The 144179-nt window shown below is 43.2% G+C and overlaps 2 protein-coding genes across 5 annotated transcripts; one reads left to right on the forward strand and one right to left on the reverse strand.

Moving 5' to 3' along the window:
* Positions 1 to 20754: 20754 nt before the first annotated feature.
* Positions 20755 to 64003, reverse strand: NUFIP1 (nuclear FMR1 interacting protein 1). Of its 2 annotated transcripts, XM_089304116.1 has the most exons (10): positions 63592 to 64003; positions 60602 to 60684; positions 59860 to 59958; positions 58195 to 58257; positions 57118 to 57194; positions 42481 to 42573; positions 38394 to 38584; positions 29277 to 29393; positions 22212 to 22444; positions 20755 to 21057 (listed from the first exon to the last, which is right to left on the reverse strand). In XM_089304116.1, the coding sequence occupies exons 1-10, from the start codon at positions 64001 to 64003 to the stop codon at positions 20941 to 20943; spliced, it is 1485 nt and encodes a 494-aa protein (XP_089160242.1). In that variant the 3' UTR covers positions 20755 to 20940. The 2 variants fall into 2 exon arrangements, 1 of the variants encoding a protein (XP_089160242.1); XR_016213246.1 differs by lacking the exon at positions 38394 to 38584.
* Positions 64004 to 64176: 173 nt separating this feature from the next.
* On the forward strand, positions 64177 to 109309 carry GPALPP1 (GPALPP motifs containing 1). Of its 3 annotated transcripts, none has more exons than XM_070048792.2 (9): positions 64177 to 64311; positions 72182 to 72314; positions 73079 to 73183; positions 78788 to 78896; positions 82734 to 82865; positions 83933 to 84097; positions 87338 to 87436; positions 91317 to 91535; positions 109074 to 109309. In XM_070048792.2, exons 1-8 carry the CDS (start codon positions 64224 to 64226, stop codon positions 91533 to 91535), a joined length of 1050 nt encoding a protein of 349 aa, XP_069904893.2. In that variant the 5' UTR covers positions 64177 to 64223; the 3' UTR covers positions 109074 to 109309. The 3 variants fall into 3 exon arrangements, with proteins under 3 accessions (XP_069904893.2, XP_051706001.3, XP_051706000.3); XM_051850041.3 differs by lacking the exon at positions 109074 to 109309 and adding an exon at positions 97431 to 97482; XM_051850040.3 differs by lacking the exon at positions 109074 to 109309 and adding an exon at positions 92513 to 95408.
* Positions 109310 to 144179: the final 34870 nt, after the last annotated feature.

Here is a 144179-nt window from a genome sequence, read left to right on the forward strand (position 1 = left end):
TCTATCTCGCCAGCTCGCCAGCGTCAAACCTACTTGTGCGCCTGCGCCAACTTTGCGGCTGTTTAACCCTTTCCGACTTGTACAGAGGGAACTCGAATTTCTCTTGTCTGCAGTCGCGCTTTTTGTGGTCTCATGAGCCTCTTGGTCTTAGACGTCAGGCCGACAGCGATGTAGCCCCTACATTGTGTGAATCATTGTAATTCCTCACGAGAGCTTTTACAAAATGCCAAAAGAATGGCGTTTGCATGTCGGAGCCTCTTTAGGCAGCATGGACCGCGGGGAGCCTGAGAACCGCCGTCCCTGGACCTGCGGGTCTCCCCATGTGCGCCACGGATCCAGGCGGGCCGTGCCCTCTTTGCGGCGGTCAAGACCGGCCCCAGGCACCGTCCCGTCTCCGGAAAGCTGATCTCTTCCTCTGAAGAAACAGAAACGGGAACGCGGGCCTCCTGGAAGCCTGGACAGAACATCCAGGTTCTGTTGACCTAACGGCTAGAGAGGCTGGATTTGGGCCGCTAAGAGCAGGCGGGGGTGGTTCCGAACGTGGCTTCTAAGCCGGGAGAAAGCCCCTTCCTGGAGGCCTTCCCGGTGCATGGAAATTCCTGTGGCTTCCAACCCCCTTGTGGACTGGAAGCTGCCCCTGGCCAGCCCAGCCAGCCGGGAGCGGCCCGGACGTTAGCCCAGGGCTGTGTGGGCGCCGGCAGCGGCTGAGGCGAGCGCTAGGGTCCTGGGGTCGTCGCTGGGGCTTCCTTCAGCCGCACGCAGGTGGCTTTGCTAGCAGCGGACACGCGGGAGCCCGGGCGAGGGCTCGCTCTGGCCTGGCTCCCCACGTGCCCGGGGACCGAAGGAGGCCACGACGTGCGTTGTGAGGGTCACCGTCCGGAGGGGAGGAGCGAGGGAGGCCGCGGCGGACACGACCCGACCTTGCGCAGGCGTGAGGCCTCCGGCCTGGCGGTGACCCTAGTCCAACGCCATGAAGATGGCACGCTCTTGGAAGAGCCGGAAGCGACGACTGCAGATCTGCTGGGTGTGTGAGACGCGTTCCGGCGTCTTGGCGCATTCAACTTCACAGTATTTTAGGGGGGTCTTCCTGTGCTGGCTCTGCACAGGGTTTCGCCTGTTTTGGTAGACACAGGGATCTCGCATCAGCTGGTTCACTCCCGACATGTGCCAACACAGCTGGGTCCAGGAGGAAGCCAGGAGCTGGAATCATTCCAGATCGCCCACGTGGGTGGCAGGGACCCAAATCAGGGGCCTTCCACTTCAGCAGGACGCTGGAATTGGAAGCAGAAGCGAGGCAGGGCTCCGACCTAGGTACTCAGACATGAGGTGCAGGTGTCCCAAGCCGCATCCCAGCTTCTGTGCCCAACACTTGCACCATTGGTATTTTAGGTGGTGAGCCAGCTGCCTTGCTTTCGAGGCTGTGTGCTAGCACACCAAAGAAAACGCTGCAAACAAAGCCCCTGAGCCCTCACCGGCCGTGGAAGACCGTGGCTCTACGGTTCTCAGTTGGGGACCCAGAGACTTTTATGTGTACTTCTCAGTTTTGCATTTCCATGTGATGATAACTGATTTTCTTTTTTTTTTTTTTTTTTGACAGGCAGAGTGGACAGTGAAAGAGAGAGAGAGAGACAGAGAGAAAGGTCTTCCTTTGCCATTGGTTCACCTCCAATGGCCGCCGCGACTGGCACGCTGCGGCCGGCGCACCGCGCTGATCCGATGGCAGGAGCCAGGTGCTTCTCCTGGTCTCCCATGCGGGTGCAGGGCCCAAGCACTTGGGCCATCCTCCACTGCCCTCCCTGGCCACAGCAGAGAGCTGGCCTGGAAGAGGGGCAACCGGGACAGAATCCGGCGCCCCGACCGGGACTAGAACCCGGTGTGCCTGCGCCACAAGGCGGAGGATTAGCCTAATGAGCTGCAGCGGCGGCCCATGTGATGATAACTGATTTTTTAAAAATATCTCACTATGGTAAAAACTAAAATTTCTAAATGTAACCCATGTGTTGGACAGACCATCCTTAGCCTGTAGCCAAAATGCAACCTGATTTTGTCTCTCACTATCCCCAAAGTGAAATTTGGTCCATTTTTTTCCCCCAGCCATCCAATGAAACCTTGAAAACCCTACTGGTCACTTTAAGTAATGAAGTACAGCCTAGGACAATACACTATTCAACAACTCAGTCTTCTAGATAGCCCATACCCCAGCTTGGGCATGATGTCAAGTTTCGGAGCAGAGGTTTGCTGGATCAGGTTCCTACCAGCTTGCAAGAGCTGATTGTGGGCTTCTCTTCCCAACTCTGTTCATGCAGATCACTTCCGCAGCTTGAGGTGGCCACGCTGGTGTATTTACACCATGGAAATAGGCAAAGGCTAGACGGGGCTTTTTCTCACCGGAGAGCCGTGCACTAGTTAGATATTTATTATCAGGTAATCCACTTCTCACTCTTTTCTTTGCCTTCCTGCCTCAGAGGCTCCAGGGCCTTCCAGGTTAAAGTACAGGCAAGGAAAAGGAAAAGGCGACAGAAGTTCTTACTTGGCCAGTGCTGGCGGAAGCTGGCTTCCTGCTTTCTGGGCCCGCCCTTGTTGTAGGGCTTTTTCTCAGTGGTACCCAGTGGGTTCAACAGCAGTTTTTCTGCTGGGGTCCCTTGGACAGGACCTCCCAGCATTTGCCCAGGGCTCAGGAGAGTGGCCCTGTTTAACTGCAGATTCGCAGCCCCGTCTACTCAGTGCTTCCAAAGGAGACCTTCTGGGAGTGGGGCCTGGGAATATGAATTTTAGCAAGCATTTCTTCTCCATCCTCCTGAGTGATTCTGATGGCGCTCATGTTTGAGTTCCTGTCAATCTCTGTTCCCTGAAGCACTACTTCCACCATTTCCCTTTCCTGCTCAAAAACCTGAAAAAAAAAAAATGGCTTCTGGTTGCCTGTTGAGTAAAATCTAAATTGCCTGTCTAAGCCTTCCTGGCTTTCCCTAGTCCAGCCCTGACATAGCTTGCTAATACTACCCTCCCAGGCCCATTACGGCGATGCCCCATTCCACATCACCCCACCTTCTCATCCCTTTACATCACCTCGCTCTTCTTTCTCTATGTCTGACCCAACTCTAAGGCCAGTCCATCCTGGTGAAGCTGCCTCTTGGTTCCTCCTGGATACAAGGCATTTCCTTTTCCTCTAAATCCCAAAGCGTGGGCCTTTAAAAAATAGTGATGGATGCTTATGCCTTGATACCCTTTTTATTTAAGGTACTTAACAGGAAGGTTCATGAATAAAAATCAGATTCCATAATCCCCCTGGGAACTCAGTCCTGCACTCAATCTTTCTGCTAAGTAGTCCTTCCTTTTATCTAACTTAAACACTTCCTGCTGTACTTCTATGTGAAAGCTGCCACCTTTCAACCGCCAGTGTGAACAAAATGTTCCTGGGAGGAAGAAAAAAAAAAAAAAATGAAGTTTTGAAGTGAAGCCAGACCAGTAAGTGAGCTGCATTTCTTTAGTTCTGCACACACACAGAAAAGCCTTCTTGTTGACACAAGGAACAGTTATTCCTGTTCCCATGCATCTAAAGCTTATTCTTGCTGGGCAGCTCTCCCACTTCATCCTCCATTTGATACTGGAAAAAGGCCCCAAACATATTGTACTTGCCAGGCATCTACATTAGCCGGAGTGATGTGGGGTGTGATTCACGGCCGTGTTTGCCAGTCATTTAGGAGTTAGGACGGTTTCCATTTCAGTGGGCCCAGGAGTCATCCTTTAAAAGGGCATTAAAGTAATTGCCAATTAAGTTCCACTCTCCCAAGGAGAGCCCTGGGCAGCACTGACCCAGCCTGGGGCACACAGTTAACCTCGAAGCTCTTTTGGGTAACAACACCTGCCCCTGCTGACCATGCAGGGTGAGTTAATCTTCACGGCCTAAATGGAGGCTCAGTTTCTAAAATTAGGTTGGCTTTCAGGAGGCCACTGGGATGGCAGCTTCCTCAAGGGCTTGTTTAGATCATATAACTCTGACCCTCACCCCTCTCCCAAATGTAGCAACCCCTACTTGTCCGATGACTCAGGGCAAACATCCTTGAACTCCCAGCACTGGGTCGGTGCTCGCTGTGTGGGCCTGCCCCACTGATCCTTGCCTGGATATATTTTCCTGCTTCCCTCTTCCTGGTAGACTGTAAACTTGTGATGGCAGAATCTGGATCCTACTCTGTGGCATGCCTACCTTCTAGCACAGTGCTTGGCACATATAATTATCTAGTGCATGAATCAATGCCTTAGAATATTTTTTCTTCTTTGGGGATCCTTCTGTAGGTCACTTTCCCCCCTGAATCAGCAAATAACAAGACAGAACTATTTCTCAGCTGAGTAAAACTATCTCCACAGCATGTATCTTTCTTCACACATGGTCAGCACTCACACTAAGTTTGAGTGATCTGTTGATTCCTTCAATACTGAATTGTTCGCTTGATCAATGTCATGGGGGAAAAAAAAATCATGGGAATAGTTTGGTTTCCACTTAGCACCTAAGCAGCAATGGAGAGTCTGAGTCTTGATTTCAGTATTTGAGAAACTGCAATGTAGAACAAGAAATGCCATCACAGCCTCCTAATACCCCTCCCATACTGTCTTTTCACCCCCATTCTTTGCCTTCATCTGGTCTGACAGCACAAGATGGGCAGAGCTCTGCCAGACCACCATCGTACCCTCTCCTACCTGGTATTGTCCAGGCCTCTGACCTGGGGTCCTTGTGCTTTTCTCATTTTTCCTGAGAGCTATACTCAGGAATGGTGAGGCGAGGTGTTCCACGGGCCCGGCATCTTGAAAACTTGCCCAGCAATGTAGTTTTTTGTTCCATGTTGTAGTTGCTTAAAGATTGAAATTATGGCCCTCGGCGATCCTCAGTTAATTCACTTAGCCCCTTGGAGGCTAAGCAGAAACCAACTTGGCTCTTACATGGGAGGTTGAATTATTTTTGATTCATTTCTGGAGTTCCCACCAGTAGTCCTGAGTTGAGCAAACTTTCTAAACTCATTTCTTCTTTCCCTGTGACAGTGTGTCTCAACTATCATCAGTAGCTCCGTAGGCAGGAATTGTGTCAAGTTCATTGCTCATCATGGCACCCAGTATGACAATACTTGATATAAAAATAATACTTTTCATATATAATATTCACTGTGTGCTAGGTGATTCTAGACACATTAAAATATTGATGGTTATCAAAATGACTCAATGAGAGAGGACCTAATATTATTCCTATTTTGTAGATTAGAAAACTGAAATGCAAGTAGGTTAATTAACTTGTTCAAAGTCTGACAACTTATCAATAAAAGAAGTAGAATTCAAATCCAGGTATTTTGCCTCTGGAAAATATTTATCATCATATATGTTAATAATTATAATAATAATTTATCATCAGATATATTAATAAGTCTGCTTGCACTATTATGAGCATATTACATAAAATAGGGCAGTGATATTGAAAATGATAATGCCTTCAGCAATAATGATTGCATACATTTTGAAGTCTGATGGCATGTTCAAAGGAGAGTGAGGAAGATTGCTATGGGTTCTTCTTACACCAACAAGAATAAATATCTCAGGATCTAGCACTCTATAGAGGCTGACATTGGCACAGTGTTTGCCCCTGGTCCTTCTTCCTCATCAACTATTTTCTTTGGTTTTTCTTAATACCTATTTATTTATTTATTTATTTGAGAGGTCAACTTACAGACAGAGAGATGGATGGAGAGACAGAGAGAGAGGTCTTCACTCCCCAAATGGCCACAACAGCCAGAGTTGGGCCAGTCCAAAGCCAGGAGCCAGAAACTTTTTCCAGGTCTTCCACGTGGGCACAGAGGGCCAAGCACTTGGGCCATCTTCTACCGCTTTCCCAGGCCACAACAGAAAGCTGGATCCAAAGTGGAGCAGCTGAGACTTGAACTGGTGCCCACATGGGATGCTGGCACTACAGGCAGTGACTTTACCCATTATGCCACAATGCCAGCCTAGCCCCAGACCTTTAAGCCACTGTGATTTGGGAAGGGGGCCCTCACTAGAACATGCTGTTCATGTCTAAGCAGATGATAGTTCCCTACCACTAGAGATTGCTAAACCAGAGCATCTTTGGAGTCACTTTCAGGATAATCATTTGATAGAATGGACTGGAATGTACTACTGAGCACAGGGTAAGTCACTACTGATTAATGGTCCCAGAGGAGCCAAATATCCCCCTTAGCAATCCTTTAAAATTAAAATATTCTTCAGAACATCAGAATAGCACTCTCTCCCATTGCATGTCCTACTGGAGCATGGGTTCTTCTTGCTCTACCAACGAGGAAACAGCCAATAGCGTTTCCTAGTGACCCTCAAAAAGCAGACACTCATCTGCACTGCTGTTAATCTACGTTTTCCTACTGTTTCCCTATTTAGTGCCACTGTGTCTCTGCAGATCCAGATTTTGTTAAATTACAAGATTCAATCAACCTTTTTTCTCATTGACATCAATACAAATTCTGTTATTCAAGTCTTGCTCTGGCCAGTAACTAAACTTGTCACTATAAAGTGAGTACATTTTCCGGATATTGCCATTTAGATTTAGAGGGCATCATATTTGCACCTGTTATAGGAATATGACAAAGAGGAGGCAGATCACAAACTCAACAGCCAAAACAGGGTTATTTGGAGACAAATCTGAGAGGGACTCACAACCAGCGAGGGTAGAGTGCTGTTCTTTATACAAAGTTACTTCCTCTTATTGGCCGGTTCTGGGTGGGTTGGCCCTGGTTTGTTTGGGCTCTGGGCCTTTGAGGCAGGGTTGTAATTACTTGCTGACTTGTGCTTCTGTTACATGGGACTGTCCTAAGATGGTGGTACAGCTATGAGATGCTCTTGCTCATGATCCATCAGCACCACCTGCTCCCAATTCCATAGCCCATCTTAGAGATCAAGTTTGAGCTTAATATACTGAGGAAGTCTATTTATAGATTATATCTTTAAAATACACATCAGTTTTTAGAATCTTAGGAAAATGTACTGCCCTAAATCTTAGTAGACTAACTTTCTTGACCTCTTAAATCAATGTTAAGTATGAGGGCATGTCTGATGCCTGACATATAGTTGTACTGTCATGGTTCAGGCAAATAACAGAAATTAATTTGAGCTTAGTTGTGCAAAGTAGGGAATTTATTATAAAAATAACAGAGTACCTCATAGAAATCCACAGACAGGGAGGTAGCCAACTTTGGAATATATACCCTGTTCTTGCTGCTCTCTTTGTACAATGGAATCTGATTTATTGCTGCTCATGTAACTACTATGTGCCAGACACAGTGCTTGAGACCAAAACACAACAGGAAACACAAAGAGAAAAAAATGTTTGTGGGCTCGTCCTGCAGGGCCCACACTGTTGGGATGGTGGGGCAAGGGCGTTCTTTGACAAGAAGCACCAGAGAGTTTTGGTGAACACATCCATCCATTTATTAGCAGTCGGGCTCAGGCTTTTATAGAGTAGGCAAAGGGGAATAGCTAGCTCAGGGTAGCAACACTAATTCTATAAGATAAATGCAATACTGGCACTGCTATGCTTCTCCATTCATCTCAAAGGTCATGTAGCCCAGGTACCCTTCCATGTGTTCTTATGGGTCTGGACCACACCCAGGTGCTGTTTACCTAGTTGGCATTACAAGGCCCTTCAACAGGAAGTGGAGGTGGGGGAAATGTGCCTGGGTTCCCTGCCACCTGCCAGCAGTCAGGTCATGTGTGAGTCTCAGTGTGCTGAGCCCCCGACCAGGGTCTTTCCCAGGAGGTATGGTTTGCTATACCCTCTTAACCTCCTGTGTGAGCTAGGCAGGCAGTCTCTCAGCCAAGCACAGGATCACCCACAAATGTTAGCATTGTAAAGTGCAGTGCTTACAAAGTCTAGTGGAGAAAGATGAATTATCAGTAAGTAGGGTGGGCATTCAGCATAGTGCTTAGGATGCCTGTATCTCACATTGAACTGCTTGGGTTCTGCTCCTAGCTGTGGCTCCTGGCTGTGGTTTCCTAGCAATATGCAGACGTGGGGAGGCAGCAGTGATGGCTCAAGTGATTGGGTTCCTGTCTCCCACTATGGGAGACCTGTATTGAGTTCTGAGCTCCAGATTGCTGCAGGCATTTGGGGAATGAATCAGCAAATGGGAGCTCCCTCTGTCCCTATCTCAAAATTTTTTTTAATCTTGATTGTTCTTTTTATTTATGTATTTATTTGAAAGAGAGAGGAAAGGGAGAGAGAGGTCTTCCATCCTCTGGTTCACTCCCCAATTGGCTGCAATGGCCAGAGCTGCACCAATCCAAAGCCGGATCCAGAAGCTTCTTCTGGGTCTCCCACACCAGTACAGGAGCCCAAGGACTTGGGCTATCTTCTACTGCTTTCCCAGGCCATACTAGAAAGCTGGATCAGAAGTGGAGCAGCCGGGTTTCCATATGGGATGCCAGCACCATAGGCAGCAGCTTAACCTGATATAACCCAGTGCCAGGCCCTCAATATTTTTTTGAAAAGAAAAAATATTACACAAATAAATATAAAACTGAAACTGTGGTAATGAAGCAGGTTCTTTGTCTCATATTTGAGGAGGAATGAAGACACAGATGCAGAGGACTGGGTGAAGAGTGAAGCCAAGTTTTATTGAAATGAACAGAGAGGGACCTTTTGAACCAGGCCACTGAAGGGAGGCAGTGTGTGGCTTACATTCTTTGCGTTAAGGGAAAGTTTACACAGGAACACAAGGTCTTTCAAAAAACTTGCCCATTTTGCTGTGAGCTCATCCTGCCTTCTTATCTCCCAATCCTCCCACTTGGTCAGTCTCTGGTCCCAGCTGTGTTATCTAAGGTTTTCTTTGGTTTGTAAATTTATGGTCCTGAGCCAGTTCCCCCTATCTTGTTGTTCATGGCCTTGGGCTTGTTAGGTTATGACCACAGTCTCCACACTTTTTAAGTACCCTATTTGGTTTTTGCAAAACCTATCTCTGAAGTTCTTGTCCTTATGTTGCTTAGTAACCAGAGGCCAAGGCAGAAGCTACCCTCCTCACTGTGTAGCCCCTCTGTTCCTAGTTGCCTGCCTAAGCTTAACGTAACCAAGCTTTCTCCTACCTATATCAGTACCTGTTGAGAAATACAGGTAGCCGGTGCTGAGTCCATGTAACAGGAGACCTGACCCATTTTGGAAAGTCAAAAAAGGCTTTAGGAAGGAGTGAGGAGTGAGCAGGGACCCAAGTTTAAGCAAGCAACAAGATGACAGTGGAAAGGAAGAGCTTCCCAGGCATAGAGAAGAGCTAACTCCTCCTAGCTGAAGGGAACAAGGCTATGAACCATATCTGGAGCCCAGAAAGATTAGGTGACCAGCCCCAAGTTCTAAAACCAAGGTCAAAGAACAGGGATAATCCAAGTCTACACAACTCCTAGGCCATCTTCATTGTACTACCAACCTCCCTAGTCAGCAATCAGCATCTCCTTTACACTCAAAACCTTGGTCAGGACAGAGATCCATCACTCTAGTGAGGGGAAAAAGAAACACGCTTTGCCATGGCATTCAGTTTCTTTTTTTTTTTTTTTTTAACTTGATTTTCTTATTGTTTGAGAACAGAGAGAGAGAGAGAGAGCAGTCCCATTTGCTAGTCTACTCCCCAGATGCCCACAACAGCTGGGGCTGGGTTCTCCCAAAGCTGGGAACTGGAAACACAATCCAGGTCTCTCACGTGTATAGCAGGGACCCAATTACATGAGTCATCACCACTGCCTTCCAGGCTCTCCACTAATAGGAAGCTGAAATCCAGAGCAGAGCCAGCAATCCAGGCACTCCGGTGTAGGCATCTTTTTTTTTTTTTTTTAGATTTATTTATTTATTTATAAGATTTTATTTATTTGAAAGACAGTTACAGAGACAGAGAGAGAGGTTTTCTATCTACTGGTTCACTCCCCAGATGGTTGCAACGGCCGGAGCTGCACTGATCCGAAGCCAGGAGCTTCTTCTGGGTCTCCCACGTGGGTGCAGGGGCCCAAGAAGTTGGGCCATCTTCTACTGCTATCCCAGGCCATAGCAGAGAGCTGGATTGGAATAGGAGCAGCTGGGATTAGAACCAGTGCTCATATGGGATGCCAGCGCTTCAGGCCAGAGCTTTAACCTACTGCACCACAGTGCTGGCCCCATAGATTTACTTTATTTGAAAGGCAGAGAGAGATCTTGCACTCACTGGCTCACTCCCCCTGAATGGCTGCAACAGCCAGGGATGATCCAGGCCAAAGCCAAGAGCTTGGAACTCCTTCCAGGTCTCCCACATAGGTGGCAGGGTCCCAAATACTTGGGCCATCTTCTGCTCCTTTCCCAGGCACATTAGCAGGAAGCTGGGTCAATTTGATATGGAATGCTGGCATTGCAGGCAGTGGCTTAACCCGCTGAACCACAACATGGCCCCAGGAGGCAGGCATCTTAATGCACATTCCCAGTTTGTTCTTTGTTGAATGTGCCCCAGAGTCTTGGGTTGGGTCTGTCAGAGGCTCTTAAAATGTGGTCCCTGGGCCAGAGGGTTCAGCATCTCCTGTGAAGTTATTAGAAACGCATATTTTCAGGGTTTCTTCAAAACCTTGCTTCAGAAGCTTAGGCAGCGGGGACGAGCAGGCTGTTCCAGGCAAGCCCTGCAGGAGCTTCCAATGCACACACAAGGGCCCACTTCAGTGGCTCCCAATTCTGACCACGCTGTCCACGTGAGGGGCATTAGTCCTCAGTCACGCCAAGAAGGACGAAACTCACCACTTCAGGGTAGGACTTGGGAACCTAGGTTCTGATGATGAGCCTGGCTTGGCAGCCACTGGTCTACATCACAGTGACACAGTGTGATATGGTGAGCAATTAATTTCCAAATGCCATGTGTCTTTGCCAAGTCATTAAGAGTAGTAAGTGCCTCAGGCGCTACATGCCAGACTCTGTGCAATTCGATTGATATCTTCCATCTACTTAGCTCTTCAGAGATTTCCCATTTTGACATTTATTGATGTCACTCACTGTCTCATATCATCACAGCCACCACAAACTGAATGAAACTTATAAGAGCTTAGCAAATTCAAGCCTTGTTATCTTAGCTGCCTGAAAACCTCCCCAAGTTTCAAAATATATTGCAGAGAAAATTGTGCAACCTTGTAATACAAATATGCACCCAATTCAGAACTTTTTCCTGTTTCCTACTTCTTCAAGGAAATAGATTTTTACATGTTAATACAAAATTTTTAACAAATTTAAAAAATTATTTAATGAACAAAATACAGATTTTTCTATCACAGTAACTCAGCATGGTTTTAAATAAACATAAAAATCAGTATAGGAGTAATTAAGGCAATATTATTTTAAAAGCAAAACTACCTTCCAGTGTTGAAAGAACAGATTTATCATAGATTTATTTTCAAGCAATAATATTTTCAATAACTTTCCCATCTTATTATTGTCCCATTCCCTTGATTTATGCAGCTTACCTGCAAGTAATATTGATTGGTCTCTTCTAGGTAATTACAAAAGTTCTTAAGAGGTAACAGCACATGACTTACTTCCTTCAACTTTAAAAAGGCCAGAGCTCCAGTGAGAAGAGACAAAAATGAGTGGTCACTTCAACATTTAAAAAGGCACAATTGTTGGTTAGGATATCTTCAGTTTAGTGGTTAGGGCCAGCAATCTTGGATGATACAAGATCTGATTTTGTGAAGTGGCTACTGCTTCCCAGTTCAATAAAACAAGGAAGCAATTTCACAGTTTTAAGAAAATAGAAAAGGTAGCATTGGTTAAATTACCCTACCCTTGGAGATGTCAAAAAGAAATCACTAAAACTGCCGAATGATAATGGATTATTTTCTGTGATATAGTTTCATCATCTTCAAAGGAAAAAAAAAAAAAGCAGCAGAGGAGATTCAGAGGAGGGAACCAAAGAATAGAAGATGTTTCTTTCAAGTAAAATGAAAATAAAGAAATATAAATATTTTAAATTGCGACCCAGCTCCCTGCCACTGCGCCTGGGAAAATAGTACTTGGGCCCCTGCCACCCACATGAGAGACCCGATGGAGTCAGAGCTTTCTGACCCATTGCAGCCATTTGCAGCGTGAACCAGCAAATGGAGGATCCCTTTTTTTTTTCTTTCTCTCTAATTTTGCCCTTCAAATAAATAAATCTTTTTTTTTCAGCGTTTTTAATGTATTTCTTTATAGCCTGTTTTTTCTGAGCATATTGATTATCTCTTTAAAAACAATTTTATACACATAAATATATGTTAATAAGTACAGTTTGAAAATGTAATATTTAGCACTTTAAAAAAGTTATACCATATTGTACATAGGTTGGTTAAATCTTATCACTAGCATTTCTGTTGATTATAGGTTTTTATGTGTTTTTTTTTTTAACTTTTATAAAGAAATCTTTAAAAAAACAAGCAGAAGGGCATCCCATATCAGAGTGCTGGGTCCAAGTCTTGGCTCTGCTCCCCAGGAGACAGCAGTGATGGTGCAAGTTCTTGAGTCCCTGTCACCCATGGGGAGCTCTGGATTGAATTTCAGGTTCCTGGCTTCAGCCTGGCCCAGCCCCAGCTGTTACAGGCATTTGGGGGGTAAATCAGCAGATGGAAGATCTCTGTCTCTCTCTTGCCTTTCAAATAAACAAAAATAAGTACTAATTTTAAGAAGCACAAATCCTTCTGTAGAGCACAAAACCTAGAAGGCAGTATGAATTTAACCATTATACCTGCAGAGATAAAGCCATTAGAGCAAAACAATGTCTAAGGTCCCCTTCTATAGTTCTGTAGAATAAGGAATTTAAAATCATACATATGCAGAAGACTGAAATGTAATATTACAAAAGTGTTTGGAGAAAAAACATACATTCCAGGATTATACAAAGCCCTAAAGTCATCAGTGAAACCATAATAGATCTAACCTCCCCCAAAGTTAAAATACCAGCAAGAGGCTGAAATTATTTAACTTAAGGCCAAAGCCTGTGATAAAATGTTTGTACAAATGAAAAAGAAGGAAAAAAAAGGCAAGCCAATAGGAAAACAAAGGATTAGAACAGATAATGTTAATGTGTAAAGATGACAGGGAAATACAAAAACATGCCACGCTCTCACTGGACAGTACCACTACCACATTTGCTGTAGGATGTCCTCACCCCTCAGCAAGCTCATCGCATGTTCCCTGTCTGACACTTCAAGTGCCCATCCCTGGGGAGCCTGTCCTACAGCTCTGGACTGGGGGTTGGCTGACTGGACCAGCTCTTGGGCACGGCGGGTATTCTAGAAGGAAAGGCCCATCACCCCAGCCAATGCCCTTTGAGGTATGGCAAGAGAAGCTTGGACACAATGTGGTTCCTCTTACAGTCACACATCACCCTCAAGCACCTGAATGATAAGCCTCAACTGAACTGAGAAAATACTGAATTTTTTTAGAAAATTAGAGTATGTTTTACACACTGGTAGGTTACCACATGCATCAGAAAAAAAAAAAAAAGAAGAAAAAATATGTACTTTTCAAAGAATAATTTTCAAAAAGTAAAATTCAGTAAATATAGTTCTGAAGATTTATGTAACTTATTACTGAGTGACCTCAGAGAACCACACAAAAAAGATGCCACAAAAGAATGCAAGGGTAAGATTACAAAGCTAGATGCTGAAGTGGTTGTGCTGCGGTTTGGATTTGAGTGTCTCCCAAAGGTTCCTGTGTTGGGCACTTGGTCTTCAGTGTGGCCAAGTGGGAGCTGACAGAACCTTCAAGAGGCGAGCCCTAGCTGGGAGGGCCCTCGGCTCTGGCCGGGAGTGTGGGATTGCCCTGGGAGGGAGCACGGCCTGAGGAACATGTTCTCCTGGGAGCACGTGGTCACAGCAGCTGCAGCCGAAGCTGCATCACTCTCGGCTCCTCTTCCCACAGGCACTCTGGCACCCTGAAGCCGTCAACACAAAGTCCTCACCAGAGCCAGGCTGACACCAGCTGCTTGCCCTTGCATCTCCAGAATCGTAAGCCAAAAAAACCTCTCTTCTTCATAGTTACTCTTCCTAATGAAAAACTGAGTAACACTGTTAGTATCCTACAAGGCTTAAAGAAAAATAAATAAATAAAGGTAACCTCCTGTCTGCCAGAGAGAAATAAAATAACTTGCTATCAGATAATCAATAGTGTACAAATTAACATCCCACTCTGCAGAGGCTGGGCGCTGATGGACAGGAAGTGACCTCAGAAAGCGTCAGTTAACCATGTGGTGGGTGTGCTGGACCTGCTCCAGCACCTGGTTCCTCAAACACTGTGGTTCTACGACTCACAGGAATTATGGAAAACATCCAGCAGCCTCTGTTGTGTCAGCTATCCATTAATGTAGCAAATTAAAATCAAAAATTTAAACCTATAAATCCACTTAAAAACATCATAAATCCATCTACCTATTAATCCAACTAACATGTTTAAAGAAAATTCTATTTTCTGATTAAAAAATTAGTGACACCATTTTAGTTCTGCAAATCATTGGGATTTCAAAATAGTTTATTGTTGGCAGTCATCTCAGAGGGGAGAGCAACAATACCAGGATTAAGCAGTGATGGGGTACAGGAAAAGTACCAAGTGTATCTCTAAAGCCTCCTAAGTATATCCTTAATCTACTGCCTTAGAAAATCCAAGAAAATGAAAGAATAGTCAAAGGCAGGTTTAACATCACACATCATGTAACTTTTGAAAACTTCACTGTGCACTTGTAACAGAATGAAAGTGAAATAGGCAAATCATGTCTCAGAATTACAAAAAATAGTTTTATAGACCTCAGACCACACTTTGACAAACAGCTACCCCAAAATGACATTGAAATGGCGTGCAGCAACCGATTTTCTTTGAAATAAAGTTTCAGTAAGTTTTTTTAAACATGAGGAGACTTCAAAAAGTTCATGGAAAAAGAGAATAAAATGCTAAGTTTATTTTGGTGCAAAAAATCTTTTATATCCATGCATATGAGGAGTTTTAGAAATAATTCATGGAAACTGCATACTATGAAAATACTAAGAATGGATTTCAATTTTTTTTGGCACATTTTTTGAACTATCCTTGTATATTTACATACACATGAATACTCATGATATTGTGAACCCAACTGCAAAGCAGTATCTGATGTAAAACCAAAATGTATGTGTTTACTTATAAATACATGTATTTTAAAAGTTAAGAAATATACACCAAACTGTTAGTAATTGTATTCCTGGGGAATATAATGGGGACACAACAAACTTCACTTTTTATCTTACACACTGCTGGATTATTTGAATGTTTACAATAACATATTATTCTTGCCACTAAAAGCCAAAATAAGACTAAAAACAAGGTAATAACAGATGTGCTGACTAAATGCAATGTGGTATTCCAGCCTGAATCCCCAAAAATGACATGGGGGAAACTGATCAAATCCAAAGAAAGCCTGTAGCTTAGCTTTAAAAATTAAATTAAAAAGAAATACAGAAAAGCCTAAAAGATTAAACACAAATACAAGCGGGCTTAATAAAGTTCATGGAAAATGTGCCTTCTCTTTAAAAAAATATTTTTGAGACAACATATTTTTAATTTATATTATAGTCAAAATCTTATGGGCTCCACTGAATAAAGAATTCAACAGATAAAAAGTAAAAAGACCATAGTCCACCAGGAAAAGAGCATGCCTTATCTTTTCATTGCCCTTTTCCATAAACTTCTTGAAGTACTACTCTCTTATGTTACAGTTCAGGAAATGGCACTGCTAATAGTCAGAGATGGAATTACCAGAAACTGGCATGCGGAAACCTTCACACAACCTGTGAAAGGGAAGACACAGTTTTTTGGGGGTGGGGTGAGGTATAAAGACTGGTTTACCAGGTCCACACAAGACCCAGAAAGTGTTCCGAACATGAGCCACACTGCCTTTTTACAAGATGCACTACCTGCGGTGTAGTCTATGGCAACAGCTCTTAACAGATTGCAATTTGGGGTTTTTCCTCCAGGAGCTCTATACATTCTGAGTAATCTCTTTTCTTTTTTATTCCATTTATTCACTTTAACCCATTTTCTCTTCTCCCCCTCATTCGCTCCCTGTTTCACTCCCCACAAGAGGTCTCCAGCTCTGCTTAAGACTGCTCTGGAGCAAATCTGCCCCTTGGAACACCCCCTTCTCCTCTGGCAGAGCGACCCCTCCACTTCAGCCTTGTTGACCAGCAGCAGAGGGAGTGAGGAGGGGCTGTGCGGGTTGAGACGCCATCACCAGGGGAACTGCCCTGACCTGTGGTACCAGCACGGCTTCCTCTCCCACCCAGAGCCCACTAGACACCTACACTTAGCAAGCAAGTGCATGCTTCGGGACTTGGCACCACCATGCTCACATTTACATCAAAGCACGTTGCCCAGGCTCACAACTGAAATGTCTGGTTTTTCACGGAAAAGAGGAAAGTGATAATAACAAACACGATGAACGGCTTGTGCTTTTGAATACATCCGAAATAGTTTTCCAACATGGCACTTTGTTTTCCAAGGCATAAATGGATTACTACAGAATGATCTCAATTTGACTGCAGAAGCTGACAGTATTAAGCATTTTTTTTTTCCCTCCAAAAAGTCCTTATACGAAATACACAGGGATAGAAAAGTATGACACCTGGGCCAGAGAGAAATGGGTGAAGTACAGATGGAAACAAGACAGGTCACAAACGGATGAAGGGCAGAGGTCACCTGATGGGTGGGAAGAGGGCTGTTATCACATTACTCTGTGCTCCTACTTGTTGGAAATTTTCCAAAATAAAATGGTTTTTTGAAAAGGTATAAAAGGAGAAAAAGATTTTATTCAAAGATCTTTGCTCAAAAAAACTAAGGAATAGGAGATTCAGTTAAAAGTCTGGATGAAACCAATTGACGACCTCTCTCCCTTATGCTCCAAATCCCTGGAAATAATACCTTTAAAAAGAATTAAAGGGGCAGGCATTTGGCTTAGTGGTTAGTCGCCTGTGTTCTATATTGGAACGCCTGGGTTCAAGTCTTGCTTCTAGCTTCCTGCTAATGTGCATCCTGGGAGGAAGTGGGTGGCTCAAGTGACTGGGTTCCTGCCATCCACATGGGTGGTCCAGCACTAGCCGCTGTGGGCATCTGAAGGTCTCTCAAATACATCTCCACCTGCGTCCAGCTCCCTAACGCACCTGGGAAAGCAGTGGAGGTGGCCCAAGTGCTTGGGCCCTTGCGCCCACATGGAGACTCAGAAGAAGCTCCTGGCTCCTCTCTGAGTGTTGCGGTCATCTGGGGGAGTGAACAAGAGGATGGAAGCTTGCTTGTTCTCTGTCACACTCTCTCTCTCTCTGTCATTCTACTTTTCAAATTAATAAATATTTTAAGAAAATAGAAAAGAGAAATAATCAGATTGGTGTCTGACTTCAATCAGCAATATCAGATGTTAGCAAACAATCATATTACAGCTTCAAAATGCTTAAGAAATCATTTTAATATTTATTTATTTGAGAGGTAGAGTTACAGACAGTGAGAGACAGAAAGGTCTTCCTTCCATTGGTTCACTCCCCAAATGGGCACAAGGGCTCGAGCTGTGCCGTTCCAAAGCCAGAAGCCAAGTGCTTCCTGGTCTCCCACGTGGGTGCAGGGGCCCAAGTATTTGGGCCATCTTCTACTGCTTTCCCAGGCACAGCAGAGAGCTGGGTTGGAAGAGGAGCAGCTGGGATTAGAACCGGCGCCCATATGGGATGCTGGCACTGCAGGCGGAGGATTAACCTACTGTGCCATGGCACCAGCCCCCAAAATTATTTTGAACCTAAGATCCTAATTAAAATTTTTTTTCAAATTTAATTACCTGAAGATATGTTTCAATAAACTAGAAAACCAATTCTGGGATGCAAGAATAGCAAAGTGAAGAAAACAATAAAGTCATACTTGTCTAATAACTATGCTAGATGTTAAAACACACACACGTCCCAAGGTAAGAGAGATTCATCCAAAACTAAAATCGCACATGATCACACTGCAAGAAGAGGCTGAGGTGGGAATGTGAAAGAGTGCTAAGGTTATTGACTTCCTTGGGAGATGGAAAGATCAGGCAACTGATTAACTCTAAACCTAGAGTAACCACAAAGGAACAGTAGTGTATTTAATTGTTCCCAAACCACTAAAAGGAAAAACAAGGAGGAAAAATTGCACTCAATCAAACCCATAAAATGCTGATATAAAAATAACAAAAAAGGGGCCTGGTGCTGCAGCGTAGAGAGTAAAGCCGCTGCCCGCAGTGCTGGCAGCCCATATGGGCGCCGGTTCGAGTCCTGGCTGCTCCACTTCCAATCCAGCTCTCTGCTACAGCCTGGGAAAGCAGTGGAAGATGGTCCAAGTCACTGAGCCCCTGCACCCATGTGGGAGACCTGGAAGAAGCTCCTAGCTCCTGGCTCCTGGCTTTGGATCGGCGCAGCTCCAGCCGTTGCAGCCAACTGGGGAGTGAACCAACAGATGGAAGACCTCTTTCTCTCTCTGTGTGTAACTCTGACTTTCAAATAAATAAATAAATCTTTAAAAAAATATTACATACAGAAACACAAAATCAGGTGGCTAGGTCCCAGCATTTCAATTAATATGAATGGATTAAATTCCCAGAGACACTTAAGTTGAACTGTCAAAAAGCTATTTTGACTATGTTAGTTGTGGAAAGTAGAAGTCAAATACTGAAAACAAAAAAGAGTATTTCATAGTTACCAATATAGAAGGTACAACACCATCATAATGCTTTCCAACTCAGAAATCAGCTGATTAAACAGACAGTAAAAAAAATGTAGAAAACTTAAGCAATCAACAAGCTAAATACAAAACCCTACATCCAAAAATACACACAGCACCTCCACCCCTTAAAACTCAATTACCAATATTAACTATGTATCCCATAAAGCAGGAACCATACAGGGTATATTATACCACTTAGGAACTTCACACTCACTTTTAAATAATTCCTGGTTTAAATATAAGGGTAAATGAACCTGAAATTATCCATCAGAAATAAACAAAGGTCACCACAGCCAGACGTAGCCAACACAATACTCAGAGGAGCATTTTCAGCTTTAAATATATTTATTAGAAAATAAATTGAAAATAAAGCTGTTTGTACAATGTACCTTCAATCAGTGACTGTCAACATTCGTGGAGACATGGTAGTCCATGAGAGGAATCCAGGAGTCTGTGAATTCATTGACGAATGGTAAGTCTGTGGGATCTGCAAGCGTCAGTGACAGAACTGCAGCTTTGTTTTAGAAAATCAACTCAGTGTGGAACATTACTTTATCCTGATTAGATGAATTAGGCTAGGAATCACAGTGTTGAATATGTAAAAATTAAAAGGTCCTTGCAGTCAGGCAAGGCCTTACTCATTTTTATACCTTGAATACAGGCACAGTGGAGGCACACAAGTAAACAATTCACAATGTTCTAGGAACTGAACTAAATACTGTATTAGGCAGATAATCTTCCAAAATGTGGGAGCTCAGTGGAGGAGTAGGGTGAAACAGAACAAAGAGGTTTGTATGGTGGCGACAAGGTTGACAGAACAGTGACTAAGCAGGAATGTTAACCTTAGGTCTGAGAGGTCATTAGTGTTACTAGTTGCCAGGCCTTCCAGGCTTCTGCAGAGGGTCTTACCAGCAGACAAGAGGGGAGAAGTCTTTCTTATCTTTTCTCTTACCAGCAAGATTCATGAACTTCAACAATCACATAGCAGATGAAATTTTTTAAAACCTATCCCATTATCTCTATGTCAGAAGGGCAGAGCTATAGTTATAGCCAGCGTAAGGACTAGAACATGAGATCAAATTCTCCCATATTACAGGAGACAAAAAGATCTCAGTAACTTTGATTTAAAAAATTTTTAGAGTCCCACTACTACTTGCATAGGATAAGTAAAGCCTTAAAATTGAGATTATTCAGATTATCTCACAAACCACTGTTTCTGTTTTAAGAAATGAGTTGAACCTCATCAAATACTATCTTGACATACTTTCTCATGGGTAAAAAAAAGGCCCAATTCTGAAACATACCAAGAAGAAGCACTTCAATTTAAGTCTAAACATACATAGGTCAAAGCAAATTGAATCTAAACACAGAGCCCATATCTATACCAGTATTTCAAACATTCAATAAGCTATGTTAGGTGAGTTTCAATATGCCTTTAAAAATAAACAGGAATATTTCCAAGTCCTGATTATATTAACTTGACCTGGTTTATTTTGAAAATATTTCCCCTTGCTATAGTCAAATAAAAACTCTTCCTTTCCTGTACTAAAACAGAAAGGCTGGAGAGGGTGCTGTCATGCAAGGTTTAAGATGCCACTTAGGATGCTGGTATCCCACACTGGAGTGCCTTGGTTTGAGTCCTGACATACTCTTCTGATCCAACTTCCTGCTAATGTGCACCCTGGGAGGCAGCATTCCTGGCTTTAGCCTGGCCCAACCCTGGCTGTTGCAGGTATTTGGGGAGTGAACCAAGAGATGGAAGAGAGAGACTATGTGTCGCTTCCCTTTTCAAATAAATAAATACAGCTTAAAAAAAAAAAAAGCTGTATTTCTCTAACTGTGCTTAGCTATACTGAATATTTTAAAAGCTTTCTTCTTTAACACTAAACCAGTTACTTCAATTCTTAACTAGTCTACCAGCAATCTTCCTTACCTGAGAGCAATACAACTAAAAAGGAAAATTCTCCCACTAAATATTATATACAATCTGAACAACACAGAGTACACAGTTTTTAAAAAATCAGTGATGTATTTATTTGCAAGGACTCAAAGGAAAGACTTGAAGATCCAATGTAATCTCCTGTGAGGCTTACAATTTAATTAATCCAGTTTTGGGAGAAAAGGGGGTTTTGGTTTGCTGCCACTGACTTGGGGCTGGTACTATTTTACATGCTTCAGTTATGTGTGTAGAGGCATCATACATCTTGAGTTTTTTCAGAATTAGTATCAAGTCCAAAAAAGTCTTTTTTGATGATGTACCGAACACACTGCAAAATCACATTTCTTTCATGCCGAATGTCTGGAGCGAGAAGCTTAAAAAAAAAATTAAGATTAGCTGACAAACAAAACATATGTGGGAAACACAGTCTAAAATATCAGGTATGTCTTCCCATAGAAGGAACACACAAGAATAAGAAATGTGAATCATATTAAGCAATTATTTTCTGAGAATATTTTCTCATACCAAGATTATGTAGCTTGTTACACAGAATACATGTTCACACTTAGGGTCTCTGCTAGAAGCTTCTAGCAAAGGACAAGACAACAGGCTCAAAAACCTGTGATTCTTTAATCTAAAAATATGGCAAAGAGGATCTACTCCCTCAAACTAAAATCTCTAGTCTAGAAACTGGTAAGTAGATATTTTTAAAAATGATAACAATGAAACCACAGTAAAAACCCCAACATTCCCTGTTTTTCATAGCTTCTCATTTTTGTGCTTACTATAATTGAAAGAAAGCTAAAACTCCCTGGTATTCAGAGTAAGTACATAACCAAGGAGTGACATGTGATTTGCCAAAAATGAACTTAAATAGTCTTTTTACAGAATATCAATAGCTTGTTAACTCCAAAAAATGTGGAATACATAGAATGTTTCTATTACTCTTAGTCATGAAAGTTGATCTTTCAACGGTTTCATGTCCATTTCTTAAAATCAAAAGATGCACTGCTTCCTCTTTACGAATTTTTTTAAAGAACAATATTAGATTTTTAAAGCACATAATGCTGAGAATAAATTAAAATATGCAAAAGAAAAGTAAATAAAGGTATAGAAAGAGAAAACAATGAAGCCAATCTCTAAAGACAAGAAGTGGGCATTGTCAAGAAACTTTAGCTCTTTAGTTCCCACTATCTTGTGGTTTAATAGAAATTTGTATTAAAATCTTTTCTTTCTTTTAGCCTACCATTGAATCTAGATATGCTATTAAAGAAAACTTTAAAAATATCAATAAATCTCAATACATATTTCCTTAATAACCATTCAAACCTAGATTTTAAGCAGCTTTGAAAATTGAAATTTTTCCACATTTACCGAACACCAGCTATATGCCAAATGCAGCCTCAGAATTAAGATAAATAGACAAGTCTTCAAGGACCATATGTCTCAGCTAACCTGAAAACACATGCACACCAAGAAAACCCCAGTGGCTCTATGTTGCCTGCAGTGTAAAGAAAAATCCCTTACCATTTCCAGGAGATATGGATGGTGTGTTCTTGGTTCAAATAATGTCTGATAGTTAGGATAATTTTTTTTCCTCTGAGGGTTTGTCTTTTTAAAACTTTTCTTTTGGTTCTCACACTTGGCTTCTGAGAAATTTGTAACAGTTGCTTTAACATCTTGCCTTGGATTCTCAGGAGTAGTGCTAGGAAGAAACTGGTTTTCTGCCAGAATGTCTGCTTCAGTCTTGATTGGAGTTTCTAAGCATGATAAAAAACACATAAATAAAAAACAAATCTAAAAAAAGGTAGAATTTTTTAAAATAATCAAAACAGCCATAACAATCTCTCACTAGTTACTTAATTAAGTAGCTACTGGCTACTTAATTACTTAAAACCATGAGAGATTTTGCAAGGCATTGACAGTGTATACCAATATTTTTCAAATAGGGAGCTCTAACTGCCAAGAATGGAGATTACCACAAAGAGCTACAGAACATGCTCCCTGTGAAGGAAATAATACCAGATGGAAACTTGGATCTATACAAAGGAATGACAAATGCCGGAAACAGTAAATGTGTGGATAAACACCAAAGACATTTTTTTCTCATATGAAAAACAATGAAAAGATAGTTGACTATTTAAAGCAAAAATAATATTTGTATTATTTCTTGTGACTTGTAATATCTCAGGAGATAAAATCTGTAACAATAGCACAAAGGAAGGAAGAAGAAAGCACACTGCTGTAAAATTCTTAAAATTACACATAAAGTAGATATTATTTGAAAGCACACTGTGATAAGGTAAAAGTTACATACTGTACTCTAGATAAACTCCTAAAAAATAAGAGGTATAATTAATAAATCAATATTTGCACTGTCCCCCAAACAGAATTAATCCAAAAGATAAGTAGGACAAGAAAAATAGAACGAAAATAGCTAAGACAAATGAAACAAGCCATAAAATAAGTACAGTATGTGTGTAAGTGTTCTAAATACCCCACTAAAAAGGCAGGGACGTTAAGACTGGAAAAAAAAATAAGACCCAACTGTATAATGTCTATCTTGATTTAAATGCAAGTAGTCCTTTACACAGCTTGAACGGAGATTAAATCTCAGTTACCAAGGAACCGTGCAGAGAGGGCTGCCTGTATAAAGTCACAGGTTAAAAGTAAAAGGATAGAAGATACTATGACACATCAATCACAATCAAGCTGGATTGGGTACATCAATATAAAAACAAAACAAAACAAAACAAAACAAAAAAACACTTCAGAACAAGGAGTATCACACCAGGGATAAAGAGGGACACAAATACAAAGACGCTAGCATAGATATCATAATCTTAAAGAGGTCAACTCATCGAAAACACAAAAACAATAATGCTTAATAACAGATTTGCAGGATATAAACAGCCAAACTAATAGACCTGAAAGGGTTGGAGACTTAACACTCCACTGTTGGTAACTGAAGAACAATTAGAAAATGAGGGTTATATAGAAGATCTGAACATCACTAACAACTCAAATAGTCAAAGAACACTTGGCCCAAAACATATTCCTATCAAGTTCATATAAACATGTATCTTATGTTGGGCCATAAAACAAGTCTCAATAGACATGAAAAACTGAAAGTGTACGGAGTTCTCTGATCATAGGAGAATCATTAAAAGGAGCTAGAAATTTAGAAATATATATTGGGTCTTCCTCCTGTTTCCTGGCATGTAACTCCTAAAATCCTTGGAATCTTCAAAGTGATACCTTGTCTTTCGTAGGCTAGAATCACCTAGGAGCTTCAGGCTGGGGGCTAGTCACTTTCAGCCCAACTCCCCAACCTCTGGGGAGAGGAGAGAAGCTGGACAGCACCAGTCAGTGATTCAATCACACTTACGTCACAGAGTCTGCATAAAAACTCAAAAGGACAGAGTTCAGAGAGTTTCCAGACAGCTAAGTATGCAGAGGTTGCTAAAGGGCAGTACAGCCCAAGAGGGCATGGAAGCTCAGGGCACCATCCTCCTATCGCTTCATCTCCTCCTGTTCAGCAGAATCTTTTTTTTTTTTTTTTTTTTGACAGGCAGAGTTAGACAGTGAGAGTGAGAGAGAGAGAGAGAGAGAGAGAAAGGTCTTCCTTCCGTTGGTTCACCCCCCAAACGGCCGCTGCGGCCGGCACTGTGCCTATCCAAAGGCAGGAGCCAGGTGCTTCTCCTGGTCTCCCATGGGGTGCAGGGCCCAAGGACTTGGGCCATCCTCCACTGCACTCCCGGGCCACAGCAGAGAGCTGGACTGGAAGAGGAGCAACCGGGACAGAATCCAGCACCCCGACCGGGATTAGAACCAGGGGTGCCGGCGCCGCAGGCGGAGGATTAGCCTAGTGAGCCGCGGCACCGGCCCCAGCAGAATCTTTTGCAATATCCTTTACAATAAACCAGGAATACATGCGAATGCTGCTCTGAGTTTTGTGAACTGCTCCAACAAATTAACCAAAATCAAAGGGAACCCCAATTATAGCCATCCAGTCAGCACAAAAGTAAAACAACCTGAGACTTGCAATTTCTTCTGAATGAGGGTGGGAGGGATGCCAGCCTTGGAGATGAGCCCTCAACCTCTGGAATCTAACATTGTATACAGTGTTGGACTGGACTTGAGTAAGGGGAAATTCAGTTACATGTGCTGCAGAACTGGTAGCCTGTTTGGGGGGGGGGGGGCAACCACCATACATTTGGTAAGAGAAGTGTTCTGTGTTGATTGCTAATACACATATAAAGAAAAATTACATTTGTTCTTTTCCTACATCTTCACAGTGATCCATGTTAGAGAACAAAGCACAAGAGAAATTAGGACATATTTCACAATAAATAAAAATGAAAACATAATGTGTCGGATTTGTGAGATGCAGCTAAAGCAGTGCAGAGGGCAAATTTAGAGCTTTGACTGCTTAATTAGAAGTGATGAAAAGATGAAAAAAAGGAAAAAAAATTAATAAATGACAAGAAGCCTAAAATTAATTATCTAAGCTTTCAATGTAATAAGAGGGAAAGAGAAAAATAATAAAAAGCAATGACAAATAGAATTTAATAAGCAAAGCCAGAAGTTGGTTCCTTGAAAAGATTAATAAAATTAATTGCTAGCAAGACTAATCAATAAACAAAGAAATATCAATTAATATGAGAAACAAAAGAGAAGACATCACTATAGATTCTATACCTATCACAAGGAATATTATGACCAATTATTCACACCAATAAATTCAACAATTTAGGTAAAAATGACAAATTCTTTGGAAAAGCACATGATCAAAACTTACTCAAGGAGAAATGGGCAATCTGAGTAGTCTTGTGTCTGTCAAGAAAATTTAATTCATAATTTAAAGCCTTCCCAAAAAGAAAATGCCAAGTTCCGATGGCTTCACTACTGAATTTTATCAACAAGAGGAGATGCTGAGGGAAAACACTTAACCAAGAAGAGGAGGAAACAGATCCAGACAGACACCAAATCCACTATAAAGAAAAATACAGACTAGTATCCCTCACAACACAAATGCAAAAATCCTTAATAAAATATTGCCAAATTAGGGGCCAGTGCTGAGGCACAGCACGTTAAAACCCTGGCCTGCAGCACCAGCATCCCATATGGGTGCAGGTTCGAGTCCTGGCTGCTCTTCTTAGACTCAGCTTTCTGCTATGACCTGGGAAAGCAGTGGAGGATGGCCCAAGTGCTCCTGGCTCCTGGCTTCAGAATGGCCCAGCTCCAGCCATGTGGGGAATGAAACAGTGGATGGAAGACCTCTCTCTGTCTCTACCTCTCTCTGTAACTCTGTTTTTCAAATAAATAAAATAAATATTAAAAAAAATTTGCCAAATCAAGTCCAGCAATGCATTATAATGTTAACTGTTGTGGCACAGCAGTTTAGCCACAGCTTGGGACTCCTGGAGCCTGGGGTGGAGCCTCCACTTCGACCCACCTTCCTGCTAATATGCATCTTGGGAGGCAGCAGGTGATGGCTTAAGTACCTGTCATTCACATGGGAGACCCAGACAGAGTTTCTGGTTCTTGGTTTAGGCTGGCCTCCCTCTTCCCTTCCCTTCCTGTCTCTACCCCATCACTCTGCCTTTCAATTAAACAAAACATAATTAAAAAAAAAAAAAGATAATAGACCATACCAAGCAGATTGTATTCCAGGAATATAGGTTGGTTTGACATTTCAATCACTTTATTTCGCCATATAAATAGAGAAAAACTATAATTAAGACAGTTGAAAATTCTAAGTGTTAAGACAGGAATCTGGCCGGTGCCGCAGCTCACTAGGCTAATCCTCCGCCTTGCGGTGCCAGCACACCGGGTTCTAGTTCTGGTCGGGGCACCGGATTCTGTCCCGGTTGCCCCTCTTCCAGACCAGCTCTCTGCTGTGGCCCGGGAGTGCAGTGGAGGATGGCCCAAGTGCTTGGGCCCTGCACCCGCATGGGAGACCAGGAGAAGCACCTGGCTCCTGGCTTCGGATCAGCACAATGCACCGGCCACGGCGGCCATTGGAGAGTGAACCAACGGCAAAGGAAGACCTTTCTCTCTGTCTCTCTCTCTCACTGTCCACTCTGCCTGTCAAATATAAAATAAAATAAAAGACAGGAATCTTCACCACTACTACTTCCAAATTGCTATTTTTAAGAGTAGAAGAGTCTAACAATATCCCTCAAAACCCTCCACACTCAAGTATTACATAAGACTGAATGAACATATAGGGAAATATTAGAAACCCTGACTCTGTGGGCAGACTGTTAAGTTCAAGTCCTAGTTCCATGACTTGTGGGCTATGTGACTTTGGGGGAAGCTACTCATCTCTGCCTAAATTTCCTCTTCTGTAACATGGAGATAAAACAATGGCACCTACTTCATAAGCTTGTTGAGATAATTAAATCTGTAACTGTCTGGTTTGAGTACCAACTCTGCTCCCAGTGCCAGCTTCCTGCTAATGTGCACCCTAGAAGCAGCAAGGGATAGCTCAAGCACTTGGGTCCCTGCCACACGCATGGGGGACCCGGACTGAATTTCGAGCTCCTAGCTTTGGCCTGGCACAGCCCTGGTTGTTGCAGGTATTTGGGGAGTCAACCAGTGGTTGAACATCTCTGTCTCTCTGCCTTTCAAATAAATACATAATACAGAAGACTACCTCTCTTCATTTAGAATCCATTTAAATAAGCAACCTTCTAGATATTACCATCTACTGATTTATGCCTCAAATGCCTGAAATGGCCAGGAGGCCAAAGTGGGGATCCAGGAACTAAATCCAGATTTCCCAAAGGTGCTCACAGTTCTGAGAATGAAGGTGTGAGGCCTCAAAGACCTTTTCTAGTTTCCATTCTTCCTTGCTATTGAAAATGGTGACAGTCTCAAAATAAAGACATGAATATAAAAGTATTAAATGTTTCATCTTCAGAAAGAAAAGGAGAAGAAAGCATTAGTCCACCTTGTTTTTATGGAATTCAGTAATCTGTTAATAGTTTTGTTATCAGCTATTGTAAACAGAACCAATAAGTGGGAAATGTAATCTATGTTTAAAGAATAACTCCATCTTCATATCAGGGTATTAGAAACATGAGTAAGAAATAAATACTGTTTTTCTTAAAATCTAAAAAAAAAAAAAGAGAGAGAGAGAGAAATGAGGCAACTAGTTGTTAAATAATACCCTGATAAAGCCAAAACACTTTAGATTTCAAAATTCAAGGAGTTTCTAATAAGCTACCAGAGTAAGCCACAGCCTGTTTAAAAAGGGGAAAATTCCCATGTTACAGATAGGCATAAACATTACCTTTCAAATTAAAGCCAAACTCTTCCTTATTCAACGTCCTCCAGCTGCACAGTCACCTTTAAAAGTGCCACCACCTTCATCCAATCACATTCACACCTTCTCTTCATTTTATACACTTTAAGACTCGCATTTTTAATCCCCTGAGCAGTTCCTACATTGACACATCTCCTGAGCTAGACGCACAGAATAGAAAGCTAGAGCTCTTCACTCCTGCTATGGCCTGGCCTAGCTCTAGCCATTGTGGTCGTCTGGGGAGAGAACCAGTGGATGGAGGACCTCTCACCCTGTCTTCCCCTGTCCATAACTCTCTTAGATAAATAAATAAATCCTTAAAAAAAATCTTGGATTAAAAATTGCCATACTTGGGGCCGGCACTGTGGCACAGTGGGTTAATGCCCTAGCCTGTAGTTGCTGGCATCCCATTTGGGTGCCGGTTCTAGTCCCAGCTGCTCCTCTTCCGATCCAGCTCTCTGCTATGGCCTGGGAAAGCAGTAGAAGATGGCCCAAGTGTTTGGACCCCTGCACCCACGTGGGAGACCTGGAAGAAGCTCCTGGCTCCTGGCTTTGGATTGGCTCAGCTCCAGCCATTGCGGCTATCTGGGGAGTGAACTAGCGGATGGAACACCTCTCTCTTTGTCTCTACCTCTCTGTGTAACTCTGTCTTTAATTGCTGATTTCTCAGAAAGACTCCTGAAAGGATTACATTGCTTGCAACCTTTAGAACACACAAGACGTAACCACAAGAACAGGGCTGTTGTGTTTTCCAAATGAGGTAATTTAGGTAAACATCTATAAAGAGCAATGCCCTATATACATTTTTTTTCTTTTTTTATTTTTTATCTTTTATTTAATGAATATAAATTTCCAAAGTACGACTCATGGCCTATATACATTTAAACATTTTAATCATCCCCTTTGTCATAAAGGACCTCTTGCCACCTAACAAAGGTGCTACAAACTCATTATGACAAGGGTTCTTCAGAGCAGAAGAAGAACTGAATTTTCTTTGTGCTCTTTTGGAATTTTCTACAAGTCTCGGTATATTTTCTGTTCTCCTTCTTGTTTTTTCATTATATTGAATTACTTTTACCTTTTTCTCCCCAGAAGTAGCAACACATTTCCCCCAGCATTCTTTTGTCATGATAACTTTACTTTTTATTATTTTCAAACAAAAAAGGAATTTGAATGTTCAAGCAAATAAGGTACATACTGGATGCTATTAACATACAATCTATACCAGAGGCAAAAAGCACCAAAACATACCTCACTGTAAAACCGAGGCCATGACTTACCTTCTGGCTCGCTCTCTGACCCTGACAGATTGTCATAGCTGCTCATCAGAGAGCATAAGGCTGGCGTCACTTCCTTGGGTATGACAGTTTGCTGTGGTTTCTCCTCCTTATCGGATTCTGAAACAGAAGAGGAAAGAATCTTTCAAACATGTATCCCAAAGCATCTACCACCACAAAAAAGAAAGCTGACAGATCCCTGCTTCCTCATCTGTTAGTGAAAAAAAAGTAACTTCTAAACATTTCCCTCACCCTTCCCAAAAAACTAATTCCAGGGGACCTGAAAAATTTCCCCTTGGTTTAAGTCTTCATGAGCAGAGAAGCTCTCAGCCCCAGAGGAGACAGACAGGCAAATGAAAGCCACATAATTCAGTTATCTATCATGCTTCACAGGCTGTAGAATTTGGGCCTTCTCTAAACTAACTTAATTACACAGCCTTTGCTATTAATTTACAGGTAGAAGTACGAACAAAAATTTATTTAATTTCACTGGATCAGAATCATTATCTTTGAAAACTAAATTTAGGAATAAATAAAATATAAAAATATCTACCCCTAATCAAAAAGCAATGCTGAAATGAATCCACCCAGTTTTTATTATTTAGAACTTCTAAGAACTTAAGTAAACAAGCCAACCATGAGAATTTAGCAAGTACTAAAGAGCCTGCCAAAGGTGAAGTGTTTGATCAGAGCCCAAGCAAGCCTGGTTGTAGCCCCAGGACACCACCTATTAAATTTATTTTTGGCAGCTCTAAAAACATATTAACTCTATTCTGAACAACCAATAAAAATAAAGCCTGGCTGAAAACAATAAGTAACTTGTCTATTTAATGAACCAACTCAACCCACAACCAGTATGAAATGTTTCAAGTCTGAATATTCAGCGTTCACTAAGTCTAGGAGAAGCCAAAACATGCCAGTAGGAAATGAGAGCACCCTTTTATGTGAATGCTGAACCAGCACCTTCTGTTGGATGAAGTCAAACCCTCCTCCATCTCCCCACACTACCCAGCACCACACACACACACTCTCTCTCTCTCACACACACACACACACACGCTCCCGCAAAACCACTGCTTCTCAATTTTAAGCTAAATTATTACCTTTTCTTCTGGATTAATAGAGGGAATGGAAAATATATATTTTACAGTGTATTAAAGAGAAATCTACCATAATGTTACTATGAAGATTGTTCATCCAGTGTTTGAATGATCAAAAACCAAACTAGAGCATCTCCTTCCAAGACCCAAAGAAAGGTATCAGAAAAGTAAAATAAACAGTTGAATATTATGCTCTTTAAAAGCATGATCAAATTGGGCCAGATTTAAATCCTGGCTATTTGACTCCAAATCTCAATCTTTAATTAGTGAACCTCCTACAGAAATAGAAAATGTGTGCAACAGCTGGGACTGGGCCAGGCTGAAGAGTCAGGAACCAGGAACTCAATTACTGGAGCCATCTCTGCTCCCTCCCAAGGTCTACGTGGGCTGGAAGCTTGAATCAGGAGTCAGAGGCAAGCATAAATTCCTGATCGGGACACAGACATCTTAACCAGTATCTTAATCAAGAAGTTAAATGCCCACCCCTAAAATATAGTTATGATCAAAAGTAATGCTAATAACGTCTTCTTCACTAGTAGTTCCATTTCTGTGTTCCTTTTTATAATAAAATCTCAAACACTTAGGTGATAAAATTCACCAGGGAAATCAATTTTCTACTGCTGCCTGACCCACTCCAGGATCTATTCCAATGGGTCTTTCAGGCCCATCATACCAGTGAAATTTTTTTCTTCCCAGAAATTTTCTGGTAGCTGCGCCAGCAAATTTAGAATTCATTGCTTGGTTCTCATCTTAGCTAACTTAGCAGCAGTATTTGACAGTGCATGATCATCTATTTTGTAAACCACCTTCTTCACCTGGCTTCCAGAACCTCCTCATTTGGCTCTCTTTTCCCCAGTCTTCCAACTGAACTCTCCTCACTGACCAACTTCCAAAATTACAGAGTGCCCTTAGATCTCTTAAAAAAAAAAAAAAAAAAAAAAGGCCATCGCCATGGCTCAATAGGCTAATCCTCCACCTTGCGGCGCCGGCACACCGGGTTCTAGTCCTGGTCAGGGCGCCGGATTCCGTCCTGGTTGCCCCTCTTCCAGTCCAGCTCTCTGCTGTGGCCCGGGAGTGCAGTGGAGGATGGCCCAAGTGCTTGGGCCCAGCACCCACATGGGAGACCAGGAGAAGCACCTGGCTCTTGGCTTCAGATCAGCGCGATCTGCCGGCCACAGCGGCCATTGGAGGGTGAACCAACGGTAAAGGAAGACCTTTCTCTCTGTCTCTCTCACTGTCCACTCTGCCTGTCCAAAAAAAAAAAAAAAAAAAAAAAAAAAAAAAAAAAGATTTATTTATTTGAACGGCTAACAGAGAGAAAGGGAGACCAGGGGAGAGGAAGAGGGATAGATCTTCCATTTGCCAGTTCACTCCCCAAGTGTCCCCAACCATGACTGTGTCAGAAACTCCCCCTGAGTCTCTCATATGGGTGGCAGGCACTCCAGTACTTAAGGCATAATCTGCTGCTTCTCAGGCACATTAACAGAGAGCTGGATTGGGAGCAGAGTAGCCAGGATTTGAACCAACACTCTAATAGGGGATGCCAGGGTCCCAAGCAGTTGGACAACTTGTTGTGCCACAAGACCTACCCCTCTCAAATTAAATTCTGATGGACCTTTTTATACCTCTCTTTTCCAGGATATCATGTTATGTTAAATCTTAAAAAAAAAAAAAAACTATCTATATACTGGTGAATCATGAATTTCCATCTCTAGTCTTCAACTGTCCCCTAAACTCCAAAATAATCTTAACTACTTGGTCAACATCTTATGTAGATGTCAAGCAGGTATCTCAAGTATACCATGTCCAAAAACAAACACTTCATTTCTACTTGGAACATGAGCTCCAGTATTCATCTTGAAAAATGCCAAGTCTTTCTTCTTAAGGGTTAGGCCAAAAACCTAGCAATTATCCATGACTCTCACATACCATATCCAATCAACCAACAAATGCTGTCAGCTCTATTTAGAAAATAGTTCTAGAATCATACTCCCCACTACTTCCACTATAACCTTAGTCCAAGGCAACATTTTTTGCCTGAACAATTCTAACAGCTTTCTAAGACATCCCTGATACAACCCTGCCTACCCCTCTTTATAGTCCATTCTCCACCTAAACACACAAATCAGATTATATCACCACTCTGCTCAACCTTAAATTAAAACCCCCAAATCCTCTTTGGCCTACAATGCCAATGGATCTGGTCCTCATTTGTCCCGTAACAAATCCAACCACTTTCCAAAGATTTATTTATTTACTTGAAAGTCAGAGCTACAGAAACAGAAAGAAAAACAGAGTGAGAGATCTTCCATCTGCTAGCTTACTCCCCAGATGGTCGCAACAACCCAGTCTGGGCCAAGCCAAAGCCATGATCCAGAAGCTTCATCCAGGTCTTCCACATGGATGGCAGGGACCCCAGTACTTAAGCCGTCTTCCACTGCTTTTCCCAGGCCATTAGCAGGGAGCTGGACTGGAAGTGGAGCATCTGGGACTTGAACACTGGCCCATAAGGGATGCCAGCATTGCAGGCAGCTTTACCTGTTTCGCCCAACACTGGCCCCAACCACTTTATTTGCTGGCTCCACTCATATCTGGCTCTTACGTGACCACATGAAGGGTGTTCTCCCCCTGGGGTGTCTGCATTTGTTCTCTCTTTGCTAGGGCTGCTGTCCCCTCAGATATCAGCCCCTTACTTCCTTACTTCATTCAGACATCTTCATGTCACCTTACAACAAACATTTTCACTTACTGCCCGGCTATATGAACGGATTTATAAAATAGTACATTCCCCTCCTGACTCCCATCCTTTATCCTTTTACTAAGCTTCATTCATCTTCAATCTGATGTAATGCACACGTGTCTACTGTTATCTCTCCCAATCAGAATGGAAGCTACAGGACAGAAGAGGTTTTGCTCTATTTGATATTATGTCCTGAGCCTACAACAGTACATGAATGCTCAAAAATTTTTTAAAAACAGTTTTGTTTGTTTGTCCTTCTTTTTGGTTCCAGGATTCAACCCACCCGCCATATTCATTGCATTTGGCGACATGACACTTTAGTCTTCTCTCAATCTTTGAGAGTTTCCCACTCTTTCCTCATCTTCTATGAATTTGACACGTCAGGTATTTGTGGAATATCCCTCAGTCTGAGTTTGTCAGATGTTTCTGAAGATGAAACTGAGGTCATGGGTTTTCAGAACAAATCTCACAGAGTTCTCATCACATCAGAGGTCTCAGACATCAACATGACTTCATTACTCCATGGTCTGCTTGGTTTCTCCACTATAAAGTTACTGTTTCTCTCTTATTATTCTCTTCCTTGAAATGAGTTAGTAAGTCAAGCCCACACTCAAGGGAAGGAGAATTAAGGTCCCTCATATATGGAATATCAAAGAATTTGAGATACATGTTAAAACCATCATAATAATTAGTAAACAGTTTAGGGGGGAATATCTTGAGGTTATGCAAATACTGTTTCACTTTAAAGTTTCATCTCTGCGGTGAGCATATAGCACAGCAGTTAAAGCACTGCTCAGAACACTCGCATTCCCTATGGGAGTGCCCTGAGTTTCAACTCCATTCCTTGTTCCAGCTTCCTTATTTATATCAGCAGAGACTCAAGCATTTATTTTGGGGGTTATAATTTATTATTTATTTTGTGGCTCTGTTTCAGCTTTGGTCATTAGGAATTTTTTTGCTATCCTTCTGACATACCTACTTCTTTAGGTTTCTTGATCACTTTCTTATTTTAGGCACCATGAGATGCTGAGGCTCATTTCTCATCATCAGTCATTTCTCCAAGAAGCCCTGGTTAAAGTGGAGAATGGTATTTGGAAACAGTGATTTGGAAACAATGATTTGGATGCTAAGTGTGCTTGTTACTAAGAGTGTCACAAAGTTCACTATATTTGACTGACTCCCCAAAGGGTGAGAGCTACAAGTTCATACATATGAATAATTCTTCCCCTAACTCTTCCCCCTGCAGTTATAGGTTTAATGGACCCACTACAAGCAATAATACTTTGAAAAGGGGTATTGTTCCTTTGGCACTATCCAAGTATCTTCTACAGTGACTTTTATATCTCAATATATCAATGAAGGCTGTTCCCAGAGTCCCCAAGATTTATGTAGCGCCTCTAACACAGGCATTTTTAGCTCCCATCCTAGAAAGACAAAGATAAAGGAATTATATATACTAGCTGACAAAATAATGCTCAAGGAATTTCAGTTTTTATAAAAGCAGCTAAAACATTTCTCTAAACTGAAAATACCAGCATAAAGACATAGCAATCACGATGATAAAACCAAATTGTAGAATTATTATGAAACAACAGCACAGTTTCTCTTACTGTTAAAACAGTGACACTTAGGGTAAATCTCATATCTCTCTCATACATAAACATCAGCTTCCACTGACCAAAGCAAGGACTGCACTTCAATGATCTAAAAATTATCATTCTACTACGAGTTTTTTAAAGACAAGGAGAGACGTCTTTAAAATCCCCAGCATTCTTCTGAATTAAGGTGCTAGGCAGGCAGAATGCAGGATGGCATCAATCCCTATGGAAATGACTACAGCAAAAACACACTCCCCTATGAAAACGTTAGCAGTTGCAGAAACCTCCCATCAGGCTTCTTGCTACAACTTACCACTTCTTCCTTTTTTGTTTTTAAGTAAGATATATTTTATTTATTTGACAGGAAAAGTTACAGAGAAGGAGGGAGGGGGAGAGACAGAGACAGAGAAGTTGCAAGTGCTTCCACCCACTGGCTCACTCCTCAAAAGGTCCGCAACAGACAGGGCTGGGCCACCCAGAAGCCAGGAACTCCATCTAGGTCTCCAACGTGGGTGGCAAGGACTTAAATCACTTGGAGCACCTCCCCTGCTTTCCCAGACACATTAACAGGGAGCTGGGTCAGAAGCAGAGTAGCCAGGGCTCGAATTGGCACACATAAGGGTTGCTGGCACCACAGGCAGCAACTGTACCACAACGCTTGCCCCTAAAACTGATTTCTTTACATGCTACTCCTTGTTCCCCCCATTTCCTATTGTTTTTATGGAGGAAACACAATCATATGCTTAGATCCAAGAAGATTCATGATTAAGTCTACTTAAAACGCTATTCATTGAAAAAGCTGCCCTCCAAAATGGAGCCTTCGCTTTTTACAGTCCCTAACTCTCAAGGATGACATTTAGCAATGGGCATTCATGAGAGCCAATGTGTTATGGCAGCTTATTTTCTTTTTTTATTTTTTTAAATTTTATTATTATTATTATTATTTTGACAGGCAGAGTGGACAGTGAGAGAGAGAGAGACAGAGAGAAAGGTCTTCCTTTTGCTGTTGGACCAGAACCCGGTGTGCCAGTGCCGCAAGGCAAAGGATTAGCCTAGTGAGCTGCAGCCTAGTGAGCTGCAGCGCCGGCTGCTTATTTTCTTACTTTAACAGGTTTTTTTTTTTTTTTTTTTTTTTTGACAGGCAGAGTGGACAGTGAGAGAGAGAGACAGAGAGAAAGGTCTTCCTTTGCCGTTGGTTCACCCTCCAATGGCCGCCGCGGCCAACGCGCTGCGGCCGGCGCACCGTGCTGATCCGATGGCAGGAGCCAGGTGCTTCCCCTGGTCTCCCATGGGGTGCAGGGCCCAAGGACTTGGGCCATCCTCCACTGCACTCCCGGGCCACAGCAGAGAGCTGGCCTGGAAGAGGGGCAACTGGGACAGAATCCGGCGCCCTGACCAGGACTAGAACCCGGTGTGCCGGTGCCGCAAGGTGGAGGATTAGCCTAGTGAGCTGCGGCGCCGGCAACAGTTATCTTTTAGACAACAGAAGCTGCCCAACTGATATAGTGCATAGCTAGACTGATGTCCCAGTGTTCTAGACAACAGCTGCATTTATATTACAGCAAATGACCAACAAATTAAATTACCTTTGTTTTGTGGAGACATTCTAAGGCACACTGATGCCACATTACTGACTAACTGCTTTCTCTCTAGCTCAGACAAGACTTATTGTTTAAGACTATAGGCTAGGAAAGCCTTAAAACTTGTTGTAGGTACATTTAAATGACAGCAACAAAATAAACTTGGCCTTAAGTACTGACATACCAAAAAAAGATTTAAAAAATCCTTGATTGCGCTAGTAGGTTAGTCCGCAGAATATATAAGGAAATTGAGTGACAATAAAGACACAGAAAGTGCCTATCCACTGGTTCACTCTCCAGATGCCTGCGACAGTGGAGGATGGGCCAAACTGAAGTCAGCAGCTGGGAACTCAATCCAGGTCTCCCATGTAGGTGGCAAGGACCCAGCTACTTGAGCCACCTGTTGCCTCCAGCATTAGAAGGAAGCTAGAATCAGGAATGGGGCCAGGACTTAAGCCTAGGCACTCCAACATGGTGTGTGGGTGTCTTAACCAGCATCTTAACCATGAGGTCAAATGTTCATCCTTTCTAAATTTTTTGAAGGAGAGAAAAAAAAAAATCAGTGCCTATGAGTCAATTCCACACTATTTCAAAATATCACCTGCCTTTTCTTGCCTCTGCAACAGTAAGATGCACTTTCTAAACTCTTCCCCACATCTAAACTATGCTAGCCTCGGAATATTTTTCTTGATAAATTCAGACTTCACATGTAGAGCACATGTAGTACTAGTGAAGTCAGACGTCCAAGTTCAAATCCTAGCTCTGCCATTAACCGGCAATATAGCTAAGGCAGATTACTTAGTCTCTGTATTCCTCTTTTCTAAAATGGGAGTAGCAACAATAAAGATTGTCATGAGGAAAAGAAATGTGTACAATGCATACAGAGCAAAGTTAAGTATCGTATGCGGTGTTACTTGGCATTAGGATAACATTATTATACCTACTGAATTTAATTTTTAAAAAAGATTTATTTATCTACTTGAAAATCAGCATTACAGAGAGAGAGGAACAGAGATCTTCCATCTGCTGTTCCACTCCCCAGACAGCCGCAATGAGACGGGGTCAGGCTGAAGCCAGGAGCTAGTAGCTTCCTCCAGGTGCCTCACATGGGTAGCAGGGGACCAAGCACTTGGGCCATTCTCTGCTGCTCCTCCTAGGTCATCAGCAGGGAGCTGGAGCAGAAGTTTAGTGGCCAGGACACAAACCACTACCCATTATAGGATGCGGGTACCACAAACGGCACCTCCATCTGCTATACCACAGGACTGGCCCCTATTCCTACTAAAATTTTAAAACTTAGCCCAACTTTCCTTATGACCTTAATTCAGTCAACAAATTATCTCCATTTCTTGCCATCCATAATTTTAATTACTTGTCATATGACTATCACAGAAGCCACTGTCACCCAAGATGAACAGAGTCTGCAATGAAATCCTCAATATAACATCAATCCACGCCCCAACAATATTCAGGTACCCCTTTGCAACAGGAAACATAAGCAATCAGCTAACGCCTCACCATGCTACTGGAGGACAGGGTACTTTAGCCTGAGTGATACCTGCATGTGACAGCAGCATTTTGGTGCTTTAATTTTTCAACTTATTAGCATTGAGTCAACTTGCCCAATAAATTCTAGAGGGAACTCAAGGAGAAACCATAAACATTTATAAATCTATACTAGGTTCTGAGGAAGAACAATATTCGTCAAATACAGTGAATTATGCCCAAAGAGAACATACTCAGGATCAGTAATATAAGTAATACAGGCTTCCTGGAATTTCTGTATTATATATAATGGGGGGAAATGCAGATAAGTGGACAAATGTGAATCGACAGTACTAACACTTTAAAAACAACCAAGAAATTTTCCAAGACAGCATCACACAATGGAAATGATCCAACAAATACAATTTTTCTTCCACAGCCTGCCTGCCCCCAGACTCAGAAAAAATGTTGTGAAACAAGGTTTTTTGACAAGATCCTCCTAATAAAGACAAAAAATAAAACCAAAATATTTGCCATTAAACCTTCCACGATCAAGGCTATGAATAATCAACTTCAGCACCACTGTCTACACACTAATTCTTTCTTGTTTCACTTACCAGAGTCACTGTTGATCAAGACACCAAGAGGATCTGCATTTGCCTTAAGTGGGTCTTTAGGTTTCGAATCACACACGTGATTGCCTGGTCCAACCACTCCCTGTCGGGTACTGTCATTTTTCCACTTGTTTTGTCTGCCAGGACTTCTGATCTTGGATACCTGTGAATGTCTGGCCATTCCCTTCATCTTGCTGGAGTAGGAAAAATGTAATTCTTAGTATAATAGGCACTAATTTTTCAAGAAAAAATTTGTAAAAGACTACTGGATGCAATAGAAACCTAACTTAATTAAAAGACAAATAGCACATATTCTCACTTATATGTGGGAACTAAAAATATTGATTTCATAGAAGGAGAGAAAAGAATAGTGGTTCCTAGAGGATAGGAGGGACAGGAAGAGGGGGACAGAGGGAGGTCAGCTATCACTAAAATATAGTTACATAGGAAGAGTAAGTTCTAGCAGCATAGAGGGGTGAGTAGAGTTTACAATTTATTATATTTATCTTATAAGGAACCCAAAAAAGGAGAGGGGCTGGTTGTGGTATAGCAGGTAAAGCCGCTGCCTGCAGTACTGGCATCCCATAAGGCTGGTTCGAGTCCCGGCTGCTCCACTTCCAATCCACCTCTCTGCTATGGCCTGGGAAAGCAGTAGAAGATAGCCCAAGTCCTTGGGCCCCTGCACCTGTGTGAGAAAACCCAGAGGAGGCTCCTGGCTGCTGGCTTCAGATTGGTGCAGCTCCAGCCATTGTAGCCAACTGGGGAGGTGAACCAACAGATGGAAGACCTCTCTCTCTCACTCTGCCTCTCCTTCTCTCTCTAACTTTTCATATAAATAAATAAATTCTTAAAAAAATAAAAGAGGAAATAGAAAGCTCCCAACACAAAGAAATTATAAATGTGTAAAGAGATGGAAATGCCAACTATCCCGATTTGTTTTTCACATATTGTGTGTGTGTGTGTGTATAAACATCACACTAAGTCCCATAAATACATTAGCATCAATTTTTAGAAACTACATAAATAAATAAAAATAAAAGATCAATAAATTAGAATTCATGAAAATTAAGAACTTTTATTTAAGAAAAGACAGTACTAGAAACATGTTTCTAGCCAAAATAAAGAACGAAAGACTGACAGTAAAATAAGTACCAGTGAGGAGATAAAAATATTTGAAGAAATAGTGGCCAAAATTTTTCCAAATCTGGTCAAACTTACAATCTCATTATACAATAAGCTCAGTGAATCCCAACTGAAAGAAATCTGAGGAAAAGTACACCAATGCACATCATAACAAAACTGCTCAAAACCAGTGATAAAAGAGCCAAAGGAAAAAAAGGCATTTTATATGAGACAAGATAATGATGACAGCATATTGCTCACTGGAAACAAAGAAACAACATCTTTAAAATACTACAAATTTTTAAAAACCACCTAGACTTGCACATCCAGCATAAATATCTTTCAAAAATGAAGATAGGAGGCAAGCTTTTGGTACCACAGTTAAAACCCTGTTCAGATCTCCACATTCCGTATCAGAGTGTCTGGTTTAAGTCCTGGCTCCTCTGTTTCCAATCCAGCTTCCTGCTCATGTGCACCCTGGGAGGCAGCACACCCAAGTACCTGGGTACTACCACCCATGTGGGTGGCCTGGATAGAATCCTTAGCTCCTGGCTTCATTCAGGCCCAGCCCTAGCTGTTGGGGAACCTGAGCAGTGAGCAAGCAAATGGATGAACTCTGTCTCCTTGCCATTCAAATAAAATGGAAATACCTTTTAAAAAGAAGAAAAATAAAGACTTTTTCAAACACACAAAACTGAAATCAGTCATCCCCAACAGACCCTCACCATGAGATAGAAGCAGGTTGAAGGAAAATGATTTCAGGTGGAAAAATCTGTCTATGCAAAAGAACAAAGAGAACCAGAAATGATACCCTAGTCATGAGCCATCCAACCGCAGCTGTGATTGAGCCTTGTCAAAATCAGCAGATATCAGCACAGCACCGTGGTGCAGTGGGTGAAGCCACTGCTTGCAATCCTGGCATCCTATGCTGGAGTGCTGGTTCAAGTTCCAGCTGCTCTGTTTCTGGTACAGCACTCTGCTGTTGCTTTTAGGAAAGCAGCAGATAGCTCAACTTCCTGGGACCCTGCCACCTGTGAGAGAGACCTGGATAGAGTTCTAGGCTCCCAGCTTCAGGCTGAATACCCCTGGTTGTTGCGGCCATTTGGGGAGTAAACCAGCAAATGGAAGATCTTTTTGTCTCCCGCACCATCACTCTGCCTTTCAAGTAAATATATCCTTCAAAAGGAAATTAAGAAAATGAAAAGGCAAGCCACATGTTGCTGGACACATTTGTAGTATACGCACTCCACTCAAAAAGCATTCGTATCTAAGCAAACAACTTCTACAAAATAGGAAAAGCAGCCTCAATTAAAAACTAGTCAAAGGCTTTCAGCCGGTTCTTTACAAGACAATATTCAAATGGCTAATAAGCCCATGAAAAGATAGACTCAGTACCACTAGCCGTGAGGAAAGGTATAGCATTACTAAGCATGACCAGGGTACAAAGCAATGAGATATCATTAGAAAAAGTGCAAATTGACTCAAGCACTTTGGGAAACTGGCCATATCTATTAAAGCTAACCTATGATCTAGCACATGTATATGAGCAATGAAAATGCATACTTTTGGCCATAAGATATATAGAAGAATGTTCACAGCAGCTTTATTCATATAGCCCATAGTGACAACAACCCAAATATCCAGCAGAATGCATATATATTCTCACAATTGGTTCCAGACAGTAATGAGAAATAATTTACCACTACATATAAAATGTGTAACTAGTACAAAATAATTTTGAGCCAAAGAAATCATGTACCCCAGAATATATACTATTTGATTCCATTTACATAAAGTTCTAAGAACAGGCAAAATAAATTAATGATGACAGAATTCAGAAAAGGGGCTACCTTTGTGGGGAGGCAGTAACCAGGGAAAGGCTTAAGAGCTTCATGAGGTTAAGATGTTCTATATATTAATCTGTATAGAGGTTACATGGATGTGAACAGGTATGTATATACATATATAAGAATTCATCGACTTGTCCACTTAAAATTTGTATATTGTATTATAATGTACTTCAGTAAAAAGTAAATAAAATGGAAAAATTATGAAAGTAGTTCTATGAAAGTCAGAGGATGGGGGAAATAAGGTGTCTCCTATATTGCTGATGGGGCAGCAACCTGGTCCAGCTCCTATGATAGATATATGGCAATATCTATCAGTATTACAAATATATATACCTTTTTACTCAGCAAATCCATCTCTAGGAATCCATCCTTAGAAATACTTGCACATATGTAAAATACTGTATGTACAAGGGCAATAATGTAACTTTATTAGCGAAAGATTGGTAAGAGCTTAAGTGTTTACCCATAGAAAACTGATTTTTAAAAATACTGTAGGATATCTTTAAGCTACCTACATATCCTTACAGAATGAAGTTTGTTATAGATCAGTAATGGGACAACCCTCAAGTATACTGTCTGGCTCTAAAAGCCAGATCCATGTGATGGCCATGTGGTACAGCAGTCAAGTCCCTGCTTGGGATGCCTGTATCTCCTACCAGAGGGTCTGTTTCAAATTCCAGCTACTCTGCTTCCAAACCAGCTTCCTGCTAATGCACTCCCTGAGAGGCAACACACGATGGCTCAAGTACTTGGGTCCCTGTCATGCAGGTAGGAGACCCAGATTGAGTTCTGGGCTCCTGGATTCCACCTAGTCCAGCCCTGGCTGTTTGGGGCATTTGGGGAGCAAACCAGTGGACGGGAGATCTCTCCCCATCTGTCTCTCTTTCAAATAAAATGAAACTTCAAATATATAAATAAACAAAGCAATGTTCAGGACAGCATCAAAAAATAAACTGAAATGATTATATCACCTGCTTGCTATAAACAGGTTGCCTCTGGTAAGGACACTATTGCACTAGGAGACACAGACCCAAAGGACTTGTTCATGATCTATCTTTTTGAAAGTCATATGAATACTTATTTAGCACTGAGAATGCAAGCAATCTGAGGGAACTCACCCATACTGTGTTGTTGTCAATACTGCTCCTCTCTTTTCCTTTTCAAGTTTTAGCTTCTTTTTCCTTTCAATATTGGCAAGAGTTGGGTAGTTTCTAAAAAATAATAAAAGGCCTTTGAGAGGACAAGTTGAAGTAAGCAATCAATTACTGTATTTAGCAATTTTGGTTTTAAAACTAATCCAGTAAATTATAAACTTTTAATTGCTCTAGAATGTTGTGAAGAGGGGGAAAATATAGACTGTTAACAGTGCCACTCAGCATTGGCCAGCTGCTGGTCCACAAATGTGCTACCAATCGGCAACTAAATAAGGAACTTACTTACGTAAATCATACAATGTGCTCAGACTGATATAATTCATTTATTTGGCATGTACTCATAAATTCTTTAAGAAAAAATTTTAAGTCAATGCAACTGCTTATGCAGATGTGTTAGATATATTGAAAATTAAAGATGAAGAAGAGCTAGTTCTCAAGAAAACAGTCTACCAGAAGTATTGGAAAACATACAATCGGCACTATCATAGACACAATATAATAAATACTCATAAGACTATAAAAATTGGAGATGGGATGATTACACCTAACAGGAGAAATCCAGAGAGGAACATGAAAGAAACTGATCTTAAGTGGTATTAACAGACAGAAATCAGACGGAAACATTTCAGTGTTTGAAGTAGGGTAAAGAAAGTTGAGGAACCTTGGCCTCAGAAGTGAGAGGTACCAGGGAATAATTTATATGAAATATAATACAGTTACAGGGAATCAGACTGGAAAGGGAGGCACAGGCCAAAATGTGTCTTGAATACCAGACTAGAAAGTTTTTATTGAATTCAGCAGGTGATGGGGAGCCAGAGAGTCACGAACAGAGAGATATATACAAGGCAGTGATTCCATCTGACAGCAGCATGCAAGATGGATTGCTTTCTTTGTTTCTTGGCATAGCAAGTGGAGACACAGGTTCCAAACTCTGAGGGCGAGCACAGACACCAGAGAGGGGAGAAAACTCAGAAGGTGAGGACACCAGTGGCTCCTATCCTCAGCCCAGATGCTCAGCAGAATACGTTTTGAGAAACACCAAACTCTGACCTGTCAGTGCTTAGAAGACACTTTTTTATTTTTTAACATCTGCATGACTGACTTGAATGGCATAGACAATATGAAACCTATGGCTGGCCATATTAGAAGACAGGAATGGAAATGACACTGAGTAAGTGGTGAAGTAATCAGAAAAAAAGGCAATGAATTTCAATGAGGACAGTGCAAAGCAATACATCCAGCCAAGAAAAATAAACTGCATAAATAAAAGATGATGAATGCACAAGCTATAAATAAACATAAGAGGAAAAGATCAAGGTCATAGAAGATAAAAATCTGACAGCCTGTCAGCAACAAAGAACTACGCTTTCAGAAAGCAAACACACTCTAGGGTTCTATCAAGTGGACTCTGACACTTTGTACAAGTGTGAAATCCTCCTCCCATGACACTCAAGAGTAGTCAAACACTCTGAAGCACTGTCAGTTTTGTACTTCTAACTGGAAAAAGAAAGACAAAGAAAAAATAAAATTTGGAAGGGATCCAAAAGAGACTCACAGATGATTAATAGGCTGAAAAATAAAACCTCTGAAGATTGAAAGGAACTACTTGCAGCATTTAAAATAGGAGAGAGGTGGCAATAAAATAATCTTACAGGGAGGATGGTAGTCGGCTGCCCGCAAAACTTAATATAGAATATGCAGAAGCAAAGCCGGAGCTGCGGCTCAATAGGCTAATCCTCCGCCTTGCGGCACCAGCACACCGGGTTCTAGTCCTGGTCAGGGCGCCGGATTCTGTCCCGGTTGCCCCTCTTCCAGGCCAGCCCTCTGCTATTGCCCGGGAGTACAGTGGAGGATGGCCCAAGTCCTTGGGCCCTGCACCCACATGGGAGACCAGGAGGAAGCACCTGGCTCCTGGCTTCGGATCAGCGCGATGCGCCAGCTGCGGCGGCCATTGGAGGGTGAACCAACGGCAAAGGAAGACCTTTCTCTCTGTCTCTCTCTCACTGTCCACTCTGCCTGTCCAAAAAAAAAAAAAAAAAAAAAAAAAAAAGCAGAAGCAAAAATGAGAAAAACAATGCTGACTTTTATAGCCCCTAGGTAGAGCTACTCAACACATACAGAACTCTCAAGTTCACTTACTCTTACTATCCTGTGTTTCTTTAGTATTAGCATTCTGAATATTGCAGACCCTTAACCTCTTGGGTTAAGTAAGATTTGGTACTTTAACGCACAATATATAAATAAACAAATGCTAGGTATGTTCTTTTCAATGGTAAAGAATCAAAGTATTTGTCACAGAGGTAGATTTAGATGGAACAGAAAAACTCCCTACATTAGACATCAAAGATGTTGGGGAAAGTCCTTTGGTGAAGCCTGACTTTCACTTCCTAACATATCAGGTTCCTAAAGGTACGCAATCTTTCAGTTACAAGGTTCTAGCTTTCAGTGCCAAAATTAGTAAAATCCTCTTTCAAAATTTCATTTACACAGAAAATAAGAGTACCAGAAAAGAAATATCCCCAAAAGAAGAGAACACAAGACACAGTCATGTACACAAACCACCACCCACAAACATAAAACAAAAACGGACCCGGGAGGATAAGAAGTCAAGTGCTCCTACGAAGGATACAGTGAGGCTTCCTCAAGTACACCTGAAACAATGAAGCCAAAAGCCCCGGGGGGAAAAGACTCACAGATTCTATCTCACATTGTACAATTACATCTCCTGTTAAGAGAATGACTGTGATGAAGTTCTAGACTGCAACAAGGGATATTTTCACATCCCAAGAGAAACTGGCAGTGAAATCATATGCTCTTTTTCTTCTCCTTCTTTCACTTCATTTTTTAAAAATTTATTTCTTTATTTGAAAGGCAAAATTACAGAGAGAGAGAGAGAGAAAGACAGAAATTTTCTATCTCCTGGTTCACTCCCCAAATGACCCCAATGGCCAGGACTGGGCCTGGCCGAAGTCAGGAGCCAGGAACTCCATCTGGGTCTCCCACTGGGGTAGCAGGGGCCCAAGCTATCCTCTGTTACCTTCCCAGGCACATTAGCAGGGAGGGGGATCCGAAGTGCAGCAGCTGGCGGTCACATGGGATGCCGATGACAAGGGCAGTGGCTTACCTGCTGCACAACACCAGCCCGTCTCATTTCTTACCTCCTTTTTTGCCCTCCTCCTTGTCTATACTTTTAGCCACAGCAACAGGCCTTAAGTACCACAAAACCGATAAATGGGCATACTGGTGCAAGCCATCACCTTAGCACTTAACTATTCTCGTCACATTATTCCCTTTTTCCTTATTCTCCAACTACTGCCCATTTCCTCCTAGACATCTTCTCTCTAAAGCACCACCCCTTTTTACTCTCAGTGACCCACAACGTGCTTCAGTGCCAGCTATGCAACTGCAATGTCATCTGCACTTCAGAGAGATGTGATTTGCTTGAGGAGCAGACCCCTACACCAGAATTCTGAATGATAGGGTTTCCTCAGAGCCACAGTCAAGCACCAAATATTACAAAACCACTCCCCCTAGTGGATTCCCTGTGTGCTGTGAAGTGCATGCCACTGTTTCTAAAAGCAAAGTTTTCAAATGCATATCTTAAAAAATAAATATAAAGGGGCCTGCAGTGCTGACATCCCATATGGGCACTGGTTCAGGTTCTAGTCCTGGCTGCTCCACTTCTGATCTAGCTCTCTGCTATGGCCTGGGAAAGCAGAAAATGGCCTAGGTGCTTGCACCCGCGTGGGAAAACCGGAGTAAACTCCTGGCTCCTGGCTCCAGATCGGCCCAGCTCCAGGGTTGTGGCCATTTGGGGGTGAACCAATAGATGGAAGGCCTTTCTCTCTCTCTGCCTCTGCCTCTCTGTAACTCTGCCTTCCAAATAAATAAATATAATCTCTTAAATATATATATATATATGCATGAGAAATGGATGAACACTTCAGAACAAGTTAAACAGAAAAATAAGAAGCAAAATACAGATCAATCTCAGTTGAATTCAGCAAGGGTCAAATAATTTCAGAGGCCGGCACTATGGCATAGCAAGGAAAGCCTGCAGTACCAGCATCCCATATGGGCGCTGCTGGTTCAAGTCCCTGCTACTCCACTTCTGATGCAGCTCTCTGCTATGGTCTGGGAAAGCAGAAGATGGCCCAAGTTCTTGGGCCCCTGTACCCATAGGGGAGACCTGGAAGAAGTTCCTGGCTCCTGGCTTTGGATAGGCCCAGCTCTGGCCATTGCAGCCACTTGGGGAGTGAACAATCAGATGGAAGACTCTCTCTCTCCCTCTCTACCTCTGCCTCTCTGAAACTCTTTCAAATAAATAATTAAATCTTTAAAAATAATAATTTTAGAGCCACTAACAAGGCAACAACTTGGATACAAATAAACTTCATATAAAATTGTCATCTTCACCCAATTTCCTCATTCTTTTAACTATCTCTGAATCTCATAAATCTGCGATCTCATTTATTCACTCAATAGATTTTGCAGTTCCTCTCCCAAGGGACTTGAAACCACTATCACAGCACACTTTCAGCCTGCATTCTGGAAACTAGCTTACTCCATCTCTCTGCCCCCAACTGTCCTACATGAAATGAATCATCACCAAGCATATTAAGTACTTGCTGAAGTCAATTCTGTATTCAGTTTTGAAATTGGACAAAGCATGCCACCAAACACTAGGACAGGGCAAACAGTGTCACTGCCTCTTCTCTCCTCTTAACAATGTGGGGCCTTTCCATCAACTCCACTGTCACTAAGGTGGCCATGAAATCTACTTCTGACCAGTGGAAACCCCTGGTTGAAGCTAAAAACAAAACCATTGTTTTCCCAATAAAAAGGGGGAAACAGGCCATATGTGCCTGTTACTTTTTTTCTTCTTCCTGCCTAGAATGTGGGCTTATCATTGGATTTACAGAAACCTTCTGGCAGGGAAGATGAAAACCACCTGCAAAGGAGCAGTAAGAAAGAGTCTGTGCCTGGTGGTACGGTCAACCAGCAACAGCAGCCCTGGGCTTTTTTTCACTTGGGAAACAGGGAACCCTCTGTGCTAAGCCATGGTAGTAAGTAAGGTTGCTGCTCCATCCTAACTCATGCATGCACCACTGCACCCTTGGCACTCTCTTTAATCTGAACGCTTTCATGCTCAGATTGGCATATCTTGACTTAAAAATTCTCCTCCTAAAAGGTTTGGGAGTTTCTGATAAACTTAAACATGTGCTTACCATATGACCAATCAATTCCATTCCCAAGTACTCATCCAAGTCAAATAAAACTTACATTCAAAACAAAAGCCGATACATGAAAGTTTATAAAGCCTTCATAAAGCCCAAATATGGGAAACAACTCCCAACTGGAAAACAGAAAAGTGAACTGTGACACATGCATGCTATGGAACAGACTCCCACTCCACAATAAAAACTATGCTCAGGGCCGGCGCTGCGGCGTAGCAGGTAAAGCCGCCGTCTGCAGTGCCGGCATCCCATATGGGCGCCAGTTCCAGTCCTGGCTGCTCTACTTCCAATCCAGCTCTCTGCTATGGCCTGGGAAAGCAGTAGGAGATGACCCAAGTCCTTGCACCCCTGCAGCTGCATGGGACACCCAGAAGAAGCTCCTGGCTTCAGATTGGTGCAGCTCCAGCCATTGTGGCCATCTGGGGAGTGAACCAGCAGATGGAAGACCTTTCTCTCTGTGTAACTCCGCCTTTCAAATAAATTAAAAACAAACAAAAGAACTATGCCTCCATGCAGCAACATGGATGAAGCAGATTCGAGAAGCCACATGCTATCCTGTGTAATTCCATTTACAAGGAATTCATGCTCTGCAAGGCAAGAACACAGAAAAACAGATCAGTGGCTGTTGGAAGGGTATAGAGTGACTGACCACAAAGGGCATGAGGGAATTTTTAGGGCAATGGAACACTTGGTTGTGGTGGTGTTTATACAACTGCGTAAGTCCATCAGAAAAATTCCACTAAAAGGGCAAATTTATATATAATGCACTTTGAAACAAACAAGTGGCTGTGCACTTCATCATTTACAGGAAGCCCTACAAAACAAAGTGATGACCCTGCCTATTAAAGACTCCTGGTAGCTCTGCCCAGACATTATTATCCCTCTGTGGACAAAATCAATGTATCTGTTGCCTGTGGTCTTACAGCCACCTCATGTGTATTTATCCCATTTGTCATATCAGAGTGAGCCTTCAAGGCAAAAGTCTACTCCTATCTGTGGTCAATGACCTTAGCCATTTATGGCAATCTCTGTCATTTCAAATGCAGAATGTTTACCTAAAAATGTCAAGCTAAACTATTACCAAGAAGTTATTAAAAGATATTATATTATCCATTAATATATACATCCAAAGGTTGCTGGAATTTTTTGCTAAAATTAGAAAATCAAAGTTTTCTACATCGAATTCTATAGAAACACATGCTAACCATGTTAGCTTTCACCTTCAAGTATTAATAGTCTTCAAGTTTCTCTAGCCAGAGAAAATCTCTTTAATCACTCTTTGCACAAAACCACAAGGGGGCATAGTTTACAACTATATATGGAAGAGCTCCTTTGAAAGCAAGGCATTCAATTACAGATAACTAGTTTTTCTGGGTGATTGTTCTATGTGGTGAGAATTTATTGTTCAAAACCACAGCAAGCTAAATATTATTAGTAACATCATAATTGCCAATCATAATTATTAAAAGTCAACCTATTTCTGCCGAATTTTCTTTCTTCGTTTTTTTACAAATTTTTTCCCCCAAAATGTAGTTACAGAGAGCTAGAGCGACAGAGATCTTCCATTTGCTGGTTCACATCTTGTCGCTCCCCGTCTTCGCGGAGGAACGACACAGGACCCTGCGCTGTTCTTTCGTCTGCTTGGCCCTTCCCGGGTTTGCTGCTGGTTCTTCCCGGGTTGGCTACCATCCCTTCCACCTCCGTGGAAGGGCGGTTCCCCCTGCCACTTTCCCCACTTCCGCGGGGGAGCGGCACACCGCCGGCCGGCTCTCTCGGGGGCTGCTCAGATGTTCCTTCAGATAGATGTTCCTGGTGCATGTTGTCTCTCTCCTCCTTTATAGTCCTCTTCCACCAATCCCAACTCTGCTACCCACACACCGAGTACGCTGCTCTCCTCCAATCAGGAGCAGGTCCTACAGTTTATTGGTTGAACTGGAGGCAGCTGTGTAGAAGCTGTTTCCTCCTCTCCCAGCGCCATATTGTGGGAGAACAGATGCATAGAATAAGTCTTAATTCCAGTAACAGTCTTAGTCCGAGTTGCTCCCCACAACATCTCATGTGGCTACAATGGCCAGGGCCAAAATTAGGACCCTGGAGCTTCTTCTGGGTCTCCCATGTGGGTGTAGGGGCCCAAGCACTTGTGCCATCTTCTGTTGCTTTACCAGGTACACTGGCAGGGAACTGGAACATAAGTGGAGTAGCCGGGACTCGAACTGGCACCCATATGCGATGTTGGTTCGAGTCCCAGCTGCTCCACTTCCTATCCAGCTCTCTTATATGGCCTGAGAAAACAGTAGAGGATGGCCTAAGTCCTTGGGCCCCTGCACCTGCAAGGAAGACCCAGAAGAAGCTCCTGGCTCCTAGCTTCAGATCAGCACAGCTCCGGCCATTGTGGCCAATTGGGGAGTGAACCAGCAGATGGAAGACCTCTCTCTCTCTGCCTCTCCTTCTCTCTCTGTGTAACTCTGACTTTCAAATAAATCTAAAAAAAAAAAAAAAAAAAGCTATGTACAAGATGGTGGTACTATTTCTAAACCATACATTTAATTCCAGAATTTGCACATGCAATCAAGCTCATCAACAGGACCATTTCAAAGACTACCAGGGGATAAGACTACTAGGGGATGGCATTGGGTTGCAGTGGCTTAAGTCACTGCTTACAATGCTGGCATCCCATATAGGAGTGCGGGTCCCTGTCCTGGATGCTCTTCTTCCTATCTAGCTTCCTGATAATGTGCCTGGAAAACCGTGGAAGATAAACCAAGTATCTGGGCCCCTGACACCCATGAGACACCTAAATGGAGTTCCTGGCTCGTGGCTTCTGGTCTTGCCCAGGCCTGACTGCTGTGGCCACTTGGGGAGTGACCCAGTGAACTTGCTCGCGCACATGCGCTCTCTCTCTCTCTCTCTCTCTCTGTCACTCTTTCAAATAAATTAAAAAAAAAAATCCTTTTTAAAAAAAGAGACTATTGGGGCTGGCACAGTGGCATAGTGGGCTAAGCATCAACCTGCAGCTCCAGCATCCCATACGGGTGCTGATTCTAGTCCCGGCTGCTCCACTTCCAATCCAGCTCTCTGCTGTGGCCTGGGAAAGCAGCAGAAGATAGCCAAGCCCTTGGGCCCTGCACCCATATGGGAGACCCGGAAGAAGCTCCTGGCTTCAAATCAGCATAGCTCCGGCCTTTGCAGCCACCTGGGGAGTGAACCAGAAGATGGAAGACTCTCTCTCTCTCTCTGCGCCTCTCTGTAACTTTACCTCTCAAATAAATAAATAAATAAAAATCTTAACAACAAAAAAGATTATCCATGCTAAAGAAGAGAGAGGGGACACAATCTTCAAAGAAGGGTACCACAAACCTCCAAGAGGGTGTGAAAAAATATCCCAAAGGGATTTCTGCAGGGCTAAGAGCAATGAGTAGAACTTCAAAGAAAAGGTAAGATTTTCTAGAAGCAGGAACATGAGCAAAACCCAGAGGTCAAAAGGTCCAAAAGTCTGGAGGAGATACAATAAGCAAGAAGCCTGGCAGAGACCAAAAGCTCCTACAAGGAAGTAAGGTGGAAATAACCAGAAAAACTGTTAAGTCCATTTTACAGAATCCTGCTCATCAATTCTGAAGAGGTTTGTATCCACTGTGCATTTTAGCTGGTTAAAACAAAATGAGTTTCACACTTCCGTCACCTAATAACAAAGACATATATTCATACTGAACATCTAACTGTGCACCACAAAAGAACAAATACAAAAAAATACCTTGAAGTTCTCAGTAGTCAAGTCAGTTCTCTAAGTCAGACAGTGTTGCTGGGTACTCACTTGCAGAGTACAGCTCAAGTGTGCAGTTTCCTTGAACGAAACTTAGCAACTGGGTCAGAGCTGAGATTCCGCCAAGTGAGAGCAACGAAGGACAATGAAGGGAGCTGCGACACTGACAGGAGCGGCTGAAGAGAGTGCAGGAGGGCAGGGCCGTGGAGACGGAAGGGAGATGACAGGAAAAGAAGGTGAAAGAGTTAGGGGCTGGAAAGCCTCAACTATTCCAAGCCCAGGTGCAGGTGACAGTGACAGCTGGATGGATGGGAAGTGGTGATCAAAGAGGCCCGTGTACAACTTTAAATTCCACAGTGTGGCTACGAAAGTAAGTGGCTGAAACTGCACAGAGGTGAAGCACCCTGAAAATGTGAAGGTAAAAGGAACTGAAAGAACTCCAAGTATACGTGCTTCCATTGCAGAATCAAACGTGCCTAAGGCAGCTGGCAGAGGCAACCCCTCTTGTTAAGAATCACTGGATATGGTGTTAGAATTAAAGACAGCTGTATAGACAGATGGCAGGAAGCTCATAGGAGAAGGGCCAAGCAGTAAGCATCTGGAATCCCCTTCAAGGAGGCTCTACATGTGTCACAAAATCTGTCACTTTTTGTTCGTGTTTCATTTGATCTTTCCATAGCAATATCCCCTGCTAACCATAACTTCCTTAAAATTCTTCCCTCCATTGGCTTTCAAAATCTTAGTCTTCTACCATTCTGGATCCCACTTGGCAGTCTTGTTAACTGTTACTATTAGTACCTAAAACATTGGAAATGTTCAAGGTTCAATTTTTTTTTTTTTTTTTTTTTTTGACAGGCAGAGTGTACGGTGAGAGATAGAGAAAGACAGAGAGAAAGGTCTTCCTTTTGCCATTGGTTCACCCTCCAATGGCCGCCGCGGCCAGCGCACTGCGGCCAGCGCACCACGCTGATCCGATGGCAGGAGCCAGCTGCTTCTCCTGGTCTCCCATGCGGGTGCAGGGCCCAAGCACTTGAGCCATCCTCCACTGCACTCCCTGGCCAAAGCAGAGAGCTGGCCTGGAAGAGGGGCAACCGGGACAGAATCTGGAGCCCTGACCGGGACTAGAACCCGGTGTGCCGGCGCCACAAGGCAGAGGATTAGCCTAGTGAGCCGCGGCGCCGGCAAGGTTCAATGTTAAGCTACCTTTTCTTTTCACTCAACCCTCTCTTTGTGGGCAATCTCTTCCACACTCAGTTTCATATTAACAAATCTATCTCTGAGCCTCAATGCCTACTCAACATAATCCAGATGTCTCAGGATCTCCTCAGAGAAATCAATATCTCTAACTCCCATCATCCACCAATACTCCCTATTGCAGCAGAGGCACCATCTCTCAGAGATACTCACATGAAAAACCAGAAGTATCTTAAACTCCTCACCAAATACTGCCAATTTTCATCTCACAAATGTTCTACACCTACCTACTTCTCTCTGCTCCCATAATTGACTTTGGGGGGCGGGGGGAGGCGGAGGCAGAGTCAGAGTCAGAGTCACAGTCAGAGAGGAGTCAGAGTCAGAGTTGGAGTTAGAGTTAGAGAGTGAGAAAGAGAGAGGGAGATCTGCTCCATCCACCAGTTCACTTCCCAAATGGTTGCAATGGTAGGGGCTAAGCCAGGCTGAAGCCAGGAGCCAGGAGCTTCCTGCAGGTCTCCCACGTGGATGCAGGAACACAAGGACTTTGTTTTTGGCCATCCTCCACTATTTTCCCAGGGGCATTAGCAGGGAGCTGGATTGGAAGTGGAGCAGCCATAAGCATGGATTAACTCTCTGTGCCACAGTGCCAGTCTCAACTGACATTTTTTTAAATCTTCGATCATCTTATACCTATACTCACAGTTCCTTGAACAATCAACCTGTCTGACTACTAATCCCAGCCTCCCTTTATATTTTCCTAATTAGTTCCAAGTTCAGCTCCTCCTCCTGTTGTCATGGAATATCCTAACATTCCAAAGTAGATGTGGTCCTCTTCCTCTTCCACACTGACAGAATTGTCATTGGTTTCAATTAACTTAATAAGGTTCCACATTTCCCAGTTTAAGAATGATTAACTTATACAAAAACTAGAGGCAAAAGAACCAAATCTGGCAAATCAGAAAGTCATTTGAGACCTCCCCTACTACCTTAAGTGAACTCAAACCTTGGGAAATTCAACAGCTTAGTTTACTGATTTAGTTTCTTAGTTCCTTCACAACTGACTAGTAACCACTATCATTCCCCCCAAGAGAATTCAACATTTGCAAAAGGGGTTGGCATCAGTGAACTGCACTAACCTCCAACTGATCAAAATCAAGGCTAAGGTTTGGGGTGGGGGGAGAATCAAGTGTCTTAATGCTAGGTTACGTTCATCTCATCTAACGCAATATCTTCAATACCATCATCATCAGCTCTTTGAAACCCAAGTATTGGGCATCTGTATCAGAATACTTAGTTGCTTATTCCTCTGTGCAATAAGATAAAACCAACAAATTTTAAACAAGAATATAACAAAAAAAATTTAAAAAACCAGACATCTGTGGTGACACAAGCAAAAAAAAAAAAAAAACAAAAAACAGAAAGTTGTATTTGTTAAAACAGCTTCCTAGCAAGGGCAAGCAGCTTCTTCTTCCCTAAGACAAATGACTTCATGGTCCCAGCTCCGACTTCTAGCTTGATCATGCAGTTGGCTAATGCCCCCTTATCAAAGCCAACACTTAGTCTTTCCATATTTCATCATCTAACAGCAATCCAGTCAACACATATTCATTCCTTACATAACTAAATTCCAAGCACTGTCCAGAGGACAGCAGAATCAAAGATGTCGAAGACTAAGACCAGCTACAATGTAATGTGACAAATGCTACTGTGGTTCTATAATAAGCTATGTATTCAGGGCCAGCGCTGTGGCTCAGTGGGTTAACGCCCTGGCCTGAAGTGCCAGCATCCCATATGGGCACTGGTTCGAGACCCAGCTGCCCCACTTCCTGTCCAGCTCTCTGCTACGGCCCGGGAAAGCAGTAGAAGATGGCCCAAGTGTTTGGACCCCTGCACCCATGTGGGAGACCGGGAAGAAGCTCCTGGCTCCTGATCAGTGCAGCTCCGACTGTTGCTGCCAACTGGGGAGTGAACCATCGGATGGAAGACACCTCTCTCTCTCTCTCTCTGCCTCTCCTCTTTGTGTAACTGTGACTTTGAAATAAATAAATAAATCTTTAAAAAAAAATAAGCTATGTATTCACCAAACAGGTAGTAATAATGCTTTAGGATAGTTTGGTTCAGGGATTGCCATCAATCCTACACTTAGACCAAAGTATAAATCAAATATGTCCACTAATTAGAGTATTTACTTCAGCTGGTATTTTTTCTTAATAAGACTTTCTCAGTGAAGGAAATAACACAGATTTACATTCTGGTACAAGTTCCTTATTTTGTTACAGACTGGCATTCTGACAGTACTGAGATAAAGGAAATGGGGGGAGGGCCCACAATCCGGTGACTTTTAAAACAAGTCTTGAAAAAGAGATAAAGGTGAATGGGCATTCTGGAATACCCTACGCCAGCTTGCCTAGATTCTTTCATTTGTTAACTAAAGATGCTCTTGAAATTCTACCACATCCACCTTGCCCATCTGGGCAGAATGGATCCTACATGTTTTTTTTTGTTTTTTTGGTTTTTTTTTTTTTTTTTTTTGACAGGCAGAGTGGACAGTGAGAGAGAGAGAGAGAAAGAGAGAAAGGTCTTCCTTTTGCCGTTGGTTCACCCTCCAATGGCTGCCCCGGCCGTCGCGCTGCGGCCGGAGCACCACGCTGATCCAAAGCCAGGATCCAGGTGCTTCTCCTGGTCTCCCAGGAGGGTGCAGGGCCCAAGGACCTGGGCCATCCTCCACTGCACTCCCGGGCCATAGCAGAAAGCTGGCCTGGAAGAGGGGCAACCGGGACAGAATCCGGCGCCCCGACCGGGACTAGAACCCGGTGTGCTGGCGCCGCAGGCGGAGGATTAGCCTATTGAGCCGTGGCACCGGCCTGGATCCTAAATGTTTAAAAACTAAATTCCTCTGACTGTTCCTACACCTTCATCCAACTCTTTCCTTTGCACACAGTATTGATACCTGATATTTGTGTAACATTTTGAAAAATCGTTCTCAGTTTTTCTTTTTTTTTTTTTTTTTTTTTTTTTTTTTTTTGACAGGCAGAGTGGACAGTGAGAGAGAGAGACAGAGAGAGAAAGGTCTTCCTTTTGCCGTTGGTTCACCCTCCAATGGCCGCCGCTGCAGCCGGCGCACCGTGCTGATCCGATGGCAGGAGCCAGGATCCAGGTGCTTTTCCTGGTCTCCCATGGGGTGCAGGGCCCAAGCACCTGGGCCATCCTCCACTGCACTCCCTGGCCATAGCAGAGAGCTGGCCTGGAAGAGGGGCAACCGGGACAGAATCCGGCACCCCAACCGGGACTAGAACCCGGTGTGCCGGCGCCGCATCTCAGTTTTTCTGAATCTTCATGTTTTGCCTGGTTTCTCTATGAATGAGCTCCAAAGCCTTCAGGGGCAGTAACTAACTTTTTCACAAAATAGTACCACTAAAGTGCCTCCTGGCACTTTACTGCCTATGTCAGTGAATTTCAACTGAAAACTTTAAACTAAATTGAACTCAGGACAGATATAACCTGCTGGTCAACAGTTTTAAGAATCCTTCTTGACCTTTACAGATAATTTTTCTTTTTGTCACCCCTGGATCTCTCACCTTCTTTTCATTACAGAAAAACAGCATTTGACTTTCAGAGTGTATATCATCATTATAATAGTTCTGCTTTAGTCTTTTGCTTCAGGATGAAGTACCCAGTCCTTCCTGAGGCTTTTTATACTGGGATTTTAAAAGTATATTCTAGTTAGACATCAACTAAACTTTCTTCCCTAGTAAATGCAAAATTAGAAGTCATACAGTAAGTTTTAAATTTCTTAATTTTACTTTTAAGAATGAGTTTCTGGTCTTTGTATTATGAAAGACAAGCCAGCACATGTCCATCTTGCTCAGGGCTGTACCCTCTCTGCCTAGCATGGAGCAATCATCCAACAATTTCTGTTGAAAAAAATAACCAAATGAATAAACATAGCAATATATTGCACTTTTTTTTTAAATAGGAATACTCATTCACCCACCTCTGCCTTGGCCACTGAATATCTAATAGGTGGCATGTAGCAGCTCCCTTCAGAGCAGCATACAGTCTCATTGTAACACATTTGTTACTTAAATAGAGTTCCCATTAGGTCTCCCAAAACTACCTTTAATAATAGTCTCATATAACATGGCTTACAGTCCTACTCCCTGGTAACAACGTAAGGGAATTAAATGAATCTAACTACATCAATAAATACTGTATCTTTATTTTTAAATCATTAGATAATAATATTATCAAAGTCAGTATATACCTATTCTGAGGGACAACAAAAGTTATACAAGACCAAATTTCCCTCTTCACATCATTCATTATGGCCAGGTGGCTCGTTACTTTGAAGTACACAGCCTTGACACAGTGAAAGAAAGTTACATCACTGGTTCTGAGCCCGTTACCCACCTTTTTCTTTCCTCCCTCCACCTTGCAATCTCCTCGGGAGTGTCCAATTTGATCTTCTTCATTCCAGGAGCATGCATCTGGAGGGAAAAAGCAGCACACTGGATGCCTCCAACAATCCGAAGCCAACATTAAATTCACTAGCAGAAATCATCTTAAAACTAAGTAAGCAGATTTTATCCATCCTTATTATGATATTTTCTTTCAAAAATTTCTCGTGTATTTTAGATCAGCGTTACTGATAAGTCCTCTGGTAAAGTTCCCATCTTAGAAACTCAATCCCCAAAGCAACAGAGCCGAGACGGGACATTTAAGAGAAGATTAGAACACCAGGTTCTGCCATCAGGGATTGAACACTAGTATCAAAGGAGTAGGTTCCTGATAAAAAGGGTGAGTTGCCCTCCACCCCTTTTCTCTTGCTCAAGCAGTCTTCCCCTCCCACCTTACACCATGGGATGACAAAAAAAAAAAAAAAAAAAAAAAAAAAGGCTCTCACCAAATGTGAGCCTCTCAATCTTGAACTTTCCAGCCTTCCGAACAGTGAGAAATAAATCGAGTTATTTATAACTTGTCCATTCTCAGGTATTCTGTTCTAGCAGCACAAAATGAACTAAGACAACAGGGGAAAAAGGAGTAACATATTTTGGCTACAAAGTAGATATGTTACCCATTTTCTCAACTGATACTAAATTTCAAATGAATGACTTAACCAAAGTTGAGGGCAGTAACTAAAGAAATGAATAGACATGACAATCTGAAGTGGCATAACATAGTAAAACCAGAACAGAATTTAAAGTAAAAAAATTCAAGTGCAAAAATCCATTCTGAAGCCTTGGGCAAATTATTTTTCAATCTTTTTTTAATCTGTTAAATGGGTCAATATTCACTTATGTCACACACTTGTTTGTGAGGACAAAACTGAATAAAAGATGTTAAGATCCCTTATGAAGTACAAAGTACTCCATGAATGTAACTTATTATTAGGCTATTTCAAAAAAGAATTATGAAGCTAATAGATTAATAAAATAAAAAGCATGCATCAGAAAAAAAGACAGGGTTAAATAAAATCCAAGAACTTACATTTTTCCAATGGAACTGGACAATCTTCTCATGTGCACTGAAAGAACAATCTACTTCCGGACACTACAGAGTTTAAAATGAAAGAGTTATGTTTTCCAAATTAAATTTACCGTACTACCAATACACAGACATTCTGGCCATATTATCTAGTTATCCCACCTATGTAATGTTATCACTGCATACTCAGGTCAGTAGCAAAGATCACTCCAAACAGAGGTACATTTAAAGAGAAATGACTCTCTCTAGGTACACAGAACAGTAACAAATTTTTCACTTCTCCATTTGAGTGAAAGCATGATATCAGCAATACGGTAAGATGTTTATAATTCCTAAATTATATGCCATTCCTAAATTGAATGTCATTCCTATAAACCAAGGATGGGGAACCATTTTTCTACCAAGAGCTTATTTGGATATTTATAACATTATTTTCAGGCCACACAAAATTATTGACTTAAAAAAATTAGCCTGCAAAAGATTTATTGAATTTTGAGTCCCACTTGCAGTTGCTGTGGCAGGCCCAGATCAAATGATTTTGCAGGCCTAGGCACCAGATGTTCCTCAACCCTGCTATAAACTGAAAGAGAACCCTTCCAAACCAAGGACTATGTTAATTTTTTTTTCTTCTTAAACATTCTGGCTTAAATATTTTTTAAAGGGGGCTGGTGCTGTGGCGCAGTGGGTTAAAGCCCTGGTCTGAGGTGCTGGCATCCCATGTGGGCGCTGGTTCTGAACCTGGCTGCTCCTCTTCCAGTCCAGCTCTCTGCTATGGCCTGGGAAAGCAGTAGAGGATGCCCCAAGTCCTTGGGCCCCTGTGCCCATGTGGGAGATCCAGGGGAAACTCCTGACTCCTGGCTTCGGATCGATGCAGCTCCAGCCGTTGTGGCCATCTGGGGAGTGACCTCTCTCTCTCTGCCTCTCTGTAACTCTGTCTTTCAAATAAATGAAATAAATCTTTAAAAAATATATATATTAAAGTATGGGCCACCCTCAGAGATTGTAAGAACCATTATAAATGACATGGTGTGGTTAAATGGTCAAGGGCAAGTTTCCTTTCTATTAATTAAATGTATTTATTTGTTTATCTATCTGAAAGGCACAGTGACACGGAGATGGAGATACAGCAACCTTCCATCCACTGGTTCATTTCCCAAATGTCCATAGCAGCCCAGGGCTAGGTCAGTCAACTTCATCCAGGTCTCCCATGTGGATGGCAGGGACATCATCTATTGCCTTCCAGGCAACTAGCAAGAAGCTAGATCAGAAGCATGGAATATCCAGGACTCAAAACAGGCAGATAAGGGACGTGGCCGTTCCAAGCAGTCGCTTAAGCCACCGTACCACAATGCCCACTCCCCAAGGGCCGCTTTAAAGGGGAAAAACTCACAAAGGTATGCAAAGAAACAGGAGGGAACGCTGCCCTCTGACCAGTGGCGGTGCACACATAGAAGAGCTGTCAGATTCCCCTTCTCTGCCGCCATCTTACTTCTTCCTGAAGTAGTGGGTTCCCCACCCCCAAACTCTGAGCCCAACAGTCACAACCCCATTTGTCATCAAATCCTGTTTCTATGGAAACTGAACTTCTAAGGAAAAGCTTGGAGTTTCTACCAAACAGTTTTAAGGCTGTTTTGTTACATAAATTTCGGGACAACAAAGAAAACCTACTTTTGTGTGTTCAGACATGTGTGTGTCGTACTTTTCTTGATTTTTAAAACCACGATCACAGGTATCACAAAAAAAGTGAAAAACTGGCTCCTTTCTTTTCTGCAAACAAAAACAGAGGCATTAGGCTTTTGGTGAAAAAAAAATCTTTAATCCATAATAAAAACATAACTATCCTTCTAATAATATATACTTTGATATTTTTCCCATACCTCTTACATGAGGGGGCTTCAAAAAGTTCACAAATAGAAATAAAATATAATGTGAAGTTTCCACTGATTTTCAAAAGCCCTCTTGTAGAGGTAATTTACATACAGAAATATTCCTAAAGAAAGGATGCTTCTGTTTCTTTGATTTTTAGTAAGTATTGTAGCAAAAGCCAGGCATGATCTAAAAAAAATTTAATGTAATTAGAGCTAATATAAACTGACATTTCAAATTAGTAACGCAATTAAGATGTAGTATAGCATATGCCAAAATGAAATATACTCAATGTCTTTCTACAATTACTCCATTTATTTCTCAAAGAGATTTTACTTGAATTTTTTATTTACAGCTAAGACACTTAAAACTTCTATTATAGAAAGATTCCAGTGTCTCAACATAGGCATACATACCTCATTCTATTGTATTTCATAAGATACACAATGGATACAAAACAGTAAGACAGTTATGAAAGAAACAAAACATTCAAAACCATGAGACAGGGACCAAAGTTTCACAATCAAGAACATTTTTAAAATACCTTTTTTTTCTGTTTTCTATTGGGAGGAATGTTGAAGTCACTGAACTTTGCATCATGCTTCCGTGGAAAGTAAGAATGGTTACCTGAAAAACAAAAATCCACTAACATTTACAACTACACAGTTATGAAAAATAGAAATTCAAACAAACTAACAGAGATTAGGGCTAGTTTAAAAATAAGCATTTTCCAAATGAAAAAAATACTGGTGAAATTATATGTCCGGGGCCGGCACCGTGGCTCACTTGGTTAATCCTTCACCTGCGGCTCTGGCATCCCATATGGGTGCCAGCTCTAGTCCCGGTTGCTCCTCTTCCAGTCCAGCTCTCTGCTGTGGCCCAGGAGGGCAGTGGAGGATGGCCCAAGTGCTTGGGCCCTGCACCCCATGGGAGACCAGGAGGAAGCACCTGGCTCCTGGCTTCGGATCGGCATAGTTCTGGCCATAACGGCCATTTGTGGGGTGAACCAACGGAAGGAAGACCTTTCTCTCTGTCTCTCTCTCTCTCTCTCTCTCTCACTGTCTGTAATTCTTCCTGTCAAATAAATAAATAAAATCTTAAAAAAAAAAAAGAAATTATATGTCCATACATGCTTTAGGCAGGAATACTGACAATCTAATCTGATAAAAGTCCTTCTGATATTTCAAATATTAGAAACATAACCAGAAAAGTCTAATACAGCTCTTTAGAGCATCAATATCATACCAGGAAAACAGAAATGTATGATGTATGTCTCCTCTCAAATCCTTTTCATTCTTATTGCCACGACCCAACTCAAAAACCTGATCTTTCACCTAGATTACTGTGCTAGCTTCCCACATCTTTTTCCCCATACTTAAACTTTTTCTTCCAACAGTCTGACACCACACAAAAATAATTCTTGAGTCATGTCACCAAAAATCTGCAAATGGCTTCCTACAGTCCTGATGAGGTTACAGTTTCTTTCCCTGCCCCTCCCCCATATCTTCCACGCTTTCTGCTTCAATCACACTAGAACACTGTGACCTTCAGAACTTACCTAGCACTGACACCTCTTTGCTGCTATCTAAAAATTATCTCAGGGTCAGCACTGTGGCTTAGCAGGTAAAGCTGCCACCAGCAGTGCCAAGATCCTATATGTGTACCAGTTAGAGTCTCGGCTACTCCACTTCCAATCCAGCTCTCTGATATGGCCTGGGAAAGCATTAGAGGATGGCCCAAGTCCATGGGCCTCTATATCTGCATGGGAGACCGAAGGAAGCTCCTGGTTCCTGGCTTTGGATCAGCCCAGCTCTGGCTGTTGTGGCCATTTGGGGAGCAAATAAATAAATAAATTTAAAAAAAAAAAAAGGTATCTTTTCCCAAATCCAAGACATCTCCCAAGACACTTCCTCTAAAAGCTTTCCCCCACTTTCTCTGCACTCTGAAAATACCTTTTATACACCTTTGTGACCAATCCCAGTTTTGTGATTTCTACTTAAAAACCAATCTCATCTGACTTGGTGAAACTCATATTCCCAGCATCTGACACCCAGGAAACACTGTTTGGTTTTAATTTAATGTAAACTGAATCCTATAGAGAGGATTGGATTTGATTTAATGTAAGCATAATCCTATACAGAGTTGGATAATGGCTTTACATGAACAATCTGAGGCTTTACATATGAGCTACCCACAGATGACACCCAAACTTACAACTCCACCCACAAATCTCCCCTGGGAGTACAGATTATCAGCTAACACCCTATTCAACAGCTCTAGTTGACGTGAATGTATTCCCAATGCAACTCCTGGTCTTCCCTCCAAATCTCCTCCATTTACATTCTTCTCTATTTCAATTAATACCAACTCCATCCTTCCAGCTGTTTGGCAGAAAACTTTAAAGTTGTTCTTGTCTCCTCTCTATCTCACATCCCACTTCCTGTGTTTCAACAAATTCCTTTAAAAAAATTTTATTTATTTGAAAGGCAGAGTTACAGAGAGGCAGAGGCAGAGAGAGAGAAGTCTTCCATCCACTGGTTCACTCCCCTAATGGGCCCCATGGCTGGAGCTGGGCCGATGGGGAGCCAGGAGCCAGGAGCTTCCTCAGGGTCTCCTACGAGGGTGCAGGGGCCCAAGGACTTGGGCCATCTTCCACTGCTTTCCCAGGCCATAGCAGAGAGCTGGATCAGAAGTGCAGCAGCCGTGTCTCGAACCGGGGCACCCATATGGGATGCCAGCACTGCAGTCAGCGGCTTCAACAAACCCTTTTCGTCCTACCTTTAACGTTTATCCAGAAAACAACTACTTCTCATCCTCCCTCAGCTCCACTCTGGTTCAAGTATCAAATCTCTCTCCCTTGGACAACAGCAAGTTTGAGAACTGGACTCCCTTCCAGCCCATGAATCCTCTTAAGATAAATCAGATCCCGTCGTTCTTTGCATTACCCATCTCACAACGTGGGAAAAGTCAAAAAGCCCCTGATCCACAAAGACCTAACAGGTCTACCCTCTTCCCTCATCTACAGCTGTACCTCTGCACAGCCCACGCGGACTTCCACTCTGCTGCACCGTTTCCGCCTCAAAGCTTTGATACTTTGAAGTTTCTGCTGCGTGTATGCCTGTTCTCCCAGATGTAGCCGTGACTCTGCTCCCTCACTTCCCTGGGGTCTTTCCTCAAATGTCACTTTCCTTATGGCCACAGCGACATTTCAAACGGCACTACCTCCCATTTTTCTTTGCTTTATCTAACCCCAAAGCATGCACATTATCTTCCAAAAAAGCACTTTCGAGAGACGCCATAAACAAGTTTTCTATCTTGTTCACTGCTGTAGTCCCCAATTCCTAGCACACAGTTAGAAGTTAGTAAGTCGCTGCAAGATGGCAAAACGTTTCAGACGGACACATTTTAAGGCATTAGTGATCAAGTTCCAAGACCACTGGGCAGAGTGGAGAGAGGAAAGGGAGAAATGGGAGAAGGAAGAGGGGTGGGGGGAGAGAAAGGGAAAGGGCGGTACCGCGCCGAACAGCCACTCACCCGGAGGGTTGTGGGGATTCTGATGCCGAGGAAAACCCTCAGGAGACTGTCCCCAGTACCATGAGGTCGCCGCCTGGAAATTCCAGGAAGGCACGCCGCTCCGCTGAGGCTGAGAATCAAAAGGGGACTGGGCGTCGAAAGGGGGCTGCGCTCCGGGAAGAATCTGAGCATCGAAGGGGGGCGGCGCCCCGGAGAGAGACTGGGCCAGCATGGGAGGCTGCGCCTCGGTGCAAGGCTCTGACCCGGGTGCGAGAGGCGACGATGAAGGAGGCGGCGGTGGAGTCAGCGCCGACCACAGCATCCAGTTGTTTCGCAGCGAAGCAGTGCCGCTCACGGGCCCCAATGCGGGTGTCACCTCCGAGGCTGGAACCCACTCGTTAGGAGCTACTAATTCCCTAGCTGCCTCAGCCATGCCACCTTCCAGCTAGGAATCCCAGCATGCGACTGTGGCACAAGCTTTAGGCGTCACTTCCGTTAGCGCAAACCACGGGGCTCAGCCAACCACAGGCCTCTACGTCATTAATAGGAGCCGGAAAAACTTCCAGCATTTGCGGCTGGTCGAGGGCAGCTTTTGGGGTAGATTGGAAGTTAGCGGACAGATTTGTGTGCGTGTCCAGTGTCGGCCACCGCGGATGGCCAGGGACCTGATCGGGCCGGCGCTACCACCCGGCTTCAAGGCCCGCGGGACGGCGGAGGACGAGGAGCGGGACCCGAGCCCCGGTAAGCGGAGACGTGTTCCCTGCCCGCCAGGCCTGACTGACCCCTTTTCTGGAGTGGCCCTGGCGTTGGAGGAAAGAGCTGAGGTCTTGGAGGGCGGAGGAGTGGTGAGTGAGCACGGCCCGACCCAAGCTAACTCTTCTCCCAAGATTTTTGGCGGCTCCTCAGAACGCGAGCTTTGGCTTGATGACCATTATAATGATGATGCATTCCAATAGGGCGCTTCATAAAAGCCGGGCGCTGTGTTAATTCATATACATTCGGACATTTAATCCTCCCAGCCACTATATGAGGAAAATACTATTATTCCCATATGACACATGGGGACATCGAGGCCCAGGCAGGTGCCCAAACCACAGCTAGTGTCAGTATGGAGCCCGAATTAGAACGGAGCGGGTCTCCAGCCCTCTGTGCCATATTGCTTTCTGATGTGCAAGGTCCTGGCCTCGGGTCTGCCTGCCTAACCTCTCACTCAGTTATCACAACTGACACATCCCAGTGCGCTTGTAGTTCCCAGACTCTGCGCCGTTGCTCCAAGCTCAAGGCTTCTCCTGGCCTGTTCCCGGTTGCACTTTTCAGGCATACCCGGCAATCTCTTGACCGTCCTTAAAGGCCCAAGTTAAATGTCATCTCAGAGAAACCTTTCCAAACTCTCAAACGTTGGCACGCCTTCCTCTTTACTTTTGGGCATTTTCCTATTTGGTTACATTATGTGTCTGAAAGTTTTTGTGTTTTTTTTTTTTTTAATTTTCTTGAAAGGCAGAGAGAGCAGTTTCCCATATGCTAGTTCACTCCTCAGATGCCCCAAACAGCTGGCACTAGCCCATACTGAAGCTCAGAATTGGGGACAGAATCCAGGTCTCTCATGTGGGTGCCAGGAACCCAACTATTGGAGCCATCAAATGTGCATTAGCAGGAAGCTGGAGTCCAGAGCCTGATGTTGAATGCAAGGACAACAATGTGGGACAAAGGCATCTTTTTTTTTTTTTTTTTTTTAAGATTTATTTATTTGTTTGAAAGGCAGAGTTACAGAGTGAAAGGGAGAGAGATTTTTCATCTGCTGGTTCACTCCCCAGTGGTTACAACCCCAGGCCAAAGCCAGGAGCTAGGAACTTCATCTGGGTTTCCCACATGGGTTCAGGGGCTGAAAGATTTAGGCCATCTTCCACTTGCATTAGCAGGGAGCTGAATCAGAAGTGGAGTACCCATGACTTAAACCAACGCCCATATAGATGCTGGCGCTTCAGCCTGTGGCTTTAACCTGCTGTTGCACAGTGTCTGCCCCACATTACAAGTTTAATACACTGTATATATCTGAATAGTATTGACATGCTGTCCCCACATGTGCTCTTCATGTATACCAGACAAATGTTTCTCAGACTCCTCTGTCCATATTTGCCTCCTTTAATGTTCTGATTTGTAGACTGAAACAGGTTTTACAGATAGAGAAGAGTAAAGCCGGAAGAGCAACCCTCCCGCTTCTGAATCTAATTATCCGTCCTTGATACCCAGGAACCTTGTTTGAACCAGAAGTTCCCTTCTAGATTCCCATTCCTGTTATAACCATTAAAGAATCAGGCTTTCTTTTTTTTTTTACACTTACATATTTTTATATTATTTACATTATTTTACACTTATATATTCCTATTTATTAATCATACATTGCATCATCCTATATCATTTCATAAAGACCTTCTTTATCCTTCAAAATCAGGCTTTTATATTAGCAAGGAAGGTTCTATTCAAGTAGGTTGAAGAAAAGTGTAGTTAACCAAGTTATCTGGTTGGGTTCCTGTGTGTACGTTGTTTCTGGTCCACCACAGTCCCTGATTTTAAACCACGGCAAGAGTTGCAGATAAGCACCCTCATGTCCCAGATAGGTACTTCCAGGCTGACTTGCTTCCATCATTCTGCCAACAGTTACTTCAGGCACTCCTTTATCTGCTCTCTGGTTGTTTCTTTTGTGTGTTCATCCTCCCCCACCCAACCCCCACCCCCGGCATTTAACACTGTATGTGTGTGATTTGTATGTCATGCTTTTCATTGAAGGAGTTCGATGCCAACCTACTGGCATATCAAAAAGAGCCTTGACAAATATTTATTGCATGAACCTACCTCTTCATCAGGCACACTATCTTGCACATAGTATGTCATTTTAAATACATTGTATACAATTCCATTTCCTTCATGGAACAATCCTAGATGGTTGGTCCTAAAGTAGTTGCCAGCATTTTTTCATCTCCTTATTTTTCTATCTGAACCCTTAAGAAGTTTGTCAGTACCAACAGCTTTCAAAATCCCTATATCACATCACAGAAGCTCCCCATGGGCCATCTTCTAGTTACTACCCACCTTACTATCCCTCCCCTCCAAAAACCAAAGGGTAGTCACCATCCTGACTTGCAGCCTCCCAGATTAGTTTTTCATGCTTTTGAGCTTTGTGTAAATGGAAAAATACAATATGAAGTCTTCTGTAGGTGGCTTCATATTTTGGCATCACATTATTTTGTGACATTTATCTATGTTGATGAGAATGATTACAGATTATTTTTTATCGTTACTATACAGTAGTCCTGTAGATAAATGTAGTAACTTGTCCATTGAGTGCAGTATAAGATTTATCTTATTTGAAAGACAGAGTGACAGAGAGAAGAGAGAAACTGAGAGAAAGAGATCTTCCATCTGTTGATTCACTCCCCCAAATGACTGCAAGGGTCAGGGCAGGGCCAGGCCAAAACCAGGAGCCAGGAACTCCATCCAGGTCTCTCACATGGGTGGCAGAGGTCCAAGGACTTGGGCCATCTTCCACTGCCTTCCCAGGTGCATTAGCAGGGAGCTTGATGGGAAATAAGCAGCCTTGGGTGTGAACCTGAAATGGAGAGCAGCAGTTTAACCTGCTGTACCACAGTGCCACCTCCTGGGTATAGTTTATTTATACATTTTACTGTTGGTTGATGTTTGAGTAGTTTTTATTTCAGGAACTGTCATTGGCCAGTGTGATGAAGCCACCATCTTCAGGGTTCCTGCTGGTCTTTGAGTGACTTATTAGGTTGACAGCATCCTGTTGGGCCTGCAGCCGAGTAGGTGGGAAGTCCCTATTCTGCATATACTCACTGTTGTACACACAAACCATTGTGCTTTCCAATACCATCTTGCCACCTTCCTCCCTCTAAGCCTGGCAATTTTATCTGGTGTATATATTTATATGATATATAGAACATTCAAAAAATGCATCAAAATTTTTTTTAATTTGAAAGGCAGTGAGTGAATGACAGACCTTCCATCCACTGGCTCACTCCCCAGATGCCAACAACAGCCCAGACTGGACCAGGCCAAAGCCAGGAGGCTTTGGAACTCAGTCTGGATCTCCTATATGGGTGGCAGGGACCCAGATACTTGAGCCATCACATGCTGCCTCCCAGGGTGCACATTAGCAGGAAGCTGGAATCAGGAGTGGAGCCAGGACTCGAGCCAGGCATTCCAATGTGGGATGAAGGTGTCCCACAAGGTAACTTAATTGCTGCCCAACACATCTGCCCCCAATAATTTTTGAAAACAAATTTTGAATTTTCATTATTTTTTAAAAAGATTTATTTATTTGAAAGGCAGAGTTACAGAGAGGCAGAGGGAGGGAGGGAGAGAGAGAGAGACCAACCTTCTATCTGCTGGTTCACTCCCCAAATGGCCACAATGGCTGGAGCTGCACCAATCCAAAGCCAGAAGCCTGGAGCTTCTTCTGGGTCTCCCTCACAGGTGCAGGGGTCCAAGCACTTGGGCCAGTGGAAACTGCTTTTCTAGGCCATAGCAGAGAGCTGGATTGGAAGTGGAACAGCTGGGACTTGAACCAGCTCCATATAGGATGCCTGCACTGCAGGTGGCAGCTTTATCTGCTATGCTACAGTGCCAACCCCGGATTTTGAATTTTTAAGTCTATTTTTATGTATTGGACTCTTATTCTCTACTAATATACCAAAAGAGGCAGGAAAGTTTTTTTCAGAAATAGGCCAGTGGTCCCAAAATTAGTCCTAAATTCTCCCCTAAGTTATGCTGATGAACCCAAATATCACTGATAGTACCATTGAAATTTCTAATGGCCATCTTAAACTTAAGATGTGAACATGTTTTTTTATTTGTTTTATTAAGATTTTTAAAATTTATTTGAGAGGCAGAGAGAAAGCTCTTCCATCTGCTGGTTCACTCCCCAAATGTCCACAATGGCCAGAGTTGGGCTGATCTGAAACCAGGAGCCAGGAGTCTCATCCTGATCTCCCTGTGGGTGCGCAGGGCCATCTTCTACTGCTTTCCCAGACTTAGCAGGGAGCTGGATGGGAAATAGAGTAGCCAGGACTCAAATTGGAGCCCATTTTGGATGCCGGCACCACAGGCGGAGGCTTAACCGACTACGCCACGGTGCTAGCAGATATGAAAATCCTGACTCTTCCCCTAAACCTGCCTTCCTAGGAAGACTAGGAATTTTTAGAGAATGGCCATCAGGTGGTCAACCTAAGACATCCTGTTTCCTTTTTTTTTCCCCCTAACTTCTCACATCCAAGCTATCAGTAAGTTCTCTTTGCTCCACTATCAAAATATTTTGCAAATCAACATACATTTTCTTTTTAAGATTTATTTATTTATTTGAAAAGCAGAGTTACAGAGAGAGGTAGAGACAGAGAGGTCTTCCATCCTCTGTTTCACTTCCCAGATGGCTGCAACAGCTGGAGCTGCGCCGATCCAAAGCCAGGAGCCAGGAGCTTCTTCCAGATCTCCCATGTGGGTGCAGGGGTCCAAGGACTTGGGCCATCTTCCACTGTTTTCCCAGGCCATACCAGAGAGCTAGATAAGAAGTGGACCAACTGGGACTCAATCCGGAGCCCACATGGGATGTCGGCACTGCAGGCAGTGGCTTTACCTGCTGTAGCAGTGCTGGCCCCTCTTTTTTTTTTTTAGATTTATGTTATTTATTTGAAAGGCAGAGTTACAGAGAAAGAGAGAGACAGACAGAAAGACCAAGACCTTCCATCGCTGGTTCACTCCTCAAATGGCTGCAACAGTCAGGACTGGACCAAACTGAAGCCAAGAGCCAGGAGCTTCTCCTGGGTCTCCTGGATGGGTGCAGGGACCCAAGCATTTAAGCCATCTTCTACTGCTTCCCCAAGCTCATTAGCATGAAGCTAAATCAGAAGTGGAGCAGCCGAGACTCCAACCAGTGCCTATATGGTATGCCAGCATTGCAGGCAGCATCTTTAACCCATTTTGCCACAACACTGACTCCCATTTATTTTTTTCCTAAAGTGTATTTATTTATTTGAAAGGCAGAGTGTTGGGGTGGGACGTATCCTCCATCCACTGGTTGACTCCTCAAATGCCCACAACAGGCTAGGCCAAAGCCAAGAGCGAGGAACTCTATCCAGGTTTCCCATATGGGTCATAGAGACCCAAATACTTAGGTAATCATCTGTTGCCTTCCCAGGTGCATTAGCAGGGAGCTGGATTGGAAGCGGAGCAGCTGGTACTCAAAATAGCGTCACAAGTAGCAGCTTAGGCCGCTTTGCTGCAACACCAGCTCCGCAGATCAAATGTTCTTACAGTTTCCTTTTCTTTTTATTTTTTGAAAGGCAGAGTTACTGAGAGGCAGAGGCAAACAGAGAGAGAGAAAGAGAGAGATCTTCATCCTCTGGTTCACTCTTCAAATGGCCGCAACAACCAGAGCTGGGCCAATCCAAGGGCAGGAGCTTCTTCTCGGTCTCCTACACAGGTGCAGGTGCCCAAGGAGTTGGGCCATTTTCTGCTGCTTTCCCAGGCCATAGCAGAGAGCTGGATGGGAAGTGGAACAGGGGAACTTGAACTGGCGCCCATACAGGATTCCAGCACAGCAGACGGCAGTTTTACCCGCTATGCTACAGCACCAGCCCCTCTTACCAGTTTCTAATGCATATCTCCTACTAATGATCCCCCTTGTTTATTGTACAAAGCTAACACTCTTTTTTTTTTTTTTAAGATTTATTTATTTATTTGAAAGAGTTACACAGAGGGAGGAGAGGCAGAGAGAGAGAGAGAGAGGTCTTCCATCTGATGGTTCACTCCCAGGTGGCCACAACAGCTGGCGCTGCGCCGATCCGAAGCCAGGAGCCAGGAGCTTCTTTCTGGTCTCCCTCGTGGGTGCAGGGGCCAAGGACTTGGGCCAGCTTCCTCTGCTTTCCCGGGCCATAGCAGAGAGCTGGACAGAAAGTGGAGCAGCCAGGTCTCGAACCGGCACCCATATAGGATGCCAGTGCTTCAGGCCAGGGTGTTAACTCACTGCGCCACAGCACTGGCCCCACACTCTTTTAAAGGTGATTCAAGTCACGTCTCTCTTGTCTTGAAAACTTCCAGTGACTACCTATTGTAATTAAAATCGAAATTCCTTCTTGTAGGTACACTAGCATTTATTGAATGATACTACATGCCAGGTGCTGTTAGGCGCTTTGCATCTATGTACTGACGTGATGTTCACAACAATCATCTTACAAAACAAGGTTGTAGCACAGGAAAGCTAAGTTGTGTCTGTGTGACGCAGCAATGCAGTGTAGTAATTTACAATTTTGCTTATATATAAAGCAAGAGCAAGTCACTCTCACAGGTGGAAAGACCCTTAACCTTCTCCGTAGGATGCCAGTGCAGTGCAGTGTCACTGTCTTCTCTTTATTTATACTAGCAAGTGGCAAAAGTTGGAGTGATTCTAATTTTGTTTCTGCTTGAAAAGTCATCTTGAAAAGAAAACTGCAATATGGTAATATGAGTAAAAAAAAAGTTAAGTGATGGATCTTAAAAATTCATGTATTTATTTGAAACTCAGAGTTACAGAGAAAAGGAAAGAAAGAGAAAAATATTCCATTTGCTGGATGAGTACAATTGCCAGATGACCACAATGGCCAGGGCTGGGCCAGGTCAAACTCAGGAGCTAGGAGCTTTTTCTGGGTTCTCCCATGTGAGTGCAGGGGGCCAAGCACTTGGGCCATCCTCCACTGCTATTCCCAGATCATTGGCAGGGAGCTGGATTGGAAATGGAGCAGCCAAGAAGCGAAAGCTACCCATACGGGATGCTAGTGTCACAGGCAGCGCCTTTATCCACTCGTGATGAATCTTGTGATGGATCTAAGAAACCAGAAATGATCATTGTGATTCTCGATATATTAGAGTATGTAGCTGCAAATTTGGTAAGCTCCATGATACAAATATTATTTTGCATGTGCTATCTAAAAGGAAAAGAACTTGTTTGTCCAGCTGTACTAACCAATGCAAAAATTTGTTATCAGGGAAATTATTCGCAATTGTCAAAAATTCAGGTTTTTTTCCCTAAAGATTTATTTATTTATTTTGAAAGTCAGAGTAAGAGAAAGAGAGATCTTCCATCTGCTGGTTCACTCCCCAGATGGCTGCAATGGCTGGAGCTGAGCCAGGCCAAAGGGACACAAAGCACTTGGGCCATCTGCTGCTACTGTTTGCAGGCCATTATTATACAAATAATTAGTTACATGTTTATGACACCTTCCTGGAAATGGAACAGCCGAGACTTGAACTGGTACCCAAATGGGATGCAGTCATCACAGACGTGGCTTTACCTGCTATGCCACAATGCCAGCCCCATAAATTAGGTATTAACGAAAGTTGTGTGGCGTTCATGGAGATTGTCTAAAGCATGGTTGTTGCCTTCTTAGAGTTAGAAAGACAAAACCACTCTACACAAAACAGGAGCCAATGAGACTGAAGTCTGTAATAATTGGTACATATCCAAGTGCTGAGGGTTTTAGAAAAGAAAGTGGAAAATCTCAGCCAGGAGGAGTTGGTGAAACAGTTGTGGCTGCTTGTGACATACCCAAACAATCTCCTTTAGTTGCAGGACCAGCTTTGCCCCCAGATTACAGAAGCAGTAGTTCAGATTCATCAGACAGTGATGAGGACAGTAGTTCTTTGTATGAAGAAGGAAATCAAGAATCTGAAGATGACGACTCTGGTCCAACAGCAAGGTCAGTCACTCACTTAAATGACAAGCCAAGCTTCAAACCTAGTGAAGTTGGCTGGAACAGAGAACTAGTAAGGGGATGTCATATTTGCATTTTTACAGCAAAGGAAGAAATCATTTTGTGTGACATTTTATGAACTGTGCATTCTACAATGAAGTTTATTCTAGTAGATAACTGTAGAGACAACTAGTATTTCAATAAAAATTTTCTATAAGGGATTTTTTCCTTCAGGTATTATTGACTATTCTAGATAAATCATCAAGTTTCTTTTTAAAAATTATATGTGTGGTATATATGTCTTGTTTATAATACTTTCCTTCTAATCTAGCTTTACCCTGCTCAGGCTGTGTAAATAGGCAGTTGGATGACAGGGTTTTCTGATACATTTTATAGAATATGAAAAATAGCAACTTCCTCAAATAAGACTAAAAGTCAAAGTCATGAAGTTTTCTCTGAGAAGCATCTAACAAATAGAGAATGGAAACTCTGGTACATGGAATGTTTAATACCACAGAAGATGTAGAATAGTGAAACATAACTGCTGTAAAGAAGTAACTAGTTTCTAACAATTTAGGCTAAAAATAAATTCCAGGATGAGATTAGTTAAGAACTGCTGTGATATCCTTTTTTTATTAATTTTGCAAGTTAGGATATTGTTTAAGTGTTTCTACAACCAATGTCAATGCTTCCATTCAAAATTAAATTCTCCCTCTCTGAAAAATATTTTGACATACATTCTGGTAAATTTTGTACTATTGTATTTTCAGAAAGCAGAGGAGAAATGAAGGTGATGATGATGATGACGACGACGATGGATTTTTTGGACCAGCCCTTCCTCCCGGATTTAAAAAGCAGGATGATTCTCCTCCAAGGTGACAATATGTGATATTTCAGGCCAGTCTTTTCTAGATATTTCAACTGCTATGTATTGACTCATTAGAGTTGTCTGAAAATTTTTTTAACTTATGTATTTATATAACATTTAAAATAGAACATTATTAAGGAAAAGTACATGTTCCCTATAATACAAATAATTGGTTACATGTTTATGACACCTTCCATAGTTTACAAACACTTCCACATCTCTTACTTGATCTCACAGAAGTGTTTTGTGGTAGGCTGGCTAGAACATCAGCCCTTTCCCTGCTTTTCTCTTTTTGTTTGTTTATTTTTGAGAGGCGGAAAGAGAGACAGACAGACTGGAACCATCACTGGTTCACTCCCCAAATGCCTACAGAGCCTGGCAAGCTGAAGGCAGGAGCTAGGAACTCAGCCTACATGAGGGGCAGGAACTCAGCTACTTCAGCCATGACTGCTGCCTTCCAATGTCCACATTAGCAGGAAGCTGGAACCAGGAATTGAACCCAGGCCCTCCAGTATAAGACGGGGCCATCCTACTGGCATCTTAACCGCTAGGCCAAATGCCAGCCCCTCCCCAGTATGCAAGAGCACCTAGAAAAAGTTGCTGCTTATTTTATATTTAAAATGTATTATTGCATTTGGCAGCATATGATTTCCATGTAATTTTGGTCCTTTTAGTTATAGCAGTCAGTCTATTTCTTATTTTCGTATGGTCCAAAGCTAAGAATGATTTTTATGTTTTTAAAGAGTAGTTTCAAGCACAAAAAGACATATTCCAGGACCCCATATGTGGCCCTCAAAATCTAAAATTTGCTACCTGAGGGTGGGCATTTGGCACAGCAGTTAAGATGCTACCTGGGACACCTGTATACCATATTAGAGTGCCTAGATCAATTCCCAGTTCCTCAGTTTCCAATCAGCTTCCTGATGATGTACACCATCAGAGGCAAGAAATGGTTCTAGTCCTTGGGTCCATTTCAGCCAAGTGGCAGGCCCAGATTCAGCCTGGCCATTGTGGAAATTTGGGGAATGAACCAGTGAATGGAAGATCTCCATCTATCTGCCTCTTTTTTTCTGTCTCTCTGCCTTTCAAATAAAGTAAAAATAAATAATGTTTCTTTAATGTATTATCTGGCTCTTTATAGAATGTATGCTGACCCCTGGAATATAATATTCCTTTTAAGAAAACATATTACAGGGCCAGGTGTTTGGTGCAGCAATGAAGCTGCATCCCATAACAGAGTGCCTGGGTTCGAGTCCCAGTTCTCCCCTCCATTCTAGCTTCCTGCTAGCATCCTGGGAGGCAGCAGATGATGGCTCAAGTATGTGGGTCCTTGCCAACCATGTGGGAGACCCACAATGAATTCCTGGCTCCTGGCTTTGGCCTGCCAAGCCCAGGCTCTTGCAGGCATTTGGGGAGTGAATCAGTGGATAGGAGAGCTCTGTATCTCATTTGCTTTCTCTCTGCCTTTCAAATAAATTACATTATAAAATTTTTAAAAAGAAAGCGCATTGTGTGGTGAGCATCTCTAATCCCAAAATCCAAAACGCCTCAAATAAAAAATTTTTTTTAGAAATACAGAAAAACTAAACATTTTATTTTTGAGACACTCAGGGAGAAAAAAAAACTCTCATTCACTGATTCACTCTCCAAATGCTCCCTAATGGCAGAACTCAGTCTAGGTCTCCCACATGGGTGACAGGAACTCAGTCACTTGAACCATTACTGCTGTTTTCCAGGGTCCACATTAGCAGGAAGCTGGAGTTGGGAATGAGATGGTATTGGACCCAGGCACTCCAGTATGGAGTCTTTTTTTTTTTTTTTTTTAAGATTGCTTTACTTATGAAAGGCAGACTTGCGAGAGGCAGAGGCAAAGAGAGAGAGAGAGGTCTTCCATCCACTGGTTCAATCCCTAAATGGCCACAATGGCCAGAGCTGCACCTATCTGAAGCCAGGAGTCAGGAGCTTCTCCCAAGCCTCCACACAGTTGCAGGGGCCCAAGGACTTGGGCCATCTTCCACTGCTTTCACACAGGCCATAGCAGAGAGCTGGATTGGAAGTGGTGCAGCCGGGACTCCAACTGGCGCCCATATGGAATGCTGGCACTGCAGGCAGCAGGCAGTAGCTTTACCTGCTATGCCACAGCACCAGCCTCAGTAGGCGTCTTTACTGATAGACTAAACACCCAGCCCATGAAATTTTTTGAGAGCCACAAGTCTGACAGTTCATATGTACACAAATTTTTTTTTCTTGTACAGAATTATTAAATAGGTTTTATAAAATTAACTTCAGGCTATGTGTATAAGGTATATGTGAAATGAAAAACAAATTTCATGTTTAAATATGGGTGTCATCTCCAAGGCATCTGCTTGGGTATGTGCAGATATTCCAAAATCTGAAACAGTTCTGGTTCAAAACATTCCAGGTAAGGGATACTTACCTGTACTTAGGTGTATAGTGACATCTTTTTCTTTTCTTTTCTTTTCTTTTTTTTTTTTCCAAGTTATATTTATTTATTTGAAAGGCAGAGTCAGAGAGAGAGATAATCTCGCATCTTTTGGTTCACTTCTCAAATGGCCATAATGGCCAGGACTAGGCCGGGCAGAAGCCAAGAGCTTCATCTGGCTCTCCCACATGGTACAGGAGCCCAGGTACTTGGGCCATCTTCCGCTGCTTTCCAAGGTGCATTTGCAAAGAGCTGTATTGGAAGTGGAGCAGCCAAGACATGAGCCTGTGCCCATCTACTGTACCACAACACCAGCCCCAGTGACATCTTTCTTGTGAATTGTATTTTGGTAATAAAATATACGTGTGAAGTAAATAGCTGGTAGCATATATCAGAGTCAGAAACCTTTTCTGCAACCACAGAGTGTCCTCATTATATTCTTTTGCTGTATTTTAAATTTTCAGTACCAGTAATTTTTTTTTAAGATTTATTTATTTATGTAAAAGGTAGAGTTACAGAGAGGCAGAGGCAGAGAGAGAGAGAGAGATCTTCTATCTGCTGGTTCACTCTCCAAATGACTGCAACGGCCAGGAGCCAGCATTTTCATCTAGATCTCCCATGTAGGTACAGGGGCCCAAGGTCTTGGGCCTTCTTTCACTGCTTTTCCAGGTGCATTAGCAGGTAGCTGGATTGCAAGTGGAGCAGCTGGAACTCGGACCAATGTCCATCTGGGATGCCAACACTGCAGGTTGCAGCATTACCCATACACCACAGTGCTGTCCCCAGTACCAGTAATTTTATCTCTGCAAGTCCCCTAAAGCCAGAAAATTGAGCTGTAATCACATTTGTAGATCTGCTAAAAATTGTACTGTGAAAAAAACTCGTGATGTACTTGTAGTTTATAAATGAGAAGTAATTGGATCTTTCTACAATGGCAAACTTCCTTGTCCTTCATACACAAAATTGTTCTCAGAGAAGTTTCAAATACCAAGATGAGATGATTAAATGGTCACAATCAGAACCCAGACTTTCTGCCTGCTGGAACTGCTTCTCCTCTGTCAGGAAGCCTGTCTGTGAGGTTCTAACTGAACACAGTGCAACCTGGAAAGTTCAAGTTAGGACTTTAGTGCCACCTGGGTTGGGAATATCGGCACAGTGACAACTATGGAAAAAACCTTGGTACAAAAGCAAGGATGAATTAATGTAAGACACTGGAAAATGTCTCCCCCCCTGCCCCAAATAAAGTAAGGTTGCGTCTTTCTAAGACTGAGAATTCATGAGATTCCATCTTTTAAACTGATGACGGTTCCCTCAGGATGTGGTAATAGAGCATCTCATGTGAACTTTGGCATCATGAGATCAAACTCCAGCTCAGAAACTTACGCATTGTGTTAACCTTGGGCATTATTTTGCTCACCAAAAAGTGGGATGAGTTATACAGGGTGATTTTTTTTTATATACAGGGTGATTTTAAAGAAACAAAAAGGTACATGGGTAGAAATGTGCTTATTAGCACAGCATCTTTTCCTCTTCCTGTAGGTCTCAGTAAACTACCTGCATACTTCTATATTGTTCCTGGATAAGTGTATACTTATACACTAATATGTATAGTTTTTTTTTTTTGACAGGCAGAGTGGACAGTGAGAGAGAGAGACAGAGAGAAAGGCCTTCCTTTACCGTTGGTTCACCCTCCAATGGCCGCTGCGGTCGGCACACCACGCTGATCCGAAGTCAGGAGCCAGGTGCTTCCTCCTGGTCACCCGTGCATGTGCAGGGCCCAAGCACATGGGCCATCCTCCACTGCACTCCCGGGCCATAGCAGAGAGCTGGACTGGAAGAGGGGCAACTGGGACAGAATCCGGCACCCCAACCGGGACTAGAACCCGGTGTGCCAGCACCACAGGCGGAGGATTAGCCTATTGAGCCGTGGTGCCGGCCAAATATGTATAGTATTTTATACCACCGTGGTATATTTACAGAAGATTGCTGACATCTGTTGTATGTATGTGCAGTACTTGTATCCTTAGAAGAACTCAGTTCCTTCTTAAGTAGTTCTGACTGTAATTATAATGCCCCTAAGGTGTTTTTTAGAGGATAGTGAAAATAAAACTGAAAGAAAGCCAAAGAAAAAATAGAAAAAGGCCTTCACAGATTTTAGTGCTTCATAGGGACTTTTTTTTTTTTGATGATTATTTAAGAAGCAAAAATAGTTCTTTTTCGGAAGTGGGCATGTGCCAGTGTCACAAAAATTAGGGATTATTGATTTAGTACCTAATTGTTGATTAACAAGTAGAGAGTTAGAATGCAGGGGCTTCGCTGTGACGTAGTGGGTAAAGCCGCCGCCTGCAGTGCCGGCATCCCAAATGGGTGCCAGTTAGAGACCCTGCTACACCATTTCGGATCCAGCTCTCTGTTTTGACCTGGGAAAGCAGTGGAAAATGGCCCAAGTGCTTGGACCCCTGCACCCTTATGGAAGACCTGGAAGAAGCTCCTGGCTCCTGGCTGCAGATTGGTGCAGCTCCAGCTGTTGTGACTATCTGGGGAGTAAACCAGTGGATGGAAGACCTCTCTCTCTGCCTCTACCTCTCTGTAACTCTGCCTTTCAAATAAATAACTAAACCTTTGAAGAAAAAAAAAAGAATGCAAAAATTGTTTTTTTTTTTAAAGATACCTATTAGAAAAATACTAGGCAGGAACTGGTATTGAGGCTCAGTGAGTTGAGCTGCCGCCTGCATTACAGGCATCCCATCTGAGCACCAGTTTGAGTCCGACTGCCCTGCGTCCTATCTAGCTCCCTGCTAATGTGGCTGGGAAAGCAGCAGAGAATGGCCCGAGTACTTGGGCCTCTGCTATCTATGTGGAAGACCCAGGTGGGGCTCTGGGCTCTGGGCTCCTGACTGGGCCATTTAGAGAAGAACCAGTGGATGGAGCATCTCTCTGTGTGTGTTTCTCTCCCTCTCTGTCTGTCCCTCTCTCTTTATAACTCTGCCTTTTAAATAAATAAAATCTTAATTAAAAAAGAAAAGGAAAAATACTAGGCAATACTATTAAAAATATGTTAAGTAAAATTCTCACTTTATTATCTGGCTTTATTGCTTTTGTGAACTTTTATTCTGAAACTGTTTTTTAAAGCCAGGAGGAATGATAAAAGTACATTTTATTTTTCAGGCCCATAATAGGTCCTGCATTGCCACCTGGTTTCATTAAATCTCCACAGAAAAGTGACAAAGGCAGACATGATCCAAGAAAACCGGTTTCATCACATCTCAATTCTGAGGTTTGGCAAGTTTTAATTTAAAGAATAAGATGTAACAAACTCAAAACTTTATAAAGATTTGGTTCTAGTCAGATTAATTTAACTTGGTACCATAAGTAGATGAAATCAAAAGTTGTTACAAACCTGAGATTCTTTTAGAAAAATAACAAGGTGCAGTGGGTGTTACCTATTCAGGCTTCTTATCTTTGAAGGGAGGCCTTAAAAATGTTAGAGAACCAGAACATGATGAGAAGTTTAAGGATTTTTACCTGAAGGAGAGAAAGCTGAGGGGTTTTTTAATAGTTAACTCTGATATCCAGCTCTGGTACCTGTGTTGTAACAAATGCACTGGATGTATAAGTGATTTAACAAAAAGATCCAATGATTTTGGGGGGATAAGGTATGAAAGCTGTTTTTCTCCCTAACTGCTGATATTGTAGAGGACTTTATAATTTGTAATACATTTTTGTCATACGTGGGTCTTTTATCTTCTTCACAGCCTCATGAAATACAGATTATCTACATTTTACAGATTCAAAACAGCAAAGAAATTGGATAGCTTACCCAGCATTGTATAATGTTTGTTTAGCAAAGCCATGTTGGAGGCCTGGTTTTATGACTTTAATGGCCTGCTCGTTCTGCTACGCTATAGAACCTTCCTGCACATGAGTTCATCTGACCAAGAGACTCCTGTTGCTCTCCACTGAGAATTCACATTACACTGAAAGGAAATATAATACAGTGGTCAAGGTCATGAACTGCAGAGTCATTTACTTATTCTGTCAATAAATTTCTAGAGCACCTGCAGTGTGTCAGACACATAGTCCCAGAAGTGAATCTGTCAACAAATTGTATTGTTCCTGCCTTCAAAAGTCATGCAGAATCCAGCCACTTCTGCACCCACCCTGGCCTGAGTGACCATATTTCACCTCTTTGGTCCTCATGTTTCACATAGCCCTTCCCCCTCTCCTTCCTCTTCTCAACACAGCAGCTAAAGTCTGCATGAGATTAAGTCAAATTGGTAGCACTCAAAACCATCAAATCGCTGTTCCTTGGCTTTTATATTTTCAAAATAAAAAGTTGGGGAAAAACTTTTTCAAAGATGTAGCATAAGTCAGCTTTGTTCATACTTACAATTTTGTCCTAACCTACCTATGTAGCAAGTGGGTAATTTATATGATTGCCTAGGTAGTACCTTAGCTTCTCTTAGCAAAATGTGAGAGATGGGGGACTGGAATTACACTGTAGCATAGCTGATTAAGGTACCCTTGGTTCTCAGTTGTTTGCTTTATAAATGCCCTTTAATAAAACCTTTTTCAGATTTTGGTTTTCAGATTCTGTTTCTCAAAGAGGAGCTTCTCTTAGTCTCATTCACAAGATTATACTTCCAAATTAAGTCATATACAATAATACTAATGGTTAGCACTAATTGAGCATCTACCACAAGCCAGACACTGCAAAGCACAGTGCCAGCGTAAATTTACTCTAATCCAAATAACACTTGTGAATGTAGTATATCAGGTAGAATACTGTCAACTACAAATAACAGAAAAGCCAGCTCAAAGTGGAATTTCGTCTTAACCTACTTAGTTGACAAATGGGTTATTTGTGTAATTTCCTTGGTGGTATATATTCTATATTCTTAAAATATGGAAAATGTGTTTTACATATCTAGAAGTAAACTCATTCCACAGTTGGTTAATTCAGCAATCTAATGATCCCATCAAGGGCTCCAGTTTTTTCCATCTCTCTGCTCTACTATCTGTGGTATGTAAATTATCTGCGACTGCTTCATACCAGGAAGCCTACCAAATATCTAAGATTCATAAGCAGGTGGCAATGTCTGGACACAGAAGGGGCATAGTCCCTTTCCTAGACCCCTTGTTTAAAAAGAGAAAAATTGCTGAAGGTTTCCTGTAGATCTCCCCTCATGTTTGTTTACCCAACACCATACTCATGCATAAACAGTCAGTTGGACAAGAAGAATGACCAGTGATTGGATTAAAATTACCAACACTTCCTTCCAGGAGTCAGAGAAATTTCCATTTTCCTAAGAAGGACATGACTCCAAAGAAAATGAACAAAATACAGGGTTCTCTTGGAAGTAGAGTTATAATTGGTAGGAGTTGTTGCATGCCCATCTAAAAGACAAGGAAAGGCTTAGAAAACATGCTTGGGGTCACATGACTAGTACAATGACAGAGCCTTAAACTAGGTCCATCTAACTCTGCAACCCAAACTAGAGTCCCATAAGGTATATAATTTATATTGTGTTTCTGGGTAAAATAATGTACCCTTAAAAAAATCGTAAAAAGTAACTTAATGAGAATACCAAAATTGTTTTATTATATTGATTGGATTTGGGCTTATGATTCTGATTTCTTTGATGTTTTAAGTTTCTGTGTTGGGCATAATTTTCTCTCTGCTTTTCCATTGTCTCATTTAGTTTATGTTTCCTGACATCTTAAGTGATCTTTATTTCCAAAAAGCTTCAGATATTATCCTATCAAGACATGCTGAAATTCTACTTTTATAAAATTGTCTTTTAATAGATAGAAGTGAAAAGGTTCACTATGTCTTTTATGTCTGCTCACTATGTCAGCAAATATTTACATTGGGAGTTACAAACAACATTTAAGGTAACACCTATGACATCAAAGAGCTTACTAATATAGAGATAAGCTATAAACACTTGAAAAGTGAAAACACTAACAGCTGAGATTAAACAATAGAGGGGCTTCTGTCACCTAAGTAGGAAAATTACTGGCCTTAAATACTGATTTTAGAACCTCAGTGTATTTATCTTTTTTATATGTCCTCCTCTAAGTCTAGGTTTCCTCAAAGAGACAACAAGAATCCTGTCATTTCATAGTTTTGTTACAAGGATCAAATTATGTGTTTTATACCAAAATCCAGGTTATTAATTGTGTGAATATGATTTAGAGCAAGCTATATGATTAAAATATAATTACTTAATTATTTTAGTAAATAGCATTGCTGTTAGAGTTCAGATAAAGAAGCTCAGATAGAAAGTTACCTTTTGGTGACTAGTGGGGAAAATGAAAGAAAATACAAATGAACTCCTGATCCTATTACTTTGAAAAATGGAAGAGAGTGAAGCTGCCTGTCAAAGCTGGAGGACAACCATGTTGTTGTTTTTCATCTTCATAAATCTTTTCATGGAGGACAAGAACTACCTTTAAGCCCTAGTATATATAAATATCTAACATAGAATCATCTATGGAAACCATTTATCAAAATGATTGTATAAGAACAAATTGAAGTCAGTTGTTACAATGCTGTTCTATCTTTGTCAGTGAGGTATACCTGTGGAACTGAGTTAACTCATACAGGCTGGTGTTTTGTGAGTTACTACAACATTTCTATTTCAGTGGACTCAGCTGAATCATGAAGGCTGAGAGAACCCCCAAGAATGCCTTCCTTATGCACAACTTATTCCAAAGAGCTTTACATGTATCAGGAACAAAAATGGCTTGAACTGTATCATCTCTGACTAATTGATACTAAGAATCTAGAATACTATGTTGAGAAGAACTGGGGGCCCCATCTGTGTCCATCAGGAAGAGAAGTGAAATCATTTATTAAGGCCTGTGATGGACATAGAAGAAGGAGAGATGAGACAGTCCACATGCTGTGGGATTGTCCTCTGTGCACTGTGCACTTTAGGAAGGCAAGGAAAGTATCCTCATTGTTCAGTGATGGGCTGTGTTGTTTGGGTTTTCTGTTTTGTTTTATTGTCTATGAGTAAACTGTTTAAGTTAAATTTGAGTAATTTAGAGTTATTTTCTGTCTTCTATAGCTCTTCTTTTGGGTTAAGATAATGTCTTATTTTAAAAGGAAACAGATAGCAGTGAAAATGAGGATATTGTTGGACCAATGCCTGCAAAAGGACCAGTCAACTACAGCATAACAACAGAGTTTGAAAAAAGGGCCCAGAGAATGAAAGAAAAACTGACTAAAGGAGATGATGTAAGTTTTAAAGACACTTTCAGAGATAAAGTACATCAATTAAAACTTTAAAGTTTAGAAACTGTATATAAATTTAGGAGCTAGAACCCAGAAACTGTAAAGGAAAAGATAGTCAAATTTGCCTGCTAGGAATTAGCATTGTAGCACAGCAGGTTAAGTCTCCCTTTGCAATGCCAGCATCCTATTATCAGAGTACCAGTTCAAGTCCTGGCTGCTCCATTCCTAATCCAGCTCGCTGCTAATACACCTGGGAAAGCAGCAGAACATGGCCAAGTGCTTGAGCCCTGACACCCACATTGGAGACCTGGCATGAGGTTCCTGGCTTCAGCCTGGCCAAGCACTGGCTGTTGCAGCCAGTTGGGGAATTAACCAGCAAATGGAAGATGTCTTTCTCTCTGTCTGTATTTCCCCCTCTCTGTCTTACTCTGCCTTTCAAGTAAATAAATAAATGGATTTTTTAAATTGCCTACTAAAAAGTTTGTGTGACAAAAGATAACATAAAAATCAAAAGAATAAAGGATTAAAGTGTAACATGACAAGTGTGTGTAACAAAAACATCAGACCTTTCCATTAAAGTCTGTTAAGTAAGGGGGGGAAAAGCTTGTTAAGTAACTTATAAGCTAGTCCCGGTCGGGGCGCCGGATTCTGTCCCGGTTGCCCCTCTTCCAGGCCAGCTCTCTGCTATGGCCAGGGAGTGCAGTGGAGGATGGCCCAGGTGCTTGGGCCCTGCACCCCATGGGAGACCAGGAAAAGCACCTGGATCCTGGCTCCTGCCATCGGATCAGCGCGGTGCGCCAGCTGCAGCGGCGGCCATTGGAGGGTGAACCAACGGCAAAGGAAGACCTTTCTCTCTCTGTCTCTCTCTCTCACTGTCCACTCTGCCTGTCAAAAATAATTAAAAAAAAAAAAAAAAGTAACTTATAAGCTTCAATTGAGAAAGATAGTCATTTTTACTATATTATATATATATGTACTCCATATATTTTATAATATACAAAGTATATCTGTATGTTTATGTATGTGTGTGTCTGTATATATACCTTTTTAACTTCTTATTTCTCCTAAAGGATTCATCTAAACCAATTACAAGAGAGTCATGGATGACTGAACTTCCTCCAGAAATGAAAGACTTTGGTCTTGGGCCCCGGACTTTTAAGAGAAGAGCTGAGGACAAATCAGGAGATCGATCAATATGGACAGATACTCCAGCTGACAGAGAAAGGAAAGCCAGGGTGAGACGTTATATTGGTTGGTCGGTTAGTTGGTTGGCTCAGTTTTGAAAAGATATAAGGCAAAACTATTTAAAGGATGCTACTTTTTAAAATGAGGATTCTGAAGGGAAGAAAATACAGATTTTCCCCTGAAGAAAGGTATGGGGAAGGAAAGTAACACCACTTGCTTACTGTTTCCCAGTGAACTGCTGCATTTAAACCTTAAGAAAACTGAAACATGGGTTTATTGAGCCTGTTTTAGAGTGGGAGAAACTAATCTATGACATTGACTTTTCTAGGATGACAGCACTAGCAATTGGCTAATTCTCTGAACTTTATACACATCACTGTCTTCATGAAGGTGTTTCTCTTAAAATATCTTGGGGAGGGATTGGTGCTGTGACATAGCAGGTAAAGCCACCACCTGCAGTGCCAGTATCCTCTATTGGCACCAGTTTGCGTCCTGGCTGCTCCACTTCCAGTCCAGCTCTCTGCTATAGCCTGGGAAAGCAGTTGAAAATGGCCCAAGTCCTTGGGTCTCTGTACCAGTGTGGGAAACCCTGAAGAAGCTCCTGGCTCCTGGCTTCGGATCAGCTCAGCTCTGGCCGTTCTGGCCAATTGGAGAGTGAACTTCAAATGGAAGACCTCTCTCTCTCTCTGCCTCTCCTTCTCTTTCTCTGCCTCTCCTTCTCTCTCTCTCTGTGTAACTCTGTCTTTCAAATAAATAGGCAAATCTAAAAAAAAAATCTTGGAGAAAAAGAAAAGATGTAAACAACCTAACAAATTAAGTGGTATGTAGAGACTATCTCTCTAAGTAACCATATCTCAGTTGTACTCAGTACATGTTACTGTCAAGACAGGCAAGAAGCAGGGCCAGTGTCATGACACAGCAGGCTAAGGTGCCACTTGCTACACCAGCATTCCTGCTATTGTGCCTGGAAAAGCACTAGATAATGACTCAAGTACTTGGACCCCTGCCACCCAGGTGGGAGACCCAGATGGAGTTCTGAGTTCCTGGCTTTAGCCTGGTCCAGCCTTAGCCATTGTGGCCATCTGGGGAGTGAACCAGAAAATGGAAGATATCTATCCATCTCTCTCTCTCACACTCTTTCAAATACATAAATTAAAATAAAACAAAAAGCAAGAAGCACCTTCATGAATACATTAAATAAATTACCTGAAAAACTATATGCATAAAATATATTATTTTAGAAATTGGTCTCTTGAGTGTTTTCAAATAGAAGTATTCAGTTGTATGTTAGGAATTGAACCAGTATCCCCAGCACTAGTTCATAAATTTATTCCATGTAAAGGTTTCAATTCCCATAAGGTATCCTATATAAGTCTTCAAATCTTTTGTCTCTTTATGATTATAGTTTCTTCAATTCTGATTTAAACAGATTCACACTTAGTTTGTCCTCCTCTCTATCTTGTTCATCTGTACGTATAATTATCTAAGATTTCTGTTTCTATCCTAAAACTATAAACTGAATACTTACTCTGCCAGGTATTGTGTTGGTGTTGCAACTGAAGGAAAAATGAGAGAACTTCAGAAGCTTGCATTTGGTGGAGAATTGATTGTAGATAACGTTGTGAAAGTGTGATAATGTGTTGCAGTCTCCACATTTTAGCGTATTTGATAAATCACAAGTTCTCTTTTGTGCTAAAGATTAAAAAGAGATCTGATAATTTAGATCTGAAAGTAAGATGGGTGAGATGAACTAAAACACATGGAGACCAAAGAGGCAACAAAAGATGTGACATATGAGGGAGCCACTATACCTTAGAAGGCTAATGGGGAAAAGTCTATCTATCCTTTTCTAGATATGTTTTTATAAAAATACTATATTAGAGTTTTTATATTTAGCCTATAAGATTGTGTCTCAAAAGGCAGTTAATTCCCTTGCTTACATGGACTTTTTATTTGTGCCTACATTTATTTTTGTTTTATTTTTAATCCTCTGTTCTATTTTTTTAAGATGTATTTATTTATTTGAGAGGTAGAGTTACAGAGAGAGGGAGAGACAGAGAGAAAAGTCTTCTATCACCTGGTTCACCAAATGTCCACAGCAACCAGAGCCATGCTGATCAGGAGCCAGGATCTTCTTCCAGGTCTCCCACGTGGGTGCAGGGGCCCAAGCACTTGGGCCATCTTCTACTGCTTTCCTAGGCAGTAGAAGATGAGCTGGATCAGAAGAGGAGCAATCAGGACTCAAACCAGCACCCGTACAGGATGCCAGCACTGAAGGTGGCAGCTTAACTCACTATGCCACAGCTCCATCCCAAGATTTTATTTTATTTCTTGAGTGTGTGTGTGTGTGTGTGTGTGTGTATACCTTCTATTTCTCTCCCTCTCTCTCTCTTTTTTTACTACTTTTGTAAACAAATAATGTAGAATTTCTTTTTAAGACTTATTTTCAGGCCAGCATTGTGGCATATTGGGCTAAGCCTCTGTTTGCAACACTGGCTTCACCTGTCCCAGTGCTGGTTTGAGTGCTGGCGGAGCTTCCCATCCAGCTCCCTACTGATGCATCTGGGATGGCAACAGAAGATGGCCCCCACTTGGGTGACATGGAGTTCTGGGTTCCATCTCTACTCCTCTCTCACTCTGCCTTTCAATAAATAAATCTTTGAAAAAAATTTTTTTCACTCCTACATTTTGTCTTTGTTAATCGGAACTCATCATGAATTCAATAAATAGATGGTTTCTTCCAGCTTGTTGATTGAATCAGTTTTGCCCCCTTTAATTTTTTATTTTGTAAGGGTTCATTTGTTTATTTGAAAGAGTGACAGAGGGAAAGATACAGAGACAGACAGATCTTCCATCCACTGGTCTACTCCTCAAAAGGCCACAGCAGTCAGGAGCCAGGAAATCCATCTGGGTCTGTCATGTCAATGGCAGGGGACCCAGTATGGGGCCATCATGCAGTGCTTCCCAGACGCATTGGCAGGGAGCTGGATCAGAAACAAAGGAGCTGGGACTTGAACCTGTACTGTGACAGGAATACAGGCAGGTGGCAGCTTAACCCACTGTGCCACAATGAGGCCCCCTTGTTTTCTTGTTTTTAGGAAGCTCATTGGCTTGAACAATAACTGATCCATTATCAAGTATATTAGTATTTCTAACCAGAAGGAATTCAACAAGCCTGGCTTCATTTACTCTTTCATGACTTCACCTAAGTCAAAATAATAATATTTCTTTTTTATTTTATCTTATTATTTATATGATTCAGTAATGTGTTATCTGTGATTATTCTCCAGGAAGCACAGGAAGCAAGGAAGTCGTTCAGTAAGAAGGATGAAGAACATGTGTTGTCAGGAAGGGATAAGAGATTGGCTGAACAAGTATCATCATACAATGTAAGTAAAAAGATAAAGTACATGACCTTTTATTTTTTCTACATTCTGAGTTCTCATTTTTCTCTCTTTTTCTTGTTTTTCTTTTATATGTCTGCCCTTTCACCTCATGCATTTTCTATACATCAGACCTGAAAAATATTCAACTTTATTGTGTGTATCCATTTGTATAACATCCTTCCATGCATTTCACATAGTGTTTTCAAGTATGTATTTTAAATTGGTTATATATCAGAACTCTAATTCCTAGATATAAGTAGCATTTGATCAAAAACAAGAGCGGTACTAAGTCGTAGAGATCCTCAGTTCATAAGTTTTTAAATTACAAGCAGATTTGAAATACTTGATGAAAAGATTTAAATATGAGAGAAAAATGCTTTAAAAATATGGTCCACTCTAAATTTATAAACAGTTCAGTATTCAGTTGGCATGTCATCAGCTTTTGATAAACTGAATACTGTCTTAACATACTACCATGAAATGAAAATAAAAATTAATCAACTAGAAACTTAACATGAGTTTTCAAAGGCTGTTAGAAAGCCATCTCATTCAAAACAGACTTGCTCGGTGTTTTATAAATGGTTAGAAAATGTGAATGTGTCTGTCAGAGGCAAGCGTGTGGTACAGTGGTTAAGGCATCTCTTAGGATGCTTGCATCCCATATCAGACTGCTTGGGTTGAAAGTCCTGGTCCTACTTTCAGTTCCAGCTTTCTGCTAATGCCCACCCTGGGAGACAGCAGTGGTGGTTCAAGTACTTAGATGTCTATAAACCATGTGGGAAAACTGGATTTAATTCCAAGTTCCTGGCTTTGGCCTAGCGCAGTCCTATCAGTTTTAGGCATTTGGGGAATAAACCAGCAGATAAAAAAGCTATTTCTCTCTCTCTCTATCTCTCTTCCCTGCCACTCTCTCCACCCTAAATCCCCCCACCCCAGCCTAGTTTTCAAGTAAATAAAAAATTACAAGTAAGCGTGGCAGGAATCAGCAGTGTGACACATCAGGTCCAGCTGCTACTTACAATGCCAATATCTCATATTGGAGTACCAGTTTGAATACTGGGTACTCTGATTTTTTTTTAAGATTTATTTATTTATTTGAAAGGCAGAGTTACAGAGAGGCAGAGAGAGAGAGAGAGAGAGAGAGATCTTCCATCCACTGGTTCACTCCCCAGATGGCCACAATGGCTGGAGCTGAACTGATCTGAAGCCAGGAGCCAGGAACTTCCTCCGGGTCTCCCAGGATGCAGGGGCCCACGGATTTGGGCCATCTTCTCCTGCTTTCCCAGGCCACAGCAGAGAGCTAGATTGGAAGTGGAGCAGCCGGGACTCAAAGTAGTGCCCATATGGGATGTTGGCACCGCAGGTGGTAGCTTTACCTGCTACACCACGGCGTGAACCCCATAGGTACACTGATTCTGATACAGCTTCCTGCTATGCACCTGGGAAGGCAGTAAAGACGGCACAAGTACCTAGGAGACCAGGATGGCGTTTCTGGCTGTTGTGGCTAATTGGGAAGTAAATCAGCAGATGGAAGTTTTCTCTCTTTGTCTCTGAGTTTCTCTGTTGCTCTGTGATTCATAACAATATTAAATAAATAAATAAATAAATGTAGTAATTCAGCAAATCGATCATTTGATAAATTGCTCTCTATAAGAATTGAATTTCATCTTGGGATTTTTCAGTGAGTCGACTACTTCAGGGTGTTTTTATAATTTTTTAATAATTCAGCACAAATATGTTCTTGTATGTCACAATGGGCAAATTATACTAAATTAGACTGACAGTAGTACACCTGAAACCACCGATGCAAAAGTTCATTTATTTTTTCTTCTTTTTAAAGATCCTTATTTTTATTTATTTCAAAAGCGGAGTTGCAGAGAGAGGAGAGAACCAGAACTTGAACCACCACCCATATGGGATGCCAGTGCAGCAGGCGGAAATTTAATACAGTACACCACAGTGCCAGCCCCAGTTCATTTCTTTTATCATAATTAAATTTAAACTCTAATTTGTTTGAATTGATTATAGTAGTGGTTTAATGTTTTCCTGTCTTTTGATGTTTAATTTACTAATACAGAGAATGTTTACATTGAAACCTGCCATCTTTATTTCTCCATTTTTGTTTGCTCTTTGTTACTCTTAAACAGTTTTGGTCATCAGGCTAAATAAGTTTCCTAGTAGTAGACTTAGATAAAGTGATAGTTCCTTACAACTCCATTCCTTCTCGCTTTGCCGCGCATCGGCTCCAAACTTGATCTGTTGTTTTGTTTTGTTTTGTTTTTCAGTTCTCTCTTAAGGCCTTTCCTCTTCTAACTCTTGTTAGCCTGTCAAACTTCACTGTTACTACTCCATTAGGGAGTTCTTAATTCATTAGCAGGGAAAGATATGGATGCAGGAAAAGGGAGGAGAAAATGTGGAGAAATGGTGCTAAAAGATCAAATTTTTGTTGTGTGACACATTTATACATACATTTACCCATACATTTATCATCGTATTTATGTTACATGGAGGTTTCCCATTCTAAAATTAACCCTGCCCCACTTCTCTGTGTTGGGATCCCTTCTTTTATTAATACCAAACTACCAGGGTGAAGCTCAGTCCAGTGTGTTCCACATCTAATGGATGTACCTGGACTAGAACCTAACTGGTAAAAAAAAATTGTAAGTTTCAGTAGCTTCCACAGATGTAACTGATAGCATTGTATTACTCTATTAAATGTTTCACATGGAATCTTAAATGCCATAGAAATTCCATGTCTAATATGATCCATTAAAAAATACATATGGGTAGGCATTTGACATAGAGGTTCATTTATACACCCACATCCCACATTTGAGTAACTGGGTTTGATCCCAGCTCCAGCTCGTGGCTCCAACAGCTTCCTGCTAATGCAAACCCTGTGAAGCAATGGTGATGGCTCAACTAATTAGGTCCCCATCACCCACACAGGAGACCTGGATTGAGTTGCTGGCTTTTGACTTTGGCCTGCCCAGCCGAAGAGGGCTTTTGACTTTGGCCTGCCCACATTTGAAGAGGGAATCAGCAGATAAGAGCTCTCTCTCTTTCTCTCTCTCTGCTTTTTAAATAAATAAAAATTTAGAAAGGCAGGGCAAATCAGTTTTTATAAAGGTTACATGAAGAAGTTGATAATCATAAGCAACCTTGAAATTGTCCATGGATTCCATTCCCTGCTGCCCCACGAATGTATACCCCAAGTTGAAGGCTGCTGATCTGCACTGTCTGCATCTAATGTATCTTCCTCTCAGCTCCTAAAATCTTGGGCAGTTATTTTCTGTCCTTTCTGTTGGTCAGTAGTCAGAAGTCTAGAGTGAGTCTATAAGGATTTTAAATTATTAAATCAGTTGCCTTTCCTCAGACCTTGTCTTACTAGATGTATCTGAAACTGTGAATACCATCCATAGCTAAGAAGATTTAAAAGGAGGCAGTTAAGGGAAAAGAGAAAGAACAGAAAGCTGAAAGGAACACAAATTCTATTAGTTTGTAGAACATGCCTACATCCCCTGCACTGGCCCTGCATTCTTCCTTTCACACACATTATCTTAGCTTGTACTGTAATTTTTAATAATTAAACAACCATAAAGAGCATGGTTTTCATTGTAGTTATTGAATAAATATTTGCTTCCCTTTAGCTTATTATTTTGTGTTGTGTGGCCCATAGGAGATATCTTCATGGTGATTGGTTTGAATTTGCCTCTGACAACACATTCATATCATAGATGTTGTCTTAGATTTGGGAAAACCTGCTGGGCTTTAATAGCCCTGCTTAACTCTGCACTTTTCCCATCTCATTATTGTCTCATGATCAGATTCTGTTAATAATCTATCCAAGCTAAGGTTCTCATGTATGCTCTTCTCTCCCTAGGAATCAAAAAGATCAGAATCTCTTATGGACATTCATCATAAAAAGTTAAAGAATAAGGCTGCTGAAGATAAAAATAAGTCACAAGAAAGAATACCATTTGACCGTGATAAGGATCTCAAGGTTAATCGGTTTGATGAAGCTCAGAAAAAAGCCCTAATAAAGAAGTCTAGAGAACTAAACACCAGATTTTCACATGGCAAAGGCAATATGTTTTTATAAGTAAGTATATTTCAGTGAAGTCTATTTTCATGTTGATCAATTTGACCTTTTCTAAGTACTCTGTTGTCTGTAATTCTGTACTAAAAACCTATTTCTTTTTAAAATAAAATAGATCACAAATCTACATTTGTTAATAAGTGAACTGATTTTTCAAAGTCAGCCTTGTTGGATTAAAAAAATGTGGCTACTGGAAAATAGGTTTGGCCTCATAATAATCTAATAGGGTGTTGCTATTAAAAATGCTTTTAAAATAAAAATTCAGCTTATGAGAAATGGCAAAGGAAAGTATAGTGTGAAGCTTGAGTAAATATGCATGCTTTATTAACAAAATAAGACAGGAGGTTTGCTGGTAGTTTTTTTTGTTTTTGTTTTTTTTGTTTTTGTTTTTTTGTTTTTTTTTTTTTGACAGGTAGAGTTATAGACAGTGAGAGAGAGAGACAGAGAGAAAGGTCTTCCCTGTGTTGGTTCACTCCCCAAATGGCTGCCACTGCTGGCGCGCTGCACTGATCCGAAGCCAGGAGCCAGGAGCTTCTTCCAGGTCTCCCAGGCAGGTGCAGGGGCCCAAGCACTTGGGCCATCCTCCACTGCCCTCCTGGGCCACAGCAGAGAGCTGGACTGGAAGAGGAGCAACCGGGACTAGAACCCGGTGCCCATATGGGATGCCGGCACTGCAGGTGGAGGATTAACCAAGTGAGCCACGGCGCTGGCCCTGCTGGTAGTTTTTATGTTAAGCAAGTTAAAAAATGTTTATTGCTTTAAAATGTCTCTTATAAATTAGTGTTGAAAACTTTTGAATCATTCATGGGTTCATAGTGTTGAGTAAGGAGTTCCATAAGAGTTGAGGTTGCTTGTTAAAAGTTTTGTGATTTTTAATTTTGTGAAACCTATATCAGTATTCAAATGTGAGTTTCAAAGGAAAATATAGTTAAAGTCAGACATATTTTCCAGCTTACGGAATTTTCCTATTCTTACCTCAGGGGGATTTCCCTGTGCAATGAAGAAAAGTTGAAGAATTCCATTTTGTCATTCTGTCCACCTTTAGTCCTTTGTTTTGGGCTTTTTAAGATTACAGTTTCCTTTTTAAAGGTAATCTTAAAAACCAGCCAAGTCTGCCTTGTTCTGTGAGTCCTTTTAAGATTATGTGGAAACGCAACATCCATGTTTGTTATGTAGAATAGAATGAAGAAGGATAGGCTTATCTTTATATAATAACTTTTAGGGTCCCCTCCTGAGTTTTGTGACATCTGACAAGTGACGTCTCAGATCTGGTCAGGACTAGACAGAGTCTGAATGTCCTTGTGAAATACACCTAGCCTGCCCTGGAGTGGGTGTCCGTTCCTGGCAGTGAATCATGCGTTTGAAATTGGCTGTTTTTTCAGCGCGTGTATCAGTGCTTATCCATTGACTTGAAAGTAGAGTGTGCGGTCTTTTGTCTGCTTTGTTACCAGTTTCACTCTTTGGCACTCAGGGCATTATTTGTTGTTTGGTTTTTTTGATTTGTTTGTCTTTAAGTCAGAAAGTGGGCTCCCTGGGTTATTCCATGTGCTAAGGAAGACCTGTTTTGCCTTTTCCACCATGAATCATAAGTATTTCTAGGGACAAGGTATGCCATTATCTGTGCGTGGTGTGAAATCTGTGCGACTTGGCCTGTATGACCTCAGCTGAAGCCTCTGAGTCTTGGAACTTTGCTTTGGGATGATCTTACATTACCCATGCATGTATGTAACAGTTTGTAGCTCATTTGCTGGAGTGAATCATGAACATCCTTTTATAAAAGACCGAGTTTGATAATCCATGAATATAAAAGCAGAAGTGGAAAGTATATGATCATAACCACCCTAATGGGAGTACTTTAAGTTTGTAATGCTACAAGCACTGCCTCTTGAGATATTAAGCAGAAACTTCCACATAGTTAAATAAAACCTAAACATGAATGCTGTATGGACGTTTTCTTGCTGATTAAGCCTAATTGTTCTGCTAGTTCTGTGTTTTAGTTTTGAAGCAAAAGCTGAAACAAAGATTCTAAGTTCCAGAACTGAGTATGCTGTTCGAATTAAGGTGTAAATTATTCCCCTTAATTGTAGCAGTAAATGGTGTTTTTCTCATCAGTGTCAACAGTAGCCTACTGATGGACTGTTGCTACTAAAAAAACGAATTATCCTCCTTAACAAATTGTAAAAGCTTTTCTAAGTAGAATTAAAGAGAGGCATGGAACATCTTCTCAACACAAAACTTTGTATAGGAGTGTCCAGTGTATTCATTTAATTTTGTTATAAGTTTTTTTCGTGACAAATATCTTCTACTTCCTCATACTTATGTAAATTCCTATGTGTATTTTTATGAAATACGGTAATTTTTAAAGTAAAAATGTCATGTTTAGATACTTTGTTTTATTTTCCTCATCTGAAAGGGGTGGGGGATATTTCATGTTGTATGTGGGCAGCTTCTTTGCTTACGTCTGAAGCGTTCATGACCTTGGCGTGAGCGGGAGAAGCCTCTCTCCTCTCTGCCTGTGACTTCTCGCATACTACCTCTCTGGCAGCTTGAAGCCAGTACGCTTTCCTGCCACCCTGAGGACAAGTTTAACAAAATGTCAGTCCCCTCCCAGAAGCTTTTTGCCCCCATGGAGAGCCTAGTGCAATACAGGAGCCTTGACAATGAAAGAACAAAATAGCTGTTTGTGCAGAATGGAACGTTGTTCTTCATTTCTTTCCCATCCCACCTGAGAGCTGCAAACAGCCTAAATGAATCAAGTCTCCTCCCCTCCGGCAGAAAACTAGGATTGTTCTAAAAAGAATTTTTTAAGTTCCTGCATTTCTTGATCAAGTTGTGTAGGGCCATAGTAGGCTCTTTGGAAATTTAAAAATGAAGAAGAAAAAAAGAGCAATACTAAGGTTATAAAGTGGAGCAGATCCTGTAACATTCTTTACCATTGAAAGTGATATTTAAGTTCATGCTGCCTGAAATTATGTGATTTTTGTCCAGCCCCTAGAATGTCACCTCGGGTGGATTTTTAGGTGCTTCACAATAGTGACCACATTACTGGTAAGTAAATAGGGCTCTTGGGGTTAGCAGGTACAGAAGTAGGTAGGGGGCATCAAAAGGTGAGAGATGGTGACTGTGGCACCGTCGCATAATTTAAGGCGTTTTTGTGTTGTGCAAAACACAGAAAAGTAAGCTCTGTTCTGAAAACAATAAAAAAGCCATGGTCTTACTAAGAGTTTTTAATCCCGTGTGGATATAGCAGCTCTAAGACATTTAGGTCATCACATTCACATTTTCTCATGCTTTGAATTAATGATTTTTATAGAAACGAGCTTGAGATTTGCACAGTATTGGGGTTTTCATGCTCCAGAGTGATGATATAAATTATTTGATCCCAGAACATTATGGCACTTTCTGTTTCCTATGAAGAGGAGATAATATCATTCTGAAATGTAGGATTGTGGTTTTTACACAAGTTACAAGGGCCCTTATCACTTTTCTTTTCAGGATTTTTATAGTAATAACAGTCATTTTTAGAAAAAAATCCTCTGTTGAGTTATACCTAGGAGAAAAAGGTAGCATGGAGAGAAGTGGTTAGAGATGGCTCTCATGGAACATCAGTTTTCTTCTTCAGAATGTTAGTTTACTTTTCTTGGCTTTTGATGCCATCATGAGAGTTAAGTACAAAGCTCTTGCTGTCTAAAGAGGTCTCTTTTTTTGCAGCTTAAAAAATTGTTTAACTGTGACCATGTTTGTACAGAACTGAAAAGCTGTTCACTGCCCATTTCAATCTTTTCCTTTTGAGCTTTGCAATTAAAAGAATGTTTTTAGAAAGCTTCTTAAGATGTAGGTTTTTCAATGTATAAATAAAGTTTCCTCCATATCTGAGAATTTGTGGTCTTCATTTTTATTTTTTAAATTTATTAGCTTTTCTGAAGAAGGAAGCAAGTGAACCAGTAGATGGATGGGTGCACTCTCTTTCTTGCTCTTTATCTCTCGCTCTCTGACTCAAAATAATTTTTTAAAAAGATTTATTTATTTGAAAGGCAGAGTTACAGAGAGGCAGAGGCAGAGAAACAGAGAGATCTTCCATCCACTGGTTCACTCCACAAATGGCCACAATGGCCAGAGCTGAGCCAACCGGAAGCCAGGAGCATGGATTGGAACAGCGGGTTAAAGCCCTGGCCTGCAGCTCTGGCTATGCCACAGCACCGCCCCCTGCCCAGGTGATTCTTTAGAAATTTTCGAATTTAATTTGAGAGCCAGCACTGTGGCATAGTGAGTAAAGCTGCCACCTGCAGCGCTGGCATCTCAGATGTGCACTGGCTTAAGTACCAGAAGCTCCACTTCCAATCCAGCTCTCTGCTATGGCCTGGGAAAGCAGTAGAAGATGGCCCAAGTCCTTGGGCCCCTGCACCCGTGTGGGAGACCCGGAAAAAGCTCCTGGTTCCTGGCTTCAGATCAGCACAGCTCTGGCTGTTGTGGTCATTTGGGGATTGAACCAGCAGATGGAAGACCTCTCTCTCTCTCTTTGGCTCTACCTCTCTCTATAACTTAGTATTTCAAATAAATAAAATAAATATTAAAAAAAAGAATCACCTGGAAGTTTGTTTAAATGCCTATTCCCAGACCTACCCCTATTCAATAGGAACCCTGGGGATTAGAGTTAGAGAATCTCCATTAAAAAATAATGTATTATCGGACTTGCCCCAAATGGTGGAGTTAGAAATGTGCCAGGGGATTCCAATTCAATCCCATCAAGGTTGCATGTACCAATGCCATCTCACTAGTCCAAGTGATCAATTTCTGTTCACAATTGATCATAATGATAGGTCTAAGAGTCAAAGGGATCACACAAACAAGACTAGTGTCTGCTAATACTAACTGATAGAATTAAAAAGGGAGAGAACGATCCAACATGGGAAGCGGGATACACAGCATTCTCATAGAATGGCAGATGTCCTAAACAGCACTCTGGCCTCAGAATCAGCCCTTAAGGCATTTGGATCTGGCTGAAGAGCCCATGAGAGTATTTTAGGCATGGAAAGCCAAGACACTCTGGCAAAAAAAAAAAGACAGACCTAAATGAAAGATCTCTGTGTGTGAGATCCCAGTGGAAAGAACAGGTCATCAAAGAAGGAGGTACCTTTCTCTGAAGGGAGGAGAGAACTTCCACTTTGACTGTGACCTTGTCTAAATAAGATCGGAGTCCGCGAACTCAAAAGGCTTCCATAGCCTTGGCAACTCATGACTAGAGCCTAGGGAGATTACTTACGCCACAAACAAGATTGTCAGATTGTTAAGTCAACAACTGGAGTCACTGTGTACTTACTCCTCATGTAGGATCTCTGTCCTTAATGTGTTGTCCAATATGAAGTAATGCTGTAACTAGTACTGAAACAGTATTTTACATTTTATGTTCTGTGTGGGTGCAAACTGATGAAATCTTTACTTAATATATACTAAGGAGATGGGAGGGGTGTGGGAGGGAAGTTATAGGGGGGAAAAAGCCATTGTAATCCATAAACTCTACTTTGGAAATTTATATTTACTAAATAAATGTTTAAAAAAAATAATGTATTATTTATTTTATTTGAGAGGCAGATAGAGAACTCCCATTACTGGTTAACTCCCCAGATGCCCACAATAGCCAGGACCATGCCAGGCCAAAGCCAGGAAACAGCAACTAAACCCAGACCTCCCATGTAGCTGTCAGGGACCCGACTACTTGAGCTATCACCTCTGCTTCCCAAGGTGTGAAGTAGTCAGAAGCCAGAATTCAGAGCCGAGTCAGTACTCACAACCAGGAACTCTGATATGGGATGCAGGCCATCTCAAGTGGCTTCTTAACCACTCTACCAAATGCCTATCCCCTTGGAATCTCCTTTTTTTTTTTTTTTCTTTTTTTAGATTTATTTATTGGAGCCAGCGCTGCGACATAGAAGGTCACATAGAAGGACTCTACCTGCCATCCTGACATTTGATATGGGCACCAGTTCAAGTCTCAGCTACTCCACTTCTGATCCAGCTCCCTGTTAATGGCCTGGGAAAATAGCAAGGATGGCCCAAGTACTTGGGCCCCTGCACCCATGTGGAAATCCATGAAGAAGCTCCTGGCTCCTGGTTTCTGCCTGGCCCAGCCCAGGCCATGTGGCCATTTAGGGAGTGAACCAACAGATGGAAGATTTCTCTCTCTCTCCTTCTCTCTCTTTATTTCTGCCTTTCAAATAAATTAAAAAAAAAACTCATAAAAATATTTATTTATTTGAAAATCAAAGTTATACAGAGAGAGGAAGAGACAGAGAGGGAGAGATCTTCCATCCACTGGTTCACTCCCCAGATGGATGCATCAGCCAAAGCCAAGAGCTTCTTCCAGGTATCCCATGTGGGTGCAGGGGCCCCAGCACTTGGGCCGTCCTATGTGTTTTCCCCAGGCCATTAACATGGAGCTGGATCAGAAGTAGAGCAGCCAGGACTAGAACTGGTGCCCATAGGGGATGCCAGCATCACAGGCAGAGGCTTTACACACTGTGCCACAGTGCCAGCCCTGGAATCTCCATTTTTAACAGCCCAGGTCCTTCTTTGTAAACTCAGATTTGAGAATCACTGCATTTATGTATGTTCCTATAAAGAATTTCCTCTCTTGGGGCCAGTGTTGTGGCACAGCAGACAGCTGCCACCTGTGAAGTCATATGAGTTCAAGTCCTGGCTGCTCCACTTCTGATCTAACTCCCTTCTGATGCACCTGGGAAAGCAGTGGAAGATGGCCCAAGTGCTTGGACCTCTGCCACCACACGGAGATCTGGATGAAGTTCCTGGCTCTTGTCTCTGGCCTGGTCCATGCTCCAGCCCCAGCTGTTGTGGCCACTTGGGGAGTGAACCAACAGATGGAATGTCTGTCTGTCTGTCTGTCTCTCTCTCTCTCTCTTTCCCTTTCTGTAACTCTGCCCTTCAAATAAATGAATATTTAAAAATATTCCCTATCATTTATTATATGTTCTATTTTCCTATATTACATATTCCTAAACCCAAAAGCATTTTACATTGAGTACTGCATTCACCAGTACCGTAACACCTGCCTCCTGAAGCGTGGACTATTACCTCTCACGTGAAATAATTCGTGAAAGGCTTCATTCATCAGACATCTACCATTCAGCTGCTGCAGTGCCCAAGATTTTCACCATCAGTGATAATCTGGTGTCATTAAACTTTGTCTTTTCTTAGACACCTTTTTAAATAGAATAACCCCCAGGAGAAGTAGTTAGATTATAAGGTCCTGATCCCTGCCTGACTTAGCACCCTATGATATCACTGAGCACAAAGGAAGTGCAGAACATTAGTAGGGCAGGGGGAGCAATGGTATACTGAAGCTAAACCCCAAGGGGTGGTTTCTCGCTTCCTGACTCTATTCCCTAGGGGATTAATCAGTTAATGTTGCTAAAGTACTGTGAGGTCTTAGGTAACTCTGCTTTGGCAGCCGAGGTACTACAGTATTTTAAAGAAGTACTTTCAGAAGCAAGCAAATTTATTTTTAGATACCAGTTTCTGCTTTTCTGACAAAACATAAAAGAATGTTAAAAAGCAGCAAAGGCGCATCATTGTTTTGAGAGCTGGAAACAGTTCAAGGACCTACTCTAGAATATTGGAAAGAAGAGTGGGCAAAGCATTGAAGTGGAGATGCTGCTTGGGATGCTCACATCCCATATCAGGGTGTTTGGATTCAAGTCCTGCCTCGGCTTCCTGCTAACGTGCGCTCTGGGAGGCAGCAGGGGATGGCTCAGGTGGTCAGGTCCCTGCCACCTGCATAGGAAACTCGGATTGGGCTTCCGGCTCCTAACTTCAGCCTGACTGGCCCAGCTCCAGCTGTTGCAAGCATTTCTGTGGAGTGAACCAGCAAGTGGGAGATCTCTTTGTCTGTCTTTCAAATAAAAATGAATAAATGATTTTTAAAAACAATACTGAAAAGAAACATTTCAAAGCTCATTTTCAAATTCTCTCGTGTAACCACTTTTCTAGTCCTTTAATAGAACCTCTTGGTTTCCCTACAATATGGAATAATATGGGCCAAACAGTCATATGATAAAAGCATTTGTTCCTAAGTTTTATCTTTATACAGCCAGAGTCTGAGATGAAAATAAACTTGCTGTTTTTATCATGTGATACAAAAAAAGAAATGGAGTTGTGAATGTTTAAAATGATAATTTTTGCCTTTTTTGATAAAGACTTAAAGCAACACATTGTACTCACCTAAAAAGATAAAATACCTAAAAATTTTATAAAATATATAAAAAATTATATATATAAGATGTTATAAAAATATAAAATACCTAATTCACACTGCACTTTAAAAAAGCGATTTATTAGCCTAAGATTGCTACTTTACCACAGGTATGGTTATATGAAGCGTTTAATTGAAGAGTTCTGACAACAACAGAAACAGCAGCCAACACGATAGATAAGTCAGCTGGCTCAGCTTACACACTTTTAATTAAAAATTCAAGTGGGAGCAGACGTGTGGCGCAGTGTCAGCAGGCCTCATGGGGGTAGGTGCTGTGGTACAGTGAGTTAAGCCATCACTTGGGATGCCTGCATCCCATATTGGAGTGCCAGCTCCTCTGCTTCTGATCCAGCTTTCTGCTAATGCATCCTGAGAGGTGCAGATGTTGGCTCAAGTGCTTGCACTCCCTGGCCTCCATGTGTGAGACCCCAGTGGAGTTCTGGGCTCTTGGCCCAGCCCAGCTGTTGTGGGCATTCAAGAAATAAACCTGTATCTACTGAGAAGTAAACCCATATCTCACTGTATCTATCTGCCTTTCAAATAAATTTGAAAGAAATGTTAAGTGATACAAAATTTCTGCTTAATGAGTGCCGAAGCTGCTGTGCCCAGGGAGCAGTTAAAAGAAACGAGCAGAACTTCCAATGGAAACTCTAAATTGGGAACAAGATCCCAGTGTGTTCCTTTGAAGAATTCCGACAGGAGATAAAAACCTGGCTGTACCATTGTGATCCTGATACAAAGCCCAGTGACAGCATGGCTACCAAGAGGCAGAGGTGGTCCAGTCAGTGAAAGCAGACCAGAGGTCTGGCAATGGGGTGTTCTGGGCACTTTGCTGTTGACTTCTGGAAGGAAAGAATAGTGATGTCTGCTTATTTTGAGAATGGGGAAAGCCAAACCTTTGCAGAAAAATGCATGGGAAAGCTTCAACAAAGAGTCCATCACCATGACAATTTCCTGCTCATTCTTCTCATCAATCTCATGAGAATTCTGTGGCAGATTGTGAGGCTTCCACTTTACAGTCCTGATTAGCCTCCCTCTGACTTCGTTTTGCTTCTTAACTAAAAAAAAAAAAAAAAAAAAAAAACCTGCATTGAAAAGGTTAAACTCCCAGAATCTCCAGTTATTTAGGGATGGCCTCAATGACTGGTATCATCACTTTAAAAAATGTCCTACACATGGTAGAACATATATTGAGAAATAAAGTTGATATTTTAAATTTTTATCCCTTATTCCAATTTTCCACAAACCTTTTGAAGTTCCTTTTTAATTAATTTGATATTAGCTAGCAAATAAACCTAGAAATTATAGCCATTTCTCATTTTAACTGAATTTTTTGTAGTCTTTTACATCAATATTCTTCCAGATAGTCTTGTAGTAGTTAATAAAATTTGCATATTTGAGAACTGAGGTTCTTACAGTTTAAAAAGTGTTTGCAGTGAAACCATTTATCAAGAAAGATTAAAACTCTGAACCTATCAACTTATAAAATGTGAACCAATCTGTTATACTGTGTTGCCTCAAAATGACATGAAAAGATGGATTCAGAATATTCTTTTCTACAAGTAAGTCATTAGGGGGCTGTTTTAAAATCCCATTTGGGGGGCCGGCACTGTGTCAGAGCAGGTGAAAGCCCCGACCTGTAATGCTGGCATCCCATATGGGCACCGGTTTGATTCCCGGATGTTCAGCTTATGATTGGACTCTCTGCTGTGGCCTGGGAAAGCAATAGAACATGGCCCAAGTCCTTGGGCTCCTCCACCCATGTGGGAGACCCAGAGGAAGCTCCTGGCTCCTGGCTGCTTCAGATTGGCACAGCTCCAGCTGTTGTTGTCATTTGGGGAGTGAACCAGCAGATGGAAGACCTCTCTCTCTCTCTGTCCCTCTCCCTCTCCCTCTCCCTGGCTCTACCTCTCTGTAACTCTGTCTTTCAAATAAATAAAAGAAAATAAATAAATAAAATCCCATATAGGGAAAGGGGAAATAAATACCACATTTAGAGTCTTTACAGTAAGTACATATGAACACTTAGTAGGTCTGCAGGTCTGCATCTTTTTTTAAAAAAAAGATTATTTACTTGAAAGGCAGAGTTATAGAGAGGCAGAGGCGGGGGGGGGGGCGTCTTTCATCCACTGGTTCACTCCCCAGGTGGCCACACCAGCTGGAGCTGCACCAGGAGCCAGGAGCTTCTTCCGGGTCTCCCACATGGGTGCAGAGGCCCAAGGACTTGGGCCATCTTCTACTGCTTTCCCTGGCCTTAGCAGAGAGCTGGATCAGAAGTGGAGCAGCCAGGACTCGAACCGGCACCCATATGGGATGCTGGCACTGCAAGTGGCAGCTTTACCTGCATCTTTATTCAGCATCTACCAGAACAAAATAAAGCTGAGGCCTGGGGAGGCAGAAGAAGACAGTGGAACAAAAGTACTGTGGACCAATGTACTCGACAAGAACGTCAGTCACAGTTTTTGAAATTTTGATCTCCCTTGCAATCCCTTGAACTATAGATAGACAGCCTTATCACCAGAGATTTTGACTGGGTTTGTGGTTGGACCCAGCATCTATTTTCTGGCACCATGCCCAGGTAATTCTAATCCACTCCAAAGTGTGAGAACCAAACTTGGTTTTGTCCAAACATGATATATTAATATTTCTAGAATCGGAGATGTAAGATTATTGTCAGATTATGACCACTGAGCCTTGTGATTCAAAGGCTAGAAAGCAAAAGTCATTTTCCCAGATGCCCCTGCTGCTGCTAGAGCCGATGTGTTGCCTGAACTCTAGCGATCAAATGCACCCATACGAGGTTGAGGTTCCGGGGGAGAAGAGGGGAGAAACAGGCATAGTGTGGAATCGTCCAGATACTCAGCAGCACTAGTGCTTCTGGCGCGCAGTCCCAACACCACTGGTACCAACCACCAGGTCTGTGAGGTCTGGGTATGGTAGAGTGGTGGTGACACAGGTGGTGACACAGGCTTCGCTGCAGGAGCATTGCAGTGTAGACAGACGTATCCCTCGTCTATCCCAGCCTGCATAAACAACCAAATATATTAACTCTGTTTGCGGCTAACAGCCCTGGCTAACATAAGAGAGTTATACTATGCTAGCTAAGAGCATAAACTTTGGAGACAGCAACCTAGCATCAAAATGTGGTCCTGCCACTAGCTGTGTACATCTGAGAAAGCTTAATTTGACTCAACTGTAATTTCTTTATCTTTTAACTGGGGGCAATAATACTTCACAACATGTTAGCGGGAGTGCATGAGACAGCATATTTAAACAGCACAAGAGCCAGCAGTAAATGATGGTTATGACTGTAGTCCCTTGGATCCACTGAGAGAACTTACACATACAGACTTACTCATTTCTCAGGACCTCAGAAAACTCCTGTATCAGGACTCTTGGCAGCAAGCAATAGAAATCCAGTTCAAACTGACTTAATCAAAAAAGGATAATTTATTCACTCATGTAATCACAAGTCCATGGGGTAGCCCTGGCTTTAGGGACAGTGGGATCCACATGCCCAAAATATGTCATCAGGACTCTGTCTGCTTTAGTCTGCTTTTCTGCTATGGACATCACCCTTAGGTGATATCAGACATGGGTAACAACACCTCTACAGCGACATCCTACAGCTTAGCAACCTAACGAAAAGAAAGCTGCTGTTTCCCATAGTTACAGCCAAAGTCCAAGAACAGATGCTAGCCGGCTTCAAGGATCAGCTTTGGCTACTACACCCCTGAATCAATCCCATGGCCGGGAGAAACAACACCCTATAGCTCAGGCTGGCCCATATCCCCACACTTGGAGCCAAAGGGGGGTTAAGTCCTTCTGAACTGCAGACATAGACCAAGAAACTGGCAGGGTAGCTCTCCAGAAGGAAATGCTATGGCTGGCAACAAGGATAGCACATACTAACTACAAAGGCAAAAACTTCTGATGTTTACTATGGCCGCATCTTACCTTTGATTCCCACCTGTTTTCTAAGAACAGTATCTGTTTGCCAAAACACTTGAGCTGTTTAGGAACCCCCCACTCGCCTGTCAGTTCACCTCAGGTGTGTCGGTGTTAGCCCGTGGCTGCTGCAAATCCCCTTCTCGTTAGCTATCTGCGTGCAGCTCTCCTGGTTATGAATCTGTGTGGGTGGGGCCTGCAGGGAAGCAGGCACACACTGACACACCCAGGGACGGCCTCAGCAGGGCAGGACAGGATCTGCCCAGGAAGAAGCTACCATTTCTTAAGAACTTGCACATCCTTTCCTTCCTCACTTCATCAGATCCTCTGACATCAAGAAGTACGTGTAGTACAAACAAGGTAGATGAGAAATGAGACCATCACAGTATGTTCACCCCATTCTGCTGGAATCTGTAATCACAATACAATTCTAAATGATTTGTTTGCCTTTCTAACTATAAATAAGAGAGAATAAAAGGGAATCAAAAAGTACTTGTATGAAAGATTGCCGGCTCCAACCCGATCGATAACCAGGAAGCCTGGCTGACTCTGACACTTAATCACGTCTCTTGGTGGGAGAAGCCCAGTGACTGAGATGGCCCTGGAGAGAAATTAACATGGGCAGGAACTGCATTCACCCTCACTCCAAGCCCAAATGGGACCTCATGTTAGCAACTCTTAGCTAATCGCATCATTGGCCAAGGACATTGGTGGGCCACTGGATGACTCTTCAGATTTCTGGTCTCTGTGCACCATAAGGAAATGGCAATATTATTACCAAAAAAAAAAAGGGGGGGTGGGGATATATCATGGACAGGCAAAAACTTATAAGAAAAACTATAAACAATTTTAAAAAACCTGACATGAATGAATAGTCAGGAATGGATTGTTTTTTAAGTATTGTCAAGTAGAGGTAGATTTTTTTTTAAGATTTATTTATTTATTTGAAAGTCAGAGTTACACACACAGAGGAGAGGCAGAGAGAGAGAGAGGGAAAGGTCTTCCATCCACTGATTCACTCCCCAACTGGCTGCAACGGTCGGAGCTGGGCCAATCTGAAGCCAGGAGTCAGGAGCTTCCTCCGGGTCTTCCTGCATGGGTTCAGGAGCCCAAGGATTTGGGCCATCTTCTACTGCTTTCCCAGGCCATGGCAGAGAGCTGGATCGGAAGTGGAGCAGCCAGGTCTCGAACCGGCCCCTATATGGGGTGCCAGCACTGAAGGCAATGGCCTTACCCGCTATGCCATAATGCCAGCCCTGAGGTAGATCTTAATAAAAGATTGTTTATTATTAGCAATTAAATATGTTCCCAAAGTGCCACTAGTCTCATATCCATAGCAATTAAATCATTTGTAAATGTACAGTCTAAAGACAACAAAAGATGGTTTATTTTACATAGGTAACTGTTCCTAAATAGGCTTTTTTTTTTTTTGACAGGCAGAGTGGACAGTGAGAGAGAGAGACAGAGAGAAAGGTCTTCCTTTGCCGTTGGTTCACCCTCCAATGGCCGCCGCGGCCGGCGCGCTGCGGCCGGCGCACCGCGCTGATCCGATGGCAGGAGCCAGGAGCCAGGTGCTTTTCCTGGTCTCCCATGGGGTGCAGGGCCCAAGCACCTGGGCCATCCTCCACTGCACTCCCTGGCCACAGCAGAGGGCTGGCCTGGAAGAGGGGCAACCGGGACAGAATCCGGCGCCCCGACCAGGACTAGAACCCGGTGTGCCGGCGCCGCAAGGCGGAGGATTAGCCTAGTGAGCCACGGCGCCGGCCCCTAAATAGGCTTTTTTTGTACTACCTAGCCAGCAATTGAGCTTCACTGTGAGCCATTATGACATTAATTTAGGCATCAGTAGTACAAATTATGCTTATTTGGGTGAGAGCTTTGAGTTCTTATGATTCAGAAAAAAAGTTTCAAGAGTCATTTAGACCAAGTCAGTGTGTAACTATAGCCAAAAAACAAAAGCTAGTGGAATATTTTATAATAGAATAAAGAAAAGGAAATTGAAGGGGAAAATGCTACACTTGGGTAAAACTGTGGAGTATCTGCCTACAAAACTATTCCCTGTTCTAGTTTTTATAACTCTAGGGAAAAATAAGAAAGTCTAGGAGAGAACAACTAAATTGATTAGTTCCTGTCTACAAATATTTATCAAGCTTCCACAAGGTGCGAGACATTGGTCTGAGGACAGAGAAATAAATAAGACACAGTTCTCAGCCTCACAGCCTAGTGAAGGAGACAGATAAATAGGACCAGCTCTAACCATGCAATGCAGGCAGCACAGAACAGAGAGATGCACAGAACACCCAGATCAGAGGATGGGCATCAGGGAAGCCCAGAGATGAGCTGAGCATAAAACCAGAAAAAGGGAGAAGGCTACCGAGGGAGGGGCTTGGGTGGTGTTGTTTCTGTTACTGCATGGATGTATAGGGATGAGAGAGACCAGCTTAAAAGAAAGAAACAGTGAAGGGAGGGAGCTGGGGTAACAAAGAAAACAGATCTCTCCAGAAACTGGAGTTAAAAGGGGTTGTACAGGGGGTTGACCTTGAATAAACAGACCCAGCATCTTCCAAACCTAGAGTACAGGACATAAAGATGACTCGAGGGGCGGAGGCAGGAAGCCAAGGGAGACCATCACTAGCGCATGCTGTGGAGTAGACAGGTCCTTTAACCTATTGGGGCATTGAGAATCTGATGAGTGCTCTGGACGTCTTCCTCTCAAGAAGGCGCATTACCCAGATTGTTACATAGAATTGGTTCCCTAAACTGCTGAATGCTAACCACAGACATGAGGCAGAAAACCTATTCGGATGGGACAAGGCACCAGGGCCAAAACACTGAGGACCAAGCGAGAGAGACCTGAACAAAGACAGCAGGAGGCGAGGCTAAGGGTCCAGCTGAGGCCAGAAACCACATCATGGATATTGATCTGCCCAACTGTGCCAAGACAGATTGCGGCATCATCAGTCAGGTTGGGGTGGTTAGGGAGGCACAATGCCTACAAGGGAATGTTTCAAAGATTAGCAAAGGTTCCAGAGTGGGCAGGGGAAGAAGAGAGGCCAGGAGGGGGAAGACAAACTTGGAGAGAGGGCTATGATATCCAAAGATATTTGAAAGGTCTGTGGAAAAGGAATTAAAAGATAAGTTCATTTAGGGGCAAAACATGTTTGAAAATCCATGCATAGCTTTTTCATAATAACATTTTCCATGAGCTGTTTGAAGGTCCCTTGTATCAGCTAGGAGGGAAGTTCCCTCACATTATACAGAAAAACTTGCTTGAAAGATCCACAGAGGTGAGCACACCAGTCAGCTCTCGGCCTGCCACTAACTGTTGCCACCCGGTTTTCCCTTCACTCGTGCGTCTGCATCTCCTCTGCCCTTCTCCTTGGCCGCTTGATTTTCTATTTTGTCATTCAAACGCGCCCTTCTCTCCCATATTTGAAAACAAAACAAGGAGCCTGCCTTCAAGGACGAGGCTGCGTATGGAATTCAAGCTCATCGTCATGGAGAGTTCTGAAGCAAACACAAGTGCGGAGGTGGCATTTCAAGGCAGTGGAAAGAAAAATACTCAATAAATGGTGTTGAGACTATTGGATACATGGAGAAAGGAATAGGTTGGATCTGTGACTTGCACTGTAGATTAAAGTAAATTCGGGGTAGGTTAAATCCTTAAGATACATTTATTTATTCAAAAGACAGAGTTACAGAGAGGCAGAGAGAGAGAGAGGGAGAGATAGAGAGCAAGGTCTTCCATCCGCTGGTTCACTCTCTAATTAGCAGCAACAGCCAGAGCTGCATGAATCCAAAGCCAGGAGCCAGGAGTTTTTCTGGGTCTTCCATATGAATGCAGGGGCTGAAGAACTTGGGCCATCTTCTACTGCTTTCCCAGGCCATAGCAGAGAGCTGGATCGGAAGTGGAGCATCCAGGACTGGAATCAGCACCCATATGGGATGCCAGCATAGCAGGAAGCAGCTTTACCTGCTATGTCACAGTGTCGGCTCCTGTTAAATCTTTAATTAAAAAATTTTATCAGAGGGGCCGCCACTGTGGCACAGCGGGTTAAAGCCCTGGCCTGAAGTGCCAGCATCCCATATGGGCGCTAAGTTCTAGTCCCAGTTGCTCCTCTTCCAGTCCAGCTCACTGCTGTGGCCCGGGAAGGCAGTGGAGGATGGCCCAAGTGCTTGGGGCCTGCACCCGTGTGGGAGACCCGGAAGAAGCTCCTGGCTCCTGGCTTCGGATCGGTGCAGCTCCAGCAGTTGCGGCCATCTGGGGAGTGAACCAGCGGATGGATGACCTTCCTCTCTGTCTCTACCTCTCTCTGTAACTCTGTCTTTCAAATAAATAAAAAATAAATCTTTGAAAAAATTTATCAGAGAGAAAGAACCTCCCATCTGCTGGTTTACTCCCCACAACAGCTGGGCCAGGTCCAAGTTGGGAGCTGGGGACTCAGTCTAGGTCTCCCATGTGAGTGGCAGGGAAGCAGCCACTTGAGCCAACACCTGCTGCCTCCCAGGGTGCACCTTAACAGGAAGCTGGGATTGGAAGTAAAGCTGGGACTCAAACCCAGGCACTTCGATAGGGGATGCAAGTGTCCCATGTTTGGCTTAACCAGTAAGCCAAACACCCATTCCCTAAGAGATTTTTTTAAAAATGGAAAAAGAAAGTCAACCTTACTTGCAAAAAAGAAATGCAAACTTAAACTACAAGGAGGACGCCAGTTCAAGTCCTGGCTACTCTGCTTCCCATTCCACTTCCTGCTAAGGTGCCCCTGGGTTGCACCAGATGATGGCCCAAGTACTTGTGTCCCTGCCACCCACATGGAAGACCCACATGGAGTTCCTGGCCTCCAGCCTTGGCCTGTCCCAGCCCTGATTGTTACAGCCATCTCGGGAAGGAGCCATTGGATAGAAGATCTCTCTTTCTGTCTCCCTCTCTCTGTCTCTCTGCCTTTCAAATAAATCTTTACAACAATGAGAAATAATTTTTTGCCCAGTAGATTATCAGAAGTACAAAAATTAAAACACTCTGTGTTGGAAAGGCTGTTGGAAAATAGGTTTTGTGAAAATAGGGAAATTGGTTTTGTGGGTAGGAGTGTAAATTGATGTGACCAATTTGGCAATATCCATAAACACTGCATGTAACAGAACTGTTATTCCCTAGCTAGAATTTACGCTACTAATATACTCAGACAAGTATAAAATTGCAGTAATAACAAGAGATTAGGAATAACCTTAATGCCTATCAGTGGGAGGGGGTTAATGGTTAATCCTCTGCCTGCGGTGCTGGCATCCCATATGGGCACCAGTTCTAGTCCCGGCTGCTTCTCTTCCAGTCCAGCTCTCTGCTGTGGCCCGGGGAAAGCAGTAGAAGATGGTCCAAGTCCTTGGGTCCCTGCACCCACATGGGAGACCAGGAAGAGGCACCCGGCTCCTGGCTTTGGATCGGCGTAGCTCTGGCCATAACATCCATTTGGGGAGTGAACCAACGGAAGGAAGACCTTTCTCTCTGTCTCTCTCTCTCACTGTAACTCTACCTGTCAAATAAATAATATCTTTAAAAATAAATAAATAGAATGTTGTCTGTATGGAATGCTGTTGACACTGCTCTTTAAAGGTACAAGTTGGGTCTATATATCCATCTCCAAGACATAGCAGATAAAAACACTGAAGTGCGGAATTATGTGTTACTAAAAGAGGAAGGAGACAGGGAGAAAGAGAGGGAAGGAAAAAGGAGGGAAGAGAGAGAGAGAGAGAGAGAGTGTGTGTGTGTGTGTGTGTTTCTGTAAGAGTGACCAAGAAACCCGTAAGAATGATGGCTTCTGGGCCTCTAAGAGAGTAAAACAGTAACTAGGCTGGTGCTATATTGGGAAGCAGGTTTATTTTCATCTTTCAATCTTGGGAAACAATCATTGGACAGCTGCCTCAAAAACGTCCCCTCGTTCAGTAGTTCCCACAGCTGCCCCAGCCAGTGGGTCGTCTGTGCCGCCATTCTCCTGTTAGCTGTTGGGACTCTTTAAGAAGTGCTTGCTTGTTTTGTCCCTACTCCTGATAGTGAAATTGTGAAGTCTGTGGAGGTAACACCCTTTCTTTTTGTTAGCATTGCTTCTATGACCCAGCTCAGATACAATAGATATTCAGCAACATTTGTGGGAGAAATGGAGGGAGGTGGGGAGGAGAGCAGCAAGTAGGGACCAACAAATGGAGAAAACTGATATTTTGCTTCCTAAATTAAATAGCAGTAAAAACAAATTCTTTTCTAGAAGGTGGATTAGAGCCGAAAACATTAGAGATACCACAAGGAGGCGCTAGAATTCCACATGGAGTCTCTCTGCCAAGAAAAGCCAGATCCAACTAAGGCCTGACCTGGGCTAGTACCTTAGAACAGATGCCTGGCTGAGCAGAGTGAGCCAAGAAAGAAAATCTGGAATGAGAACTGGTGCTGCCAGGAGCTGCAGCTCTGTCGTGGCGCAGAGACGAAGGATCACTTTAAGGGGACTCTGGATGGAGAGTTCCCGTGTGGCCTCTGGACAAGCCACCTGCCCCGGGGACCATCCGTCCACACAATGGCATGTTCTTCCCTCCTCCCAGGCTTCCCCCTCTCCTAACTGAGCAAAACGCGGAGGCTCCTAGTGTTGGGCTATCATTCCATCACCACAGGATGTCCCCATTGGGTCTTTCTCCTTCATTCCATGGTGGATGACAAATGTCACACATGTCGTTACCCCCCTCCTCTTTTTCCTCCCAAGAGGTCACTGAAACTTTCAGCGCAGACCTTTGGACCCTAGATTTCTGTGTAGGCAGGCAAGAAAGAAAAAAATCCTTTTAAATTTCAAATATATATCTCACTTCTGTGAGGAACCAGGAAATGTAGCCATGGAAACCAGAGCATGAGTGTAACCATGGAGACCCATTGAAAGCAGCTGGGCTGTTACCATCTAGACTCTGGGAGGCTGGAGATGTTAGAGGACAGTTAGCCCTGGCTATTATAGTCAAGTGATGTCAATTGTTTAGGTGACTGTTTTACAGACTTGTAAGTAATTTCTGGATACTGCCAATACATTAATTTTTATTTATTTATTGCCATTTTATTTGAAAAGCCGAAAGACACACAGAAAGAAAAGAGAGACCTTCTATCTGCTGTTCACTCCCCATGTGTCCAAAATAGGTAGAGATGCTGGCACCGTGGCTCACTAGGCTAATCCTCCGCCTTGCGGCGCCGGCACACCGGGTTCTAGTCCCGGTCGGGGCGCCAGATTCTGTCCCGGTTGCCCCCTTCCAGGCCAGCTCTCTGCTGTGGCCAGGGAGTGCAGTGGAGGATGGCCCAGGTCCTTGGGCCCTGCACCCCATGGGAGACCAGGAGAAGCACCTGGCTCCTGCCTTCGGATCAGCGCGGTGCGCCGGCCTCAGCGCGCCGGCTACGGCGGCCATTGGAGGGTGAAACAACGGCAAAGGAAGACCTTTCTCTCTGTCTCTCTCTCTCACTGTCCACTCTACCTGTCAAAAAAAAAAAAAAAAATAGGTAGAGCTGAGCCACACCAAAGCCAGGAACCCGGGAATCCATTCAGGTCTCCGCATGGGTGGCAGGGACCCAACTGCTTCAGCCATCACCTGCAGCCTCCCAGGGTGCTGACTAGCAGGAAGCCGGGTCAGAAGCATAGAATCTGGGACTCAGACCCAGGCAGGTCAAGCAGCAACTAAACCATTGCACTGCAATGCCCACCCAGGGCCAATACTGCAAGATATTAGGAAGGAAATCTTTTCATAGGACTTCCTCCATTAGACTGATTTCTACAGCGGCCTCCCCACCTCCTCCCTGCCCTCTTATCACACCTCCAGAGTCATCGCTCACTCATTCAGCAACATGCTAATCACCTTGCTGAGCCGGGCACTCTGCTGGATCCCACCATGTCTATGCTTCCGGCAAATTGCTTTCTTTGTCTCAGCTGCTTTAATCCTGAGATAAGCATTTTCTCCTTTCCCTGTGTGCATCAAACCCCACCAGTCCCCTGCAAACACAGCCTCAAGAAGCTTGATGACAGTTTGGAGTGTGACCTGCTTTGGCTCTGTTTAGTGCACCTGTGTGGTTAAAAGGTGCACAGACCAAAGTCCTCACGACTTGCCGCTGTGTCACCTCACAGTCACTGGGCCTCTCTGAATCTCAGGTGTCCCATCTGTAACAAGGAAATAAAACCTCTCTTTAGGTCATGTAGTGATAACCCCACCAACTGTGAGGATTTAAATTGCCACAATCTTGCGTCACTGTGCACTTACTCCTCATGTAGGATCTTTGTCCTTAGTGTGCTGTACATTGAGATTTAATGCTATAACTAGTACTCAAACAGTATTTTTCACTTTATGTTTCTGTGTGGGAGCAAACTGTTGAAATCTTTACTTAATGTATGCTAAACTGATCTTCTGTATATAAAGAGAATCGAAAATGAATCATGATGTGAATGGAAGGGGAGAGGGAGTGGGAAAGGGGAGGGTTGCGGGTGGGAGGGACATTATGGGGGGAAGCCATTGTAATCCATAAGCTGTACTTTGGAAATTTATATTCATTAAATAAAAGTTAAAAAAAATAAATTGACACAACCTTAAAGATTTATTTATTTGAAAGTCAGAGTTACACAGAGAGAGGAAGAGAGAGAGAGGGAGAGATCTTCCATCTACTCATTTATTCCCCAAATGGCCACAATAGCCAAGCCAGGAACTAGAGGCTTCTTCTAGGTCTCCTACACAGGTGCCGGGGTCCAAGCACTTGAGCCATCCTCTGCTGCTTTCCCAGGCCATTAGCAGAGAGCTGGATCGGAAGTTGGAGCAGCTGGGACTCGAACTGGCGCCCATATTGGACACCGGTGCTGCAGGCAGATGCTTTACTCACTGTGCCACAGCGCCAGCCCCACCACAGAGCTTTATCTTTTGTTCTTACCCATGTGTCCCCACCATGACTCAGCAACCTCCTTTCACGTGCTCAGCCCTTTCTCCTAGTCACTGAATGGCTGGAACTAATGCTCTATCACCTGTGACCACGGTAGATAAGGATGCTGGAGACGATGGTGATGACCACATTTGTCACTTGGTCCTCATTAGACACCAGGCACTGTCCTAAGCACTTTTCAGTAACTCTTAATTCTTATACTCATCATCCATTGAGGATGGTTAGCATGTGCACCGTACAGAGGAGGAAACCAAGGCGAAGGGTATTTAGGTAAATTTCCCAGGGTCATGAGCAACAACAGAATGCCAGAAAGATGATGCGAGGCCCAGCAGTGCCTCTGGAATCTGCCTCTGAACCAGTGTGCAATAGTCAGAGTGTTCCCGAGCTCCCCGTGAACATGGTCCAGGGGGCAGGCCCTCCCTCACAAGCCTCCTGCTCCACCCCTACCTCTGCCTCCCCTGACCAGCTCTTCCTCTGACCCTGGCCCAGCAGCCTCCCTCCATGTTTCAGAGGACGATGTCAGCCTTGGTCACTCCCTGCTCCCTCAGTTACCCACCCACTCTCTTCCTGGTCCTCGGTCCTTCCTGTCACATGGCACCTTCCTCATGGCGTGGAAGCAGGTCCAAGACTGTCCCCCCTTATCACACGTCTCTCTCTCTCTCTCTCTCTCTCTCATCCACCCTCTCCTTTTCCCAGGCAAGCTCCTGAGAAGAGTTCTCTTGTCTTTACTCCTCATCTCCCATTTGTTCTAAACCCTCTGTAGACTTCTTTATATATGCATAATTTTTATTTATACAAAGGGAACGAATTTCATGCATTTCATAGATACAGTTTTAAGAACATAATGATACTTCCCACCCTACGCTCCCACCCTCACTCCTCCTCCCTTTCTTATTTTTCTTTTAATTATTAAATGATGTAATTTTAATCCTTTGTCATCTCAAGCTTAACCCTCCATAACTAAAGAATTCAACAAGTAGTAAGTAGTAAAACCACTGCACTGCCATGGCTCTCCCATGGTTCCCCAAGTTGCTACAAGAAGAGACCTTTGAGAGTCCAGGTCCAGCGCTTCGCAGCACTGAACGCTGCTCGTCACTCGTTCCCCAGTGGGCCTGCTGCTCCCTTGGCATGACTGGCTCCTGCTCCTCCACCTCTGCCTTCTCCTGTCTGCCTCCTTCACCGGCTGCTTCCTCACTGCCCACCCTCTAAGCAGTCTCTCTGATGAGCCTGTCAATTCGTGGCACAAAATTCCCCGAAGATCCTCAATGCCAACATAATGAAAACAAATTTCTTAGCACAACAAGAAAGGCCCTTGAAGGTCAGACTCTCACCTCTCTCTCCAGCCTCATCCGTTGCTTGTCCTCCTCCCGAAGCCCTGTCTTTCTAGCCCTGTGGCTACAATTCTACACTAGATGTCACAGTCCCCAGCGTTTCTCTCTACTTCCTTATTGGAACATTCTAGCCCTTCTTTCTGGAGCTGCTTCTCCAGTTTGTTCACAAGCAAGCCCCTCATCTACTATTCTCTCTCCTTCCTCTTTGCCACCACCCAGTCCCTCACCATCCCCTCACAAGCCAGACGTTTCCTGCATTTTTTACATACACCCATCCAGCAATTGTCTTTTTGTACTAGAATTGTTTGACTGCTCTACTTCCTTTCCTAAGATTACTAGTTCCTTGAAGATAAGTACTGTCCATTTGTTGTGCTTGTCTCATCTGTCCCTCTAGTGCCCAGCAAAATGCCTGGGCAAAAGTGAGACATTCACTAAATATTAGATATTACTATTGTTATCAAGGGGATGGCAGAGAAGTTGTTTTGAAAACTAGCATGATCCATCCTCACCACCACCATCAACACCAGAAGGCAAGTTACAAACACTGGTGATAAGTGAACAGAGGCTGGCCCTGTAGTAGTTTAGGGCCAGAAGAGTACGTTGTGAGTGTGTCTGTGAGTGACATAAACCCACTGGCGCACAGACCAGGTGTGGGGTTGCACTGGGAAACTTCTCTGTGAACAGAAGCAGTAAATATAAAATAGACATCCAATCAAACTAACCACCATATGAGTGCCTGTGACATGGAAGCTATTACATTAAGGGCTATAATGGGCCAGCACCGTGGCTCGCTGGGCTAATCCTCCGCCTTGCGGCGCCGGCACACCGGGTTCTAGACCCAGTCGGGGCTCCAGATTCTGTCCCGGTTGCCCCTCTTCCAGGCCAGCTCTCTGCTGTGGCCAGGGAGTGCAGTGGAGGATGGCCCAGGTGCTTGGGCCCTGCACCCCATGGGAGACCAGGAGAAGTACCTGGCTCCTGCCATTTGATCAGCGCGGTGCACCAGCCACAGTGCGCCGGCCTTGGCGGCCATTGGAGGGTGAACCAGCGGCAGGGGAGGACCTTTCTCTCTGTCTCTCTCTCTCACTGTCCACTCTGCCTGTCAAAAAAAAAAAAAAAAAAAAAAGAGAGAGAGAGAGAGAGCTATAATGACTGGATGGGAGTGAACACTCCCCAGGATTTAGATCAAAGACAAATATAGTTAAAGGCCATTTTACATGTGAGACTGGGGTAGGTAAATACAAAGGAGAAAATTTCTTCCATTAGCTCATCTAACTTTTGTCAAGGCCCAGCTCCTAATCTGTGTCTACACCAAGAGCTGGAGGATGACAATGTAGGCTACATGGTCTCCTGGGCCAGCGAGGCAGACAGACATGCAAAGATCAGAGAAAGAGTGCTGGGATCCATTCTGCCTGGAGAGGAAACAGCACAGGTGTCAAGGATTTTCCTGCCCATGATATTTGGTTTTGCTTTTGAGGGACTAATGGGTTTTTTCAAGTGCCGAAGGTAGAGTTCCTCACCAAGGGAACAGAATGAACAAAAGCACATAGAGTTTGAAGCTGAGGCACCTTGGAGACCATTGATTTTCCTCCAGGTCATGGACAGCAGCAGCTGAACTATGGCTCAGAGCTCCACATACATCAGAAGGGGTCCCTGCACCTGTTCGGCAACGTGTGCATGGCCTGGGCAGTGATGAACAGCCCTGGGTGGATGGACCACCAGATGTGGACTGAGAAGTGGAGAAATGTAGCAAGGAAAAATAACATTTTCGCTTGATCTCTCCCTGTCTTCTCTCTACCCACACCTGACCAGGAACAGAAGTGGATAAACATCTGACAATTTAAACATCCCTGCATCCATGTGCACCTCCAGGTAGCTCACCTTGTCCTGTGTTCCTCCTCCTAAGGGAGTGTTGAGGATTATGGTTTTTACTACCTCATGCTGGCCAAGAAGAGTTGAAAACACCATCTCTTTCCCTCCAGGTTGTTCCCAGCCATGCCAGCATCAGCGAATCAATGTGCACAGTCCCCTGGTCTAATCCTGCTTCACCCAGCCCAGTAGCGCTCCCTGGACAGTGAGCCCACACTGGGCCCATGGCACTGGTGAAGGCTGCCACTCTGCGTCACCCCCAGCATGGATGCTGTTCCCTGCACAGCCACTCCTCCACCATGCCAAGCTCCTCTACAAAACTCTGACATTCATCTGTCCTACACTGGGGTTGAGGGAAGCTTTGGACAGCAAAAGCTCAGAGGCTCCCCATGCCCAACCAAGATGAGATGGACATCCCCTGAGTGACTCCAGATTCTGAGAAGCCAGTAGAAGACAAGCACCGTGCAGGCAGAATGGAAACTGGCCCTTATGAACCTCATCACACAATTGAAACCGGCTGCCAGTTCCCAGATTGGCCCTATGACACGCAGACTGGCACAGGGGCATCCCCTGAAAAGGCCTCCACCCACCCCTGATTTACAGTTTGCCAGTGTCTCTCTTATCTCACCCCTCTTGTTCTCTCTACAATTCCTCGTGCTTGAGAAGTTTTCATTTCATTTACCATGCACAGTTTTTAGGTGCCAGGAATAGAACTGACTCTATCAGAATTAAGGAGCCAAGGAATTCATCAGAAGGATGTAGGTAGCTTGCAGAGTCCCTGGAAGGGCAGAGCCAGGCACCAAGGCTCTGCAGACAGGGACAAGGTCTTAGAACCACAGTGAGGCCCTAGAAGCACTGCTGTCACCATGGACGGGAGCCCCCAGGTCTACCACCAACACAGCCACCACTGTCACCCATCACCAGGAGACGCTCTGCATGACACATGCTGCTTCTAAACACCTGCTTTCTAGTCAGTGCTGGGGCAGGTGCTTCTGGCTGGCATATGGCTTCCAGGGTGGCTGGGAAAGCAAGCATCTGGTCATCTGGTACTTTCTGACTCTGTGAGAGAAGCAGGTTCTGCTAAATAGGGAAGGTTCAAAGCCTGGACGGTCACGGTGGCCAGCATGCCCTATACTTTGTTCCTGGCTTATTTTCTGACTCTAATTTAGCCTCTCTATTTCTGCAGAGGTTGCTTCCCAGACAAGATTGTATCCCCTGGACACAAAAATCTGAGGATTCAAGTCCTTTATATAAAGTTCTAGTATTTGCTTATAATCTGACATCCTTATGACTAATACAATGTAAGTAGTTGTTGTACTATATTGTTAAAGGAATAATGGCAAGGAAAAAATCTGTACATGTTCAAATGCACTTTTTTTCTGAATTCTTTGAAATCTGAGGGACAGTAAGCACCCATCCACTGGTTCACACTCCCAAATGCCAGCAACATCCGGGGACTGGGCTGGGCCAAAGATGCTCACCCTGGGTCTCCCATATGGGTGGATGGTAAGGATCCAATTACTTGAGTCGTCATCTGCTGCTTCCCAAGGTGCACATTAGCAGGAAGCTGGACTCAGGAGCAGAGCCAAGACTCGAACTCAGGCACTCAGAAGTGGGATACAGACAGCATCTTAAACACCAAGCCAAATGACCACCCCGTGACTATTTTGAGTCTGCAGTTGGTCAAATCAGCAGCTACAGAACCTACATATGTGAAGAGCCCACTGTTTATAACTGTCTTAGCCTAGCTATTCTAGACCTTAGGAATGGGGTTGCCAGGTTTAAAAAATAAAAATTCAAGATGCCTAGATGCATTTCAGTTTCAGATAAACAGAGTTTTTCTTTTAGTAAAGTATATCATATGCAATATTTGTAATACATTTATACTAAAAATTATTCATTGTTTATCTAAAATTGCAATGCAGCTGTACATCCTGAATCTTATCTGGCAACCTCTGCAGGGGTATCTTTTCTACACTGTGCCACACTTTTCCCAGGGCCTAGTTGCTAGGTGTGCTGAACATGCTCAAGTGCAAAATTCACACGCCCAAGACAGTAGCCTGGCTGTCAGATCCCAGTTCTGAATGTCAGATTGACAATTACTCCGTCCTTCCCTCCACTTTCCTCTCATAGCAGACTGTCACGTCCTGCAGTTTGACATATGTCTACAGCCAAATAAGGTAAAGGTCATGTCCTTGGGAAAGCAAAGGAGAGAAGCACACTGAAAGTTAAAAAAAAAAAAAAAAAACTTAACCAGTTGCAATAAGAAAAAGTAGAATAAGTAGAACAGAAAGATCTCATGAATTTTTTATCCAAGGCTTTCTCAAATTCTGAGACCCCAAGTTTACCATGACTCACATTTCACAGAACTTTAATGGGAAGTGAAACTACAATGTAATGAAATGAATTTTCATGTGTGTTGTATGGAAATGAGTCTTGATGAGTCAACAGCTCCTGTTGCTCTCACCTCCTACTTGCTAGGGTGGATCCGTTACACAGTTGCCAATCTGTTCCATTAATGCGAAAGAGCAAATGATTTTCTTTTTTTTTAAGATTTATTTATTTGAAAGTCAGAGTTACACAGAGAGAGGAGAGATAGAGAGAGAGACAGAGAGAGAGAGAGAGAGAGAAGTCTTCCATCCAATGGTTCACTCCCCAATTGGCTGCAATGGCTGGAGCTGCATGGATCTGAAGCCAGGAGCCAGACCTCTTCCGGGTCTCCCACATGGGTGCAGGGGCCCCCAAGGACTTGGGCCATCTTCTGCTTTCCCAGGCTATAGCAGAGAGCTGGATCAGAAATTAAGTAGCCGGGTCTCGAACCGGAGCCCATATGGGATGCCGGCACTTCAGGCTAGGGCATTAACCTGCTGTGCCACAGCGCTGGTCCCAGAGCAAATGATTTTCAAAGCCATTGCATTTCAACATATGGTGGACAAAAATGATAGGATTTCTTGCTAAGGTTACATAAAATCATAAATAACACAGCAAGGCACTCAACTTTGCCAAATTATTCTAAGACCACAAGCACAGAGACTTTACTCATTGATCCAGGTCTTACTAGGAATAATTAGACCTCCCAGATATCAGCTTTCTCTGCGCCACTTGAGAAACCATAGGGGCCTATTTCTAAGCCACAGAAAATAAATGTTTTCTTTTAGAGCCAGCACACGTGTTGGGATACAGTGTTCTGCAGTAGCCAGTCTCAAGTCTTTGGGAAGACAACTGATTGATTTCAGAATTTCCTTTAATTAGGCCTTTTTTCAATCCTTCAAACAAACGTTGTCCCTCCCACTCTGGGTCATGCATGCACTGTTCCTCTTCCTAAGATCCTCTTCCTTGCTTCATCTAACTCCCTCCCTCAGATCTCTACTCAAAATCACTTCTTTAAGAAAAAGCCAATTTCCTGAACTTCCAGTCCCTCCCCCACCCATGACTGATTAAGATTTCCTGTTGTATGTATGTTTTCAGAGTTCATTCTGACATTCCTTCTTAGCATTACAAGGGCATAGTTGTGTGACTTAGGGGTGAATGTCTATCTCCTTGCCTTCTCTAGCAATGGAACTTTTAGCTGGGTATCATACTTCCCAGCTAGCCCTGCAGCTAGGTGTGGTCATATGACTAGAGTCTGAGTGTAGTCCTTAGAAGAAAAGGTGCACAGACTCTCCTTTTATCTTTCCCCATGCAGGCAAATGGACTGATGGACCAATGAAGGGATGGGAATGCAGAGCAACAAAAGGAGCCTAGGTGTCCACCACCATCAAGCCTTCCACTTTTTTTCTAGATTACTAACTGGAGAAAGAGTTACCCTACTTTCCTACTGAAGTTACTGTATTGAGCCTGTTATTTAAAGCAGCATATAGCCAGTGGATCCAGATTGGAACCTAGGGCTGCATGACCCCAGATGCCAAGCCCCAAACCACCACAACATGACATTTTCCACACCACACACCTCTTCTCTATTATACACCTTGCATCCTAGGTAACAGATCATGCAGTCCACCACTTTACAAAGGCAAGACTCACTACATGGACCTATACACAATCTCAGCATGAATAAAACATGATACCCTCCAAGGGTGTTTTCCCATACTTTTACCTTCTCAGTCAGTTTTCATGAATGTTTTCAACTCCGAGAATCTCAAATTCCTCAGGAACACATTCATTTTTTATTTTATAAATAAGTAATCCGGTTCCTGACATGCCAGTCAGCAGCTCCCCATCCTACTTCTACCCCCAGCACAGTCAGTTAAAAGGGAAGCTGACCATGATCAAGACTCTCCATCTCTCTTGGAGGTCAATGCTGCTTAAGACTATTCCATCCCTTTGCCATTAACATGTGAGTTTCAGAGATTATGCAGTCAAAGCTAATGAGAAGCCCCTTGATCTGAGGAAGCAAGTAGTTAACTTTTTTCTGCATAGTTTTTTACTTAACTTTTTTCTGTATCACATATACTTTTATACATACCATATATGCTTTTTTCATTTGTGAGCAATACTTTTCTGCTTCATTTCCCACTTCCTTGCCTCCTCCTCTTCCTCTTCACTCAACACCAGCCACTGCCCTACCAGCACACACCATCTGGACCACCAGTCAAGGACTCACTCTCCCTTGTTTCTCTCTGTTCACAAAATCATGTGTAGAGATTTGTGGAAATTGCTCTGAGTCAATTGGTTTAGATTTAATTCATTCTTTTTAATGGCTAAATAACAACTCAAGATGTTCTATGTCATAAATTATTCATGCATTCACTTTGTCTCCTGATTCTTGTCACAATGAATAATGCTGCAATAGCAGGCGTGTACATGTGTCTATATGAACTATTGATTATATCTCTGTGGGATAGATTCCCAGGCATGAGTTTGCTGGGTCAAAAGACATATGAATTTTTAATTTTAATAAATACCATCTTCAATTGCTTCCCTAGAGCCATCTTTTCTTCCTCCAGGCTCCCTATAGTTCTCTCTCCCCACTACTCTGCTACCTCCTTTCCCTGTTCTATTTTCTATAATGAAAAGACTGAAGTGTTAAGTTAGGTTGAGTCTTATAAACTCAAATATAAGTTATTTGTGCTCATCTGTGAAAATGTAAAAATGATTATACTCAGATAGTAAAAAAAAAATCCTTGTTGTTTTAAAAGACTCAACAGAAAGAAGCCCTCTACTACAAAGGATCAAATTAGCAAGGTGACTATAGGTGTGGAACATAATACCTAGTTCTCCCCTGTTGGTATTTCATCAAGATATATGTTCACAAACTGCCAAGCACCATGGTAACTGGTATCTTCAGCAGCAAATTATGTAATCTTCTGCCAATGTTTCCTAGGTAATTCATTACATGAGATACTGCTTTCCTGGGGCATACTCTGCCCCCAAATCCCACTCCTAGGACTATTTGTTCACTTGAAAAATATCTACAGAGCTATAGCCAAACACCAGACACTACACTGGGTAGGTATGTAGTAGCTAGTAAAAAACACAAGGCCCCACTCTCCTGGAGCTTACTGAGTAGCTGAAGGGAAAGATGTTAAACAGCTAATTATACGTATGTTTGGATGGCTTTTTTACTGTGATAAAATACGCACCACACAGAATTTACTGACTTCATCATTTTTAAGTATACAGTTCAGTGGCATACAGCATACTTAAATTGTTTTACAACCGTCACCACTGTCTGTCTCACCATCTCCACACACTTTTTTTTAAGATTTATTTATTTATTTGAAAGTCAGAGTTACACAGAGAGAGGAGAGGCAGAGAGAGAGAGAGAGAGAGAGAGAGAGAGAGGTCCTCCATCCACTGGTTCACTCCCCAGTTGGCCGCAACAACAGCCAGAGTTGTGCCCATCCGAAGCCAGGAGCCAGGAGCTTCTTCGAGATCTCCCACATGGGTGCAGGGTCCCAAGAATTTGGGCCATCTTCTACTGCTTTCCCAGGCCACAGCAGAGAGCTAGATCAGAAGTGGAGCAGCCGGGACTCAAACCTGTGCCCATATGGGATGCCAGCACTGTAGGTGGCAGCTTTACCCGCTATACCACAGTGCCAGCCCCCTCCACATACTTTCAAACTGAAATTCTATATCCAGTAAACAATGACTATACCATTTCTTCTTCTTCTTCTTCTTCTTTTTTTAATGTTTATTTTCAGCCATTTGAAAGCCAAAGAGGGAGGGAGGGAGGAAGAGAGATCTTACATCCACTGGTTCACTCTCCAAATGCCTACAACAGCTAGGTCTGGGCCAGGCTAAAGCCAGGAACATAGAAATCCATCTAGGTCGCCCACATTGGTGGTGAGGGTCCAAGTTCTTGGGTCATTTTCCGCTGCTTTCCCAGGCACATTTGCAATGAGCTGGATCGGAAGTGGAGCAGCCAGGACTCAAACCAGTACTCAGATGGGATGTCAGTGTTGCAGGCAGTAGCCCCTCCAATTCTTATTAGCAATGTTTTAAAAGATTTATTATTTATGTATTTAAAAGGCAGAATAACACAAAGGGATGGAGAGAAAAAGAGAGAGATCTTCTGTTTGTTGGTTCATTCCCCAGAAGGCCTCAACAGCCAGGCCTGCACTAGGCCGAAGAATCCAGGAGCCAGAAACTCCATCAGGGTTTCCCTGTGAGTGGCACAGGTCCAAGTACATGGACCATCCTCCACCGCCTTCCCAGGTGCATTAGCAAGGAGCTAGATTGGAAGTGGAGTAGCAGGGACTAGAACCCTCACTCCGATAGAGGCTGCCGACATCACAAGCTATGACTACCCACTGCACCACAATACCAGCACTTTTATTTGCACTATTGGGATGACCAAAGCTCCTTGTAGACATCATCCTTTGCTAAGAGTTTCACTATGAGAATTCCTTAGATGTCTTAAGATGCCATCTTGATTTTTTATAGTGTATCTGCTAACCATCTGAACATCCTTCATATGACACAGTGATTTCAATTCAAATATTTTTCCCTAATAGTATTCATATTCAACCCTAGCACTACATCTTCACCATACAAAGCAACCACGCTGAGAAGCAAATAAAGGAAACATATTTTCCTACATCATTAATTACTCCATTTTTATGCAGACACAAATGCTTTTCCTCTTTGGCTTTGGACCAGCTACTATGGCTGCCAGCTGGGGCTCCCAGGGGCTTGAAGAACATTAATCACCAGAATAAGCTTTGTTCTTTTCAAAGGAAAATCATACTAAATTAAAGGCATACCCAGATATCCCCCCCCAGCACTCCCGTTAGAATAGGCACACAATTTGGTGATTAATTTCTCAATAACTGCTAGTGATTTTTTTTCAGTTATTATAATTTTAGTAAATTGGCAGTGAAACATGGGCAAATTATAATTTAACTATCTTAACCTAAATCTATTTTCTAGGCTTTAAACTCACATATCCAATTACCTATATTTCCTTTTAAATATCTCAGGGACATCTCAAGGTAAACATGTTCAATACTGAATTCTGGGGGCCGGCGCTGTGGCTCAGCAGGTTAACGCCCTGGCCTGAAGTGCCAGCATCCCATATAGGCACCGGTTCTAGTCCCTGCTTCTCCTCTTCCCATCCAGCTCTCTGCTACACCGCAGTGCCGGCCCTAACATATATTTTAAGAGGGAATATTTATCAAATGTCAAATAATTTTCCATTGGTAGAATTTCCCCTAATATTGTCTACAAAGCACTCATCTTGAAAGTCATTTGGTGAAATAGGGGTTTTACAATTTAACTTGTTTGATAACATCTCATTCATTTCTCCACCACGGTACTGTATCACAGTGCCTCTTAAATAATAGGCTCTGAGAACTCCTTCAATACACAACTTGTTTAACTCAGTTATTTCTCCAACAGCGGGTTAAAGCCACAGCCTGCAGCACCAGCATCCCACATGGGCACCAGTTTGAGTACACGCTACTCCACTTCAGATCCAGCTCTCTGCTATGGCTTAGGAAAGCAGTAGAAGATGGCCCAGGTCCTTGGGCCCCTGCACCCGCATGGGAGACCTGGAGGAAGCTCTGTGCTCCTAGCTTCGGATTGGCACAGCTCTGGCTGTTGCGGCCATCTGGGGAATGAACCAGCGGATGAAAGATTCTCTCTCTCTCTCTCTCTCTCTCTCTGTAACTCTGCCTGTCAAATAAATAAAATAAAAATTTTTAAAAATAAAAAAAATACTGAATTCTGTTTTAAAATATTTGTTTTCATCTACATGAAAGGCAGAGAGAGAAGAAGAGAGAGAGAGATAACTATTATCCTCTACTTTAGTCCACAAATTCCTGCAACATCTGGAGCTGGATCAGGCAAAAGCCAGAAGCCAGGAATTCTATCTGGGTCTCCCATATGGGTGGCAGCAGCCCAAGTACTTGGGCCATCTTCTTCTGTCTCCCAGGTTCATTGCCAGGAAGCTGGATCAGAAGTGGAGTAGCTGACATTTGAACCAGCCTTCTGATATGGGATGCATGCATCCCAAGCAGTCCATTGCCAACACTGAATTACTGATCTTTCTCTTCAGATCTGCTTTTTCACCAATCTGCTCAAGTTGATAACTGTTCTTCATGTATTAGTCCATTCTGTGTTGCTAGAAACTTTATGAAGAAAAGATGTTTATTGGCTCACAGTTGTAGAGGCCCAAGGGTGTGGTGTCCTGGCAAGGACCCCCCTGGCTGCATCGTAACCATAACTTGACTGAGAAGCAGAAAAGGAACCACAATGTGCAGAAGGGGCCAAGACTATGGGGTAGCCTCTCTTAATAACAACCTGCTCTGGAAAGAACTCACTCACTCAGCAAGACCACCATTAATCCCTCCTGAGGGTGGTGCCCCATGACCTAATTATCCTCCATTATTCATTTCTTAAAAGGTTCCACCAATGCCTCCGAACTGGGGGCCAAGTTTCCAACCCATGAACCTCTGAGAGATACACTCAAATAAGATCCTGACCGTGCCACCGGCTCTGTCTGGCAACTCAAGAAGGCATTTACACACACTGGACTTTCTGCCTAGGCTGCACTTCTTCCCACCCTTTACCTGGGTGGCTGCTACCTCTCTTCAGCTTACACGTCACCTCTTGAAAGAGGCCTGCCCTGACCCTTGCCCCATCTGAACAACATCTTTTCATAGCACTTCCTGCAGTTTTTGATAGCATGTTTGATGATTATGAGTGTCTTGTTTGGCTGTCAGCACCCAGAAGGTTGCTTGCCATGTGGTAGGTGCTGAATATGTGTTGGATGAATAAATGCATCATCTGTGTCTCCTAAAGTAAGCACCATAACGGTTCTTCTCCTGGAAGACAAAATATTCTTCTCTTTTTGCTTTTAAGATTTGCTTTATGTATTTGAAAGATAGAGTTACAGAGAGAGGTAGAACCAGAGAGAGGGAGAGGTCTTCCATCCACTGGTTCACTCCCCAGATGACTGCAACGGCCAGAGCTGAGCTGATCAGAAGCCAGGAGCCAGGAGCTTCTTCCGGGTATTCCATGTGGGTGCAGGGGCACAAGCAGTTGGGCCATCTTCTACTGCTTTCCTAAGCCATAGCAGAGAGCTGGATCTGAAGTGGAGTAGCGTGTACTCAAACTGGTGCCCATGTGGGATGCTGGTGCTGCAAGCTGTGGCTTTAACCTGCTGTTGGAGAAATAACTGAGTTAAACAAGTTGTGTATTGAAGGAGTTCTCAGAGCCTATTATTTAAGAGGCACTGTGATACAGTACCATGGTGGAGAAATGAATGAGATGTTATCAAACAAGTTAAATTGTAAAACCCCTATTTCACCAAATGACTTTCAAGATGAGTGCTTTGTAGACAATATTAGGGGAAATTCTACCAATGGAAAATTATTTGACATTTGATAAATATTCCCTCTTAAAATATATGTTAGGGCCGGCACTGCGGTATAGCAGGTAAAGCTGCTGCCTGAAGTGCTGGCATCCCATATGGGCGCTGCTCCACTTCCTGTCCAGCTCTCTGCTGTGGCCTGGGAAAGCAGTAGAAAATGGCCCAGGTCCTTGGGCCCCTGCACCCATGTAGGAGACCTGGAGGAAGTTCCTGGCTCCTGGCTTCGGTTCAGCACAGCTCCAACCGTTGTGGCCATCTGGGGAGTGAACCAGCAGATGGAAGACCTCTCTCTCTCTGCCTTTCCTTCTCTCTGTGTAACTCTAACTTTCAAATAAAATAAATAAAATACATATATATGTTTATTTATGTTCTGTGATCACTATCAAACCATTTTTGCATCATCTTATTTACTTTTCACAAGATTCCTAGGTTTTAGTAATTTGTAGAATATCAAACAGCTTTGTAAGAGGTGGAACTGGCCGGCGCCGCGGCTCACTAGGCTAATCCTCCGACTTGCGGCGCCGGCACACCGGGTTCTAGTCTCGGTCGGGGCACTGGATTCTGTCCCGGTTGCCCCTCTTCCAGGCCAGCTCTCTGCTGTGGCCAGGGAGTGCAGTGGAGGATGGCCCAAGTGCTTGGGCCCTGCACCCCATGGGAGACCAGGAGAAGTACCTGGCTCCTGCCATCGGATCAGCGCGGTGCGCCGGCCGCAGCGCGCCGGCCGCGGCGGCCATTGGAGGGTGAACCAACAGCAAAAGGAAGACCTTTCTCTCTGTCTCTCTCTCTCACTGTCCACTCTGCCTGTCAAAAAAAAAAAAAAAAAAAAAAAGAAAGAAAAAGAAAAAAGAGGTGGAACTGATGTGGAAGGAGAGGTAGCTAGAGAGAGAAGCTTCTGAGGTTTGACAGCTCCAGCTGAACTGAGGTTCGACAACCACGGCTGACAGACACGGGACAGTCCCAGGTGATGCACGTGCTATGGGATGGCTTCCATGCAGAAGTGCTCGCTTCTGGCTCAGCACTGCAGCTAGGCCCCATGTGACATCCCATGTGACAGCATGACAGCCCAATCTTCACCATCCAAAGCCCCTGTCTGGGCACCAATCACATTCCTTTTCTTTTCTGTGCACCTCCCAAGCCTCCCTCTGTTTGCATCACGAAGTCCCCCATTTTCCTTATAGTGGAAACCACAAGTTCCACAACATTGCAAACATACAACCAATTCTGGCTGGAAATATCCAATGTGGCTGCAGGATGTGGCCTTGTGGTGGGCTTTATGTCATTATAAAAACCACCATGGCTGACACTCCCACTCCCATCATACACTTGGTTCCATGACTCTTCTGATAAGGTACTGGGAGGTACTGAAGCCTAGACCCAAACTACACCCTCTTTTGAATATTCAATTACCAAACACCACACCTTAGGACTCCCAATAGTATAAAAGGATGGCCAGAAGCTTGTTAAGGGGATTTTTTTCGTGCTTGGCTTTTTGCTTTCTCTCTGTCTGTCTGTCTGTCTGTCTCTCTTCTGCACTTTTCCTTTGCTTTAAATAAATCCTACTTCCCTGTATGCCTTTACCTCGAATTCTTTCACACATGGAGGAAAGCGCCTGGAATAAGCCCAGTCAGGGGCCCTGTTGCCCACAACGAATGTTTTCAATCTGGTTATTTTGAAGCACAGCCTGAGCTCTTAATTACACAACAATGCAAACTCTCAAAAATATCCTCCGGAATCTTCTACAATATCTGCACATAAAATCTCTTCAGGAGACGGGTGCAGCTGCACATGCAAGGCAGTCTGACATGCAAGTTTTCTGTGTTATTATTCTCTTTCTATGCAAGAAGTAGTTTTCCACTGTTGTGTCACAAATTACAACAACCTTAGCAGCTCAAAGCCACACTCATTCTTGAGTTCAGGGTGTTATCGGCTCTAGGTTCTTTGGCTGACTTGCAAATAGAAATTGACAAGAGGCCAATGTGCAAAGATTTATTGGGGGCTTATGCTAAAAAGAGAGAGAGACAGCGTGGTGGGAAGAGGTTCTGTTGACTGACTCTCTGACAAGAGTAAAACAGGTGCTTTTGTGAGCCTGGGGAGGTGTAGTACTTCCTTGTTGGCACACAGTACTTCGATCTGCACAGGGCCTGGAGGTCTGGCCCATCCCCCTCAGCACATGGCTTTTTTTTTTTTTTTTTTTTTTTTTTTTTTTTTTTTTTTTACAGGCAGAGTGGACAGTGAGAGAGAGAGAGACAGAGAGAAAGGGGTGGCGCACCGCGCTGATCCGAAGGCAGGAGCCAGGTACTTCTCCTGGTCTCCCATGGGGTGCAGGGCCCAAGCACTTGGGTCATCCTCCACTGCACTCCTGGGCCACAGCAGAGAGCTGGCCTGGAAGAGGAGCAACCAGGACAGAATCCAGCGCCCCGACCGGGACTAGAACCCGGTGTGCCAGCGCCGCTAGGTGGAGGATTAGCCTATTGAGCCGCGGCGCCGGCCCCCTCTTACTCTTACCATCTCTGACTTCCCTTGTTTCTGACCTGCAGTCTAGATTTAAAGGGCTCACATGACTAGGTCAGGCCCATCTGGATGTAAGCTTTCTGTCTTAAAGGCAACTGATTTGGGACCTTAATGATATATTCAAAATCCTGTCATAGCAATACCTAGATTGTTTTGGCTTACTGGAAGAAGGTATAGGTATATTAGGTGCTGAGTACATTGGGGCCTGTCTCGGCTACCTTCTGCTTCCTACATGTACAAATGAGGGTACTTCAAGAAGTTTGTAGAAAAATGGAAATAAGCGATACTTACTTTGGTGCAAAAGTGTTTTGAAATCCATACAGTTTTTTCATAATATGCATTTTCCATGAACATCTTGAGGACCTCTGCTCTTTCTTCTCTAGATCACAAGTCATCCAAAGATAGGGCCTGTGTTTTTGTAGCTTTTCCATCAGTACCTAGGACACAGTCAGTTTTTTAGGTGGTTAGTGATTGCCACCCTGTCACCACCAAGCTCAGGATCATCGCTGAGAGTGTCTGGTCCTCAAGCTAGCATTTACTCATCCTGCTGTGCTGCTTTTCAATACAATGACTAGAAAACTTGAACTTCAGCATCCAGTTTTCCCTTTCTTCAGTAATTACTGGCCACTTCGGTTCAGTACTACAGGGCATTGGGGAGAAGTTTCAAATTTTGGTGAGCTTTACAGCAGGTAGCCGTGGACCAAGAGCTAGAAAATTCCATAATTTCTTTCTTCGTCTATTTTAGAGTAAAAATGTCAGAGAGAGGGTGCACTAGTATTTTGGATGCGTTCATGACAAACTTCTCTTGAGTAGATAAAATATGCTAAAATGCACTAAAGCGCATAGCCAATGACTATGTGGTAAAGCAGAAAGAGGAGCACACCATGTACTTCCAGGCTGACTCTCTACCCAGGAAGCCCAGTGCCTGCAACTGGATCCTTTGATATACAAATTGGCTCACATCCCTGAAATGTCCACTCTCTCAGAAGCACTTTTCATGACAAGAGGCAGTATCAATAATAGCATCCCTATTTGATGTATAAAGGACCATCAGCACATGACAATGACACTCCAAATGAGTTTTCGGAACAAGAGAAAAATCTGGTAGCACATTAAAAACATTTTTTTTTTTTTGCAAGCTCTAATAGCTACATGGAAACTGTCGAATCCTCACACCTGCAGCTACAAGCTGCCCAGCCACAGTCTTTTCTATACCACAAATAGTGAAGCGAGCAAATGGAGGCATGAAATCACAGGACAGCCCTCAGTCATGACTGAGCAACAGTGACTAGGGCAGGCAAAGAAGCAAGAAAAACCAAAAGAGCCCCTGAAGATGTCACCACGATTCTGAATGACATCCATCAGGGATCCCTGGTGCTCTTGAAACTCAGTTTCTCTGTTGTACCAAATAGCCTACTTCCGTCTCTCCTACCTCACATTTCTCTGGTCTCCTCGTAATACCTTCTCCTTTCATGAAGGTAGCACCGGAAGCTGGTCGTGCTTTCCCATAAAGATTAGAGGCACAGGTTGGTTTAGCCTCCCAACTCCCAGTGCTGTGGGCATTGCCTTGTCCCAGGCCTTGGATAGTGCCCGAGACGTATTCACTTCTTTTCAAAGCCAATGGAAGCTAAGGTGGGAATCTTCAGATTCACTTGATTCCTGGGGGTTCAGGTCTATTTATATCCTGCAGAAGAATGATGGAGAATATTAACTCTTGGTGGTAAGTAGAAGAAGGGGAGTCCATGAAACCACTGAATAAGATAAATAGCTAGAGAAAAGGTAGTTTAAATTTTCTTTTAAAAGATTCATTTATTTACTTGAGAGGCAGAGTTTTATAGACAGAGAGAGGGAGAGAGAGAAACAGAGAGAGAGATCTTCCATATGCTGAGAGGGGGTGCACTAGTATTTTGGATGCATACATGACAAACTTCTCCCAAATGGCCACAACGGCCAGAGCTAGGCTGATCCGAAGCCAGGAGCCAGTAGTTTCTTCTGGGTCTCCCCTGTGGGTGCAGGGCCCCAAGGACGTGAGCCATCTTCTGCTGTTTTCCCAGGCCATCAGCAGGGATCTGGAAGTGGAGCAGCCAGGACTGGATTGGAAGTGGGGCAGCCGGGACTCCAACCAACATCCATGTGGTTTGCTGGCTTTGCAGGCAGATGCCTAACCTACTAAGCCACTGCGCCTTCCCCTTAAATTTTTTTAAAAGCTTTGAGGGAAACTGTGTTGAGTATAAGCATGATACATATCCATTGCATTTAGAAACAGCAGCATTACTTTCAATAAGAAGAAATCATGGAGTAACTAGAAAATGCTTTAAGATGATTGAAAATGCAAATGCAAATCTGAACTTGCAAATTTTCTTAAAGGGAAATTTATAGCTCTTTTATAACATCTTTTAAAGCGAAGAAGCCTAATGGCCTACCCTTGCACCTTAAGACACAGGCAAAGCAATAAGACACTAAATCCAAAGCAAGCAGAAAAATGAAATACTAAAGATTAAAAGAGAAATGATGGAACAGAAAATAGAAAGCAAAAGAGAAAAACCATTGAAAGCAGAAGTTGATTCTTCAAAAGGATCAACAAAATTGACAAGTCTTTAGCAAGACTGACCAAGGAAAAAAAGAGAGAAGATTCAAATGAACTGGAATCAGAAATGAAACAGAGGACACTGCTAGTGACCTTCTGGAAATGAAAGAAGTATAATATGAACAACTGTATGTCAACAAGTTAGGTAACTAAGATGCAACGAACACATTCTAGGAACCCAGAAACTACCAAAACTGAGTCAAGAAGTAGAGGTGCACTTACCTCTCCTTCCATTTCATCCAGGTTACCACTGAACAAGGTTGGTTCTGAAGAGAAAGAGAGAGATGCGCTCACCAAAGGATGGTGTGGCCCACAAAGAGCCCAGGTTTCTGGTTTGGGGTGCAAAAGACTGGAACATGCTTATACAATAAAGGTCCCATGGAAAGGAGAAATTGAAGGTGGAAGAGGAGAAAGAGGAGCAGGGTGCCTGAGGAGGTGGGAGGCAGGCAGCCTCCACAAAATGGAGAAAGTCCACGGCCTGTTGGCACGGTCGCCAGCACAGGGCCCGTGTGCGAGGATGAACCACCTCTACAGGGGAGCAGCATCTCCAAGGAAAGTCAGGCTTTGGTTAAAGGAAGTAGGCACAGAGCGTACAGACCAAGAGAACATGTTTTCTAATGAACAGGCATCTTGGAAGACATAAAGAGAATGATGCCACCTGGAGGAGGTACATTTGGTTATCAGATGGTATGCAACAAAACAGAACTGTATTTCATTTCAGCCATGGGCCCAGTACCGTGCCCCAAAGCCTTTCTGCCTGCCTGATACTCCAAGCTGGGTTGAGTGACCCTCACCTACAGCTATATAATAACCTACTGTTATTGCCCTGTGATGCTTCTATTACAGACGTTAATTGCATTGTGTTCTAATTGCATGTTTACTTGCCCATCTCACCTACTAGACCCTGATGGTTAATTAGTATAATCTTTGCATAAATTGTCTATGCGGTTCTCTCTTCTTTTTTCTTAGATCTCCAAGTCAGTAATTATAAAGGAAAACTGTACCAAAAATCTTGTGTTATGGAAAATTTTAAACGCATACAAAAGCAGAGGGAATGGTATAATGAGTAGTGAGTCCACATTTCCTCATCACTCAGATTTATTAAGTATCAACTCATGGCCATTGTTCCCTCATCCATACTCCTACCCTCTCCCCTCACCCTGAATCTTTTAAAGCATATCACAGAAATCACATCATTTCATCTGGAACTTTCAAAAAGATAAGTCTCTTTTTTAAAAACATAACCACACCCCATTACCACATATAAGGAAATTAGCAATTTCTTAATATCACCAAATTTTTTAATGCAGTGAAATGTTTCAATGTGCTCAATTGGCTTACAAAACTATTTTTTAAAAAAATCATTGTGATTGGCTGATATACCTCTTAAATTTCATTCAATCTGCTCCTTTATTTCTTCATGCAATTTTGCAAAAACTGCACCATTTGTCCCCTAGAGTTTCCCACACTTGGATTTTTTAAAAAGATTTACTTTATTTATTTGAAAGGCAAAGTGACAGAGACAAGGAAGGAGAAAGAGAGATCTTCTACCCATTGACAGAGAGAGAGAGAGAGATCTTCCACCCACTGAGACACTGAGAGAGAGACAGAGAGAGAAAGAAAGATCTTGCACTCACTTGTTTACACCCCAGATGGCCACAATGGCTGGGGCTGGTCCAGCTCAAAGCCAAGAGCCTGGAACTTCCTCAGGTCTTCCATGTAGGTAGTGGGAGCCCAAGTACTTGGGCCATCTTCCACAACCTTCCCAGGCACATTAGCAGGGAACTGGCTTGGAAGTGGAACAGCCGGGACTCAAACCAGTGCTCTGATACAGGATTCTGGCGTCACAGGCAGTGGCTTAATCTGCTGCAACACAGTAAGGTCCCACATTTGGATTTTGATAATTAACATCCCTGTTGTGTGACTTTATGTATTGCTAAAGAGACTCATTCTTTTAAAATGTAGTTTACTCTGCCAAAACACACAATGTAATCCTCATACTATAATTATCAACATGTTATCTTAGTATCCTGTGGCAGCAAATAACAAGAACCAACCTAGGTTAACTGTCTTGGTTGCTATAACAAAAATACAGTGGGTGGCTTAGACAACAAACTCTTACTTCTCACAGTTTTAGAGACTGGGCAGTCCAAAATCAAAACCAGGGCATCAGCCGGCGCCGCAGCTCAATAGGCTAATCCTCCACCTAGCGGTGCCGGCACACCGGGTTCTAGTCCCAGTCGGGGCGCCAGATTCTGTCCCGGTTGCCCCCCTTCCAGGCCAGCTCTCTGGCTCCTGCCATCGGATCACCGCAGCGCGCCAGCCATGGCGGCCGTTGGAGGGTGAACCAACAGCAAAGGAAGACCCTTCTCTCTCTCTCACTATCCACCCTGCCTGTCAAAAAATAAATTAATTAATTAAAAAAAAAAAAAGACCAGGGCAGGTCCAGTGGTGGGTGGGGACACTCTCTGGGGTACAGATGGCTTCTTTCTCCTGTGTCTTCTTGGAGCAGAGAGCAAAAGGCAAGCCAGCTCTCTCCTGTCTCCTCTTATGAGGGCACCCAATCCCAACATGAGAGCCTCACCCGCATGACCCAAGAAGCTTTCAGAGGCCTCGTCTCCTAGTATCATCCCACTGGGACTAGGGTTTTAATATCAATAATAAACAATTAAAGTACGAACTATACCCGATGGTAAGAAATGCAATAGAGAAAAACAAAGCCATGGCAGGCAGAGAGAGGAAGAGCTGCAAGTCTCAACGGAGTGGGCAGGGGGCGCTGGGCTGAGAAAGTGGCACTGAAACGGCACAAGGGAGTGAGTTCTGTGGGGGCGCGCGGCGGGGGGGGGGGGGAGCGCGGAGCAGAAAAAATACAAAGACAAACGCAGGAGCCCCAAGCAAATACAGAAAACGAACGCACTCGAGAAATGAGAAAACCGGTAACAGATCACGCTGAAGGCTGGAATGAGATGGAACGTCAGCAGTTACACATTTGGGAACATCAGTGCACCTGAAACTATTCTTTTGTTAAGCAGAAAACTGGCACAGCTAATCAAAGAGAACAACAGACAAGAAGCAACTAAGTCTCAGAATGGGAAGAGAAAAAGAATTCCGAATACAGCAGAGTTTAAAATAATGGAAGAATGAAGAGTGGGTGGCAATCGAAATAAAAGACATTTCTGAAAAGAAGCACATAAAATGCCAAAACTGACCCAAGAGGGACCAGAAACTGGAAGGGACTAATGACCTTGAAGGAAACCTACACGATGGCCGAGGAGATCTTCAACCTTGTCCCCAGTGAGAGCGGCCTTATTTCCAACAGCTTCCCTGCTGAGTTTTGACAATTTTCAGAGAATGTAATATAACCCTCTAATAAAGCAAGTCATTGTAGGAAACAGCGAAAGAGGAACAGCCTCATTTCTTGAGACTGGTATAACTTTGATTTCAAACCCAGACAGTGTCATGACAGGAAAAAGAAAATGATGGACCCTTTGTACTTCCAAGATTGGATGCACAGATCTAAATAAAATATTAGCTATCTGAATCCAGCAGTGTTACAAATAAAGTGCAAGATCATCAAGCAGGGTTTATCCTAGGAATGCAAGGACAGGGCACCGCCTGGTATACGATAATTGTTTAGTACATCCAAGGGGCCTTCTAAAAGCTTACAGAAAATGCATATTATGAAAAAACTTTCCACTGGTTTCAAAACATTTTGCACCAAAATAAACTCTTAATAACTTATTATAGCCTGTCTGAAAAGGATCTCATTGGAGGCACTTAGAAGGATCAGATGTCAGTGTGAAAAGAGCCTGCTACCAGAGCAGCATGGATTGTGCTAAAATTGAAGCATGACCAGATGTCAAATTTATAATGAAGCCTGCATAAAAGAGTGGTGAACTTGTTGTTACTTCTTGGAAAGTTTATGTGGATAACGTCTCAAAGAAATCACAGAGATGGACATTGTGACACAGCAGGTTAAGTCACCATTTGGGATGCCTGCAACCCATATTAGAGTGCCTGTTCAAGTACTGGCTACTCCACTTCTGATCTAGCGCCCTCTTAATGCCCCAGGGAGTCAGTGGATGATGACCCAAGTAATTGGGGTCCCTGCTACCCGAGTGGGAGACCTGAATGGAGTTTTGGGCTCCTGGCTTCCGCCTGGCTCGGTCCCAGCTATCAGAGACATTTGGGGAGTGAATCAGCAGATGGAAGATCTCTCTTTCTCCATCTCTCCCTCTCTTCTCTGTTACTCTGCCTTCCAAATAAATAAATAAATCGGGGTGGGGGATCAGCAGTTTACAAATAGATGACTGACTTTCAGGAAGGATGAGAAGATGATGATGAAGCCCAAGGTGGCAGACCACCCTCATCAATTTTCAAGGAAAAAGTTTAATTCTATTTGTGCCCTGATGATTACTGGTAGAAATAATGGCCAACACCATAGACATTGCAACCGGGTTCAGCTTGCACAGTTCTGTTTAATATTTATACACCCAAGAGGCAGAAAAACAGACACAGAGAGCACCCATGTACTCCTTCACTCCCCAAATGCCTGGAATAACCAGGGCTGAGCCAGGCCAAAGCTAGGAGATGGGAACACAAGCTGGGTCTCCGGGCTGGCATTGTGACACAGTGGGTAAAGCTGCTGCCTGCAAGGCCGGCATCTAATATGGGCACAGTGTAGGAGACACAGATGAAGCTCCTGGCTCTTGGATTCAGCCTGGCCCAGCGCAGGCTATTGCGGCCATCTGTGGAGTTAGCCAGTGGATGGAAGATCTCTCCCTTCCATGTAACTCTTTCATAACAAACAAATAAAATTGTTTTAAATATCTGGGTCTCTAGTACTTGAATCATCATCTGATGCCCCACAAGGTGCACATTAGCAAGAAGTTGGATCAGAAGGGGAGCTAAGACTCAAACCCAGAGACTGATATGGGTTGCAGGTGCCCCGAGTGCCATCTTTTTTTTTTTTTTTTTTAAGATTTATTTACTTATTTGAGAGGTAGAATTAGAGAGAGAGAGAGAGAGAGAGAGAGAGAGGCCTTCTACCCACTGGTTCACTCCCCCAAATGGCTGCAAACGGACAGAGCTGCGCCGATCCAAAGCCAGGAGCCAGGAGCTTCCTCCGGGTCTCCCATGCGGGTGCAGGGGCCTAAGGACTTGGGACATCTTCCTCTGTTTTCCCAGGCCACAGCAGAGAGCTGGATCAGAAGTGCAGCAGCTGGGACTAGAACTGGTGCCCACATGGGATGCTGGCACTGCAGGCATCGGCTTTACTGGTTATGCCGCAGCACCTGGCCCCCAAGTGACATCTTAATTGCACCAAATGCCACCCCAGGCAGCCCACTTTATACGCCTGATTTGGCTCCCTCTAACTTCTCTTTGTTTCCTAATCTTCTAAAATCATTAAATGGCACAAAGTTTTCCTCAGTAATGTGTAAAAAACTCACAGATGTAGTTAAATACCCAGAATCTTCAGTTCTTTAGAGATGGACTAAATAGCTGGTATTACTGTTTACTAGTATGTCTTGATGTTTATGGAAACTACTTTGAGAAATAAAGCTCATGTTTTAATTTTTATGTTTTGGCCGGTGCCGTGGCTCAATAAGCTAATCCTCAGCCTGCGGTGCTGGTACCCCAGGTTCTAGTCCCGGTTGGGGCGCCAGATTCTGTCCCGGTTGCTCCTCTTCCAGGCCAGCTCTCTGCTGTGGCCCGGGAGTGCAGTGGAGAATGGCCCAAGTGCCTGGGCCCTGCACCCACATGGGAGACCAGGAGAGCACCTGGCTCCTGGCTTCATATCAGCGCGGTGCACCGGCCGCAGCAGCCATTGGGGGGTGAACCAACAGAAAAAGGAAGACCTTTCTCTCTGTCTCTCTCTCACTGTCCACTCTGCCTGTGAAAAAAATTTTTTTTTGTTTTAATTCCACTTTTTCTTTGAGACTTTTGAAGTCCATTGAATTTAGCTATTATCATTATTATTGAAGGAGGGGGTGTAAACTATTACAACTTCAGAAAACAATTCGACATTATCTTGTAAAGTTGAACAAGTGTGTAATCTGCAACTCAGCAATTTCACACACGCATGAGCACAAGAATGTTCTTGACACCTTTATTTGAAATTTTAAAAAGCAACTTAACATTCATCTACAGGAAAATGAAGAAACACCTTGTATTTTAATCGCACAACCAAGTGCTGATTCAGCAGTGTGGCTGCAGGAGAGGCAGTAATGGTCAAAGAGGAAAGAGGAAAAATCAATAAAACCAAGAGAGGGGATTTTCATTGTTGAAGGAACATAGTGTGCTATAATCTACAGCTGAGCTGGAAAGCAATTAAAAGACAAGGACACATGCTAAGGACGCATTGTTATTTCACAGATTCCAAGGGCAAGAATGTGGTGAAGGCCTGGGAGGCATCCAGTCTTTCTCCATCTCTCATCTCTATTCTTCCATAAGGGTTTCTTATCCTGTTCTTTCTTCGTGAACTCATTTTCTCTGCGTCTTCTATAGGTTCACAGTGATGGTGGCTGCTTTGCATTTGTTAAATTTATAAGTTTTAGTTCTAGCCACACAATGAGCATGACCTGGGTCCAATTAAATATTTTCAGAAAAGAAAATCTTCTAGGGAGTTAGTGGTAGCCGCCAAACTGAGGACTGTGTGACACAAATGCAGCTACCAGAGGCTCACTCCTGTGACCTGTGGATCAGGTGGCACTTCCCAAAGAGGGGAACCTCAAAGTCAGACAGCTATCTGTTTGCAAATGACTCAGGCAAAGGTCAAACTGACATTCGTGCATAGGCAAAGGAACAAGGACCTTAATCTCACTTCCCAAATCTGGGTTTCTAAATACAGTAATTTTTATCTATACCAACTCACCATTTGAAATGATTCCTAAAAGGCTAATAGGAGTGATTCAGGTAGAATGGTAGGACAGTCTAGACAGGAAACCACATGGTTTGAAATGAAGAATCAAAATGCAAATCAGGGGGTGGGCATTTATTAAATTGTTGCCTGAGGCACCAGGTTCTGTAGGACAATCCTTGGATTAGAGTCCTGGCTCTTGGTTCCAGCTTCCTGCTGTTGCATATCCTGGGAAGCAGAAGGTCATGCTTCGTGAACGTGGGTCCCTGCCACCCATGTGGGAGACCTGGACTGAGTTCTAGGGACTGACTGTGACTTGGCACAGCCCCAGCTGTTGTAGGCATTTGGGGAGTGAACCAGTGGATGGGAAAGATTCTCTTTCCTTTTCAAATAACAGAACTGAATAAGTAAACATTTTTAAAAGTGCAAACCGTAACTGGGGAGAGGCAGACAGTATGGCTACTGTTTAGATTCCATCTTGAGACCCCAGATGGAGGGAAGAAAAGCAGGAAGATTTGATAGGGTCAGATCGTGAAAGGTTTTGAATGTCAGACACTTGAATGGACAATAGGGAGGTTTGAGAGCTAAAGGATGTGGAGCGTAGGAGTGTCTCAATATTAAACATTGTTTAGAAAAAATAAACCCTACAGCAATGTGGAAGACAAAGCATTAGTGTAATCACTAATATTCAAGACTAAAAACAATAATGGTTGGTGATAGAAATCAATTCTTGAATTTGTTCTAGTCCTCAACTTAATTTGTATTTATTGGCAAATATCTCCCAGAAAAATCAGACAAGTTGTTAAGCAATCATTGCCCTTGGCCGGTAAATAGGCAGTTTATTCACAGAATCCTCCTCCTCACCACCTGCAGAACAGAAGGCAGAACACTCCACCCTCACCCCCAGCATGGTTGGAGGACATCATAAATAAAGAGTGCATGGAGAAGGCTCAGCACACCCCCAGGAAGAGGCAGCATAATGCACTTGGTTTATGGAGATGCTCTCAAAGTAGGTAATACGAGCAAGCCACTGCCAGTATTTCCCTGAATGTATTCTGTGTGGATGCTTGGTTTTCATCCTGATCCATTTATTAAGGTCCTTTCTGTGTGCTCAACTTGCCACAAGTACCGTAACTGACAAACATCTGGCTTCAGGGCCCACTTGACTACCCAGTGGTATTCCTATGGTGACACTACTGCCTGCGCATGTACAGACTCTGCTTATAGCCCATGTTAATTTAAACGAATGTCACCACTCGTGTGCCAACTGTTATTGGGGTAGAACCTGATTTAATTGTGCAATGCTAAGTAGCTGAGGCACAGCCGAGTTTCATAAAAAAAAAAAAAAAAAAAATTAACCAGAGTGAGAATAACACAGCCTTGGTAGGCGTAGGAATAAAGCAATTAAGAGCCTTCATGCACAGCCTTGCCCCTTCAGCCAGAACAGACCACTTGGTGTCTGCCTCCCCTGGGAGCCCCTCCTATCTTGGCAGAAGGGCAGTTTATGCCTGTTCATAGTCAAGAAAGTCAAGAAATAAAGACCGCAATGTTGAAGCAGGAGTGGGAGCAGCTTCTCTTCTAGCTCCCTGAGGGTTGCGAAGATCAGACAAGAAGCATTTGAAATTCTCTGGGAATCTGTGAAGGGAAAACCTGCTCCCATCACGGCTTTGCCTGGAAGAAGCTCTCTGAGGGCTCCTTTAGAGGCCTGGAATGAAGCCGGGGTCTGTGCTGCCTCATAGGTTCTCTCTGAGCTGGGCTCACCTCTGCCGAAGCCTCCTCCCAACCACCTCCATGGGGTCGCACCCAGCCAGGGTCCCTCACTCACCCCACCCCATGGGCTTGCACTCACACCTGTCCCTCTGCCTGTACCTTTTCTCTCTTCCTCCCTCCCTTCTTCCCTCCCTCCCTCCCTCTCTCTTTATTTCTTCCTTCAGTTTGAGAGATGGACAGAGCTCCTACATACTGGCTTACCCCCCAAATGCTTGCAGCAGCACCCAGGGCTGGGGTGGGAATTTAATCCAAATCTCTCACATGAGTGGCAGGAATCCAACTACTTAAGGTATTGCCTATATCGAGGCCAGTTGCACTCTAGCTATCTGCATTCCACTGCTCTAAATAAACACTTAGGGTGAAATGCAGCTTTCTTGGAACAGGTGTTTGGCCTAGAGATTAAGATGCCTGCATCCTATATCAAAGTGTCTGGGTTCAACTCCCAGCTCCAACTTTTCTTTCTTTCTTTCTTTCTTTTTTTTTTTTTTTTTTTTTGACAGGCAGAGTGGACAGTGAGAGAAAGACAGAGAGAAAGGTCTTCCTCTTGCCGTTGGTTCACCCTCCAATGGCCGCCGCAGCCGGTGCGCTGCGGCCGGCGCATCACGCTGATCCAAAGGCAGGAGCCAGGTGCTTCTCCTGGTCTCCCATGCGGGTGCAGGGCCCAAGCACTTGGGCCATCTTCCACTGCCTTCCCGGGCCACAGCAGAGAGCTGGCCTGGAAGAGGGGCAACCGGGATAGAATCCGGGACTAGAACCCGGTGTGCTGGCGCCGCAGGCAGAGGATTAGCCTATTGAGCCATGGCGCCGGCCCCAGCTCCAACTTCTGATTCCAGCTCCCTGACCACAGATCCTGGGAGGCAGCCAGTGATGGTTCGAGTACTTAGTTCCCAACCACCCATATGGGAAATCTGGATGAGTTCCATGCTGCTGGATACAGCCTGGCCCCATCCTGGCTATAGCAGACATTTGGGGAGTGAACTAGTGGGTGGCAGCTCTCTCTTCTCTGTCTCTCTGCCTCTCAAATAAAAAAGGCAGCTAATCGTGGTCTGATCTCACTTTCATGCCACCATGCCATCATCATGCTGGTGAGAGAAAACACTTCATTTTGCCCATTTAAGCTATAAGATTCTCTTCTGGTTTAAAACCTTCTATTGTGTGAAATGTGAAAAATTCCCCATCTGAAATCTGATTTCATTTTTACTCATGAGAGCTGCTACTTTCAAAAGTTTCATGGCCGGGGCTGTGGTATAGCAGATAAAGCTGCCATCTGCAGTGCCCACATCCCATACGTGTGCTAATTTGCGACCTGGCTGCTCCACTTCCTATCCAGCTCTTTGCTACAGCCTGGGAAAGCAGTAGAAGATGGCCCAAGTCCTTGGGCTCCTGCACCAGCATGAGAGATCCAGATGAAGCTCCTGGCTCCTGGCTTCGGATCAGCCTAGCTCTGGCTGTTGTGACCATTTGGGGAGTGAGCCAGCAGATGGAAGACCTCTCTCTCTCTCTCTCTCTCTCTCTCTCTCTCTCTGCCTCTGCTTCTCTGTCACTCCGCCCTTCAAATAAATAAATCTTCAAAAAAGAAACATAATTCATAATTTAAAAGAGAAGTTCATTTCTGAGTCAATGGTAGGACACACATGTTCTAAAGTTTTCTCTTGTTCTCTGTGTCAGCAGCAGTGTGAGAGAATGAGCTGGAGCCTCATAAGGTGGCAGATGAGAGAGGGGCACCATTCCCGGCCCTCCCTCAGACCAGACGTGGTCCCAGCTCACCCCCTGAGCAGCGTGTGTTGGATTAAGCATCTTTCTAAAGAATTTTTCTACCTACGCAAAGAAGAGAGGACCCTATCTGTTACTCTGCCATCTCCCCAAGACATTTTTGGTCATTTAAAGCCTCTCCCTCTCCCATGAGTTTGAGGAGGAAGCTCATGTGGACGGCTCGCTGTGCCTTCCTCCTCCTCTGCCTCCACTCTCAGAAACAACTTGGCTTTTTCTCCTTCCCTGCCCACCTGGAAGGGGAGTCCCCCATGCTCTATCCCCTTCCTTCCCAAAGCTCCTTGGTTGTGGTCACAAAGTGAAGGTCTTACTTAGTGGAACTTGGTCTTCCAGAACTAGAGGCCTAAGCAGTGCCTTCCTACCCGCAAAACTCCATTCTCTGTTCCTCTTCCCTATGGCCATTGTGGTAGAAGGATGAGGAATAGTTAAGAAATAATAGTTAAGAAATAATACCGCTTGGCAGATTCCCCAGACAAGACCGAATCCACTGCCTCCTTGTGTGTGTCCCCAGCACTGCAAAACTGTGCTTGCTTTACACACCTTGCATGAGGCGGCACGACATACTATGAAGAGCGCCCTCTTGGGATAAGCTTACCCCACAGTGTCCACGGGCCAGGAGTCTGGCTGGGGCTGGGTCCTCTGCTCAGGGTCTCACAAAGCTGCAATCCAGTGTCAGCCACCGGGAGATGGGGCCTCAGCTGAGACCCCAGGCCTTCCTCGGACCTTATGAGACTGCTGGTAGAATGCACTTCCTGGCAGTAACAGGATTCATGGTGGCTCACCGAAGGCCATTAGAATTTTTTTGACACTTCAAGGCTTTCATTAGATGTAGACCCACCTGGGATCATTTCTCTTTTGATGAAGAATCAATTGATTTTCAAAATCCTTTAAACTTGCCATGTTACTCAACGTAATCATAAGGATGGCGTCCATCATGTTTGCAGGTTCACATTCAAAGGAAGGGGATGAATACAAGGGCATGGAGTCAGTGAGGAGTTGTCTTAGAATTCTACCACAGTGCACAAAGCAGGCTTTGCCTAATAAATGAAGATACGTTTCCACTTGTCCTCACACAAGAACCCTGGGCGTGTAGGTGGTATCACTTTAATTTCTAGGGAAAGATAATCAATGTCAGAGACTGCAGATGATTGGCCTTTGCCAGAAGAGGCAGAAACTGCAGGACAATGGTTCAGGCTGAGGTCTGAGCCCTTAGCCTTCTATCCAGGAAAGCGTCCCCTCCTAAACCCCAGTGCTGCCATGTTGTCCCTAACCAATGCCCTGACACAAGCGGGGTTGTCCTCTCTGCTTCCATTCACTGGGCAAGAATCATCCATTGGGAGGAAGCAGAGGCCTCTGGGGTCAGGTTGCTTTCACCCTCCCACAGATGGAATCTCCAGGAACTGGGCCTCAGAGCCCCAGAGGCCATTCCTGAGTACCGCAGGCCTTCAGGGCTCCCAGGGAGAGCCAGGGAGGATCAGCCTGCTCCGGCCAAGCTTGTGTCTTCTAGTCCATCCCTAGATGGGATGGGCCTGTGGGATCTCTCCCAGCATGGAGAAGGCGGAGACCATGACCCATTTCTTTATTTACTCTCCCCTCCTCTCCGAGTATGTAGCACTGTGGGGGGAGCGGGCAGTTATCTCCAGCCACAGAAAGGCAAGCATCCTGGGAAACCCTGGGTGAGCTGATGGGGCCCATTTGAACAGCAATGATAGCGTTTCACACAGCCAAAAAAATCTGTGAGATAAGAGCTTCCGACGAGGCTCCGGCAATCTGCTTCCCAACCCCCTTCGCTATGTCCCCATGATTATGCATTAGTTATTCATCTGCTCTGCACCGGACACACAATGGCTTCTTTGCTCCCCCTGCCTTTGATTTCTCCCAGTCTACTTATGATGTTAAATAAGCAGCACTGCTCGTCTGTCTTTGTGTGGACAGCCTTGCAGCTTTATCCAATGGCAACTCCAGCTTACACACACAAGTCCCTCCATTCAAGCAGAATGTGCATTATGTCAGTTCTATCCTCCCACATTTCACAGCGTGCCAGGTGCGAATCCGAGGCAGGGGAGATTTCCTCGCGTGTTTTCATAATCCTCTGTAGGCTTTAATTGCAATGAGCCAATAAAAGAAAGATATAAATACATTGCTCTCCTGGCTGGCATCTTTGTCATTCACTAAAGGTTGACAATCCCCATTGAAATTCATGCACTTTCCCACATCAGCAACTGCTCCTCGGTCTACTGAGAGCATCCAAAACAAGTTATCTGCAGCCTCATGAAGACCCAGCTCATTCTGTCCCGCTGCCTTCTCCGGAGGCACAAAGCAAAATAAACCTTCGGGATATTTATGTGCTCAGAGCAAACTCGCCATTGACTCAAAAAGTGAACAACTTTTGAAAGCAGCTGCTGTTCATGACTAAATGTGAAATCGGATTTTTGGAGAGGAGCTGTTCATATTTCATACAAATAAACCTTCTAACTGCTACTTATATAAAGCCAGACAAAATAGTAAAGAAACTTCCAGAGCTTAAACTGTTCCTAGGAGGCATTTATTGATCAGATAGGAACACTTGGAACCACAAAGCCTGTCCCCATTGTCCGTCTACACCTGCTCCCAGTAATCATTCCATTCTATTGATTTCCCTTCCAGCACCCAACTTGATGAATTACAACTGAAAGGGGAAGCTACGTGGAGACCTGGGAAAGCCCTTCATTTGTGGAAATGGAAGTGATGAATTGCAATTTGGGCGCAGAGGGGATGGAGGGTGGTAGGACTGGAAAGATGCCACTATGACATGATCATCCAGGGGCTTTTGCTAAGAAGTTTGGGTTCTGCCCCAGAGGCCCCCTCCACAGGGAACATTTCTGTAGGGAATTGAACAGCCTCCCTCCAAAAGCTGTGTCTACACCCTAATCCCCAGGGCCTGTGATGCCGCTTTATTGGGAAAGAAGGTCTTTCCCAGTGTAACGAATTTAAGTATCTGGAAATGAGATCAT

This window comes from Oryctolagus cuniculus, chromosome 9, assembly GCF_051225735.1.
Source record: "Oryctolagus cuniculus isolate XC-2025 breed Fujian yellow rabbit chromosome 9, ASM5122573v1, whole genome shotgun sequence".
NCBI classification, from domain to species: Eukaryota; Metazoa; Chordata; class Mammalia; order Lagomorpha; family Leporidae; genus Oryctolagus; species Oryctolagus cuniculus.

Coding starts and splice junctions, on each gene's coding strand:
- GPALPP1 (XM_070048792.2), top strand. CDS start 64,224: ATGGCCAGGGACCTGATCGGGCCGGCGCTACCACCCGGCTTCAAGGCC. Junction 84,098..87,337: donor ACAGAGAAAGGAAAGCCAGG/GTGAGACGTTAT, acceptor ATTATTCTCCAG/GAAGCACAGGAAGCAAGGAA. Junction 87,437..91,316: donor AACAAGTATCATCATACAAT/GTAAGTAAAAAG, acceptor TTCTCTCCCTAG/GAATCAAAAAGATCAGAATC.
- NUFIP1 (XM_089304116.1), bottom strand. CDS start 64,003: ATGGCTGAGGCAGCTAGGGAATTAGTAGCTCCTAACGAGTGGGTTCCA. Junction 58,258..59,859: donor ACATGTCTGAACACACAAAA/GTAGGTTTTCTT, acceptor TAAACTCTGTAG/TGTCCGGAAGTAGATTGTTC. Junction 21,058..22,211: donor ATCCATATCTCCTGGAAATG/GTAAGGGATTTT, acceptor TTTTTTTTTAAG/CTTCTCGCTCCAGACATTCG.